The sequence below is a fragment of the Triturus cristatus genome, chromosome 5_2 (assembly GCF_964204655.1).
Source record: "Triturus cristatus chromosome 5_2, aTriCri1.1, whole genome shotgun sequence".
Taxonomy (NCBI): Eukaryota; Metazoa; Chordata; class Amphibia; order Caudata; family Salamandridae; genus Triturus; species Triturus cristatus.
The window spans coordinates 266,465,010-266,609,188 of NC_140588.1; the positions used below are offsets into that span (position 1 = coordinate 266,465,010).

The 144,179-nt window shown below is 45.2% G+C and overlaps 1 protein-coding gene across 1 annotated transcript; it reads left to right on the top strand.

Annotated features, from left to right (window-relative positions):
• Positions 1 to 10,213: 10,213 nt before the first annotated feature.
• Positions 10,214 to 65,025, top strand: LOC146822855 (uncharacterized). The gene is made up of 4 exons (XM_085606319.1): positions 10,214 to 10,460; positions 14,109 to 14,253; positions 23,585 to 23,733; positions 64,893 to 65,025. The coding sequence occupies exons 1-4, from the start codon at positions 10,273 to 10,275 to the stop codon at positions 65,023 to 65,025; spliced, it is 615 nt and encodes a 204-aa protein (XP_085462445.1). The 5' UTR covers positions 10,214 to 10,272.
• The last annotated feature ends 79,154 nt before the right edge of the window (positions 65,026 to 144,179 follow it).

Consider the following 144,179-nt stretch of genomic DNA (forward strand, 5'->3'; position numbering starts at 1 on the left):
AAACCCAATTTCTAACATATATCTATTAAGATATGACACTGCTGCTCTCTTTCCAAGCACTGGTGCCCAATTTGGCTACCTTGTGGCACACACATCTCTTAGCACCTTAGTGCAAGTGTGTGTTTGTCAATCTTGTGTAAGCTTTATATTGGAACGATATCCTTCAAGTACTAAATACTGTGCTTAGGCGAACATTAAAATGTCCCTTACTTTGCACCTGTCTCGAGGAGGTGGATTTTGTTGCACAAAGGTCCAGATGTATCAATGGGTTTTGCCCATTCTATGTCTATGGGACATTGTATACATACATAAGGCCCAAAGCCTGTTTACAAATGTTAGTAGATAGGGCTATCAGTCGCAAACCAATGGACAGTACAAAGGGAATCACCATGTACCGCCCATAGGACACTCCCTTGAAGTAAAGCAGTGCAAAGCAGCACATAATGCTACTTTGAGTTAATTGTAGGCAACTTTCCAGCATGCAGGAAAGTAAATCCCAAATTTACAGTATATGGTAGTTTGTGTCAGATATAGTGACTGCACCGAAGAAAAGTGTTGATAATATGGCTCAGAGTCTCTAATCCCCTCCCCCACCTTCTGTAAATCTTGACTGCTCAACCTCACTAACCAGTGAGAGTAAAGTGCCTAAAAGGAGTAAACTTACTGTTCAATTGGATTGCAACTATACTGTGTCCCTGTGACACCCACACAAAGTATGCCCTGTAACCTCCGCAAGAAAAGGCCTTACAGATAGGAATTTCCCAATGCATTCCTAGGTCTACCACTAATGGTAAATCTGGGAATGCACAAAAATTATTGGGTGTTGCGTGGGACCACCCACGCACCACCCATGGAACACCTCCCTGGGGCAGAGTAACGCAATGTAGTGATTTGCGCTGCATTGCGTTACTCTAGATTTATCAAGTTACTCAGGGCCATGTAAGGTGGGCTTGTATGGCTTGATAAATCTAACTTAATGGTTGCACCGCTCTTGCACCCCATTGCATGGCACAAGGACGATGCAACCCTTTGATAAATATGCCCCCACATATATGGACTTTGGCCCGTATGCTTTTGGAAAGAACCGCCGAAGAGAAAAGGGTTGAACATCGTGTACGTGGGGAGAGAAGTGCCAACGGCTGAGGAAAGGGATGGATTTGAGAAAGGATGGTAAAAAAATGCAGAAAAAGTGGGTGAAATCCATTTACAGAGAAGATAAATAGCCAGACGAAGGATAACACTGAAAATTTAAGATAAAAGGAAGAGAGAAACTGAAGCAGGAGAAAAAATTTAAAATGGCATTTGAAGACAAAGTGGGGTGGTTGTGCATATAAAGCCAAGAAATGGAAGCAAGCTTGAGAGGAAAAAGGACAAGATTGGGGGGAGTGGGGTGCTTGAAGGTTGTAGGTGTTATAAAGCAGATATCAGGCTGAACTTCACGAAAGCTCGAAGAATTAACAAACATATGTAAAATATGTACACACCAGTGCTTAATTTGAGACGATGGTTTCACTTAATCATCTACACGTCGCTTTTCTTGATATTCAGCTATGGACACATTCATTTACAAGGAAATTGAATGATTTGCCCAGAATCACAGGATGTTGAGCCAACGCCGAAACTTGAACCTGGTTCCCCAACTCCGAGTTCGTCAGCCATTGCGCCACACCCTCTCCCCAATTTCATGGTCAATAGTTGATTCTGTTTTAGGCGGTGCTAACAGGAGAAATGGGCTAGTGCAAGCAGCCTCCCGACGAGAGCATGGCACTTTTTTATCTTTTACAAATTAACCACTGGTACACACACACAGAAAATGAAAAGGTTGAAAAAGTAAGTTGTGGTTAATCATTCACTTGACCATAACTAATAGCCAAATCAACAGCGAAGGTACAACGGTTATGCACTAATATTTCAGCAAATCAATTTTACTTGGACTTTGGCTATTTCTCTTCAGACAGCGAAGATTTGACTTTTGACAATCTCTCAAAACACCTCATTCATCTCACACTGCACAGTACACACATTTCTCAGATGAACTGTTAATACTCGGTTGTGTTTACCCAACTGCGTACAAGGGTCATTTCTCACCACAAAAAGCAGTTTCGCATTGGTAAGCCACTTTGTGTCATAGTTCCAGTCGATCTGGAATTGGCAGTAAACTTGTAGGGCTGGTCAAGCATGAAATGCCCAACATGTCAATTCGCAGTGGTTTGTCAGTGTAATCGACAGAAAATTCTTGTGAAGATTAAAGAATATTCTGGATACTAACTGACCGGATGGACGAAATCATTTTGGAAGTGACTTTGTGGTGGTGCATTTCACAGTTGTGTATAAATTAACTTTGGTAATTTTGATCACTCTCTGGAAACAGCAGGAGTAGTGGATGTGCACGCCAAATAATTGGAAACTTTCAGATTACAGACTAACAGTGGGGGAATATTGAGGGAGGTGTGGTTGCTCTATAGGCTTGCTGTTTCATTTTTGTTGTTTATAATCGACAGAATGCACTTTAAAAACGCACAGCTGACAATGATCTCCTTTTATTGCGAGAAAATAAAATGTGACCAATTAACTTTATATTTCAACATAGGTCCTAGAGGGGTACCCGCTAGAAGCCCTTCTGTGACTGTTTAACTTGCCCATTTGCAACATTTCAATTGCACCTATATACTGAAAGAAATACACCCATTATATTTTTACTGTATTTCTTGAAAGAAAGCCACACAAGTAAGTCCACAAGACAATTTCTGTCTAGCATGTTAGTGTAAAATCATCTAAAGTAGGAATAACATTGAAATATTCTGGCCAGATTAATATACAATTAGTACAAAGAGTTAGACGTTTTGGGGCCGATTGACAAAGGCATGTTAGCGACGTAAGAGAGTGCACCTGTAGAACTACTTCTCAGATGCATAAATTATTTTGAAACTCACACCCAGGATTTGTAAACGTGCAGTGTAATTGCGTTCTCTGGCATCTGGTAGATAACAGGCCACTGCCTGCAGATAATAGTTCTTGTTGATGTCTCAGTGGTGTATCTGAGCAGCAGGTAAATACAGCAGTCACCCTCAACAACTTGGACAGGTGCAACAGAGAGGCTGCGGTCACAAGAGAGCCAGAGCTCGTGCATTTAAGAATCGTTCTAAAATTCTGGTCCAGGTAGATTATTTGAGCTCGTTTACTGCGGATGTGGCTGGATTGTTCCAAGTAACGCCGCATTAAAAGGTTACAGCTACACTTCAATACGTAAACATTTGCAAACGATTGAGACCTCATCAGAAGGGTTTCTAAGTTGATATTGCCTAATGGTGGCCAAACACACAAAAGGTGATGGGAGGATGCTTGCAATAAATCTAACCACAGGCAATCATTGGGGTAGCATTCTAACCCATCGTTCTATTGTCTACCATGTTACCTCAGATTAGACCTAGCTATATGCAAATCAGTGTTGACCCTTCTACATTAGGAATGGTCCAGCCCAAACTGTCAAGCCAGGTTCTCTCTGAACAGGAACACAAGCAACCCACAACCGGTATCGCCCAGATTGGTTTTTTTTAGTCTGGTGTACCTTGGTTCCAGTGGCAGGTTTTCTTTGCTAATAACTTTTATAACTTTCGTGGTGTTTCATAAATCTTCGGGGCTCTTTTTTGCTTCGCTCCTTCCTGAGAAGTTATGTGGTGATCCATCACCTGGTGGTCGAGAAAAAAAGGGGGGCCTAAAACACACTTTCCCCCGTGCAATTTCCATAGGGATTTTTTGGAACGCGCTACTGCCAAAACAGCTGAATGGAATGACACCAAATTTGACTGGAAGCTAGAGCTTGGTCACTCCAGTGGTTTTTCAGAAATGACTATGTAAAAAACAATTTGTATATCTGGGCGGTTGGGTTCATGGGACTCTCACAACCTATAAAATAGCCCATTCTGATTGACTGTGGTGCTTTTTTCCCCTTCGTCCACCTTGCTCCCACAAGAGTGTGGGTCCTGCTGGAGTGAGTGCTCTGATTGGCTGGCCACAGCGTGGTAACAAAAGTTGCAACCACCATTACAGGACCATTGGATTTAGTCCCCTGTCCTGAAAAAGTATAAAAATATATATATAATATATCAGGATAGTCAATCCTTGCCCTCTAGCCCCTCCTGATCCCCCTCAAAAATGGCAGGTGGCATTTTTTTAAATAAAATGACAACCGGGCTGACCTGGGCTCCAATCATATTTCTGTATTAAAAATATTAGGGAGTGCATGGAGCCCCACTTCCTGGCCCAATTACAGTTATAGTTAATTGAGATAACTATAACTGATGAATTTTTGTGGTTTTGTTTGTTTAAAACAGTATGCTTTTACCTGATACCTGATATTTTTACCGAATTGTAACAGTTCTTTAACTTTTGTTTTTTTCACTGAATATTTATGTGTGTATGTGTGTGTGTATGCATTTATATATTTAGATGTGCACACACACACATAGATACAAAAAAACATATTCAAAATGTATCTATTTTTGTTTTTCCTTGCTCTCTTCTAAGTGAGGAAGAGTAAGTAAGTCTAAGTTCATAGAATTTCAATAAAGTACATTTTGAACATGAAATACAAAACCCTTTTAATTCAGAGTGGGTTAGTACACCATTGCTTTTCAAGTATTACACACACCTCCCTTTGCTACTGTCTAGTGGGAGTTATACCTTTTTTTAGTACCTGTTAGATACTGTAATTGCATTGTCCTCAGCTTGGCAGTAAATATAAGACCCACAGGGCTTATGTCAAGCTTTGCTGGCTGGGTTGCAGTGGCACAGTTACAGTCATCATCGTCAAGCTCAATTTCTTATTCAATCTTTCACATCCAAGCACAGAACACGCCTGATGTTGAGGGCGTGCTCCCACAGTTCACTATGAGTGTTATCCTTTCACATAAAGAACTTGAGTAACAACCATTTTGGTAACCATAACATTCTTTCACATAATTGACTGAAGGACAACACCTAAACACATGAAGTGGCTTTGGCGGTTAGTTGAATGAAGGTCCAATTGGGTGGAGATCCAGTTGACTGGATGAGTAAAATTTCTGGGGAAATTGTTTGTAATAAAACTGGGGGTCACAAGCTTGATCATGTCCAAGTGAGGGGTCAGGCTTAATGAACATGCCTCGAGTCAGGTCTCAAGGTATATCAAGTCTTTTTGTCTTTGGCTGACACTCTGGAAGAACTTAGTTGTAGAGAGCGCCTGTATGTTTCTGCTGGATGGCTAATATTCCAAAATGGCATGCTCAGTGCCCGTTGGCTTGTACCTTGATGTAGTGATGACGACCTGTCACGTGCTCTGTCACTGTCATATAGTTTGGGAGAGTCTTCAGAGTCCTCATAAACTTCAGAGTAAAGACCTTGATAGCTCTTATAGGCAGACATATTCTCTTTAATGTGGATAATCCTTTTGACAAAACCATTGCATTTCTCTGGGTAGTTTCCCTGAATGATTATGATGTGAAGGGCATCCTAAGCTTTGCTCCTGGGTATTGCATGAGATTTCCTACCCGGATGTCTGAGATTCTGGTGCATCTCCACTGCTTTACCTTGTTATTACTCTACTGGTATTTGATCGCCGTTCCCTCTGTCAAGGGAGAAGGGTAGCTGGATGCCAGGATGAATGAGCAGAGATGTTGACGGCAGTGAGACTTGTCATGACAACAGCAGCCAGGAAAGTGTGTGTTGCCTCTTCTGTGGGAGTATTCAATATTTCATTTCTAGATACAGAGAGTATTTGTCGACAACTATTGGCAGCTATCTCTCATTGGTGGTGACACAAAAATCAGCACTCATTTTTTCCAGTAGCTTTTTTGAAAACTTATGTGATGATTTTTCTCCCAGTTCTGTTGCCTAACACCTAGAAGCACATTGTCACCTCGCTTTCCAGCAAAGCATCAGATCAGAGAGCAGCACCCTCTTGTAGATTGAGGACTTGATCACCGCTAGAACCTGGTGTCTAACATATGCTAGCTTAATGGTAGGAAGAGGCAATGTGTGAGGCATCACAATGCAGGGCCCTGAATAACAGATATGTATCATACATAACATACCTGGGGTATTTGTAAAGCAGACAATTCACCCGTGGCGGGGAGTTAGAGGGCTTATTGTTTTGGGCTGACAACAATTATTTATTGTTATCTGACTCAATGGTTCTCATTGTATGGTTCTCAGAAGAATGACATTCTCAATGGATTGACTTAGATTTGAAGCTATGACCTTGGGAGCAAATACATACCTTTGTAGTAGATCCATTAGTGCACTGGGTCACCACAACTAGCCTATGTTTCTTTCCAAGTGGTGATGATAACTGTTATCATCTTCCTGGCCCTTAGTGTCTTCTTCTCCATTTGCTGATCAGATGTTTCTGAGATGATGGTAAGCACCAATCTACCCTTTTGTGTGGGTTCTAACTGACCCCTCCAGCTTCAGGGCTGTAATACAGCAAATTTGGTGATTGGCTTCACTTGCTCTTCAGTACTGTCCACCTCTTATGTTCCTCTGATGAACCTATCTAGGATGCCTTTGGGAAATCGGCAGGCTTATCTGTAGGCTTATTGTTGGACCTGGCTCTTCTTACAGGTTTACCCCCCCCCCCCCCCCCACGTTTTGCCTCCTATTTTTTCTGACTTGTTTTGGTTGGCTTTAGGACTCTGGGCACATTACCACTGCGGATCAGTGCTAAAGTGCATATGTACTTCGGATTGGTTCTCTATAACTAGCATATTTGAATTATTGGTAAGTCCCTAGTAAAGTGCACTATGGTTGCCCAGGGCCTGTAATCAAAAGCTACTAGTGGGCCTGCAGCACTGGTTGTGCCACCCACATGAGTAACCCTGTACATATGTCTCAGGCCTGGCATTGCAGTGTCTGCACGTGCAGTTTTTAAACTGCTATGTAGAACTGGCAAGTTCACCCACTTGCCTTTTACTACATGTAAGGCACCCCTAAGGTAGGCCCAGGGTGCCCCCCATGGGTCAGGGTGCAGTGTATGTGAAAGGTAGGACATGTACTGGTATGTTTTACATGTGCTGATAGTGAATTACTGATAATTCTGTTTTTCATTATTGCAAGGACTATCTCTCCCATAGGTTATCATTGGAGCTGCCTTGCAACATTTTGCAAGTGTACCTATCAATTGGGAAGAGAGAGAGATTTGGAGTTTGGGCCCCCAACTCAGGATTTAAAAATACATCTTTTAGTGAAAGTGGTTTTTAAATTGTGTGTTTAAAAATGCCTCTTTTAGAAAGTGGCATTTTCTTGCTTTATCATCCTGTGCCTCTTCCTGTTGTGGAATCAACATCTGGTTCAGACTGACAGATGGGTTGTTTGTGCATTCACTCTAGGCAGTCACACAAAGGGAGTTGAGCTGTGCCCTGCATATCCTGATGACCCATCACCAGGCTCATGGGCCTTCCTAAGCTAGAGTGGTAGGAGGAGTTGTCACATGCATCTGAATAGGGCTATGCCTGGCCTCTCACAATGCTGTCTTCAGCCCCCTGGAGTGTGGCTGGAGATAAGACCAGGCAGGACAAGAATGTGTGCACTGCAAAGACAATCATTTGAAGAATGCCTACTTCAAAGGCCAAAAGGGGTATAAGTATTGGACCTAAAACCGCAGACTTTTAGAACCCTTCCGGAACGAGAGGAGACTCTGTCAAGGAGAAGAGCTGTAAGGAGGAGTACTACCCCTTTGCTGTGTGTTGCTTTGCAGTGGTAGCTTGGAGTTGCTGCTTCTGCTTTGGAGAGGAAAAGGACTGGACTTTGCTGTGTATCCTGCTTGTGAAGTTTCTCACAGGGCTTGTGCCTGCTTGCGTCCTGTTGGAAGTCTCAGGGTCATCAAAGACTTCACCTATAGCACCTTGACTCCATTGCTGGTAGTTCTGAATTTGCCAAGTGGCGTCAATTCCAGTTCTGGGCCACTGGAGGTGTTTTCTGGGCTGTAACTTCTAGAAAAGGATTCCCGAAGCCATCACAGTGACCGCTCACTGGGTGAGCTCAGCACCGATCTCAATGATACCGCAGCCCTAGTCTCAGTGACGACGACGCTTCACATTGTCAGCAACAAGGCTACTTGCACCGTGGCTGTGGACACTGACTTCTACAACCACACAACCCTACTTTTACCGACGACACCGCTTCGCACCGTCACCGACTCCACTGCCTACACTGTAGCCGTGGTCACCGCCCTCGACGGCACCATAGCCCCTGGTCTGCCGACGACAGCACCACCGACTCTGACATCGTCACCTGTCGCCACTGCCTGCACTGAAGCCCATCTCACCGCCTCGTGAGGAGCACGAGATACCAACCGTGACAACATCGCATCCCTGGGTCAACCGACGACCATGCTGAACAGACGCCACGCCGCTGCCTGCACCGAAGCCATGGACACCGTATCGTGAAGTGCACGACACACCGCCTGCGATGACACAGCAGTCATGAGCGCTCCTGACTTCAACTTCATGGAGTTTGATCTGCAAAGCGTGTGACATCAGGTGCTCACCGACTTCCGTACTGACATGCAGCACCGATGCCGCTCAACTCAAGCGACGCCTCACTTCTACACTTCACCACAAGGTCCTCGAGGCCTCTTCAAATCCAAGATACTGTTTGCGGGTCTTCCCAGACACTGTAACCAGCGCTCGACTCCATCCAGGTCGGACTGAACTGTTAGATTTGTTGGTCACAATTCCGTGATAGCCCTGTTTGGCGCTATCAACTTCAAGGAACTGTATTTTTGCTTTATTCTTTACAAAATCATATATTTCCTTGTGTATGTTGGATTTTTGTCATTTTGGTTTTGTTTAGATTAAATAAATATTTGCTATTTTTCTAAACCGGTGTGGTGTCCATTTTGTAGTGTTTTCACTGCGTTACTGTGTGTGTTATGTATAAATACTTTACACATTGCCTCTTACATAAGCCTGACTGCTCGTGCCAAGCTACCAAGGGGTGAGCTGGGGTTATCTTAGCTGTGTAATCCCCTTACCATGACTAGAAGGTAGGGTCCCTACTTGGACAGGTGTATACCACTGCCAACTAGAGACTCCGATTTTTATCACTTATCCATGGCAAGTTGGTACTCTACTCTAAGGTGGCACTCTTGCATCTCCAGAACATACTCCTCTCTTCTTGGTGAGGAATATTGGGTTAGCCCGTGGAGTAGAGTAATCAGTAGCTTTGATCAATGGCTTAATTGAAGGTGTGAACAAAGCAAACACAAGGAGATGATGGACGGCGCACTGAAACCTTTCTGACACTCACCCCCAGTCACAGATCTGGGTTGAATCCATCACCGTTCTTTAGCTCACTACGCCACCCCAGTTCAGACCCAGCTATATGCAAATCAGTCTTGACCCTGTGCCTCATGGGAACAGTCCAGCCCAAACTGCCAAGCCAGGTCTTCCCTGGAGTGGAAACAAGCATTCTGGGACCGGTTTAAGGGTAACACCCCTCATCAGCTAGGCTAGCTTGAATCCAGTGGCAAAGTGAGCAAGGGACCCACGTCAGGGCATTCCCTGCCAACTTGAAGTGAACAAAGCAAACACAAGGAGATGATGGGCGGAGCGCAAAAACTTTTCACACACTCCCAGTCACAGATCTGGGTTGAATCCATCATTGTTTTTAGCTCACTTTGCCACTCATTCATTTTTTCTCAGGTGGACAGTTAAAATTTGCTTTTTTATCATCTCAAAAAGACATTACTATCCTGAAAGTAACCAATATCTCAATACCTTCACTTGCCTCTCGTTTGCAGTTTGAACTAGGCTGGCTGGCTTTCAAGCAGCTCTTCCCAAAACCACCATCTTGTCTGGCCCGGAGACCAGTGGTGTAAAGTAATGATTGAGCCATTTGAAGATATTGGAATTCTATAAAGCTGTTCTTTTTCCATTTGTTGCAGCACCTCTTTTTGGGAGCGTTCTCCTTTTAACCTGAACATTGGCATATGTGAGAGCTGTCTTTATGGAGATGCCTATAACCTAGGGTTATAGAGGAGATTAAACACTTTGTTCTAGTTTTCTAACACATGTATTGTTGCTAATTCATTGCTTTTTGTTTTGACCTTAGAAACGAAAATGGATGGATGGATATAAAGCCAGATCTATTCCCAATCTGGTTTTACCTTGTGTGGATGCTCAACAACGCTCTCAACATTGGCTGGCTTTTCCTGTGGGATCACGAATAAGTCTAAACTGTGATATATCTAAAGGAGTATTCACCATTTAAAGTCATAACAAAAAAAGCTATAAAATGTTCTCAACCAGAGAAACTGAGATACGTCTTGCAGAAGAGGATGCAGACGTTGAGGGTGGTCAGTGGAGCTCTGGTGAGGATGAACTGCTCCTATCGATTACTGCCATCCTATACAATGTGCCAAATACTTACCGTCATCTTTGTTACTCTGCTGAACCCCTGTGCTCTATTACCTACCACCTTAGGTGTGTATAGTTTCCACTAAGCACCGCTTGACATACACTTGGGCCTCCAGGAATCATATCACTACACCAGCGACAGCCAGAAACAAGTACCCCGCTGCCAACATTGAGGAGGAAACGGCAAGCCCCACCCTCAGCAGAGTCCCTCTCTCCACGCCTACCTTGCCAGACCAGGAAAAAGAAAGCAAGAAAAAAGCTAGATAGGTTGACTAGGCTTATCTGAGTCTGATGAGTATCATCCTGTGGAGGAGCAGGTAAAAACAGCAGGGTGTTGTGGGACTTCCATGGTCCTGGATAAGAGGGAGGACTTGAGGGGAAGAACAGAGAATTGTGTAGGGAGTTTTTTGGGGTTTTTCTTTTGCTTGGTGAAATGGTGCCTTGAGGCACACAAACATTTGGAAAGGACTCGGACTGAAAAGAATTGACAACTGACACATTGTGGAGGCTTGTGGTTAGCTGGATAGGTGGAGAGGGGAGGGAGACTGGGGGAATCAACTGACACAGAAGGGAAAGATTGAATGGAAAGTTTCTAGATGGCACCTATAAGGGATACTTTTAGGTGGTAACTCCTCTGATCTTTTTGATGAACATCAATTTGAGATTGTAAGTAGAGTGACCAGAGCCATGCAGGTGAATGTATTGGCTCTGGGGTGGTGGAGGAGAAGCCCTGTATCGCCAATCACCTACCCTCAAATACAAACCTACACCACAAAATGTAAGTATGCAGTTTCTCAAAATACATGTGAAATTGTGGATATGTTTTCCCCATAACACAGCAAAGCTGAACGTAGAGCAGAAATTAAACAGGTTATGGTGTATTTGCAGTAGATAAGAGTGACAGTCACAAAATTAACTCTGACTTCAACTCTTAACCCAAGTCTCTGAGACTCGGTACGTGGACTCGAGTTCCCAGCAATGCTCGTATAAAGGGATGGGTGACTCCTCTCGAAAACACAGTTTACTTAATGAGGTTTGCATTAAGAAAGATAGGGATGGGTGGAAATGATGCTGCCTGGGGTGGCATCTGCCGATCTGTCATCATAAATTGCCTTACATGATTTTGATAGCACATTATTCGTGCAGCTGCTGAGCGATGCATGTGGTTCCCCGAGGGAGCGAAAAGGAAAAACGAATATATGTCGTTACTATGCATTCCGTTGCAACGCATGCCTTTACCACGCATGAGTTACTACGGAATGATTTTTCTACGCATATCCTTTACCTCGATTATTCCTTTACAATGCTTTTTTTTGGGGGGGAGACCCCCCCAAACCCCCTTTTTTCTTTTTTTTGCCTTTTTCTCATGTCTTCGCCGACACTAAAAAAGGACTGAATCGGATGAGGAAGAAGACGTTCCGTGAAGACTTTGCTTGCGTGGTAAAGATGGTCGTGGAAGCAATACGTTTACAAAGTAAGTGTACCGTTATAAACGTAACGCGTAGAAAAGTCTTCGTGGTAAAAGCTGTTTCCCGGAAAAACATCAATGGAGGCTTGATTGTTTACCTGCTTGTGGGTGTAGAATTGGATTTTGTGCAGTACTGAGTGCTTAGCCATACACACAGCTTCTCATAGGAAGCAGGGGATGAAGCTCCTCCTTGCACGCAGCTCAGTGGCCTGCTGGATGCTGGCTCATGGTGAGAGCAGAACCCGTGGCAGATGCTAGGAGGCCGGGATACAGAGGCAAAATAGAAAATAAGACAAAATGACCTGGACTGCCATGAGAGGAGGTGACAAGAGTGGAGCTTCACTTTGGCAAGTAATAGAGGGGAGTAGATCTTGCCCCCCTAGATGCTGTGAAAGGCAGTATAAAGGATTTGTTTCAGGGAACATACTGACTTTCTTACCAAAAGTGATGAGGTCTCTGAGAAATCTTTAAGGCTTGCTCATATACTCAAGGCTGCCCACCGGTTCCTCTCTGCATGGGTACAGAGGGAGCTTGCATGTGCTGATCTATTGATGTTATTGATAAAACAAAGAATGATCAGATAAGCTTATAGGAGGCTCCCCAGCTGAACACCTTTAGAATACTGCTAAGGTAGTGATACAGGGGGCCATGCTCAGTGTTACTAGTCATAGTGGTCAAGAAGCTCGCTGGCAAAAGGAAAACACGTGTATACAACTTTCAAATCTAGAGCTTGAGTATGGGTTTTTGATCCGCTCGCCTGTGCCTGGATGAGGAAAAGGAGATTTACAAACATTAAGTGGTCAGATGTTGCTTGAATAAAAGCAGCTCAGAGACATTATTGAAAGGGTGTATCATAAGCACTCAATGTTCGAGCATAGTCAGCGGGTGAGACATTGGCCTTTAATATTAGCGAAAAGGACATCACAAATATAGTTTCAGGGTATATAATATCGTTGGTATGATGATAAAACAAATTTGTGGGAATTTTAGATGTCTTTTGGGAATTTTATTCTGAACTTTATAATGAAGACTCAGACTGTTCTGTTGAGTATCCTAGGACATACTGGCTGTGGCTAAAATGCGTCTTTATGAAGAACTCCCTACTAAATTTGAACAGCCCTTTTACATTGGGGGAGAAAATCATGGGAATAAAAGGTCAGCTTGGAAGGAAGTCCACTGGTTCAAAATTAATTCCATCTGAATTTTTAATGGCATGTTAGCCCATTTTTCATTGATAAAATCAATGGGTTTTTTGAGCAATTAAAGGTCCCTTTATCAAAAATGTAAATAAACATAGTGATATTCCTGGAGAAAAATAAACACCCCAGGAAATGTCCTTCTTACTACCTAATATCCTTTGATTAACACTGGTGTTTTTGAAAGCCTTGAGTAATAGTTTGGCTGGGATAATACATCAATTGGTTTGCCCCATGCAGCATGGATGTATCCCTAGTAGATAGATCACTGTTCATATGAATATGGCCATCTCTATTTTTTGATGTAGCAAACAGCAATTAGAGGTAGGGAAGGGATCTTCCTAGTAAATACCCAGAAGGCATTCATTAGGGCCGCATGGGTTTTCACTAGTCAAGTTGGGGGTTTGGTTTTAGATATTTAAAGGTTTATCCAAATTCTCAATGAAAAATGTGTTTATAACTCGTCCCTTTTTTCAAATCGTGGAAAAAGAAAGCAGAATCCTACCAGCCTTTGCTTAATTGTAGTGAGAGGAAAATTACAGATCACATTGCATCCTTTTCTTCCGACTGGCTATCTCGGTGTTGGGACACTCCATCGCCACCCCCCTTCTGGTATTGGTTTAAGAAAGCTATCAAAAATGGCTGCTCACCTTGTAACTCCCTGTCATCCTCTGACACCCAAAGACATCTGTATCTGGTGGCATGTAGACATTTTATACACCTCACCGCCAAGACACAATACTGCGGCTTTTAGTGAGAAGGAGGCATCTGTATCGATCTGCATGGCTGCCACTCGTTATTTGACAATGCTAGCACTTATCAGCAGATCTGCTGAATTTTCATTGGGACAGTACCAGCTCTTCTCAGCAGAGGTGCTCTTATGACCAAGTAGCTGAACTTCTTGCCCATAGTGTAGTGCTTTTGATGGAACAGTAGCAGCACTTCCCAGCTCTTAAACACTGAACCCCTGACTAACTCTGTTAATTTGTCTATATAGTGAAAATGCCACACTATCTCCATGCACCTATTGTTCCACTTCTTCTTTTACAGGTATATCATTCCAGCCCTGGTGTTCCTGGCATTCATTGCCTTCACAAACTACTGTGTCCTCATCATCTCTTACCGCGCACTGTACATTAATGGCTTATGGCTGCAGAAGTCTAGAAAAATAGACCTTTGGCTCATCCGGATTCTCGTAAGTTCCTCTTTATTGTTAATATAAGGATTGTCTGCAGTACCACACCATTAGCTACTTCACAGATATCTGTTGAATAAAATAAAAACCAACAAACAAACAAAATAAAATGTGCAGGTGCCCAATTTTTTCTTATGGCCCATTGCTGAATGCCAGGGTTGCCATTACTAAGGAAGCTTAGTCTTGAATCCACCCCATGCTTCTTTCCTCCACCACTCTACACTTCTTGGTTCTTTATCTCACTTTTTGGGCCTTGCCTACAGGCAGCTTTTAGGGGTATGTTGTCAAAAAGGCATATTGTGTCCTGCACTAGTACATTTTTGTGCCAGCCTGTTTCTTGGCACAGACTTTCTTTCTTGGCAGTCTTATTTGCTTGCTTCCTATTCAATGGCTTTCCTCCTCCTTGTGTTTTTCCCTCCTCTGGAGCACAGTTTCTTTACCAAACTTTTAATTGGATGGCTTTTATCATTCCACTGCTTACATATAGGGAACTACGTTTTGCTGTCTTTCATCACTGTATGGGATTGCAGGCATTTTATTTTGCCCTCTCTTCCTCATTAGCTGCTTCCACCTAAATGCTCACTCCACCCCGTGTTACTCCCTCCTCAGCCTTCCTGTAGAGTTGCTATATCTTTTCTTTTTTTTTCTTTTTTTACATTTATTTTTCCCTCTCACCTCAGGCTCCTACCTTGATCGTGCAACACCCCCCCCTCCCTCTCTTGTTGCCCACGCCTCCGTGTTTCACTCATTGTGCTCATTCAAGAAATGCTTTAACAAAATATTTTGGAGGGCTCAGCTGCTTCAATTTGTTGCCAGACTACTCCATTTTTTATGTTTGTGTGATTTTGACTTTCTTTATATTTACTGCTCCACGATTGGTGTCCGTTGTCTTGGAACGGTGAGTAAAAACAAAATGGATGCTGAACCATGCCGTATGTGAATGCGTGGTGAAGCATGCAGGCATTTAACACAGCATGCCTAGTCGACTTGGCATCATGATGCATATGCCCACAAGTGTGATGACTTACGCCTATGTTGACTTTTGTTTTGTTTTTATTCTTTCCTCTTTTTGCCATATGCTGCTTTGCCAATTGGTTTGCTGAAGGCTAGACCTATTGACTTTGCCATAATTGTTTTTTAAATTCTTTTCTGCTTTCCCTGTGAATCGCTGTTTTCGTGTGTTTCTCTTCCTCCTCCTTTCTCCTGTTTCTGCCTTTCTCTCTCTTGCTATGGGTCAAAGATGATAAAAAATCCTTATTGGTCCGCAACGACTGGCACAAATTAAACGACAGTTGAATAAGGACGATGGCAGGAAGTCAGAAAGTGGTCTGATTTAGGGAGTTATTTAATGTCTATCATTTCTCAGTTGTATTCAGTGTTCAGGCGCCTCTTGAAGCTAATGTAGCATGGTTGTGCCTGGAGGTGTAGACTCACTTGAACTACTTCACATATTTGGTGTAAATTTTTATGGTAACATCAAAAACTAACTATTGTATCATGCTTATTTTCTGGCATGGATGCTGGATTGTGACGAAGAAAATGTTTAGAAATATTTAAAGATACTCCCTGGGCACCTCGCAGAGGAAACAATGATGCTTTCTGTAAGTTATCAGTTTGAGTACTATAGGTTTGGCTTGAATGTTACCCTTTAGGGCCCCTATTGTGCATCGGGGCAAATAGGTAAAACTAGGTAAAGTACATTTTTGGGTGGTGATGGAGTAAAGTCTCTAAAACGTGTGTAGATTGGTCTATTTTGTGCATGCTCAGAAAACATGCACGCCACGGGCACTCTTATAGAATTTGCAGAACACAAACAGCTACAAGAGTAGGCAAAAAGTTACTATCACTCAGCGCCTTATCTGTAGAGGGTGAATACTACTGTTGGCTGGTGTAAGCTGGTTATAGTTGCACAGGCACAGGCCTTTTCACTTGTACAGTTGGAAAGGAGAGGGCATACAAGCTTTCCCCCTAAAAAAGCTGGTTAGTCCCCATTGTCGAATAGCTGTATAGTCTCTATCGTCTGTGCATGGTTAGGTACACGTGTTGTGTGGGGGCTGGACAGACTATGAATGGTAATTGGTGTCTATATAGGAGCCAATGCGGTGAGCCTACAGAAGTTGACAACCAGTAGCGGCTGCTACTGACCAGGGGTCAAATGTGGGGCAGGAGGAGGAAAGGGAGAGGAATAATATGAAAAAGCACTTACATCTTTACCGCTGGCCACCCCCTATTCTTTCTCCATCCTCCTCTCGGCAGGAAGTGCACAGCCTCCCAGAATCCCCTGACCAATCAAAATGCTGCCTTAGCAGCGTTGTAATTGGTCAGAGCGCCATGGTTCAGCGCTTACACCGGGGCTGGCAGGCTGTGCATGTTCTCAGCCAGCATGGATAACTTGCAGAGTGCGCATGTGGCTTTGGACGGCCCAAGACTGCCGGCCAAAGCATCATGCGCACTTTAGGTGCTGCCACCTCCGTCCTGACTTCAGCTTCAAGCTGAATACAAAAAACGATATGATAATAACGAGCGTTATTATCATTTTATGTTTTGTATTCAGCTGGCAGCTGAAGCAGTGGGGTGACGTTCCTCTACCTTAGCAGAGGAGCCACCACTGTTGACAACCAGTTTCCCTGAACGAAAAATCCAGAGTTGACTGGTAGGTTGAGGGAATCTACATCAGTCCCTGCATATTCAGTTTCTTCCTCCCCTGTACTTACAGCTCCCTCATTCCCACTCAGGGCCTGCTTCTAAGGCAGAAGGTGAAACTGGTGTAGATTTTTTCTTAGATGAGATTGATACTCTGAGGTTCAGCATCCCCAGGGCCAAATTCCAGAGTGAATCTGAGATTTTACTGTGTGCAAAGTAAATGGTAAGCATTTTGATTTAAATTCTGACATTTTCTCAGATAGCTTTTATGTTGTTTTAAGTATACAACTACTCCTCTATTTGCCCTTCTTCTCAATGCAGAATCTCCTCTTGATCGAGCAAGTCTGCCACAACTGATCTTCAATGCATTTAGGTTAGGTGCAAAATCCTCACAAACTTTCAGGGGAAAATATTGGTATTGGGTATCAGTGATACACATGTACGCAGTTGTACACATTCAGCACTCTGACATGTAGAAACACTGGCTGACCATACATAAGGAGAGTGCCAATACACTGTAAGTTTTGCTCACCCACAAGATGTCTCCTGTAGAGTGTGATAAGGCATGCTACCTGAGGTCAGGTGGATAGGTCACTATTCATCATGTGCCAAAGTAAAATACACGACAACAAGAAATACTATTTGGGAGACACAGACATGCTAATAGGGAAACAAGACAACAGAGGGGTCGGGTGGTTAGGAGATAGTAACAGACAGTGGTTGTAGACCAGTGGAATTTGTCCATGTTGTGTTGTCATTGTAAATGTGGTCTAAATATCCAAAATTGACTGCCGGGGATGCATCACAAAATTCCACCATATTTCCTTGTTAACTTTATAATTCAGCAGCATGGAGGTTCAGAACAGAATATTCAAGCCAATTACCATCCCCTATGCATTTTTACTTTTAGACCCCTTCTTCTTGAGAGCTGAATACTCACTCTTCTCACAGCAATTAAGAGTAGTCTTCTTCAATAGCTTTTTTCACTCAACACACAGTAAAACACCTCGCAGAGTGCTCCCAAGGCTGCCCACCTCATAATAGTGTTACGATCTTGGCCATGAGGAGCTCGATGATGAAGAATGTCGGTTAGGGTTTTATGTACTTTTTTAAAAAGAGACATCCCACAGTGGGGCAAATGCAGTAAACATTCGAGTCTACCTTATCCCAATTTAGGCAGTAAAGTTTATCCTGTTTAGGAAAAGAGAGAACTGGATGGAAAATTGAACTCAGAATTCAAATCCCAAATGCAGCTTGCCAAACTTATTAAACATCAGCCCACATGGAGCAATACATTCAGCAAAGAATCTTACTGTGTAGCTGTTGGACGCCTTAATAAAATGCAAAACTTGAATGTGATTACTCACTGTGCTGTGCTCTCAAGCTAATCTCACTCATATGGTAGAAAAGGGCCACATAGAACAAGAACGTAAGGAATTTGTTACTGTACGTTACTTTGTTTTAAATCACAAAATCGATGTAGATCATTCGATATTCTTCTTCAGTGACCTCTCCACATTTTCCAGTTTGACACCGTTCCATGAGAAATGGCTTGTAAAAGCTCTTTAGTAGCAATAAGTCTTCATCAAGTGTCTTATGTTTGGTTTCAGGGATTGTCATCCCTCTCTGTTTGGGAAAACTCCACTACCACTTTTCAGAGTTAGATGTTCCAAAAGAATACTGGACTGAAGGATAAATTCTGTACCTTAAAGTATTTTCATGGCGCAATCTCATTTCTTCTAAAGATGAATTACACATGAGCTCCTTCCACTAAGTGCTTAAATGTGTCGCCTTGTTGCTTATTATGAGATGACTGTAATATAGCCTTATAGCCTGCCGTAGCGGGCTATACCGGCTGTTAAAGGCCCGCTACAGCGTTAAAGGCCCGAGCCGAAGGCGAGGGACTTTAAAAAAGCAGAGGGATATTAAAAACCGGTATAGCCCTGCTACGAAGGGCTATAAGGCTATTAGAACATTCTGCCACTAGAGGGCAGAATGTTCTAACAAAACAAAGCCTTCAGGTAGCGAGAGGGGATTGAAATCCCTTCAGGCTCCCTGAAGTCTTTGTTCACAGCCAGAGCTGTGAACAAAGACACATTGGAATGTTGGTGCTCTGGGCTTATACCAGCCATTATAAGCCCGGAGCACTCCATTGTTTTCAAAGGAGCTCCCAACATTCCAATGTTCTAAGACATTTATATTTACTGCTCCACGATTGGTGTCCGTTGTCTTGGAACGGTGAGTAAAAACAAAATGGATGCTGAACCATGCCGTATGTGAATGCGTGGTGAAGCATGCAGGCATTTAACACAGCATGCCTAGTCGACTTGGCATCATGATGCATATGCCCACAAGTGTGATGACTTACGCCTATGTTGACTTTTGTTTTGTTTTTATTCTTTCCTCTTTTTGCCATATGCTGCTTTGCCAATTGGTTTGCTGAAGGCTAGACCTATTGACTTTGCCATAATTGTTTTTTAAATTCTTTTCTGCTTTCCCTGTGAATCGCTGTTTTCGTGTGTTTCTCTTCCTCCTCCTTTCTCCTGTTTCTGCCTTTCTCTCTCTTGCTATGGGTCAAAGATGATAAAAAATCCTTATTGGTCCGCAACGACTGGCACAAATTAAACGACAGTTGAATAAGGACGATGGCAGGAAGTCAGAAAGTGGTCTGATTTAGGGAGTTATTTAATGTCTATCATTTCTCAGTTGTATTCAGTGTTCAGGCGCCTCTTGAAGCTAATGTAGCATGGTTGTGCCTGGAGGTGTAGACTCACTTGAACTACTTCACATATTTGGTGTAAATTTTTATGGTAACATCAAAAACTAACTATTGTATCATGCTTATTTTCTGGCATGGATGCTGGATTGTGACGAAGAAAATGTTTAGAAATATTTAAAGATACTCCCTGGGCACCTCGCAGAGGAAACAATGATGCTTTCTGTAAGTTATCAGTTTGAGTACTATAGGTTTGGCTTGAATGTTACCCTTTAGGGCCCCTATTGTGCATCGGGGCAAATAGGTAAAACTAGGTAAAGTACATTTTTGGGTGGTGATGGAGTAAAGTCTCTAAAACGTGTGTAGATTGGTCTATTTTGTGCATGCTCAGAAAACATGCACGCCACGGGCACTCTTATAGAATTTGCAGAACACAAACAGCTACAAGAGTAGGCAAAAAGTTACTATCACTCAGCGCCTTATCTGTAGAGGGTGAATACTACTGTTGGCTGGTGTAAGCTGGTTATAGTTGCACAGGCACAGGCCTTTTCACTTGTACAGTTGGAAAGGAGAGGGCATACAAGCTTTCCCCCTAAAAAAGCTGGTTAGTCCCCATTGTCGAATAGCTGTATAGTCTCTATCGTCTGTGCATGGTTAGGTACACGTGTTGTGTGGGGGCTGGACAGACTATGAATGGTAATTGGTGTCTATATAGGAGCCAATGCGGTGAGCCTACAGAAGTTGACAACCAGTAGCGGCTGCTACTGACCAGGGGTCAAATGTGGGGCAGGAGGAGGAAAGGGAGAGGAATAATATGAAAAAGCACTTACATCTTTACCGCTGGCCACCCCCTATTCTTTCTCCATCCTCCTCTCGGCAGGAAGTGCACAGCCTCCCAGAATCCCCTGACCAATCAAAATGCTGCCTTAGCAGCGTTGTAATTGGTCAGAGCGCCATGGTTCAGCGCTTACACCGGGGCTGGCAGGCTGTGCATGTTCTCAGCCAGCATGGATAACTTGCAGAGTGCGCATGTGGCTTTGGACGGCCCAAGACTGCCGGCCAAAGCATCATGCGCACTTTAGGTGCTGCCACCTCCGTCCTGACTTCAGCTTCAAGCTGAATACAAAAAACGATATGATAATAACGAGCGTTATTATCATTTTATGTTTTGTATTCAGCTGGCAGCTGAAGCAGTGGGGTGACGTTCCTCTACCTTAGCAGAGGAGCCACCACTGTTGACAACCAGTTTCCCTGAACGAAAAATCCAGAGTTGACTGGTAGGTTGAGGGAATCTACATCAGTCCCTGCATATTCAGTTTCTTCCTCCCCTGTACTTACAGCTCCCTCATTCCCACTCAGGGCCTGCTTCTAAGGCAGAAGGTGAAACTGGTGTAGATTTTTTCTTAGATGAGATTGATACTCTGAGGTTCAGCATCCCCAGGGCCAAATTCCAGAGTGAATCTGAGATTTTACTGTGTGCAAAGTAAATGGTAAGCATTTTGATTTAAATTCTGACATTTTCTCAGATAGCTTTTATGTTGTTTTAAGTATACAACTACTCCTCTATTTGCCCTTCTTCTCAATGCAGAATCTCCTCTTGATCGAGCAAGTCTGCCACAACTGATCTTCAATGCATTTAGGTTAGGTGCAAAATCCTCACAAACTTTCAGGGGAAAATATTGGTATTGGGTATCAGTGATACACATGTACGCAGTTGTACACATTCAGCACTCTGACATGTAGAAACACTGGCTGACCATACATAAGGAGAGTGCCAATACACTGTAAGTTTTGCTCACCCACAAGATGTCTCCTGTAGAGTGTGATAAGGCATGCTACCTGAGGTCAGGTGGATAGGTCACTATTCATCATGTGCCAAAGTAAAATACACGACAACAAGAAATACTATTTGGGAGACACAGACATGCTAATAGGGAAACAAGACAACAGAGGGGTCGGGTGGTTAGGAGATAGTAACAGACAGTGGTTGTAGACCAGTGGAATTTGTCCATGTTGTGTTGTCATTGTAAATGTGGTCTAAATATCCAAAATTGACTGCCGGGGATGCATCACAAAATTCCACCATATTTCCTTGTTAACTTTATAATTCAGCAGCATGGAGGTTCAGAACAGAATATTCAAGCCAATTACCATCCCCTATGCATTTTTACTTTTAGACCCCTTCTTCTTGAGAGCTGAATACTCACTCTTCTCACAGCAATTAAGAGTAGTCTTCTTCAATAGCTTTTTTCACTCAACACACAGTAAAACACCTCGCAGAGTGCTCCCAAGGCTGCCCACCTCATAATAGTGTTACGATCTTGGCCATGAGGAGCTCGATGATGAAGAATGTCGGTTAGGGTTTTATGTACTTTTTTAAAAAGAGACATCCCACAGTGGGGCAAATGCAGTAAACATTCGAGTCTACCTTATCCCAATTTAGGCAGTAAAGTTTATCCTGTTTAGGAAAAGAGAGAACTGGATGGAAAATTGAACTCAGAATTCAAATCCCAAATGCAGCTTGCCAAACTTATTAAACATCAGCCCACATGGAGCAATACATTCAGCAAAGAATCTTACTGTGTAGCTGTTGGACGCCTTAATAAAATGCAAAACTTGAATGTGATTACTCACTGTGCTGTGCTCTCAAGCTAATCTCACTCATATGGTAGAAAAGGGCCACATAGAACAAGAACGTAAGGAATTTGTTACTGTACGTTACTTTGTTTTAAATCACAAAATCGATGTAGATCATTCGATATTCTTCTTCAGTGACCTCTCCACATTTTCCAGTTTGACACCGTTCCATGAGAAATGGCTTGTAAAAGCTCTTTAGTAGCAATAAGTCTTCATCAAGTGTCTTATGTTTGGTTTCAGGGATTGTCATCCCTCTCTGTTTGGGAAAACTCCACTACCACTTTTCAGAGTTAGATGTTCCAAAAGAATACTGGACTGAAGGATAAATTCTGTACCTTAAAGTATTTTCATGGCGCAATCTCATTTCTTCTAAAGATGAATTACACATGAGCTCCTTCCACTAAGTGCTTAAATGTGTCGCCTTGTTGCTTATTATGAGATGACTGTAATATAGCCTTATAGCCTGCCGTAGCGGGCTATACCGGCTGTTAAAGGCCCGCTACAGCGTTAAAGGCCCGAGCCGAAGGCGAGGGACTTTAAAAAAGCAGAGGGATATTAAAAACCGGTATAGCCCTGCTACGAAGGGCTATAAGGCTATTAGAACATTCTGCCACTAGAGGGCAGAATGTTCTAACAAAACAAAGCCTTCAGGTAGCGAGAGGGGATTGAAATCCCTTCAGGCTCCCTGAAGTCTTTGTTCACAGCCAGAGCTGTGAACAAAGACACATTGGAATGTTGGTGCTCTGGGCTTATACCAGCCATTATAAGCCCGGAGCACTCCATTGTTTTCAATGGAGCTCCCAACATTCCAATGTTCTAAGACATTTTGTGTTTCAATAAAAACATGCATTGGCATAGCCAATAGGTCTCGAATTTTGGACCTTATAAGTGTTTAGCCATGCAACAGTTGCATAACTAAATACTTATAAGGTCCCAAAAGCGAGACCTATTGGCTATGCCAAGCAGCCGCAAAAGTGATCGCGATCGGGATCAAACTTCAAAGCGGCCGTGCGGCCGTGAAAGTGAAAGTAATCGCGGTAAAGCGCGCGCGCCCGCGCACATATACTGTATCTCTAGGCTGGCCTGGTAGCACTTTTTGGAGCCCTCTCAATAAGTCTTGCCAGACCAGCGCATGCGCTGGGTCAGGTGAGACCTAAAAAGGAGAGGACTCAGTGCATCGTTTATTAGGGGCTCCCTAGGTACTGGTGCAGTAGGTTATTTCAACTAGGCGTTGGATCTCCAGAGATTCATGCAAACAAGAATGAATACATAGGAAAAAATGACCCTTTTTTTCGTAATGTTATTCATACTTTTAAGATCTTAATTATTTTGTAGGTCCATAATGGAATCGCAGTTTATGCTACATGGACAACTTTAGCCACACTTTTGAACTTTTCCGTTGTGTTAACGTACAGTGGAGATGTGGCCAACGCGACTTCGACTACGGTGGCATTAGCAATTTTATCCTTCGAGGTTGTTTTATGGTATGTGAAGTCAATATATTTAATAAAAATATACAGCTTTCATTTGATCATTACACTCTTCAAATTAAGGAAACATTTCCTGTGGCAGAAATTGCACTTGTGTTTCCTAATGCTTTGAGGGATTTTTTAGTAACCCAGAGGCTCTGTGACAAGCTGCTTTCTCCATCAACTGTTGTTTTATTTAAATATATTAGGCCATGTAAAAAGTTGATAATCTACCACTGTATGGTTAGCCCTACAGTTGGAGTAGATTTCTGACTTTCAGGGGATTAAGAAGAATCCTAGGCTTGTTAGTATAAATGTCTGTCAGTTGATTTCCAAGCATTAATCTAATTTTTCCGAATTAATTCATGCTTATTTCCCACAAGTCTGAAAATTTGAGAGAGCAAATTATTCGGTAATGTAGCTTTAAAGAAATCTATAGCAGGGAGAGTATTTTCTTCTCTGTAAGTTTTCTGTGAAATATGTGTGTGTTACTTGTTGGAGTGGACTTCAATTCTGGCAGCTACTAAAAGGCATAAGGGTCCCTGATGAATCTGCTTCCCTGTTACCTTGGGAACATGCAGTGGTGTGTTCGCACATACCGGGGCTTATTTACAAGTCACTTTTAATATGGGAAAAAGTGATGTACTGGCGGCACAAGGGGTTTGTAAAAAGGCCCCAGAGTTTATGTGGAGCGATGCTGCTGCCTCCAAGCAGAAGAAGGAATTTCTGGGTCTTTTCCCCACGACAACTCCTTTAAAAGGAAATTAGAAAGTACTTTTTATGAGTTTTATCGTGTCAGTAGTTATCGTGTCAGTAGAAACAAAGAATCAGCCAACAGGGTGGCTTCAAACATCTGCAAAGAAATAGACAGACAATAGTTTACTCTCTCAAACTCACTCTGTATGTTGAACATATAGCGTTATATGGTTCATTACATTTAAAATGATCGTTTATTTAACAGACAATACAAATAAGTGTTTTTGGAACTTAATTGTTAATTGCTTCTTCCTAACTTAGTTGCACTCCTGTTATCAACCTTAGAAGAATGAAACATTGGTGAAAAACCTATGTTAATGTTTATCCTTGAGGCTTACAGGCTGCTGTTTGTAGCTAACACATAACCCTCCGAGCTATTTTACCAGGATTATGATTGGGTTACACATAATAGCTATCAGCAGGCACATAATTCATCCACACAATTTCATGTTGCAAATCTCTTAACATATATTACACAAAGTCTCTTTTAGGCCAACAGAGCCAGATCAATTTTCTGCACACAAGTTTTCTCGGAGGCAGACTTAGTAAAAAATAATGCACATAATTGCTGGCCATTGGTGTGCTGATGTTGACTTCAGACCTGTCAACTCACACAGTGCCACCGTGTGTCACTTTTACATGATTTCGGCTCCTTTCACTCGGTCACCTAGTGAGGACAATGCGAGTTGGAATGCTCTTATAGGGAGTGTTTCCAACTCACATTGTGTTCAAGGCTGAGCTGATGTCCATTAAGATTTTACAACCTTCCCAAGACGTCAGTGTCGGCCTTTGAAACTTCAGATTTTTATCTTAGGATGGTCACTCTAACTCACGGGCAGTGCCCAAAGCCCCGTTCCCTGCCTTGAAAGCCACACCCCCTCAGAAGCACTTTCAGATCTTCTAAGGTAGTGGATTTAAGGTCTTGCCCCGTCCTGGTGTCCTCATCGCACACGGTGGGTTGTTGCACACTGGCAGGTCTGTGGCTCTCTTCCTTCTGACTCTGCTCTCTCTTGACTCGGTGACCTATTCTTAGGACACCCCCGCGCCGCACGGCCACCAGCTGTAGCGTGTGCTCCCCGCCTGCCGCTGCCCTCAGCCTCGCTGAGCCTGCCTGCTGACCACGCCCCCCGCCGTCACTCGGTGTGGGCTCCTGCGCTAACTGTGTTTCCATTACTTATTTGTTGTCTTGTAGCCTCTTTTAGGCATTGTACCCCCTTTTTTCTTTCTGTACCTGTGTGCCCCCCTGTGCTGTGACCCCGTTGTCGCCCCTGTGCCCACCCGCCCCGCTCCCCGCCTCCCGCCTCCATGAGCACGGACACGCCCCCTTTTTCTTCTGTGCCCTCCCCGCTCCCGCCTCCCAGCTGCTCCTCCCTCCCTCGCACTTCGCCATAAATGGCGACCGTGCGCAAGCGCAGCGTTGACGCGCAGCGGGCGCGCCAAAGGCAAGCCCGTCTGCGCCCATCCGCGCCTGGCCCGCGCCCAGCGCCCGGACCCCTGGCCACCGCAGACACCAGCCCACCCGCCGGACCTACGCCGCCACCGACCTCTACGCACTCAACGTCGGTCGAATCCCCGGATGCTACCGAGCCACCCCGAGACGCACCCACGGACCCTTCAGCTGCCACTCCTGCAAGTTCTCCTGCATCCGGTCCTGCACTGCACCCGCACCCACCAAGCCGAGCACCAGCAGCAACCACCTGAAGTGCATCCTGCTCAACACCCGCTTCATCCACAGACACGCCGTAGAGCTCTGGAATCTGCTCGACACAACATCACCGGACGTCGCCTTCCTCACGGAAACATGGATGAACGCCTCCTCAGCCCCCGACATCGCCATCGCCATCCCGGACGGATACAAGATTACCCAGAGGGACCGCGGCAACCAGACCGGAGGTGGCATTGCCATCATCCACAGGAACACCATCCACATCACGACCAACACCGACAACAGCCCCACCCTTGCAACCTCCGAACACCTGCACTTCCAGATCCACACCGACCCCAAGACTACCCTCAGAGGCACCCTCATCTACAGACCCCCGGGACCTCGCTCACAATTCAGCGAAGACATCGCCGACTTCATCAGCCCGCACGCCCTCCCCTCCGCTGACTACATCCTCCTCGGGGACCTCAACTTCCACATGGAGAATAACAACGACTGCAACACCACCACCCTGCTGGACAACCTCGCCAACCTCGGTCTCAAGCAGCTGGTGACCACCCCCACCCACTGCGCCGGACACACACTCGACCCCGTCTTCTCATCCAGCAAGGACATCGCCTTCAGCCACGCCACCGGACTCCACTGGACGGACCACAGCTGCGTCCACTTCAGCTTCAAAAAGAACACGATCCACCACTACCAGCAACAGGTTGCACGCAGAAGCTGGAACAGGATCACAGCCGACCAGCTCGCCGCATCCCTGAGCCAGGACCCCCCGCCAGCTCAGCGATCCCCAGCCAAGCCGCCAACAACCTCACGAAGTGGATCAGCAACTGCGCAGACGACCTCGCCCCCCTGAGGACCGCGCCTAGCAGACCCGGCAGTAAGAAAGCACCATGGTTCACCGACGAACTCAAAAGCTCCAAGAAGAACTGCCGAGCCCTCGAGAGAGCCTGGCGCATAGACCCAACACCAGACAACATGACCACCCTCAAGCTTGCCACTCAAAAACACTACCAACTGATCCACACCACCAAGAAAACCGCATTCAAGGATCGACTGGACAACAACGCACACAACAGCAAGGAACTCTTCAACATTGTCAAAGAGCTCTCCAACCCCAGTGCCGGAAACAACGACATCACCCCATCACAAGACCTCTGCAACTCCCTTGCCTCCTACTTCCACAACAAGATCGCAGATATACACAACAGCTTCAGCACACAGCCAACGCACCCCACGACCGCACCTGCACCCCCCGCCACCACCCTCCGCGCCTGGACCCCGATCAACACCGAAGAAACCCGTCGCACGATGAACTCCATCCACTCCGGTTCTCCAACCGACCCCTGCCCGCACCACGTCTTCAACAAAGCCGACGCTGTCATCGCACCCCACCTGCGGGAAATCATCAACACCTCCTTCGACACCGCCACCTTCCCGGAGAGCTGGAAGCACGCCGAACTCAGCGCTCTTCTGAAGAAACCTTCAGCGGACCCCACCGAACTCAAAAACTACCGCCCCATCTCGCTCCTCCCGTTCCCGGCCAAAGTCATCGAGGAGACCGTCAACAAGCAGCTGGCCGCCTTCCTCGAGACGAACGGATCCCTCGACCACTCACAGTCTGGCTTCCGGGCCAACCACAGCACCGAGACCGCCCTCATCGCCGCCACTGATGACATCCGAACCCTGCTCGACAACGGGGAAACAGCGGCCCTCATCCTCCTGGACCTCTCCGCGGCTTTCGACACTGTCTGCCACCGCACCCTAGTGCAGCGCCTCTGCAACGTCGGAATCCAGGAGAAGGCACTAGAATGGATCATCTCCTTCCTCGCCAGTAGAACACAGAGAGTCCGCCTCCCCCCGTTCAGATCAGAAGCCACCGAAGTCATCTGCGGCGTTCCTCAAGGCTCCTCGCTCAGCCCCACCCTCTTCAATGTCTACATGAGCCACCTCGCGGCCATCGCACGCCAACACAACCTCAACATCATCTCTTACGCCGACGACACCCAGCTGATCCTCTCCCTCACCAATGACCCCACCACCGCCAGAGCCAACCTACAAGATGGGATGAAAGACGTAGCCAAGTGGATGATGAACAGCCGCCTGAAGCTGAACTCGGACAATACGGAGGTCCTCATCCTGGGATCATCACCCTCCGCCTGGGACGACTCCTGGTGGCCCCCTGCCCTGGGCAGCGCACCCAAACCGACAGACCATGCACGCAACCTGGGCTTCATCCTTGACTCCTCCCTCTCCATGACCAGACAAGTCAACGCCGTCTCCTCGTCGTGCTTCAACATCCTGCGCATGCTACGTAAGATCTTCCGATGGATCCCCACCGAGACCAGAAAGACGGTTACCCAGGCCCTCGTCACCAGCCGACTGGACTACGGCAGCTCCCTCTACGCCGGAACCACCGCCAAACTCCAGAAGAGACTCCAGCGGATCCAGAATGCCTCAGCAAGACTCATCCTCGACATCCCCCGACACAGCCACATCTCCGGACACCTGAGAGACCTGCACTGGCTCCCGATCAACAAGAGAATCACCTTCCGTCTCCTCACCCACGCACACAAAGCCCTACACAACCAAGGCCCAAGATACCTCAACAGCCGCCTCAACTTCTACACTCCCACACGTCAGCTTCGATCGACCAGCCATGCCCTCGCCGCCGTCCTCCGCATCCGAAGAGTCAACACAGGAGGAAGGGCCTTCTCCTACCTGGCCGCCAAGACCTGGAACTCCCTCCCGACCCACCTCCGCCTGACCCAAGACCACCTCGCCTTCAGGAAGCAACTCAAGACCTGGCTGTTCGAGCAGTAGCAGACCCCCCTCCCCAAGCGCCTTGAGACCCTCCGGGTGAGTAGTGCGCTATATAAATGCCTGATTGATTGATTGATTGATTGACTCTACCCTGCCTGGCTTCACTTGCTATTCAACCCGCCCATTTTCTACATCTGAAAATGGGTTCCCAGACTAATTCCCCGGGGTCAGGCTTGGTTTGGTTATTTCAAGTTTGCAGTCTCTGCCATGGACTGATACCTGCGATAGGGCCATTGCAGTTTTCAGTTCAGTGAGAGACTGGATGATGTTAGGTTTTCTTTTGGGCAGTGTAACAATGGATGTGCATCAATACTAGTCTGTAGTTCACACTACTACAAAATGCAAGGCATTTTTTACATCTGCCAATGCCTCACCAGTGGGGAAACCAGTCGCGGGGCACTCTTTTAATACTGAAAATCTTTCCAAATGAGGAGTAGCAGGATGGCTGAAACACTTCAAAGTGGAATATGGCTTTAGGTTTTCCAAAAGTTATACTTATCCCTATTACTCTCAAAGTACCTGAGTGTTCTTGCTACAATATATCTATATATGGCGAATGTATTTTCCAACAACATTCAATATTGGTTCATTCGTGATTCTCATATAAGCTGAATGATTTATAGAGGAAAGGAGCAGGAATGGACCTAGCTATCAAGTCATGAAAATAGATAAAGAAGGAAAGCATGCGTTTGGGATGTTTACCATGCAGTACAATTTCTCAAGCCCTAACATTCTAGTTAGAAATGTATACTTCTAGCAAGCTGAACCAAATATCCTCAAAATATTACATATTGATTTCTACTCTGAAGGATGCTCTGTACACACTTGTGAAATGTACCAAACCCCCCAGTCCCACTTCTACCCTAGGTTTCCTAATGAGCTTCCATTTCCCAGAAGATCTCTTTTAGCACATATCACTGCTCTCAGCAACCACATTTTATGGTCTTTATCAGACTATGAGCTGACTTGTCACTTCCTAATATAGATATGCATCTAACTTTACTCGCTCACAAAAGTGATTATCATTCTTACATCAGTTCTGTCCACAATGTTTAATTTTTGAAGTTTGACAAACACATGTATATTTTATAAAGCTTTATTTGGTGCATCCAATAGATCATAAGAGACCTTTCACACTTGTGAATTATGCTGCTAAAATGTATCCAGTAATTGAAGCTAATGTTATCTTCAACCCATTTTCTTAAGGATTGGATGCAGGGGGTTCTCGCCTTGGTTGCACGTTCCCTGAACCTGAGGTCAGAGTGAGTGCTCTTGGTAGTCACTTTGCCAGCCAGCCAATGCATTACACAAAGCTAGGGAGTGTTGTCCTTTTTTGTTTTTTTACATTTTTTTATTGTCAAAAAGAAGTGGGAATTCCCCTAAAAAGTTACACATCCAAATATACATAAGAAAGTCTGTAAAGAGAAAACAAACATTTCAATAAGATTATAAGCAAACAAATATCAAAGGAATCACAGAGAACCAACAACTAGAATTCCCCCTCTTATTAGCCATATGATCCTTCCAAACAACCCCATATAGACCTATATTTTAGCAGGACCTGAATACCCCTTGCTTTAGCTAGCGCCTTCTCCTTTCCCCCCGTTTCTTTAACAATTAACCACCATTCCAACACTGTGGGGGTTTGGGAGAGATCCAAACTCTACCTATCGCCAGCCGGGCAGCAACCAACATGACTGCCATTATGGAACTATAACGACCACAATCTTCCTTGTGTCCTAGCATCTTTTTGGCTGTCGTGAATAAGAATTCATGCCCAAGTCTAATTTTAATTGCCACTGATATTTGATCCCAAAAAAGACTTAAAGCAGGACACAAAACAAACATATGAGTAATACCAGCCGCATATAGCCCACATTTGGGGCAATTATCACGCAATCCACCATAAATCCTTCCCAATCCAGCCGCCCCTTGAGACCATCTGACGATCCTCTCCAGGGTGTAATAAAGTAAGCAAAGTGTCTGGAAATGCTGCAATCGTAAGTTCACTGAATGTACAGAAAGGGCAATAGTATTAAGGGCTATCTTCACCTTTTTTGTAGCAATACTTTCCCCCAAGATCTCGCTCGAGCTAGAAGCTATTTTCTCGCAGCCCTCTACTCTATGCTGATGGAGGATTCAATACGCCTTACTAATGGTAGCCTGCCGGTTCTGGGAATACAAACACTCACACATATCAGAACCAGAGACACTCCGAGCAGCTAAGTTTTTAACAAAATAATTCCTAACCTGTATATATTTAAAAAACAACTGTTGAGGAATATCAAAAATTAGTTGAAGATTCACAAATAACTTAATGCCATTACAATCGAGTAATTGCCCAAGACAATGCACACCGTACCTAGCCCATTGACTGGCCGCTGCATCCTGAAATACTCTGGGCAGCATTGGGTTCCCCCAGAGGGGAAGTTTGTCATGTATAAGAGATAAGGAGGATCTGGTTTTAATGCCCTGCCAAATATATACACAGTCTTGAATGGTCTTCAACCGTACACGTTTAAAATAATTAGGCTAATTGATTCAGTACAGAAACATCTGGCTCTCAGAACCAAGAACCAACCAATACCAAAAATCTGTTTGCTCTGGGTTCAGAAGGCTGCGCAAACGGCCAATGAAAGCAGCCCAAAAATAAAGTTTAAAGTCAGGGAGGTCTAAACCGCCCTGATTATATGGGAGCTTCATAGACCCAATGGCACGTCTTGATTTTTTATATCACCAGATGAAACTGCTCAAGGCCCCATCCAGCTTATCAAAAACAAATTGGAAATCCTAAGCGGGATCGACCTAAATAAATACAAGAACTTGGGGAGTATCTTCATCTTTATGACATTGCATCTCCCTAAGATACTTAATGGGAGCTCGTGCCACAACTTCAGTTGCTTAATAACAGCAGCTATTAGAAAATCATAATTTAAAGAGTGAATGAGTTCAATCTTAGGCGAGATTCGTACCCCCCAAGTAGGTAGCGGTCGAAGAAGTCCCTTCCACTGGAAATTCCGGCTGAAAATTAAGAAGAACTTGGGTTTTATCACTATTCAGTTTATAACCTGAAAAAAGGCCAAAACTCATTGCCTCCCTATTAATGCTCTCTATAGCCTCCTTAGGCTCCTCCGTGAAAATAGTTATATCGTCTACATACGCCATGAGTTTCAAGAGGCCCTGTCCAATATTCAAAGGACAAATCGTATTATTGGCCAACAATGCCCTAATAAATTTCTCTATATAAAGAGCGAAAAGAAGGGGAGAAAGGGGACAGCCCTGCCTTGTGCTGCAATGAATAGAAAAAGGAGTAGTTTGAATATTAAAATATCATAGTCTAGCCATAGGGTTGTAATACATAGCACCAACCAGCTTCCGGAATTTTTCCATAACCCCAAATGCTGTGAGTGTTGCCCAGAGATATTCCCAGGCCACCCGGTCAAATACTTTTTCTGCATCCAATAAGACCATGCCCAGGTTGATTTTTAACTTCCCCGCAGCATCAAAAGCCACCACTGCCGTGTTGACATGGGCATTGGTGTCTCTCCCATGAATAAACCCATGCTACTGCAGAGAAACCAGGCTGGCCATCATTGGAGCTAACCGGGTGGCCAATATCTTAGCAAACACCTTAGCATCTGCATTTATTAAAGAGATTGGGCGATACGAAGCCCGTTCCTCTGGGACTTTATCTTTTTTTAGAAAACAAATTATGTTGGCCATATTCCATGAATTTAGTACCCTACCAGTGACCCACACTTGGGCAATTAGATCTCGAAGCACCGGGCCAGGAGGCTCTTACAGCACTTATAAAACTCTGCCGGAAAAGCATTGTTACCAGCCGCCTTCCCTAGAGGGAGCCCCCCAATGGATTTCGCAATTTCCTCCACGGTAATCTCCTGCTCTAAAAAAAAGAGAATCCTCTTCTGTCAACGTCGGTAAATTGCTCGCTTGCAAATAACTCTGCATACCAATCAAATCTTGTGTTGAACCGGGAGAATATAGTTGCTGATAGAAAATGGTAAACTGATCTGCGATCTCCTGGGGGCGCCTGTATACAATTCCACCCTTGCCTTTAATAGCTTTAATCTTAGTTTTAAGACGGCTGTCCATGAGCTGATGTGCTAAGACTTTCCCTATCCTGTCCCCATACTCATATTGCAGTGTCTTTTGCTTGGTAAAACAAGCCGCTACCTTCTCTTTAAGTACCCTATTGATCGCGGCCCTGTGCTCGGGAAGAGATATATACAGAGAGTCTTGATCTACCTTTCACATTCGGACAGCCTCAGCATGTTGAAGCTCGCAAATAACAAGCCTTTGATAAGCTTCCTTAGTTAGTTTCTCCCGCTTTCTATTTTGTTGCCAAACAAACTGTTGAGTGACTCCACGAATAAATGCTTTCATAGCATCCCATACCACAAATGGTGAAGCAGACCCTATATTATCTGTAAGATATTCTGAGATTTTTTGAGAGATAAAAGCCAAATATTCAGAATCCGTAACCAAATACTGTGGAAAAGAAAAGGAACGGTTCGTTTTAGAAATAGAATTGGCCAAAAATAAAAATATTATAGGGTTGTGATCAGATGTGATCCTAGGACAGATCTCCATGTCTGACCCCGCCAGTATGGTATCTGAAACCCAGGCCATATCAATCCTAGAGTACTGCCAATGTGGCATAGAATAGTACGTGTACCCCGGTGCAGTTGGAAATAGAGAATGCCACGCATCTTGCAGCGAGTGCAAACGCCCTAATTCTAAAATGGAAGCCCTCACCTTGGCCATTCTAGGAGTAAGTGGCCGGCTAGTAGAGTCTGTGCCATAGTTAATAACAAAATTAATATCTCCCATTACAACAAGCACACCCTACCATCCCATTAATTCTAGACAAATATCATCAAATAATGTCGGATCGTCAACATTAGGGCCGTATAGAACACAGAACACATATTTCAAAGTGTTAATCTCAATTTGAGCTAGGGCCCACCTCCCTCTTTGGTCCGCTAATACCTTATGGATTTAATTGAGTGTTTTAGACACCAAAATGGCAGTCCCCCTGATTGACACATTTTGTGAAGTACATATTATATGCTGGAAGCCCAATTGATTGAGAAAGCCCCGATCTTTATACGCTAAATGGGTTTCCATTAAAAGTACTATATGGGGTTTATAAGCCCTAAGCTCTTCCCGTACTAATTGTCTTTTAGATCCTTGCCATACCCATTAATATAATTACCAATCATCAAAGCAAAAAGGTAATAATCCCAAAGTTCACACCACCAAAACAAAACCTGTAAACCTTCTTTTTGACTTTTTTTTTCTTTATACCCTTAACCCTCCCAGGAGTGCCCATCTGCAGCCCCCTCAAAAACGACCTACCCCCCCTCCCAGTTTCCTAAAGAAGGAATCACCCTCCCTAAAAAGCTGAAAATGACAGCTAACGTCTCAGCGCACCACAGAGCCAGCCCCGGCTAGCCCCCCACAGCTGCAAGAAAAGAAATGAAATATAACAAGCTAAACCCCAAGCTGCCACAGAGGCTGCAACAAAAGGCCCCAAGGCCAGCCTCTATACTTTTCCAGTCTACGCCTCTCGATCCCCTTTGCAGAAAAAAAAACCAGAACATTGTCTACTTTATCAATTCCTATTGGATCGGTCAGTCCTGCCGAAGGTTCATGTCATTTGCCATTTGCTTAATACTTGCTTAGCCTCGAGGTCCAAAACGAAAAAAATTCTCGCAGCCCTCTACTCTATGCTGATGGAGGATTTAATACGCCTTACTAATGGTAGCCTGCCGGTTCTGGGAATACAAACACTCACACATATCAGAACCAGAGACACTCCGAGCAGCTAAGTTTTTAACAAAATAATTCCTAACCTGTATATATTTAAAAAACAACCGTTGAGGAATATCAAAAATTAGTTGAAGATTCACAAATAACTTAATGCCATTACAATCGAGTAATTGCCCAAGACAATGCACACCGTACCTAGCCCATTGACTGGCCGCTGCATCCTGAAATACTCTGGGCAGCATTGGGTTCCCCCAGAGGGGAAGTTTGTCATGTATAAGAGATAAGGAGGATCTGGTTTTAATGCCCTGCCAAATATATACACAGTCTTGAATGGTCTTAAACCGTACACGTTTAAAATAATTAGGGTAATTGATTCAGTACAGAAACATCTGGCTCTCAGAACCAAGAACCAACCAATACCAAAAATCTGTTTGCTCTGGGTTCAGAAGGCTGCGCAAACGGCCAATGAAAGCAGCCCAAAAATAAAGTTTAAAGTCAGGGAGGTCTAAACCGCCCTGATTATATGGGAGCTTCATAGACCCAATGGCACGTCTTGATTTTTTATAACCCCAGATGAAACTGCTCAAGGCCCCATCCAGCTTATCAAAAACGAATTGGAAATCCTAAGCGGGATCGACCTAAATAAACACAAGAACTTGGGGAGTATCTTCATCTTTATGACATTGCATCTCCCTAAGATACTTAATGGGAGCTCGTGCCACAACTTCAGTTGCTTAATAACAGCAGCTATTAGAAAATCATAATTTAAAGAGTGAATGAGTTCAATCTTAGGCGAGATTCGTACCCCCCAAGTAGGTAGCGGTCGAAGAAGTCCCTTCCACTGGAAATTCTGGCTGAAAATTAAGAAGAACTTGGGTTTTATCACTATTCAGTTTATAACCTGAAAAAAGGCCAAAACTCATTGCCTCCCTATTAATGCTCTCTATAGCCTCCTTAGGCTCCTCCGTGAAAATAGTGATATCGTCTGCATACGCCATGAGTTTCAAGAGGCCCTGTCCAATATTCAAAGGACAAATCGTATTATTGGCCAACAATGCCCTAATAAATTTCTCTATATAAAGAGCGAAAAGAAGGGGAGAAAGGGGACAGCCCTGCCTTGTGCTGCAATGAATAGAAAAAGGAGTAGTTTGAATATTAAAATATCGTAGTCTAGCCATAGGGTTGTAATACATAGCACCAACCAGCTTCCGGAATTTGTCCCTAACCCCAAATGCTGTGAGTGTTGCCCAGAGATATTCCCAGGCCACCCGGTCAAATACTTTTTCTGCATCCAATAAGACCATGCCCAGGTTGATTTTTAACTTCCCCGCAGCATCAAAAGCCGCCACTGCCGTGTTGACATGGGCATTGCTGTCTCTCCCATGAATAAACCCATGCTACTGCAGAGAAACCAGGCTGGCCATCATTGGAGCTAACCGGGTGGCCAATATCTTAGCAAACACCTTAGCATCTGCATTTATTAAAGAGATTGGGCGATACGAAGCCCGTTCCTCTGGGACTTTATCTTTTTTTAGAAAACAAATTATGTTGGCCATATTCCATGAATTTAGTACCCGACCAGTGACCCACACTTGGGCAATTAGATCTCGAGGCACCGGGCCAGGAGGCTCTTACAGCACTTATAAAACTCTGCCGGAAAAGCATTGTTACCAGCCGCCTTCCCTAGAGGGAGCCCCCCAATTGATTTCGCAATTTCCTCCACGGTAATCTCCTGCTCTAATAAAATAGAATCCTCTTCTGTCAACGTCGGTAAATTGCTCGCTTGTAAATAACTCTGCATACCAATCAAATCTTGTGTTGAACCGGGAGAATATAGTTGCTGATAGAAAATGGTAAACTGATCTGCGATCTCCTGGGGGCGCCTGTATACAATTCCACCCTTGCCTTTAATAGCTTTAATCTTAGTTTTAAGACGGCTGTCCATGAGCTGATGTGCTAAGACTTTCCCTATCCTGTCCCCACACTCATATTGCAGTGTCTTTTGCTTGGTAAAACAAGCCGCTACCTTCTCTTTAAGTACCCTATTAATCGCGGCCCTGTGCTCGGGAAGAGATATATACAGAGAGTCTTGATCTACCTTTCACATTCGGACAGCCTCAGCATGTTGAAGCTCGCAAATAACAAGCCTTTGATAAGCTTCCTTAGTTAGTTTCTCCCGCTTTCTATTTTGTTGCCAAACAAAGGGCCTCATGTAGGTAAATAAATTTTACCGGTTCTTAAATACCGAGCCGTACCGAATCGGTAAATTAGAATCGGTAAGTTATATGTAGCAAACAATTCGGTAACAGTTACCGAATCGGTAACATTCGGTAAATACGAATCGGAAAATACCGAATCGTTAAATACCGAGGTGGTATTTACCGAATCGGTAAATACCGAGGTGGTATTTACCGATTCTGAAAATACCGAGGATACTACCACCTTCCCTTCACTAAGTAGCCAATATCAGAATCATGTTATCATAGAAGGCCTCTCAGGCTGGAATAGGGGACCCCATACCTCAAAAATCAGCTCAGTGTAATCACATCACAGGAGCATCAGGAGTCTACTCGCAGGAAGGCTCGTCTTCGGTCTGAACAATAAACATGATGTCTGTGATATGAAAAGCACCAACTATCAGGTATGTGCAGCTGCGCGTGTGTCATGGCTAAATAGTGGGTCGAACAACCTAGAGTGGAAAACATGCATTGTGTAAAAATCCAGACTGTGTGTCACAGCATGTACAGACCAAGGTCGCTGCGCAGAGCTGTGGATGGGAACAACAGAATGCACTCGTCTGAAGGAAGTCTCGAGTCAGCAGTTTATTCAAGACAGACCATGTAAACGCAGTGTCGTGTGCAAAGACAAAAAGATGGCTACATAACATTCAACGTGGTTATGCTAACTGAACAATGTATGTACGTATTCAGGGAGAACTCACTACACGCCCCCTTCAGCGAAGCAATATGTAATAGACAAGAAAAGAGAGAACGCAGAGTTCATTTTCGTCAGAGCAGAACAAGGCGTAACCAATGCAGCGCCAAAGTCTGTAAGTCCAATTAATTGCAGCATGAAATACCTAAAAACACAATGCAAGTATAGTAAAAAACCCAAGCAGACCATCAGGAAGAGTAAAACGACAAATGAAAGAAATGAATGTTGCGCCAGGGTGCTGTCCAGTAGCACAGGCGCAATGGACGACAATCCAGTTAATCCATGAATGTATAGGCAGCATATGTGGCCACGGCTTCCAACAAAAAATCGTTTTCAGGGCCACTAAAAGTCTCAGCCATCCAATTAAGTAAAGAAAAGGAACATACGTGTTCTCCAACCAACGGAGCCTCTAGCACAATCAGAGGGCACCCGGAATGTTCCTCCAAATAGCTCATGGACAAGAAGTCGTAGGCTGCCGCTGAGATGTCCCAATTACCCAGGATACCATGCGCCGCACCACACGCCATGATCCGGACACCAGAACAGGCCAACTCGTGAGACACCAAGGGCCTCATCAGTCGATCGAAATCCGGCACCGGAGACACCAGGTTGGTCAAGCACAAATCCAGAGGCCATTCAAAGGGACAATCCAGGCAGTGCAATACAGGTTGTACGCAGGTGAAGTAGGAATACCTGAAGGATAATCCATAAGCCAGGCTCAAAGTCGCCAATGGCAAAGTACCATAGAAGTCAAGCATCCTATCACGAAGAAGATGCAGACGGGACAGGTGCTCGTGTGGCACAGAAGGAGCAGCCATTCCGGAGTATGAAAAGGAAAAGCAGCACACCTGCCACTAGCGCCAGAAGCAGCGGGACACCTCCAAAGATGCACGAGAAAAGTGAATGTACAAATGCCGGACTTACACCAAAAATAGTTTGGAAAGAGGTCACGAGACCCGAGCCCACATGTTTAAAAAAATGAGCCAGGCCGGTGGTGGACGAGGCATTGATTATAGTTTGGATCACAGAGCCGAAATGCAGGGGGAGGTCAGTATTCAGAGGCGCCTGTACATCAGTGCGCGTTTTAGCAACGTGAAGGACAAATTTTTCACGGGAGGGAGTCAAAGGCACCTCTTTGTGGGACAATGGCGCTCTATTCAGCTCAACTTGTTGCACCCTGCTTTCAAGGTTGTAATCGAAGGCCAGATGGAAACATCCCGCCGCACATGCGGGGGTGGAAAAAGAACTGTATTGCAGCAGACAACTTCATGCGAGACAGTTATGTACGGGATTCACAATCACATCCCGCAGCACGCTTCGTCAATCAAAAAGAAATAAATACCGTTTGCAAGCAGAGTGGAAGAAGGTGTAATCACAGGCACTGGGATACCTCGTAGGATGCACGCCACAATCGGGGCTTGTACATTGCATGCGCCGTGTACTTGCATGTGCCTATTGTCTCATGTATGAATCCTAGAAGTGAGAGTGCTGGAGCTATTATATATAACGGCTAAGGCCTTCTCCATGTTTGCTTGGTCAGTAGCTCTCAAACTGGAAGCCGCCTCACTGTGCGACAACTTGCAGACTTCGTTGTAAATAGCATACGCCCACCTTTTGGTTCTGCCACCCACAGGACCATTCCCAAATTCATTCAATTCGGTATTCACATTGGTGGAGTGGGTGGAGTTCCTGATTGAGTCCATGATGGTTTCGGGGTGTAGCCTGTACCTGTCATGTATCTCTGCATCAGTCAGCTGGAATAGTGTGATGCGCTGTCTGTAGATGCGTTCCTCCCGTCGCCAAACACTCAGTCCTGCTGCCTGTAGATGTAGGCGCCTTGCAATGACGTACATGGCGGGCATGTTGTCCACGCAGTTGCATTTTGGGATTGCTTATCTGCACTGTTGATGGTTACCACCTGCTTTCAATCCGTGTTAATTACCGACTCTTATATACCGATTTTCTTGGATTTCTTAATTACAGAGTGCTCCTACATGTCATTTTAATTTTTACCACTTCATATTTACCACTTCATATTTACCGATTCGTTAATTATGTATTCGGTAAATATGAATCGGTATTTACCGCCTCATAATTACCGAAATTTGATTTTTGGACTCCTACATCTCACTTGTCTGAATACCGGTCGGTAACGGCATATTTACCGAAAATCGGCCGTTACCGACCGGTATTTGGCTACCTACATGAGGCCCAAACTGTTGAGTGACTCCACGAATAAATGCTTTCATAGCATCCCATACCACAAATGGTGAAGCAGACCCTATATTATCTGTAAGATATTCTGAGATTTTTTGAGAGATAAAAGCCAAATATTCAGAATCCGTAACCAAATACTGTGGAAAAGAAAAGGAACGGTTCGTTTTAGAAATCGAATTGGCCAAAAATGAAAATATTATAGGGTTGTGATCAGATGTGATCCTAGGACAGATTTCCATGTCTGACCCCGCCAGTATGGTATCTGAAACCCAGGCCATATCAATCCTAGAGTACTGCCAATGTGGCATAGATTAGTACGTGTACCCCGGTGCAGTTGGAAATAGAGAATGCCACGCATCTTGCAGCGAGTGCAAACGCCCTAATTCTAAAATGGAAGCCCTCACCTTGGCCATTCTGGGAGTAAGTGGCCGGCTAGTAGAATCTGTGCCATAGTTAATAACACAATTAATATCTCCCATTACAACAAGCACACCCTACCATCCCATTAATTCTAGACAAATATCATCAAATAATGTCGGATCGTCAACATTAGGGCCGTAAAGAACACAGAACACGTATTTCAAAGTGTTAATCTCAATTTGAGCTAGGGCCCACCTCCCTCTTTGGTCCGCTAATACCTTATGGATTTAATTGAGTGTTTTAGACACCAAAATGGCAGTCCCCCTGATTGACACATTTTGTGAAGTACATATTATATTCTGGAAGCCCAATTGATTGAGAAAGCCCCGATCTTTATACGCTAAATGCGTTTCCATTAAAAGTACTATATGGGGTTTATAAGCCCTAAGCTCTTCCCGTACTAATTGTCTTTTAGATCCTCTATTCAACCCAGACACATTCCAAGATAGACACCTAATCCTTGCCATACCCATTAATATAATTACCAATCATTAAAGCAAAAAGGTAATAATCCCAAAGTTCACACCACCAAAACAAAAAACTCTAAACCTTCTTTTTGACTTTTTCTTTCTTTATACCCTTAACCCTCCCAGGAGTGCCCATCTGCAGCCCCCTCAAAAACGTCCTACCCCCCCCTCCCAGTTTCCTAAAGAAGGAATCACCCTCCCCAAAAAGCTGAAAATGACAGCTAACGTCTCAGCGCACCACAGAGCCAGCCCCCGCTAGCCCCCCACAGCTGCAAGAAAAGAAATGAAATATAACAAGCTAAACCCCAAGCTGCCACAGAGGCTGCAACAAAAGGCCCCAAGGCCAGCCTCTATACTTTTCCAGTCTACGCCTCCCGATCCCCTTTGCAGAAAAAAAACCCAGAACATTGTCTACTTTATCAATTCCTATTGGATCGGTCAGTCCTGCCGAAGGTTCATGTCATTTGCCATTTGCTTAATACTTGCTTAGCCTCGCGGTCCGAAACGAAAAATTGTGACTGCCCATCATTGATAACTTTCAATCTGGCAGGTTCCTGCAAAAAGACCTGAGCCCCGGTCGCTTTAAATGGATCGATGAGTTGTCGCATTTTCTATCTTTTTTCCATTGTAGTGCGGCTCAAATCAGATCTTAAAAAAATCGATAAAGAGTCAACCGCTACTGGCGAATTTGGCAGGGCTTTAAAAGACAGTGCTTGGCAGGGCTTTAAAAGACAGTGCCTGTCTTGACAAATAATTCCCCCCAAAAATTAGAATAGGCCGAGGATACCGAGCATTGAGCCTCTGCGCAGTAATAGGGAGTCTATGTGCTCTTTGGCAGTCCCAAACCCAATCCCAATCAGACAGATCCGGAAAGGCTTTTTGGAAAAAGTTGGACCACAAGTGCTCGGGGGTCAGCGCCCTCCTTACCCTCCGGAACACCAAACAATCTTAAATTATTTTGCCTTTGCCGGTTTTCTAAGTCTTTAATCTTAGCTTGACAAGCCAAGAGCTGTAGGTTGTGAGTCTGCACAGTATTCGCTATAGCAGTAACTGACTCCTCTGTCTCTGCTACCCAGTTTTGTAACTCAACCATATCTCTTGTAATTCCGGCCACAGTACCCGTCACCTCATCCAATGATAACTTAATACTAAGGTAGTCCGCTCTAATCTGAGCATGATGATCCTGAGCCTCTCGTTGTTGTTCTTGTAAGGCCTGCAGTATTACCGCAAGAGACGGCTCTTTAGAAGAAGGCAGCTCATCTGTCTCTTGCACCAAATCTAGTGAGGTTGGCTTGGTCATATTACCTAGCTCTTCATTTTGACCGGGCGAGCTTTCAGAGCTGTTCCCATTAGAGTAGTCCGCTGAGTTAGTTAAGGGTATCTCTTGTTCCCCAATGGTTTCAATATTTTCACAATTCACAGAGTTCTCCGCACATTGGCCACTTGACCAGCAAGGACCAGAACCCGACAGACGAGAACTCAGAGCCTTGACCTCTCCCTTTGCTTGGACCCACTTTCTTAGTGGGCTGCTCTCCATTCCGCCGACCTACAGAGCTATTATGCCAGCTAGCCCCTTGCAGGTCCATCAATCTTTTGCGAGGTTTGGCTACCTTGAGATCCTTTTTGCTGTTATTTTTATTTTTATTCCCAGTAGTGTTAAGGGTCTTTTGTGGATCCCGTCGGTTCTTCCCTACAATCATGACCTCAGGCATAGCATTAGATACAGTTAAACTCTTATTTTTTGGTTTAGTGCCCAGATCAGAGCGCCTGGGAGTACAGTCTTGGCCACATAATAACCTTTTTGAACCATTCTGATCCACCTCGGGACTAGACAGGCTACAGCTCTGGAGAGTACTACTAGGGCTATAGCTGTTAGCATCTAATGCAATATCCTCAGTGCCCCCCAGTGCTACGTTAGGCACTTCTGCGATGGCATCCTCCTGAGTGACTGGAATCGCCTCCGATTCAGTGGCCCCCCAATGGTCCAACACTCTGGGTGGTTCACCAGCATCGTCACATTCGGTTTCCACTTCTAAGTTCCCCACTGGATCCTCAAAAGACAGTCTGTTGTTAGCGGCTGGCTCCTGTGTATCTTTCTGCGCAGTGCTACACAATATAGATGCTATAGCTATTGCATCAGCCGTTTGTATGAGAAGCTCTCCCTCTGCAATTAAATCAGCGGTTTTACCTGCTTCCAGGAGCCGAAGTGCGGGTCTGCCCACTCGAGCTGGGGTGACTTTAGATTCATTCTTGTTGTTCAGCGCCGTCCAACCTTCTTCACCGAGCGGTGGGGGTTGTAAGCCTGTAGTCCTTGTAACACGGGCTGCTTTCGCTGTGTTTTTCAGCAGCGCCATGTCGGTCTTTAACTCCAACTCGAAAAAAGAAAGGCACGACCAACCGAGCCCCGATCTGCAGGGGCCGGACAGCCAGCAGACTCGCCTCGCCGTCCGTCAAAGCTGCTGAAAATTACACCTCGGTCCAAGCATCCACGCTACGGAGTCAGCTACAACGCTGGGGAAGACAGAAAAATAAGCCTTCTAGCGTAACACTCATCTAGGTAAGTAGGCGCCTCATAGCCTTCATTCAGCGGCTAGCGGTAATGACAGGTACTGGGGTAGCCAGCCAGGAGCTTCGCTGTGCTGTGAGACGAGGCGGCACTAGTCCGCCATCTTCCTTCCCGTAACAACCTCCGCCATCTTCCTTCCTGTGACAACCTCCGCCCGCTAGGGAGTGTTTTCCAAAGAGTCAAAAAATGCAGGAGGAAATATCATATAGGAGTAAAAACCTCCCAAGAACTGAGGCAAGGCTAAATACCTGCAATAAACATCCATATGCACAGACAAAGCTTAAAAAGATAACAGCCATGAAAAGAACCAGGACGATGCTCACACTTTAGCCTTAAATATGAAAGAACCTGCCTCACCTCCATCAACCTTCAATGATCCATGACAGGTCAGATGACTTGCTAAATCTAGGCCTGCCAACATCTTAAAGGCCTCAGCCTACCCATCCGTGTTTGTGATTGAGGGCATCCTGAGTCTTCCGCGTCGACTTACCATGTAATTATGTGTCCCATCCCTACCAAGTCTGTCCCAGATCCACAGGCTGTCAAGCTACCCTGACTTAACATATGTCTAACCGAACATTTGTACTACTGCTGTTTCCAGTGCTTCCCACAGACAGATGTTCCTGACGTTGGGAACTAACTGTGAACACACTCTAGGTTGCAATACGTTATACCCCACACCTACCTGCCTTCCAAGACACTACTCTGACCTAACTGATTTCCAACTCAGTGTACCCTCAGCAGTCTAAAAGCTCTATAGTACTCTCTGTTACTACAGTGGTGGGTTCTGTGTCTTAATGTGCACCTCTAGTTCTCCAGCATAAGCAAAGTTTTTGTACAGGTAAAGACATCCCACCTTACAAGGCTGAGCAAACTACTGTCAATATGAACATCCTTGCTCTGAGTTAATTAATACAATGTTGGAGCTTACCAAAACGTCCTCAAAGCTTTGAGCATCTACCTCCAAGCACTGAAATGACATCTTAGAGGACCAAAAGCATTCATTTCCGTGCACTGTAAAATTGAAACCAGACACACCAAGAAACTGCTCCTATGAAACAGCTGTTCTCATTAATAACAATTATTTCATAACGTTATCAGGAAGGTACATTTACTATAATGAATAGGTGCATCTGGACATACATATCACAAATCAGTGGATGACTGAAACAATGAATGAATACATAACAGGGCTAGACACAGCCTCACACGGAAATTTTAGGTATTTACAACCTGTTCACGTTTCCACTACTCGCCTCTGCTAATGTTTTATTTATTTTTTACAATTATACCTTTTTATTTTTTAAAGAAAAGGTTAGTATCAAATAAATACTGTCCCATGCTATTCCTTGAAACAGAATTTTCTCTGGAGGAAGTTCCTGTAGCTATCTTTTCTAGATTTGCAAATAAAATCCCAGGTCCAGATAGGGTGCCCATGGGCCTCTATAAACTCGAGGTGGCTCTCTGGGCAAACAATGCTAATTTGGCTCCCTGAACAGGATTCAGTGGCTATAGGCAAGAGTATAACGGACTGCTTATCCTGTGTAGGGGCCTCTGGATCCATTGGTTATGCTATACCAAGGATGTTTTCACTAAGCTAGTTGGCCCTCTTTCTTCTTAAACCCGGAATTGTTATCTACAATGGATAAACACTGGCTTAAAATACATTTCATGGACGCCAGGCAAGGGGATATAGGGAAGGTTGAACTTCAGAAACCCGCAAATAAAGATTATATGTTGATTCAAACAACACAACGTTTGGAGCCGTACATCGACATGGTGACCAACACGTGGGATAAATTAATCCTGCCTAGATTTGGGTTTGGAACCATTAGATGCCAGCTTTGCTTTTGCTTGGGTCAATTTAATTCATCTGCTGTCCTTACCTGTCTTTGTGTTGAGCACTCTCCGGAAACCCTGGCAAACTTTGTATCTTTTTGTAAATATTATCGTATTTACACCAAAAGGTTTTTAATCTCGCCACTCCGGAGTGCCGCATTGACCAGATGTATTCTTGTGTTATTATATTTACAGATGCTCTGTTCCCTGAGGTTTGTGCATGCATTGCAACATTTCTCAAATTTACCTTGCGTTGTAGGCAGTCTCTACTGTTTTAAACTGTTGGATATATATTTAGGCTGTTTTTATTATGTTTATCATCTTTTAATCTGGGTTTGTATTTCTATGAGTTTCGTATACTGTTGATGTGATTTTATGATTTCTTTTATGATCAAATAAAGCTTTTTGATTGATATTTGTAAAATATAGGCTCATAGTTGTTTTTGAAGTCTCATCCAGAACAAAGGGGAAGTTCAACGTATGTAAGTGCCCCTTGCAGAGTTATTGACAGATCTAAAGTAATCACCATACGTGTCCAGCCTTGTGAATTATGTCTAGGGAATGGTTGGTGAGAGCCCCATCTCTTATCCTTGCTTTTTGGATCCTAAATCTCGTTGAACAAATCAAGGGTCAGGGCAAAAATCTTTTGGCTGATATCACACCTTGAGTCCTTCACATTTTTTGATAGTAAGGCGACACTGGGATAACTACATTTTTGTGTGAGTAATATGTTCATAGTTTGCTTTTGATTCACTTACTAATACATTTGTTATCTTACACATTTTGTGAAGTGTACTGTTCACCATTTCACTGGCATCCTGACAATGTTGGTTGCCTCGGTACACAAAGGGGGTCTGTTGGATGAAAGCTGTTCCAGTACCAAGGCTTCATAAGAGGTTTGGGTTTCGGCTTTGGAATTCTTGAACCACACTGCCTGGGAGCACGCTGTGACACTGTCGCTATGCAATTGTTCCCCTATGAGGGATATGTCAGCTCTTGTGGTTGGGCAGCAGTGTGTTTTGGATGATATGAGAGTTGACTCCCACACACACTCCTCCACTTGTGCCAGTTCCCATGGTTGGGAAAAGAGAGAGTATGAGCGGGTAGTGGCGCTGTCCTAGGTTTTCAATTCCCTTATTTTCTTTACCTCTTCACATTTTTTTTTTATACGGATTGTTACATAGCTCGAACTTGACCCGGTGTCGGGTATCAGAGCGCTTTACATAGCACCAGTTGCGTTACATGAGGACACATTCATTTTTGTTAGGCACGGGGAGATAAAGTGATTTGCCCAGAATCACAGGATGTTCAGCGTCCTTGCCGAGACTCGAACCCGGTTCCCCAGATTCAAGGTCGACCACCCTAGCCGTTAGGCCAACTCCTTCACATCCTCAGACTCGAGGAGAACGCTGACTGGACCACCATTGGCATCACAGACTTGTACCCTACTTTCTGGGAAAAGAGCAGGAGGGGCATTTCCATGTAGGGGGAGGGGCAACAAACACTCACTATGCCCTCTTAGCAGTGGGACAAGGGGTGGCAGAAAAGAGGACGGTCAGTAAAGGCGAGGTCCACTAAGAGGTAGGGTTGGGATTAGAGGAGGGGCTAAGGTACCGGTACTCAGATCTCTGTGTAGTAAGGGTCAACAACCTTGTGAACTACACTGGGGAGAAGATTGATGTCATTGGTTTTAGGCAACTTGTTTTCAGATTCAAGGTTAGACATGCATTATGTAAGTTGTATGTGGCTAAAGAGGGACCCTCAGTTTTGGTCTGGAAGGATCAGAAAAAACTTGAGATTATCCTAGATCCCAGCAGTCCAGAGAAAACAGTAAGAACTGGGGGGCATATGTATCAAACGATTTTTTAATCGCAAACGCTGCGATTCGCAAAATAACAGTGTTTGCAATTAAAAAATCGCTAATCGGGATGTATGAGCCAATATCCCATCGCAAAATTAAGGAATTGCTAATTTAGCGATTTCTTAATTTTGCGTAAGCATTTAAGAAATCGCAAATTGCGATTCCTTAAATGATATGTAACACGCACCCAAGTTGTGCAAATTATCCTTAAGAAATCGCAAATTACCACCAACTTCTAGTTGGTGGTAATTTGCGATTTCCTTTCAAAATGCATTTTTTTGATTTTTACAAAGTGCCACATGGCGCACATACATGCCCTTAGGGCATGTATGTGCGCCATATGCTCACACATGCTCATTTCAGGGGTGCATCAGGGTGTCATCATGACACCCTTGCACCTTTGAAATTATTCTCAAATTGCGATTAGCAAATTGCGAATCGCAATTTGAGAAATACTTCCCATTCATTCCTATGGGTCTCCTGGCCAATAGGAAGGAATGGGAAGGTATTCCTTAATTGCGATTTCGCAAGTTGCTAATCGCAATTAAGGAATTTTAAGAAATCGCAAAAGTTTTGCGATTGTTTAAATACATCCCGTTTTGCAATTCTCAAATAGCGATTCTTTAAAAATCACTATTTGAGAATCGGAAATGGAGATGTTGATACATATGCCCCTGGGTCTTACATGAATTTCCAGCTGTCCGCAATGGCAAAATCGAAAAATTGAAGGGTTTTGCTCATGTTATTAGGTTAAAACAGGAAGCACCACCTAAAATTCGCAAAGCACGCAGCATTCCCTTCATTGTTAGAGATGAAGTTAAGTCAGAATTAAATAAATTGCAGGATTCTAGTATCATAGATCCCATAGAAGCCTCTGAATGGGTATCTCCCTAGTTGTAGGCAGACGTGCCAATGGCAAGGTGCAGCTGTGTGTGAATTTGAGAGGTCTCAATGATAACATCATCGTGGATCAGTTTCCTCTCCCACACATTGACGAAATGTTAACTTTAACTAGAAATGACAAATGGTTCTCCACTTTAGACATGTCTGCTGCTCATCACCAGGTTGTATTGAATAAAAAAGTAAGCATCTTACAGCCTGTTGCACACCCTTTGGATGCTTCCAATCCAAACGTATGCCATTTGGTTTAGCATCTGCAGCAGCCTTCTTCCAAAGGCTTATGTTTGAACTTTTCAGTGACTTAAAAGAGGTGACATTTTTAAGATGACATCTTGATTATGGGTAAAACTAAACAGCATCACGATGAAATTTTAAGGAAAGTACTCAACATTCTTTGTATGAAAGGTTTAGCTGCTGAAATGAGTAAATGTAAGTTTGCTGAAAAAAAAGCCACTTACCTGGCATATGAAATTAGCGAGAAAGGTATCAAACCCAAGGAGAAACTTTTAGAAGCAATCAACAAAGCTCCTTCTCCCAAGAACAAAGATGAGCTATGCTCATTTCTGGGTTTGGCAGAAATTATCTCTAAATTTGTTGAACATTTTTCAGAACGAACCTATGAAATGCGTTCTTTATTAAAGAACAAGTCCAAATTTGAATGGACTAACTTAAGTCAAAATGCTTTTCTTGATATTAGGGGGCCATCAGCGAAGCTTCTAAGTTACAAGCTTTTAATCCCTCTGCCACAATCTTTATCGCTACTGATGTGAGTGGTAAGGGTTTGGGCTGTGTCCTCACTCAAATTGATGATGTGGCGCAGAAATTGTCATAGCGTTCACCTCCAGGTCACTTTCCCCCACGGAACAATAATACTCCGTTATTGAAAGAGAGACACTGGCCTGCGTATGGGCTCAGAACATTTTCGGAAGTTCTTTTGCGGAAGGAGGTTTACTGTTCAAACTGATCATAAGCCTTTAGCTAAATTGCTTAATACTGATCATCTAGGACATCTGCAAGAATTGCCAGACTTTCCATGCGCCTACAAGATTTTATTTATGATGTTAAATATGTTCCGGGGAAAAAGAACGTCACTCCTGTTTTGTTTATTAGAATGTCTCTCCCTCTGAGGGAAGTGGATGCCAGTCCTTGGAATGATGTGTGTGTTGCGAGTTTTTTTTCGAAAGACAATGAAAAAGGCTTACAAAAAGAAGAGTGGGAAAAAGCTCAAAAGGAGGATGAAACTCTTAACCTTGTCAGGACCAAAATTCAATGTGGTTGGGGTTGTGTTAAATCCAAACTGCTTGGTGAGTTATGGGAAGTTAAAAATGAACTAGGAGTTGATGGTTTGTTTGTTAAGATAGGGGACAAGATTATTCCTCCACGCAACTTAAGGAGTAAAATTAGTTATTTTTTATCATGAAGGTCACATTGGTATAACATGTTCTAAGAAAAACATCAAATCATTCTATTGGTGGCCTAAAATTGATATTGAAACAGAGAGGTTTGTGCGATCGTGCATGGAATGTGAGGATTCTGATAAATCTCAGAAAACCCTCAACCCTCCTTTAAGCTCTTTAGGTTGCACTTCTCTTCCCTGGTATGATGAAGCATTGGACATTATGGGTCCCATTGTGTGGTCTGATGAGTCTCAGAGGTATATTCTCGTGTTAGTGGATTTGTTTTCAAGGTGGATTGAACTTAAAGTTGTCAATAAAGTTGACACTAGTTGTGTCATTAAATTCCTGGACTATGTATTTCTGTGTGAAGGTTTCCCTCAAACCATTCTTACAGATAATGGTGTCCAATTTATGTGTGTTGAAATGAAGGAATTACTTGAGGTGGTAGGGATTTCACATAGATGCACTGCTCTCTATCATCCTAGGGGAAATGGTGGCATGGAAAGGATCAACTGCATTATTAAGGATGTGTTGCAATTGACTAATCAAAGCAGGAAAAATATTGATTGTGAACTTAAGAAAATGCAATGGACCTACAGGGTTACTAGTCACGATGCCAAAGGTGAGAGTCCCTTTGGTGTTGTGAGAGGCCGTATTCCTCACTCTAAGATCAACCCATGTTGGATGAATAGAAGCAAACAAGTGGAATGAGATACAAAAAAGATCAGGAGTTGTATTTTAACTTCTCAACTTAAGGACAAAAAAAACTTTGAAATGAAACATGGTGTCCATGATGTAAAGTTGACTGTTGGTCAATGGTTTTGTGTAAAATCCAATAGAAAGTTAGCTAAAGGTAAAAGCAAATTTAGTGCCCCTGTACAAATTGTCAAGGTCATGAACAACACAGTGAGATTAACTGATGGCAGTGTATGCCATATGAGTCGTTTATCTTTAGTTAAGAATGTTCCTTGTCACATGTTGAAGTATGCTCAACAACGAGCAGAACTATTGGTGGATTAATGTCCACACTGAGAGTTTGTCTTCTTCCAATCCTGTTGATTCCAATATTTGTGTTCAGAGTGGAGATGATCTGAGGAATGAAGCTTGCTCTGAGCTGTGCCTTGGCTCTGGGCAAGGTGAGTTTAGCGGAAAGAAAATTAGCACCTTCGGTAGAACCATTGTGAAACTGAAGTGACTTGAAGACTATGATTCACAATTTCCATTTTATCTTGTGCAGTCTCACCAGTTTTTTTACAGTTTTTTTCTCCAATTTTCTTCTTTTTTTTCTGTAAGAAGGGGGATGTGTAGTATTGTTTTTTTTGTATTTCTCTTTGGAAGAATTGTCCTGGTTCTGTGGAATTAAGAATCAGAACACTTAGAGTGTTCTCAGTACTTATTAATGTGTGTTAGAATGTTAGGGAGATGCATTGGAGCTGGTGACATTGCTGCTTGCCTGGGCCTCACTCGGGGTTGCCAAATAAAGAAGAAATCTACATCTTTATTAAGTCCCCTGGTCATTACTTCAGCCTCCTCTCTCTAATCGATACATTTACTTGCAGCTCTCCAGATATATCAAATCAATTGCTTGCAAAATTAACAGGAAGACTGATCGTTGGGCAACTTTTAAGTGATTACTCATGCTTTGTGGCAGACCTTTTTACTTTAATTTAGTTCATAAACCAAACTACTTCCAGTGCATGTCTAAGCTATAAGTAGCACAGATTCTAGCCAAGGTGTCCCTGCTCTGAGTTAACACATATGCATTTAAACTCCTCGGGCCTGATTCACAGAACAAACTTAAGACTAAATCCTAAACTTACTACCATTTAGGTATTCACAGAATGCACCTACTACATCTGGTATTCACAGAGTGAACTTACTACTTTTGCTATTCACAAAATGAACTTAGGACTTTTGCTATTCACAGAATCCATTTACGACCACTAAACTTACGTCCGCACTCGGGCCGGAATTTCCGGCTCCGGAGCGGAATTTCCGGCTCCGGAGCGGAAAGTCCGCTCGCGGGCCGGATAGTCCGCCTCCGGGCCGGAAAGTCCGCTCCGGAGCCGGAAACTCCGCTCTCGGGCCGGAAAATCAGAATTGGGACCAGACTACATTAACTGTGGCCATTGATCATTTGAGCCAAGGGTAAACACCTGTCCAAGTCCCTACCATCCCCCACCATGCATCAGCTGACGCACTCCAGCCAATCCCAGCCAACAGCTCCAGTTAGCCATCATGTTGCTAGGGCCTACCATCCCCCACCATGATCCAGCCAATTAACACTGATTGACCAGCAGCAAAAAACATTTAAAAGCAGCACACAGTGAAGGAACAGGTTTGGCCACACGGAGTTTGTATTTGCAAGCTGACACCGGCTAAGAAAAATGGACCTCCTGAAGAGAAAGAGGAACTACACAGCAGAGGAGACCACCATGCTTGTGGAGTTCATTGTCAGGCACCACAAACGCCTCTATGGACTCCCACCCTACTACACCAGTGGGACACAGAAGGCAGCCCTGTGGCAGCAATTATCCACAGCTGTCACAGCATTGGGGGAGGAGAGGCGCACTGTCCAGGACCTAAAAAAAAAATGGCAGGATGAGCGGCTGAGGGTAAAGGAGAAATACTCCCGGATTGAATTACAACGGATCCTCCCAGCCGCATACTCTGGACCACGCATCCGCCTCACCCCACTGGAGGAGGATATCCTGACAACCATACACCCCCACTTGGTCCATGGGCTGCCTGTCAGTGACGTCCGCTACGTGGTACCAGGTAAGTGGGATGAAAAGATAAAGTGCATGAATAGAATGTCTGTGTTGCACTGTCAGTGTGAATAAGGAAGTAGTCCAAAGTGTATAAATAAATCCGTCAGTCAGAGACTCCTGTGTCACCCTCTGTATGTAGCACTACAAGTCCCACAATCCTTAGCGATGGAAATGGCAAATCCCTCCCCAACTTCACAAAACATGGGCACTGTCCAGTTGCAGTAATACACCAGCCCGCTAAGTAGCAATTGACAAATATCAGCAGAGATGCGCCAGTAACAATGCCACACGCAATCCAACTCTTGTGCAACCGCGGATGCGTCACTTTGACAATGCGGTGCACTGTGGCGCTGGGATAGACAGATGGGTGTCGCAACTGATGGCATTAGGGGGGTGCTCTGCTGGAGTAGTGTCGCAAGTGTGACGCAACTCCAACAATGTCCATGGACCGCCTACACCTAACGTTCAGGGCCACTCATTACATGTGCCTCAAGCTGGTTTAAGTTTGCATGGCACCACCCTATGAAAAGTGACTACGTGAAATGCCGTCGATTACAATGCATCACTTGTACGAGGCATAACCAAATAAACACACACCCTGCCTACATCACAGCTGATGCATGTTTAATGTTGCGCAGGTACGCACACCGTGAGGCATCCCCATAGATGCATAACATCGTGAATAAGTCTACATGTGTCACCTGTATTACCCCACCGCTGTGTCACAGAAGTGACGCAACAGCGGTGTAAATGTATTACAAGGGGCGTGGAAACATGCCACTAAATATCAAAGAAGTTAATCACCCTGTGCCAGCTTAAAGCACAAAGCAGAAGGTGAGAGAATCATCACATCCAAAAGTCAGACACCTATTCTGTTGTACACTTCCCACCCTGCCACGCCATTACGTCCCCAATGCACCACTGCTCCTACCTGCCCAGTCAGCGGCAGTACTGCATAACACTGTTAGCATGCAGAAGAAATGGGGAAATCACAGAAATGTTCCACAAGCACATATTCCAGATGTTTAGTTTTCTCTCTTCTCACCCATTGACACATTCAGCCAGAGCACAGCCGCAGCAGAGGTCCCTGCATCGACTGGGAGGAATTGCCACCGTACAGTGATAGGCATACCACCCTCACCGACTGGTAAATCAAAGTGGCCAATCCAATCCTGTTATCGAGTGCCACAACTACTCAAAGGGGTGTCCCCACTATGTTGTAATGGTGTCTGTAGACGTAATCAATCAAACTAATTGACTGAAATATGGCAATGATGAACAAGTGAGATCCCAGGGTCATTAGTATTGACAATGCATACACTGTCCAACTTTGAATGTTTCCAATATAGATCAAATTCCCAGTCCACACAGCTGGTCATGTACCACTTACATTGTCTGGCTTTTGTGTTGCCCATCAACAAAACACGATAGTGGACCTCACATCAGGATCCGTAGACATGTCATTGTGATATTAGTTGCATCCAGGTAGTGGGCCCATTCAAAGTCATGTGGGAGCAATCATGAATTTTCGTATAACACACTTCAGCGACGCTGGTGCCCACAACTGCTTGTGCTCATCCTTTGTGCCAGAAATCTAGTGCATCACATGTGGCTGCGGAAATGTAAAGTAGCAAAACACAGTTATTATTGTAGGTACAACGAGGTCCTCCCAGAATCAAAGACACACACTGACTTCTGCTACAAGGTTGGCTGTGACATCTGTTCAGGGCCCACACACTGTTCCGGTGCTGGGCCAAGGGAGGGGAACCCAAGAATATATCAGGCTGACTGCTCATGAAATGTGCCTTTCACGTCCGCCGTATGTTGTATGTGTATTACAACACTGTTGTCCTGCATCACAATATGCTCACATATGGCATTTGAACCCATGCAAGATCAGACCCTGGTGGCTAATGAAAGGATGACACAAAATGTATGCCAAGTGAGTGCAGAATGGACATTCAATAGTACCATGAGTCATATGAAGTGACCAAAACACAACCCGCTTGCAATTCAATGATAGGAAACACCATGATGAAAATAGCATGGCTGAGGCCAACACTGATGCCAGTAGTGTACCTTTGAGATGAATCTAGGGCCTGCTAAGGTGAATCTTCATGCAGTTACACCTGCTAAATGACTAGGCTGAAGAGCAACACGCTAATCCAGTGCAGGCAGAAGGCATCAAAGCCTCTCAGCCTATCCGCAATGTGTGAGTATAAACCAAATGTTACATTCTGCTTGCCTCCTCTCCTACTGTATTCACATGTATAGATGAGTGTTTGACATATGAGGTTTGGATGTCTGCTGTACAAGACACCAATCGTCGTCAGCTAAGTAGTACCATGATCTGGGAAATAGAGTACGCAAAGAGAGGACACTCAAAGGATGGACATAAGACATCTGTGTTCTCTCATACAAATATGTGTGACTTCATGCGTGGGGAAGCACAAATGAGCAACATAATGTCCCTGAGTATTGCTAATCTCACACATGAAACCCTTACTGACTTGATAACAAACAACATGAGACTCTGGAAATATGTAAGTCTGAATGGCTAAGGTGAAAGCAGTCTAATGGGGAGGAATCCGGGTCATTTATCCCTTCCTATCAGTAATCTTCTCATACATGTGTATCTGTTGATGTGTCATCTTAGTGATGTCACTGCTGTGTGGAGGAAACAGCTGGCAACTGCTGCATGTGAGCAGGTGCCCAAATGTAAAGTTCAGAAGCTAAACATGCTGCACATTGTACGTGATTACCCACAAATGGTCATTGAGAATGACATGTTGGCTCAGAGCTACCATCTGTGGTTGCAAAATATAGACCTGTATGTCTTATCACAGCTGCTGACCGGATGACACCACAGCAGCGGACACCATCCAGGGGACTGCATGACATCCTGGCTGCAGCAGTTCAACCCTCGCGCACCCGTCCTTCAGGTAATTCCAGCATGAGGTGTGTCTGTTGATGTGTCATCTTATTGATGTCACTGCTGTGTGGAGGAAACGGCTGGCAACTGCTGCATGTGAGCAGGTGCCCAAATGTAAAGTTCAGGAGCTAAACATGCTGCACATTGTTCTGGATTACCCACAAATGGTCATTGAGAATGACATGTTGGCTCAGAGCTACCATCTGTGGTTGCAAAATATAGACCTGTATGTCTTATCACAGCTGCTGACCGGATGACACCACAGCAGCGGACACCGTCCTGGGGACTGAATGACATCCTGGCGGCAGCAGTTCAACCCTCGCGCACCCGTCCTTCAGGTAAATCTAGCATGAGATGTGTCTGTTGATGTGCCATCTTATTGATGTCACTGCTGTGTGGAGGAAACGGCTGGCAACTGCTGCATGTGAGCAGGTGCCCAAATGTAAAGTTCAGGAGCTAAACATGCTGCACATTGTTCTGGATTACCCACAAATGGACATTGAGAATGACATGTTGGCTCAGAGCTTCCATCTGTGGTTGAAAAATATAGACCTGTATGTCTTATCACAGCTGCTGACCGGATGAGACCACAGCAGCGGACACCGTCCCGGGGACTGAATGACATCCTGGATGCAGCAGTTCAACCCTCGCGCACCCGTCCTTCAGGTAATTCTAGCATGAGGTGTGTCTGTTGATGTGCCATCTTATTGATGTCACTGCTGTGTGGAGGAAACGGCTGGCAACTGCTGCATGTGAGCAGGTGCCCAAATGTAAAGTTCAGGAGCTAAACATGCTGCACATTGTTCTGGATTACCCACAAATGGACATTGAGAATGACATGTTGGCTCAGAACTTCCATCTGTGGTTGCAAAATATAGACCTGTATGTCTTATCACAGCTGCTGACAGGATGAGACCACAGCAGCGTGCACCATCCCGGGGACTGCATGACAGCCTGGCTGCAGCGTTGAAACCATCGCGCACCTGTCCTTCAGGTAATTCTGGCATGAGGTGTGTCACTGGCTTCGACTCCAAAGCCATGACAGAGATCCTGATTCCCCTCTGCATGTAATCAGCAGTTGTGTACAAAGTGAAATACAAATCAGTAGTGTCATGTGCCTGTCTGACAATTGGTGATGCAGATAATTGAGAATCTTCCCTCTACAGCTGCTGGTTCAGGGACAGCTAGGCCTACAAAAGCCATGAGGAGACAGGTCCAGCAGGTGACACTAGGGGGGAACACCAAGGGACAGAGAGTTGTGGCTGGAGCTGGTGAGTTTTCCTGTATCTGTGTAACACCTCAGTGCTATGGTGTGAGCTGTCATTTGTGGTGGTACCCTACACAGGTCACATGATCCTCATCTGTTGATGCAAAGTACAGTTAATACAAACCCTTGTGTTGCACCACATGTCATTCCAGGTCAATCCCTAATACGGTTGAAACCTCTGTTCCAGGGGATGCTGATGACGAGGATGACAGGCCTATGACCAGTGCGGGCCGACGGGGAATCAGAAGGGAGAATCCCCTGATCCTCCAAGCTGTGATGTCGGCTGCAAGCACTGCTCAGGAGGAGGAGGATGAATTTCCTGAGGACGTCTACTTGGTGGATGATGAGGACTACATGTCTGATGACGATGAAGATGCCAATGCGCGCTATCGTGCAAGATTGGCTAAATCGGTCAGGGCATCAACTCCTCTGCCAAGCAACGTCCGTCAGCCTCCTCCCAAGCATACCATGGCCTGTCCCCAGACTCGAGCAAACCAGCCACAGCACCCACGCATCACAACACAGACATCACTCCCTCACAGTCCTCACGTCCAGGACCAACATGGTGGTTCCCCTACCCACTCTTCCCTAGACAGTGTATCCCTGCCATCCTCTCCACCATCTGGGGGCAGCACCAGCCCTGTTGTGCTGCCGGAATCCCCTGGGCACCATTCACCTGCCCACAGGCTCCCACCTGCCACCCCCCCCCCCCCCCCCCTGCTGTAGGACCTGCTGGTCCTATCCATGGCAGACAGCTGCAGAGAGGGGCTGCACCTGGCTGTGATGACCAGTGGGAGCAGGACTTCTTCCAACAGCAGAGCGATGTGAGGCAGGACATTAGTGCCATAGAGGCTACCCTATCCGACATGTCGGACTCCCTGCAGGCGGTGGAGAGGATGAACCAAGTGTTGGAAAGGATGGATAGGACTTGGCAGGACATGTCCAGAAATATGCGAGACATGCTATCCATCCAAAGGGAAGAGAGTGCAAGACACCATGCCTTGGCCATGAAGATGATGGAGGGCATATTGAGAGTGAGCCAACCTTTCCCTTCACGGTCAACGCAGGGAGGGGAGCCATAATATCTGCCCACAGGACAGCACATCCCCACACCTGTACCAATTGCACAGCAACAGAGCAAAGGGAGACATCCACACCAGCGGCCTGAACTGGCACTCCCAACACCAACCCCTGTACAGGAACTCCCGCCACCTGCACAACCACCACCAACCCCTGTACAGGCACTCCCGCCACCTGCACAACCCCCATCACCACCTGTACAGGCACTGCCCCCACCTGCACAACCACCAACAACCCCTGTAAAGGCACTCCCGCCACCTGCACAACCACCACCTGTACAGTCACTCCCGCCACCTGCACAACCACCACCACCACCTGTACAGGCACTCCCACCACGTGCACAACCACCAGCAACCCCTGTACAGGCACTCCCGCCACCTGCCCAACCAGCACCACCACCACCTGTACAGGCACTCCCACCACGTGCACAACCTGCCCTTGTCCAGGCACAACCATCAAGTGTGCATACACCATCTGCCCCAGCACATGTAGATGACCCTGGACAGTCCCTTGGACAGTACCCACCTCCTCGTAGGCGGCGAGCCAGACCTAAGCACTCCGAGCGGTCACCTCCCCCCAAATTGCAGCGTCGCACTCACCAGTGACAGGAACCCAGGACAATGTAACCACGTGATTGTGTGTGCACCAAATAAACACCTACCAAAAATAAAATTCTGTTGTGTATCATGTCCTGTGTAACGATGTAGGTGGCCTCGATATGTGAGAAGGTATGTGTGTGTGTGACACAGTTACAAGTGTAACCCATCATTGCAACAAGCCATTAGGTGCATAGCAGATGACTCACCAATATGTGTCCATATTCAGAACCAGACATTCAGAATGAAGTCAAACAAGTGGAAGTTATTAGTATTCCTAATTGTGTTTTAAGAAGGTACAAAAGAACAACCGTCCGTTTGGAAGGGAGAAAGGAAAACAAATGATGATCTTAATGCAGAGGGAGATGGGAACCTGGATTGGGGTGGGGCGACAAAAATATAACACGTCAGGGAGTGTCAGGGAAAACAGTCTATTTACAAGGGGAAAATGAAATAATTGTTCACGTCAAAAGTCAAGTGTCCTTCTGGTCATCCTCTAGGACCACAATGTCCAGATCCTCAGAGTCCGATGCAGGCACACGTCTGGCGGGTGCAGGAACAGGTACCACTTGGGTTCGTGCCACACGAGGAGTACGGGGGGAAACAGTGTGGGGCAACGGACAGGGGGAGACATTGACGGTGGTATGGGAAGGGATTGGGGAGACAACAGACGACATGGCTGCGGTCAGTGAATTGCTGGTGGTGGTGAGGGTGGCCATTGTTCGGAGCATGTCCTCTCGCATCATGTGTACCTCAATACACACTTGTTGCATGATGCGAGCGGACATGTCTGGCTGACCCTCACACATCCACATCAAGTCCACTGGCACAGCCACAGGAGGAACAACACCGGGAGGGGCCTGGGGGGGACAGGAGGGATGTGGTGCCTGAGGTCCGGAGCCAATGATGTTGTGGAGCTGGCGGCTACGATGAGGGGGACTGGTTGCAGGGGATGCAGCTGGGGCCCCCGATGGAATGGGGGACTCTAGAGGTAGGGAGGGGCTGATGGCAGGCCCAGATTGTTTGTTGGCCTGCCCCGAGGACACCTCTTCAGGGACCACAGGTGAAGAGTCCTGAGGAGAGTAGCTCTCCAACACCTCATGGTCCGAGGTGTCGTGTTCACCCCACCCCCCCCGATTCAATGTCTGCAGCCTCCACCCGGGATGTGGCACCAGCATCAGGGTGTCCCTTGTCAATCCGGGTGGGCGCAATACCCTTGCCTCGTGATATTGAGGGTCCCTCCTCATCCTCCTCTTCCTCGCTGGTGGAAAGAGGGTGTAGCCGCCGCCGCACTGGTGGCCTCGCGCTCCGACCTGGTCCTGCTGCCCTTCTGTTTCGCCAGCTGTGCCTGCTGAAATGGAAGCAAAATCCGAATGTTATGTTTGTGTCATGCAGGACGAGACACATTCATAGAGGAGCCAAGGTCAGACTTATTTTCCTCTGATCACACTCAATAGTTGTCAGTGTCTATGAGCTGACATTACGTGTATGTTCACCGTCATTTACTGGATTGAGTCTGACATGGCCATCTCACGTGGATGTGTGTGGCTTACACAACTGTATTGGCTAACCCTCAACCTGGCATTCTGGTGATCTGTGTGTCCTGCCACAGCTACATGTGCAGGTTCCAAAAGCAGTCCACCAATGGAGAACATGAAGTCCAGAATCTCAGATTATGGCCATTCATAGGGAGTCACAGCTATTTAAGGTCTGGACAAGTGTCATCTGCTTTGTAGCATTGTATGGGACACGACAAGTGGCGAATGTGGGTCACACATGCACTGAGGCTCTGGGCTGTTTCTGTAGCTAAATTGTGAGTCTAGCATTTGGCTGTCCCCACACATGTTCTGACAATCCAGTGGCACAAATTGGCTTTGGTGACTGATATGGTAATGCAGTACACCGCTGAACACTGGGGGAATTTAGTGACAGCTACCTGTACATGTGAAATGTGAAACAGGCCACTGAGGCTGAGACGTCTGTCAGTGGACACCCCTTGCAAATTTAGAAGCGCTTAAGAGTGATGCAAGGATGTCAAAGTCTGTCTTGACTCCATGGCACATGATGTTTTGTCACAATTGGAACCCAAACTCTAAAAATGCAATGCAAGTCATAGCATCCAATACCCTTTGGCCTGCCATGCGCACACTGGACAGTGTCTGTACCATTGCTCATCCAATGCACACATGATTTCCTAGTGCCAATTGTAGTGGTGCGGCAAGAGCAGATTTCAGTGTAAATGCACAATTATGGCTCATTTAGCCAGTTGTCATGAAGAAACTCCAACTCCCAAAATGCACTCTGCCCTGTACAGTCCATATGCCACAGTGTGCCTTTTTAAGCTTGGTGTCTGCTGCATGGACACGGAATCTGTGAATGGAGGCATCGGACACACAATGGTACAGCACTGTTTCACTCACATCATACTCCCAGACACATTTAGCATATGATGCACTTACCATGTCCCTGCTGCTCATGCTCCTCCAGCTGAGCATGGAGGGTCGGCCAAGCTGCTCGCAGGACCCTCCTGTACAGTGGGGATAGGCGAGGACGATGCACATGGTGCTGGGAAGCCTGGCCCACCAGCTCTCTCAGCCTTTTGCCGGGCCCACCGTTTTAGGTCCTCCCAGCGCTTGCGGCATGCCCTCGCACTCCTGGTGTGGACTCCCACTGCACTGCAGCGCTCAGCGATGTTGGCCCACAGCCTGGCCCGGGCTGCATTGCTCAGCTGGTGTTCAGGGTCCCCATATAGCTGAGGAAATTTTCCCAGCACCCCCTCAGCCAAGATGTTCAACTCACTTTCAGTGAAAGGGGGTGCCTTCTCTTCGTAACCCTCAGCCATTATGGGGATAATAAGAAGGATGAGAGCAGCAGGATGTCAGAGGATCTGTCTGTGATAGAGGATGACTCAGAATGAACACAAAATGGCTGCCAACTATTTCCTGCCTCCCACTTCCTGTAAAACATTTCCTGAATGAAATTATGTGTTCCGGGTCATTTTTTCGGAGTTTACGGCCCGTAAGCGCAGTTTCCGGTTCCGGAGCGAGGGGTCCGCACAAGGGCCGTACGCTCCGTAATCGGAGCTTCCGGTTTTTGGCCGTAAACTCCGAAAATGACCCGGAACATATAATTCCATACAGGAAATGTTTGACAGGGAGTGGGAGGCAGGAAATACATCACAGGAAATAGTTGGCAGCCATTTTGTATTCATCCAGATCCATCCACAATCAGGAATCAAATCTACTGCCATCCTGCTGTTCTGTTGTGGATAAAAAAGAAAAGACAGTGCATGTGAGAATTATTAAAATGTGACACGAGGGGGAAGAGACCATTTCAAGACATTTCTGCAGTTTCTGTTTCAGTTTCTCCTGCTGTGCATTATGATACATGTAGTCCATATTAGGTGCTCATTTGCAGAGTTGTGTGATGTGTTACGGAACATTGGGTTGGAGAAGTGTGGATATATCACAGACACATGGGGGCAGATTTACGACTTCTGGCGCATCTCTGCTAATCAGCAGAGATGCGTCAGAAGAGTTGCGATGCATCTGCCCACCCGTGCGCCAACACAGATGCGCCGCATTGACAATGCGGTGCACCGTGGTGCTTGGATGTGCAGATGCGTGACGCATCCCCCGTTGGAAAGGCGGCGCATTGCTGAAGTTGCGTCGCAAGCGCAACGCAGCTCCAGCAATGCTCGGGGGTGCCCTATCCCTATGATGCTGCGTCAATCCTTACGCCTGCTTCAAGCAGGCGCAGGGTTTTGACGCAGCATGGCCTTAAAAGTGACTGAGTGAAATATTGTAGATTTCACCCAGCCACTTTTAGGAGGCGTTCCTGCGCCTGAAGCCCCCCCCCCCTGCGCCAGAACGCCTACATGTGGCGCAGGCCTTTACAACGTGACGCATCACCCAGATGCGTCATATAGTACATACCCCGCAGCATGGCGCTGGCTTTGCACCGCCGCTGCGTCACAAAAGTGACGCAACGGCGGCGTGAAAGGGGCGCAAGTCCCACATTGATCTGCCCCATGGTGTCTGATTGACCCATTGCATCACTCACGTCGTGGGCGCATCATTTGTGGGGGAGTCACATCTGTTGATGGCACAGGTCTGACAATGCTATGGTTATGGCCTTTTCTGATTAAGTGACCCATCCTCATGAGGTCCGGCAAGGTCTCTCAGTACATGTATCATCTTCCATCTGCGGCAATAGATTCTTTAGGGACATCCACTACACTGATCGCTGACATGGGCACATGTGCTGAAGCAGGCTCAACCTTTTGACTACTGTCAAGAGCTGTGATTAACATGCAGTTAGTGTGGCTTGCAAAGTTGCCTCAGGAAGGAATTTATTGACACAGTCGTGTATATCCAAGTTTCACCATTGGCAACAGACAGCAATCCACATTTAGTCCATTCCACTACAGGTTGCTCATGTGAAAAACGTGGCAAAGAGCTGCTCACGGACTTGCATGCCCTGACCTCGGTTATGTGCCATGGCCCGGTTTCCCAGATTCATAGCTAGCCGAGGTTCCAGCGGTATCTGTAAGCCATGCGTTAAGGCAATGTTGTGCAAGACACAACAGCCTAAAATGATCTTGCACACTACTTCTGGGGAGTACTGCAGCACCCCCCCTGTACGGTCGAGACATCTGAATCGCGACTTCAACAGACCAAAAGTGCTCTCTATGATGGCTCGACTCCGTATGTGTGCCCTATTGTACCTACGCTGTGGTACAGTGTCTGCACGCCTGTAAGGGGTGAGGAGATGTGGGGTGAGTGCATACCCAGCATCACCTGAGGAGAGGGGAAAGGGCAGTTGGTTACATTTCCCTCTTTGAATTGCACAGGACATGATCTATACTGTATTACATGCATTGTCAGTTGGGCCCTGTATCTAGCTTTATGATTCTTATAGTACAATGGTTACTGTTGGGGGTATTTCAAAAACACATATTCCTCCTTTCTAACGCTTGGTACTTACCCAGTAGCCACATGTTGCCAAATTCTCCCGCAGCCATCCGCCGGGCAAGAGGTGACATGCGGAATATGAAGCTGTCATGGGTACTGCCAGGGAACACCGCATGCACATCAATGAACCTCCCTCTGGCATCACAGACAGCTTGTACGTTGATGGAATGCCATCGGTGTCTGTTGCAGAAGATGTGTGCAATGTGGCGGGGTGGCTGAAGGGCCACATGGGTACAGTTAATTGCACCCATCACACGTGGAAATTGTGCAATGAGAAAGAAATCTCGTGCTGCCCTTTGTCTCAGGGCCAGTGTCGGTGGCATATGTATGTGGTGGTGGGATCTTGCAGTGATACATCGCAGTACCTGATGCAGGCACCGCGACTGGCTCGCCTGGGATATGCCCACATGGTCACTGGAGACCCTTTGGAATGAGCCAGTGGCAAAGAAATGAAGCGCAGATAGGATCTTTAGGTATGCTGGTATTGCATGTGAGCAGCAGGTCACGGAGTCAAGTTCCTGCTCCCACTCACATACCATATCCAAGATGATTTCTGGAGGGAAACGGTACCTGGCCCTTACATCTTGACTGGACATTCCAAATAAGTTGATCCTCTGTCTGAAGATCCTCTCTGCTCTGGCTCTCCTCCTCCTCCTCCTCAAGTCGTTTTGCCGCATGGCAAGGTGCAGTGCAACAAACACATTCAGTGACATGTTGAAAGGGTTTGTGTGTGTCTGCTCTGCAGTTATACATGCTGCCGAGCTAGGATTGGCTGGAGTGTGTCAGCTGATGCATGGTGGGGGATGGTAGAGACTTGGACAGGTGTTCACCCTTGGCTCAAATGATCAATGGCCACCAAATCGGACATTTCGGCCCGCAATCGGAACTTCCGGCCCGTAGCCGGACTTTCCGGCCCGTAGGCGGAACTTCCAGCCCGTGAGCGGACTTTCCAGCCCGTAAGCGGACTTTCCGCTCCGGGTGCGGAAATTCCGGCCCGGGTGCGGAAATTCCGGCCCGGGTGCGGACGTAAGTTTAGTAGTCGTAAATCCATTCTGTGAATAGCAAAAGTCCTAAGTTCATTCTGTGAATAGCAAAAGTTGTAAGTTCATTGTGTGAATACCAGAAGTACTAGGTGCATTCTGTGAATACCACAATGGTACTAAGTTTAGGATTTAGTCTTAAGTTTGTTCTGTGAATCGGGCCCCTCATTTCTTGCATTCTACTTTTCAAAGAGGGAGCAGCTCTTACCCTTCCCCTGTTCTCATGGACCTGTCTTGTTTATGAAGGTAAGAGAACACGCCTGTGATTCTACTCCTAAGGTTGTTCGCCATTTATGTGTGGGTGAAGTACCATTTTGTAGCACCTGAACTATAGCGCTTCATGCACAGTGAACAATGGATGTTGGTGACGGAAGCTCGTGATCTGTATAAATGGCAGAAACAACTACAGTACTTCCCTGTTGTTTAAGGATTGTGACCCATAGTACAGAATGTGATGCGAAACGTGGAAAGACACTATGGTGGAAGAAAATTAAGAACCAATTGAACAATATTGGTTAAAAGAATTCAGGTAATCGAAAAACATGTTGATAGTGCTCGTCAGTTTCGTTGAAACGTCTAGGAAAAAGCTGCTGCTTGTTTTTGCTTTCGTTGTTGCTTCTCCAACAGCTGTCTATGATTTAGCATTTTTGGTAAAAAGATGGCATCATGTTGAAAACAAGTGATAGATCAATTTTGGGTTATGCATTTCGTTTAACAATAGCCATGCTCCATCTTGATGTGTCTGTCTTTGTTTGAAAAGAAAACATACACCAGTGATGTTACTTCCTATTTGAGCCAATGTAAGTTTTTTTGCATCTTGTCACTGGTTGCCGTATTTTAATTTGTTGTTTCCTGTTAAATGTTTTCCCATCGAAGGTTTATTCTTGAAAACTTTGTCTTCGACGAGTATGTGCGTTACACCCTCACTATATATCCAGTGGTAATTGTCTCATTATCTAGAAGCCTTAACAAGCACTTTGTATCATCAGATCCAGGACGCAACAAATAATTTTTTAGTAAAATTAATGGTCACGTTGGTCGTTTTAGTTTTTGGGTGGAAGCAGTAAAAGTTCCAAATAAATGTAAATGTCATTCTTGTGATGATGTTGGATCAGGAAAACTTCTGCAGTGGTCGGTTCATTAGAGAAACTATGCTTGATGTAGCTTATTTCTGAAATTGAGAGGAAATGGGCTTTGATTATTAGTCTACAATATATGTTGTTTCATTTTATCACACTACTTCAGTGAGTCGATTTCTTCAATTCTTTATGGAAACCATTATTGAGCCTCACTGGCCAACAAATTAGGTGCAACTTACCCTTGATCTATGATCATTGTTAAGATGTATGTGTGCTCTTTATTTATTCCCGAGAGTCTTGTAGAAACGGAAATTGCACTTACTGTAAAGTTCCTCTTCAGTGATAAGTTCCAAACAAATCGTGAAGGCGTATTGAGATCTCCACCCAGCATGTGGAAGTAAGTTGTGCGGGGTCTGGAGGAGGAGTAGGCTGAGTCTGACACCAATAGGAACCTCCCATTCAATGTACACAAATAAAGAGAGAGCAAAACAAAATGTTTACTCGGAGGAGCAAATGTTCCTTTGAGCCCCATAAATATGAGGGCTATATGTTTGTTTTCCCCAGAGTCACCTAAAACCTTCCACTTTCTTAAAATGTATGGTATTACTTAATTTGCTTGTTTGCTTAGTCTACCTGCAATTTTGCCATTATCACCTTGGTGTCCGATTGCTTGGCAGGTATCAAGGGGTGCTGCTCCCTTCGGGTTAAAAGTTTGGCTGATGCAACACGCAGCAACCAAGGATGGATTGGATAAACCCATCGGAGAGTAAAATTATTTATTGCTTAAATAATATGCTATGACACTCTATGGTTGCATCAAAATGCTGAGGTGGGCAGTGTAGAAGAAATGAAGAAGATGGAGAAAATAAGGTAGCCGTAAAGAAGAGGGAAGGAGCCTTGTGAACAGAGTTGGCCATCTCTAAATTCTTATATCTTGCCGGAAGGGGTAAATGAGCTTTGTGGACTGCCAACGTAAAGTGTCTAGTTAGAATAAGTGACCAATCACCCTTAAGGCTGTATCATTGGTTTGAAAAACTGGCTAGTGCTTTGGCACAGCAGTGTTTTGGTCCAGCGAGTAATGGCAGAACAGGGTGGCATCAAGACACAGGATGAGGGAAATATTTTGTTTACAATCTATAAGTCAGTGGGTACCATCTTGGACTACAGCTCCGCATCGAGCATTTCCCTATACAGGTGGCTGACTGGTCACTTGAGCAGCAAGAGAGCCTACTCTGAGCCCTTCTACTCTGCTACTGACTCTTGTGGTTAGAGGGTACGTTGCAAGCTTCCAAACGCGGTCAGTTGGCAGATGGAGCCAGAAACATGCAGGATCCACGAGGAGTTGTCTTTGTTTATGACCTTGCATCTCTACTGGTCAATGTAAATACTAAGTCCCTCAGGTAATCCAGTCTGTGAAGTGGTAATATATAGGGGCTTGAATATCTAGGATAAATGCAAGCTGGTTTGCAAGATGAAAGGGGTGACCTTCCAGCTTTGCAGTTGTGGATGTAGTGTATTTTACATATTTTCTTTTCCCATGGATTTCAAAAACTGTCACAGTATTTTCGACAAAGATTCTGTAAAAGAATTGATCCCAAATTAATCCATTACTGCAAAAGAATTGATAGATTGTTATGGCCTTTAGGCAGCAGTTTTGTTTGGCACTGTCCTGTATACAGGGCTATTCAAAACAAGCATTAACAAAGCCAGTAGGTCTTGCCTTTGTCAATCACTTGTGGCAGTGCTGCCCAGCGTTGGGACACTGTGCAGCATCGTCAAAAATGTTTAATAGCACAATGCAGCGTGCACCATTTCCTTTAGTTTTGTATTTACCAATCCAAGATGACAAATGCCACTTGGATCAGTAAAAAAAAAGGTATGATATTTTTTGCGTGAAAGCCCCAATTAGAAAAAAAAAAGGACGGCAGGTGTTAGAGTGGCTGGGGGGTAAAGAAGGAGTGGGTGGGAGGGGAAAAGCGCCACACAGAGGCCACGGGGTAGAAGCACAAGAGCGAAATATCACCAGAGAATCACACAGATGACTAAGGCTCATGAGCTGTTTAGTTTCAGAAAGAAAGATGTCACTCAGCATACTGTTAGTTACAGATTTATTGATATCTCACAACAAAATTACTCAAGATTTCTTTTCAAATAAAACATGCAAGTTCCCTCTTTTTGTCTTCTTGCACTACCCAACGTTTACTTCACAGGTAACCAATGACTGTTCACACTAAAGGCCCTGCCTTGATAAAGTCAATTCTGAACGAAACAGTTGTTGATTGCCCTTGGAGAAATGTAATATGTTATTGTGAGATATTTGCAGTTGGCTATTTTTTAAAATAAAATATTATGATACTTTACAAATTATGACCAGGAATCATAATTATGAATTTTTGTTTGAAAATAAAGGTTAACAAATAGTGGTTATATCAATAAATCTGCATTGAATTCAAGGAGTCTCCCATTCTTTCGAAGAAACACCAACATGCCCAAGCAGTCACTACAGCAGCAGGATACTGAGGGTTTAGAACCCGCCACACATACTCTTTGATAGATACAAATTGGGACTTAGTTGGTGTGGGTGCGTACCCAGTTTTTACAGATGCTGTTTGTCTTTTGTAATACGGCGATTTACTGTTAGTGTTTATTTCTCAGTTTCCTAATGTCTTGTAAGGCCGCTTTCTCAAACACTCCAGTATCCAGACACGCTATTCCAAAGGAGGATATAAGTTACTTGGAAAGTGAAGATATTTTCAATTTTCTTGGCTATCGTATCCAAATTTACCAAAAATCACTTTAAGCACATTTTACAAATATAGGACCATATGTATGAAGGCAATTTTGCGATCGCAAATGCCGAAATCGGAGAATTTCAGCGTTTGCGATCGCAAAACAGCAGTGTCATATGTATGACACAAACCACCCATAGCAAAATAAGGAATCGCAAATTTTGCGATACCCTATTTTGCCATTGCATTTAAGGAATCGCAAATTTTGATTCCTTAAATGCAATGTAAAAAGCACAGAAAAAGTGCAATTTGGACTTAATGAATTGCAAATTACCACCAACTTCAAGTTGGTGGAAATTTGCGATTTCTTTGAAAAATTCACTTTTATGTATTTTTCAAAGTGCCATGTGACTCACATACATGCCCTTAGGGCATGTATGTGTGCCACATCTGCATCCATGCTCATTTCAGGGGTGCAACAGGGTGTCCTTTTGACACCCTGGCACCCCTGAAATTGCATTCGCAATTTGCGATTCTCTAATTGGGAATCGCAAATTGAGAATGCCTTCCCATTCATCCCTATGGGCCTCTAAGCCCATAGGAATGAATGGGGAGGTATACCTTAATTGCAAATCGCAATTTGCTATTCGCAATTACCGAATATGTAGGATTCACAACATTTATTGCAAATCCTACATACATAGGGTTTTGCGATTCTCAAATAGTGATTCGCAAAAAATCATCATTTGAGAATCGCAAATGGGCATTTTCATACATATGGCCCTATGTGACTAGCTCCGCCAACCAGGCACAAATAAAATATTTTTGTTCGAACAAATCACATTTGAGGCTTCATTTATTAAAACCGTTGCATCGCTGTGACAAAACAGCGATGCAACAGTTTTCACTGCGCCCTCCTTGTGACGCGATGGATGTGCCTTATTGAATGTACGTCGCTCCATTTCGCAAGGGAAGACAGATATGTCAGGAATCCTGGCGTATTTGTCGGCACAAAAGTCATGCATAGCTGGAGTTGTGTTGCAAGCATGAAGCAACTCCACCAATGAGTCAGCGAGGCTTATCCTTAATGCACTGCATCTCCCTACGCCTGCCATGAGGAAGGCGTAAGGATTTGATGCTATGGCATCCTAGAAGTGGCGCACTGAAATCTTATAGATTTCAATGCACCACTTCTACGAGGCTTTTATACGGGGGAATGCCTACCCTGCATATATTATACCTGGCGCAGGTATAATGTGCACAGGGGTTTACAAAGTGACGCATCTGCCTAGATGCGTCACTTTGTAAATAGGGCACAACTAGGCGCATTTTTTACGCCACCAGTAGGGCACAAAAAGTGACGGCGGCGTAACAGTGTTGCAAAAGCTCATAAATGAGCCCCTTGGTGACAGTGTTTTGTATCGTACTAGGAAAGTTCATGATTGGAGCCTTAATGTTACCATTGTCAATATTGCTGCCTGGCAGCTTATACGTACTATTGTCTCTGTGGCTGAAAGTGAGCGTTTTCTTGTGTTTTCCTTGGACTTTGTTAGTGTTCCTGTCTGAAAAGGAGAATCATTAAATGTAGTTAGGTTAAGGTTAGTGTTTCTTCTAGGCTGATTATTATGTGATTAGGACCAACTACTTGTAGATAACTTGGCCTCTTCAGATACCTTGAAAGATCTCAGTTTTAGTCAGAGCTTGATCAATAGAAGCTATGCGTCCACTAGGGAAGCCGATGTGATTTCCTTATTGTGTTGATGAATATGTTTTTTAAGTTTTTCTTTGTTTGCCCTGCATGCATTTCCTAAAACTTCCTATTTCAGAATTGATTACAGCATTTCTAAAAGAATAGTTTTAGAACAGGTTCCTTCCAGTTATACTGTTATTGCACATATTGTTTTAGTGACTGATAGGATTCAGCCCCAGGAGAAACTGCTGGCAATAAACGTTCATTTGTTATGGAAACAAAATGTAGATGCACATGCTTTGTTTTTAGGTCTTGGCTGCAGATAGATTTAACCGTATGTAGGCCGACCTGTTGTTTCCAACACATAGGGGCCGATTCCGATCCTGGAAAAACCGGGTACGAATCGTCGGACGGAGCGTTTTCTCCGTCCGACTCGTACCCGGGAAAAATACCTTACAAACATGCAAGTACGATTCATACGGAAACACCATTTTCGTACGAATCGCAAAAACCACCGACCGACAAAACACATACCCACAATTCCGATCCGGGACACCGCGGACGTGACGTCCGGACGGAGTCAGGCAGCGTTTCACGAACCAGCAAGTACGATCCGTGCCCACGTCACTCCGCACAGATTATATTTTACGGCAGCCAAAAACTGCTGGGAAATCAGGACTACGCGCAGAAGGAGCACCTGTACGCGCTGTACCCCCAGCCCCCCTATGTACGCGCCGGACCCCCAGCCCCCCGTATGTACACGCCGTACCCCCAGCCCCCCGTATGTACGCGCCGTACCTCCAGCCCCCGTATGTATGTGCCGTACCCCCAGCCCCCCGTATGGACGCGCCGTACCCCCAGCCCCCCGTATGGACGCGCCGTACCCCCAGCCCCCCGTATGTACGTGCTGTACCCCCAGCCCCCCATATGGACGTGACGTACCACCACCCCCCCTATGGACGGTGCGTACCCCCACCCCCGTAGGTACGGTGCGGACCCCCAGCGCATAGGTACGGAGCTTACCCCCACCCCCGTAGGTACAGAGCGTACCCCCACCCCCGTAGGTACGGTGCGGACCCCCAGCGCATAGGTACGGAGCGAACCCCCACCCCCGTAGATACGGAGCGTACCCCTACCCCTGTAGGTACGGTGCGGACCCCCAGCGCATAGGTACGGAGCGTACCCCCACCCCCATAGGTACAGAGCATACCCCCACCCCCGTAGGTATGGTGCGGACCCCCAGCGCTATGCGCTGGGGGTCCGCCCCGTACCTACGGGGGTGGGGGTATGCTCCGAACCTACGGGGTGGGGGTACGCACCGTCCATAGGGGGGTGGGGGTATGCTCTGTACCTACCGGGTGGGGGTACGCACCGTCCATAGGGGGGTGGGGGTACGCTCCGTACCTACGGGGTGGGGGTACGCTCCATACCTACGCGGGTGGGGGTACACTCCGTACCTACGGGGTGGGGGTACGCACCGTCCATCGGGGGGGTGGGGGTATGCTCCATACCTACGGTGGTGGGATGGGGGAACAGCGCGTACATGGGGGGGCTGGGGGTACGGCGCGTACTTGGGGGGGTGGGCAGGGGGGGTGTTCGGCGCGCATGCGGGCACATGTTTGGACGTCTCCATGGTTGCTATGGGAGTTCGCTCCGTACCGTGTTTTTTCCATACGGTTGTACATTCGGACGGACGGGACGGATCGTACTTGCGCGCTCGGACTTCAGTTTACCGATTCGTACATAAAACTGTCCGGGGACGTGTCAGACACTTTTTCCGACCCGAGGACGTGATGGGGAATTTCCCAATGCGATTTGTATGGATTTTTTAACATACGAATCGTACTTGCCAGTTTGTACGGGACTTGTACGATTCGTACGTAAAAAAATCCGGATACGATTCGTACGGGGAATAGTTTTACCGGATCGGAATCGGCACCATAATCTATACTTAGAATGGGCTTCGTGCAGTCTCTTGCTCATGATTGGGCGACTCAGTTGACTATCTTAGTAGACTGCCCAAGATTTGATAGTTGTACTCCCTATGCTTATGTCTGTCTTGCTGATTAGCATTTTGTTCTTGATGTTCTGAGTGAAAGAGGTGTGTCCGTCCAATGCATGATGGAGACGACTTTTTTTTTTTAGTATTGAATGTTCCATTGGAGTTAATGTGTTCATTTGCTCTTTACCTACCTAAAGTCTCCCTCTTCCTCTCCCCCCAGGTGTGCTGTCATTTCACTCTCCTAGATTTATCTCAGCCTGCTTCCTGCCTCTCTCCCCGTGTACCATTTTTGAAATTGTTATTATATTATATTTATACAATGACCTGGCAGTTAGAAAGTGCTGCCAAGATTCTTTTCTTTTTTGCATGCACTTTCGTTGTTTTAAAAAATGTCATTTCCCATTTGAGCTAGAAACAGTCTAAAATACCCACAGCAGCAATCATTCAATCCTGATATTAAAAGTCATAGTTTCAATTCTGTCAATATTTTGTCTCAAGATGTACAGTATGGCATATATATGGTGAGTCACTGCCTGCAACTCCGTCCTCAGTTCTTTGGCGAGACTGGTTTGTTCTCTCAGTTGCTGACCAAGAACGTGAAGAAAAGCATTTGTGTTTTTTCTAGAATGTTGGTTGATTGATTGATTCATGGACTGTATTATTTCATCAATTGACATTTATCTATTTTTTCTCCCTTTTCAGCTGTGCTGCTGGCCGTGGCTTGCGCTGCATTTCTTGTTCGGCTCCTACTTGTCATATGGAGACACTTTAAAAGGCCGCTGTACTAGTCTCAAGTATTGAAAGGGCCAGAAAACTCCTACTAAAGCTCAATGATTGAACCAGTGGTGCATGTGAAGGACAGGGCGATAATGTGAATAATGTGCCTAACAATTTAATTAGGCGTTTAGTATAAAATTATTGGATCGGTAGATTTGTTCGTAATTTCTAAGTTATAGTTTTGATATATCTGCATAAAACGCATGATAAAAAGTAAAAAATAAGTATCAGATGTTTGCTTTTTGTTCTGCGCTTTCTTTTATAACGCATTAAGAATGGATGTATGAGCATAAAAGAGCTGGCATCGCTGGTGTTCCTGGCGCCCATTCTGTCCTTTCCTATTGAGTCTTTGCTGTAACCATAAACATATGTTTTGGCAAAGGAGGCCATATTTGATGTTGCTTTAAGGGGTGACACAAATCACTCCATCCCACAGGAAGTGACACGCCTCACACCCCATTTCTACAGGAAAGAATACAAATAAGTGGGAGACAGAACCAACTGTCTAATGGTCCCTAGTTTTTAAAGAGCACTTTCTTACATTCACCATCGAATCCATCCGTCATCATACTTAGCAGCATGATCCATGCAACTGGAAATTACCCTGGCGCAGTTCACGTCTTACAATGTTTTCCTGGATGTCGTGGTCGCTGTGCTTTGGCACCTGTTTTTTTTATAGTGGAAGAACACAGTGTGATGAGTAACATGTCCTCTGAAGTTGGGGCTAGTTCTTAAGATGGTTGCTGCAAGGAGGAACTGAGACCATTTCGGAATGTTGTAAAGACATAAATATATTGTTAGAGTGGGATGTGCTCACTGGATTATCAAAAGACCAAAGAGAGAAGAAGCTCTTACTGGTCACTACAGCACTAACTCATTTTAAAGATTTTGAGAAGAAAAAGGAGACTTGTGGGAGGTCATGGAACATGCAGGAGATGGATCAAGGAGTTTGCTGGTGTGTTAGAACACCGTTACCATTTCTATTCAATAGACCTTTGTGGTTGACTGAGAGGCAAAGGAGTTAGCAGTCAATAAAACAATTTAAAGTTTGTGTAGCTTATTTGACAACACAATAAGGACCAGGATTCGATGAGTTTATTATACATTAATAATCAATGCAAATTAAGCATCAGATTAGAAACAGAATTTGAATTGGAAGCATTAGTCAAAGATGTAAATTCAGTTTGGAAGCATCAGACTTGTGATGAATACGAGCCCCAGCTAGGCCCGCAAGAGACAAGGGTTCGCTCTTCTGTAACGATATCTATAAGGAAGTTGGCACGGAAACTGCAAAGTACAAAAACAACGTTTATTAACCCTTAAGGGTGGTCCTACAATCCACACAACACTCTTCAGTATTGCAAGGAGTAGCACACAGAACTTGCGTACATTGTCCCCTTTTATACACAACAGAGGGGCTCATGAGTGGGTGGATACCACATGAAGTCGAAGAACATTACCATTTAGGGTCATTCTCGATACCAAATCAATACATGGGCGGAGCTAACACACTCCTTGAGCCCGTGGAAACACATGGTCAAGCAAAGCTAATTATAACAGATGTGGTCAAGTCTGGGCATGCGCCAGATGGACAAGAGAGCTATTTATAACTGTTGCTAGGCAGATTACAAGAGCAACTAACACAGAGGTCGGACTCTCCTCGTGGTGAGCACATGGCAGCATGTCAATACAAAATGGAGTCCGGACTTCGGCCAACATAATGGGGAAAACACGATAAAAGGGAAACACTAATGTTTTCAGTGAATGCTTAATCACATTCTGCCTTAATTTACAACAGACGACCCTTTCAGCATTTACTGAAGACATCCGGTTTCCAAGAATAATCATCGTATATGTCAATTATCATCATTCCTTTAACCTCTTTAGCTAGACCCTTCTGGCGGGCAACATCGGCAATAGCTTTCTTATCTGGAATGCAAAATGAAATGCATACGGAACAGCACAATGGTCCACATTGAATACACATACAGAGAAGGAACAGAATTGCTACAATAATGCAGAGACCAGTTAAGACCTTCCATCCCCAGGCAGTAACCAACGCCCAAAACCATCCAGAAAAGGACCAAGTGCCGTTTTCCGTGTGGATTTCAGCTGCTATTTTATGCAACTTATTAATGGCGTTATAAACGGATGGCGTATGATCAGGGATGAACACACAGCAGCTACTTCCAATAATTTTACAGGCTCCTCCTCGATCAGCTAGCATCACATCCAATACCATACGATTCTGTAATGCAACAATCCTGGTAATCTGTAATTCTTCCGTAATATTCCCAAGAGCAGCAGCAGTCTGATTAGTCACAGCTTCTACCACTCTTGTTAATCTTCGGATCTTCCTACTATTCAAAGCAGCTCCAACAAAGAAAAACAGTCCTAAGTTGAAATCAATATACTGTTGCAAGCTAGTATCAGTCTGATCCACATCATCAGCCGATAAAGTACGTTTATATCTATTTACAGTCACATTATTCAACAACTTCAGATCCTTATGATAGGACGCGGGTGCTAGAAATACAGGAGGTAATAGGAATGATACATAGCATACCCCAGACCACCCAGCCGGCAAACGATAATAACCTTTATTTCCACATACAAAATAGGTATTATGGGATGCTAGGAAGGTGCTATTATTTAACCCATCAATGTTTAACACAGTTATACAATCACTGACACCGACAGGGATAAAACCCACACTCTGGACACACAGGTCCGCTTGGGCTTGGGCCACTTGGATCACAAATTTTTCCTTCCCCACAGTGTCTCTGGTATTCGTGAAGATATAGGGAATGGATTCATTGTCCGGTCGGTACTCTTCCCATTCCCAAATTGTCCCATTCGCTTGTGGATATCCATTCTTGTCCTGATGGCATTCTTTATTAAGTCTGAAAAGCAATCGTCCCACTGTCGGTTTTCGAGTAGCAAACAACAGAGTGTACCATGCTCTACAAGAGCCATTGTGAGAGAAAGGAAGGGGTATGAATGGCGTACCTCCTTTCTTCTGATGGGCTGGCATCATCCCACATATCCAACAGTTCGTAGCATTTGTAGCAACGTGGGTGTGATGCAGCATCTGAATGAAAGTGTTATTCAAATAGGATTGTCGATGCTTCAACTCTTGGTATGGCAATGTGTAAAAGTAGTGCTCCGCAGGCACTGGAGTCGTCAACACAAGTGTCTCTCGGGCAGGAGTTGCCTCCTCCACAAACCATGTGGTTATACCAATGATAGCTACTGTTAGCATGAACCCCAGTGCACAAAGAATTTTCTTCTTCTCCATGTCAAAGGAAACAATACCCTGGTATCTTCCTGAAACTAAAAAGGTCTGTCAGAACTCTTCCCCTTGGGCAGCGGTTGATTTCTTCACCAGTGGGCCAAGACGGGTGTCACTACACTAATGCAGGGCTGATCCCCCCCCCTTGCCTCATCGGCTCTCCGTTTCACTAACCCAAGGGCCGTTCTGACAGTATGTCCCGGTACTGGAAACCTCACTTCCTTGGTCGCAGATGATATCGCCTTCCTCCAGAAGTCGTGTGGTCCGAAAAGAGCTCCTCAGTGTCATTTGGCTCTGCAGCACGGCCTGTCTCTGCTGCTAAGATGTCTCGTTGATCGGTCAGCACGGCAGACTCCACCAATCCGGGCGGTACCTTTCGACAGTGCAAGGAATGGATCCAATTCTTCTTGTTCGAGACTCGCACAGCCGTCCTCGTTGCAAGAAGGACTTGCTCAGGTCCGACCCATCTCGGCTCCAGACTGTTCGATCTGTCGAAAACCTTCAGCATGACATGATCCCCAGGCCGGAGACCATGTCCTTCACCGGTAGACCGATCAGGGAGCGCCTCTCGGACCTGTTGATGAATAGAAACCAAGTTATCCGTTAACTGTGCCAGATAATCACTCATCATCACACAAGGTACATCATACACAGCCTTAGGTCTTGGTGGACCCCAAATATTCATTGGGCGTCCAAATACAATCTCATAGGGTGTAAGGCCGGTTCGGGAGTGTGGCACCGACCTAATTGACAATAACGCCAGTGGCAAAGCGTCTGGCCAAGTCAAAGACGTTGAAGCTTGAATTTTGGCAATCTTAAGCTTCAGTGTACCATTATATTTCTCGACTAGTCCTGCAGACTGAGGGTGGAACACGGCGTGAAACTTCTGGGTGATGCCTAGGCCCTTCAAGACATACTTTATAACATCCGCTACAAAGTGAGGGCCATTATCACTCCACAGAAGTCTACAGACGCCGTATCGGGGGAAAAACTCTTTCAGCAATAGCTTCGCTGTAGTCATTGCAGTATTGTCTTTCGCAGGGTACGCCTCGACCCATTTACTAAAGGCGCAAACCACTACTAGAACATACTTCAAATTGTTACAGCGCTCAAGCTGGATGTAATCCATCTGCAGAACCTCAAAGGGTGCAGTGGGTGTCGCAAATCCTCCTGCTGGAGTTCGCGTGCCTTTCCCTGGGTTATACTTCAGACAGATCATACAGGTCTGCACCACCCTCTTTGCCGTGCTAGCAATCTCTGGATGCTCCCAGACTTGGGTAAGCAATTTCACAATTGCGGAAGCTCCAACATGTGCTAGCCCATGTGCCATCTGGACCATAGGTTGTACAAAAGCCGTGGGTAATTTCCATCTATCCATCTGCTTATTTCTCCAGCAACCCTCGTCATCCAGTTCTCCTTCGCTAGCCCATCGTTCCCGCTCTTTGTCAGAAGCGGTCTTTTGTATTTCTCGCACTTCCTCCTTCGCATCATGCCATCTCTCCACCTGTGACTTCACTACATACATGGCAGTAGTATCGGGCTGCATCGCAGTCTCCCGTGCTACTCGATCCGCTAACGCATTCCCTTCTCCAACCTTATCAACTACTTTCCTATGGGCACTACACTTAACAATGGCAATTTTCTTTGGGTACGTCAATGCAGTTAAAAGATTGTGGACTAACTCCCCATGCATTATCTGCACCCCATGTGACGTTAGAAACCCTCTCTCCTTCCAGAGTAGGCCGAAATCGTGCGCTACTCCGAAGGCATAGCGGCTGTCTGTGTAAACATTCACACACAATCCTGTACTAAGCTCACACGCTCGTGTTAACGCTATCAGTTCCGCTGCTTGGGCTGATTTCTGTGGTATGCGTGCTGTCTCCACTATCGTCTGTAACGTGGTAATTGCATATGCTGCTGAAGTCGTACCATCTGGTAGCTTCAGGCATGATCCATCTACCCACAACTCTCCATCTACCTCTGAAAAGGGCGTATCCTGGAGATCAATACGACCCTTTGTTTGTTCCTCAGTCACAAGAATACAATCATGCGCTTTCTGTGCCTCAGGCTGTGTCTCGGGGTATGGCAACAATGTGGCCGGGTTTAATGTCACGCACCTTTTCAACGTAATGTGAGGAGCTAAAAGCGTCAACTCATATCCCGTTAAATGGGCACTGGTCAAATGCTGCGTCTTTGTTTGATTAAGCAGGGCATCAACAGCGTGGGGAACTAACACCAACAGTTTATGGGACAATACAATTCCTTCACTCTGCCGTATTGACACAGCTGTCGCCGCAACCGAGCGAAAACACCCCGGCAATGCTCGGGCGACAGGATCAAGTACAGCCGAAAAGTATGCACAAGGGCGCTGCTTATCACCATGCATCTGTACTAAAACTGATAATGCACATCCATCTTTCTCATGCACATACAACGAAAAGGGTTTTGCATAATCAGGGGTCCCTAACACTGGTGCTGAACAAAGGGCCTGTCGCAGTTGCTGAAAAGCAGCATCACACTCATCTGACCAAGGGATCGGGATAGGTGTGTCCTTTGTCAAAAGAGCTAGTAATGGCTTAGCTATGTGTGAAAACCCCAATATCCACTGTCTACAAAAAGAAACAAGACCCAAAAATGCACGCACATCCTTCTGCGTGGATGGTCTCGGTGTGTCCAAAATTACTTGGATACGATCTGGTGTGAGTGCACGCCCCTCCTTAGACAAAAGGTGACCTAAATAAGTCACCTTTGGTCTACAGAATTGCAATTTCTTCCTAGAGACCTTGTGATTGTGGGATGCTAAAAAGGAAAGTAAGGCTATCGTACTTTTCTCACACAACTCCAGGGTGTCAGCCGCCAACAGGATGTCATCGACATATTGAATGAGGGCGACCCCCTCGAGTAAGACAAAGGAATCCAACTGTCGTTTCAAAGCCTGACTGTAAATACTAGGGCTTTCTGTATAGCCTTGGGGAATTCTACAAAAACGATAAGATCTATTGTTTAATGTGAACCCAAAAAGAAATCGGCTATCGGGGTGAATGGGAATAGAAAAGAAGGCATTTTTCAAATCAATCACTGAGAACACGGTCGCCGTAGGCGGGACCAAGGTAAGCAACGTCGTGATATCGGAAACCACCGGGTACTGAGGTATCACGATCTTGTTTACCTCCCTCAAATCAATTATGAACCGATAAACCTTTGCATCCGTGTCCTTTTTCAGAATAGGGAGAATCGGACTGTTACAAATATTATAGGGAACTTCTTCCACTACTCCTACTGCGATCAAATCCTGCACAATCTGTATGAGAGCTTCCTCGCCCTCCTGGGAAATACGATACTGTGGGAGGCGTGGTAGCACCGCCCCCTCCTGGACACTAATGTGGACCGGAGGAATCACCATTTGTCCGACATCTGTGTCTGAAGTCGCCCATAAAGCTTGGGGGAGGGTAGCCAACAACGCATCCTCAGAGATCGTACACATCCGCCCAGATCGGGGGTAATTGTCATTTAGAATCACCCTCACACCCTCAGGGGAACAACGAATTGTAGCCCTAAAATACTTTAACATATCAAGGCCCATAATGTTATCCGGTGTGTACGGAGCAAGCAGAAACGGACAAGGCGCAGAAAAACAATCAACTTTAAATGCAAGGGGCTGTGAAAGAGGGCTTCGGGAAAGTGTACCGTCAAACCCTACCGATGTAACTATTGAGCCGGATGGGGGAGCCCCCGGAACCAAGTACCTAGACAATGCACTACGTGTCGCTCCTGTATCCACTAGGAACTGATCAGTAGAACCTAAAACCTCAGCCGATACATAAGGACCCGTCTGATCGACCGGCACCTCAACTGATTCGGACCCCCATCCTACGCATTCCTATGCATGTTGAGAATCATGATATCCTGAGCGATCGATGTCCGATACATGATACTGATGCTGGCGATCGAAAACATTTGAGCTATCTCGGTGCTGCCCAGCAGTGTCGAAACGGACATTATCGTTAGAATTCCCTCTAAAGTTCGAGAAGCCCCCTCTACCTCTCTGGCCACCCGCAGTGTGCCCCTGCCGCGAAGCACGCAATGCTGGGCACTCCCTGGCCCAATGGCCCAACTGCTTACAGTACGCACATTGGTTCTTATTCAAATCAGATCGGCCCAAAGGGGGACCATAAGATCCGCCCCTTCCCCTATTATTATTACCCCGGCGGGGCGGGCCATATACTTGTGCTAACATCACTTTGGTTTTGAGATCTTTCGATTTCTTCTCCTCCTGGCCCTTCGCCTCGTGCTCTTGACGCTCATAATACTGAGCGATGGTCAGAAGGGCCGTCGGTGTCGCGGAGGACCAAGAACTCTCACTCGCTTTTAACCGGGCCGCAACTGCCGGCAGCAGATTGGCCACATATTTGTCCGCGAAAAGGTGGCGGCCCGTGTCGTCAGTAAGCGACTGGCCACTAAAATCATGAAACGTCTCCTCAAAGCGCGTAAAGAAGTCCGCAACTGACTCGTCAACTTTCTGTTTACATGCAGCTAACATATTCCAGTCAATCTTTTTAGGGGGGATAATCGTCTTCAACTTAGCCACAATAGCAGCAGGGAGATCTAGAATATTCTGGGGTGGTTTCTGTGCGGGCTTCCGTTCCCTATCCTCATCCTCAAGCTCAGACCACCGGGCCTTGAAGGCAACCGCATCATCTACCTTTCGGACAGAGCGCCACGTATCCGGTGGTAGAATAAGGCCAAAGAACAGATCTATATCCGCTAAGGTCATAATGCAAGAATTCAAGGCCCCCTCGACTTCTTCATAGAAGGCCGCTGGATTCTTGCGGGGGTCAGGCAATGCATTTTTTAATGCCATAACATCGGCCCTATGCCAAGGAGTATAAACCCAATTATACACAAAATATCCCCTAGCATCGGCGGAGTTAATGTCCGAGCTAGTCCCTGCTCCTTTCGGAGGGACATACAAAGGTGCCGCCTCTCGCATCGGTTTAGCATGCACTACATCATCCTTATCTGACTGGGAGGTGGATGGGTGGCCCCCTGCCGCAACTGAATCCGACCGCTTCTCCTCCTCCGCTCGTTGGCGTGCTTTCTCTCGAAGGGCCAGCACCTCGTCCCGCAAGGCGAACAGCCGCCGAGCCGCCTCAGGAGCCTTAGAGGGAGAAAAAGCACCGTTACGTATTGCTCTGGCATCCGAAGACACTTCGTCAGGCTCAAAAACATGAGAATATTTTCGGAAAGCATTAATCACTTCATCCGCGAAATGACCCAGAAAATACACTTTATCTCTCTCCTGCCATGGCCCCCAAATTTGAAATAATTCCTCCATGGATACCTTGCCTTTAAGCGCACGGAAGGAAATTTGCCGAAGCTCAGCCATTTGCTCGGCCGGCAGCATGGACCGTGTGTCTACCTTACCCGAAGCCGGGTCAGAATCTTGCGGCCGCGGAGCGGATGCGCCAACATAAGGGGGCGGAGAGCGATCTAGCAAATAAAAATCATCATCAGGATTATTAAGGACAGGATAAAGCGGCTGGCGAACAACATATTGACCCGAAACTTGCAGCCTACGCTCTTTCTCTTGTCTGTCCGTTTGCTCTTTGTCCTCCCGATGCTTCGCTTCCTGCGCTCGCATATGATCATTCTTTCGTTGCTCCTTATCAAACAGCGCTTTCTCACGTTTCTCTCGCTCACGCACTTCCTTCACCCATAATCGCACACACTCAAACATATCCTGACGAGCACGTCGCTTACACATACACTGTTCCACATACTCAATCTTACGTATATCAAACGATCCATACAAAGGCCATCGCAACTCAGGATCCTTCCTAGTATATTTCCTCCATAACGTGCTGTACATTATGGAAGAAAGACCATGCTTCACGTACATATCCCTATTAGGAGTCCCCTCTGGGGGAGCTGGAGCAGATTCCTCGAGGTTCAACCGGTTACCCAAACAGCAGCACCACTTACGGAGTGCGCTAAAAGCAGGCATGCTGGGAATAATGCAAAATATGCAGTATTATCAAGAAAAATGGCACTTAATCGTTGCGCCGTTCCAAGTTTACACAGCTCCGGAGAAATTTCTCCACATTACCTGCCTATATGTGTTGCAACGCATATATTTTCACAAAGACAAATTCAAAATATGACTAGTCACCATCAATCAAACTCAAATAGCCAGACCAGGCTTCAAAACTCGGAGCAAGTACCGTACAACGGTTCTTACCAATCAAGAGTCCAGGTTCCAACTGCCAAGCTCCACAATCGCCCAAACGGCTCTCACGGCAGGACCGACAGAAGAGGTCTCAGTCGATGACCGGCGCCACCCAGACGGTCAGCTCGGAAGGGAAGGAAGAAAAACCTCGGGATGCCAGGGCTAAGACGCCGCTGGCAGTGATCACGTCCCCGGCCAAACTCCTCACCTTCGTCGCGACCAGTCCTTCGAGCATCCGAGTCGCCGATGAGCCCCACGTGACGGGCGCCAATTGATGAATACGAGCCCCAGCTAGGCCCGCAAGAGACAAGGGTTCGCTCTTCTGTAACGATATCTATAAGGAAGTTGGCACGGAAACTGCAAAGTACAAAAACAACGTTTATTAACCCTTAAGGGTGGTCCTACAATCCACACAACACTCTTCAGTATTGCAAGGAGTAGCACACAGAACTTGCGTACATTGTCCCCTTTTATACACAACAGAGGGGCTCATGAGTGGGTGGATACCACATGAAGTCGAAGAACATTACCATTTAGGGTCATTCTCGATACCAAATCAATACATGGGCGGAGCTAACACACTCCTTGAGCCCGTGGAAACACATGGTCAAGCAAAGCTAATTATAACAGATGTGGTCAAGTCTGGGCATGCGCCAGATGGACAAGAGAGCTATTTATAACTGTTGCTAGGCAGATTACAAGAGCAACTAACACAGAGGTCGGACTCTCCTCGTGGTGAGCACATGGCAGCATGTCAATACAAAATGGAGTCCGGACTTCGGCCAACATAATGGGGAAAACACGATAAAAGGGAAACACTAATGTTTTCAGTGAATGCTTAATCACATTCTGCCTTAATTTACAACACTTGGGACAACATAGCCACACAAGTACAAATGGCAAAAACCAGAAGTTTATGTTCCTTAAAGAAACCCAAACTCTCCTTCTCAGCATGCATAAAGCTTAAAGCCTTCTAACGAGGACTCCAAGTTTAGATTGAGGATGGTTCAGAATTGAAAATCTCAGGGAAATTTAGGAAGCAAGAAGGTAACATTAACAAAGTAGTAAGGTGTTAGTATGGGGAAGATTTCAGTAAAGATCTTCTCGAAGGGAGCGAGTGCTTAGCATATAGCTTCACACTCGTGAGAATAGGGTAAGCAGAGAAAGTAAACATTGTTTACCACGAATCCTTTTCCCCGCAGGCTATTACAACGCAGTCGTTACAACGACTGCGTTGTAACAACGCATACCATTACCCCGCGAGTCATAACAAGGACTTGCGGAGGGGTCAGAAGTTGTTGGGTTTAAAATCCAACACCTTCCCTACTGTTGCACAGACTGGAGTTGGAATAGTAAATTATACTATTCCAACATCCAGCACCCCCTCTAGTGCAAGTCGTTGTTATGACTTGCGGTGTAATGGTATGCGTTAGTAACAACCGCTTTGTAATAGCCTGCCGGGAAAAGGAATGCGTTGTGAGGAGGCATATTCAAGCAGAGAGATTTGTACCTCTCAGAGTTCAAAGGGGTCTGCTGTAAACTCTTAACAGTGTATACATTAATTAAAGCATACAGATACATTCTCGTCATTCGATCTTCACACCTCCCCTCTGGGGACCAATGGAGTTGCACTTCACATTGCTCTGTGGCAAAATCTTCAGATTTTCTGAACATTTACAATACCTTGGGTAGTACACCGTTACTGATACTCGATAAATAGGAAGCTTCTTCAGATTATTAGCTTTTCACGTCTCTGCCAAGATTTTCTTCTCACGCCTCACTATCTCTAATACACATTCATCCTTTTTCTAGCTACTGAAGCCTTGAATCCACATATGCAGAGGAGAGTACATGCAAGGCAAAAAAATGCATTTCAAATTAAGGCCTAGTTAAATTCTCTATGGTGAAGTTTCACAATCTGCACTTCCGCTACATAATGGTTTTAAAAAATATATTTTTGTTTAACACTTTTGAAACTACATAGTGTACAGAGCTACTGTAAAACATCATATATTTGCCAACACACAGTGGCAATTTATAAACCATACAATGCCAGGTTAATATTCACATGACTCATTTCTAATGATGCTTTGTTGTGTATATATCAACATTGCAACCCCCTGTATGTACGGGCTTTCCTGTTTCCTTATTCAGTTTACTAATGACGGATGGAAGTTGCCTGACTCGTCACACATTTTCAGTCCATAGTTTCGTAGCCAGGCGCCCCAGATATTGGAAAATTTATTTGGGCACCATCTTGCTTTATGTCACTTTTTCCTCCCCCATATAGAGGTTCATCCCCGACCTCCATTCTGCCATCGTTGGAATGTTTGGGGGCCTCAGTATTTCGCTATATCCCTTTTGGCTACTACTAGTCCTAAGTCACAGAAAATAAGGGTATGTCTGGGTACATCTATGTCTGAGGGTATACCTAATAGAGCGTATGTGGCATCTCTGGGCAGCTGTAGTTCCTCAAATATCTTGGCCCAGTATTTTTGTATCTGGGGGCATTCCCACAGGGTGTGTATGTAACTCCCTACTTTCCTGCTGCACCGCAGACATTCTGGGGATGCCGCCCACCCAATTCTATAGAGGCGGTGTCTGTCAAAGTATGTCCTGTGTAAGCTTTTAAATTGTATCAACCGTAGTTGAATTTAATAACTATCTCCATTGGGTACATAAAAGCCGCCTTACAGTCTACGTCTTCTAGTTCTCCCAGGGTGTCTTCCCTTTGCGCCCTAAGACCCTTTAGATTATCTGGGATATTATTCATTAGGGTTTTATATATATCCATGAGACAGCTTTTTCAGGTATTTCTCCAATAAGGAGTCATTCCTCAAGTGGTGCATAGTCAGGTATGTTGGACATGTCAACCCTCTTAGCCCTCCAGGGATGCTATCATTGCAGGTATTGATATCCCTGGTTATCAATTAACTGGATTTCCATTGTAGGGAGCTGAAGAAGGTCAGTGACCCTAAAGGAGGTCTCCCAGCATGGATGTTCCGATTGCATCCCAGGGCCAAAACCCCCTCAGTTTCCCTAGTTCTGGTAGGCGTGTGCCCTCTCAAATTGGGGTCTCCTTTGTAATTTTCTTATCCAATTTTTATTTGTCTCTCAGCTCCTTTCCAGGCCTCTATTGACCTCTGGGGCGCAGGTAGGAGTTGCTGTAGTCCCTTGCCCCATGTATGTAGTAAAGGTAAGTGCGGGATTCAAATTGGCTCCTCTCAAGTGCGTATGTTGGGTGATCCCCTGGTTAGTGTCCCCACTCATTGATGGCTATCAAATGTGCAGCGCAGCAGTATGATCTTATGTCTGGGAGGTCAATCCCACCATTGTATTGGTTGCGTTGGAGTGTTAGGAGTGCAACCCTCGGCTGGCCCCCATCCTATAGTAACATTTGCAGCTCGTCGTTTATTGTTCTAAAAACATCTTCAGGTATCTTGTTATAGGTATTTTGGAGAACCTACAGTATTTTCGGAAGTGTGATCATTTTAAATTGGCTGCTCTACCTTGTAAAGTCAGAGGTAGCCATCGTTCTACCTCCTCATGGAAGTCTGTTAAGATCCTATGGATATTTCGGGTGAGGCTCAACGTATTATTGGTAGTTATGTAGATACCTAAGTATTGAAATCCCTCATGTTTTACTTGCAGTTGGCAAGGGAATTCACGGGTGTGGATAGGTCCATAGTTGGATAAAGATTGGTTTTATTCCAGTTAATTCTGTATCCCACATGCCTTCCATATTCCGCAAATATGTGTAGTATGAGTGGCAGTGTCACAGTGGGGTGGGTGACATATAGGAGGATGTCATTGGTATATAGAGAGATCCTTTCGTCATGACTTGAATCGGTGTCCTAGGTAAATCCGCTTATTTCTGGGTGGGTCCTGACTAGTCATGCTAGTGGTTCTAGTATTAAAGCAAATATCAAGAGTGATAGGGGGAAGCCCTGTCTAGTGCCCCGTTCCAGTGGAACGGTTTTGAGATAGCACCATTGACCCGTACCTTTGCCTGCGGTGAGGTATATAATAATTTGATCCAAGCCAGAAATACCAGACCGAAGCCATACTTCCTTAGTGTGTGTCGCATGAATGGCCAGTGTATTGCATCAAAAGCCTTTTCTGCATCTAAGGCTAGGAAAATGTGGGGGTCTGTTCTATATTTAACCCTATATAACCAGTTCAATAGACTATGCAGATTAAATCTTGTCGATGTTCCTGGCATGATCCTGACTGATCTGCATGCATTAGAGAAGTAATAACTGACAGCAGTCTTGTCGCTAGGATGGTGGCAAGTATTTTGGTTTCTATATTTAGGAGTGATATTGGCCGGTAGGATCTATATTCCGGGGTTTCCTGGCTTTAAGAATAACTACTATTGTGGCCATTCGGAGGTTAGGGGGAAGTATATCCTCAGTTTGTATTTCCAGGTCCATTTGCAATAGGTATGGACTTAGTAGGCTAGAATTTGCCTTGAAAAATGTGGCGGTATTCCATTTGGTCCTAGGGTCTTCCCAGTTTTTGGTTTGCCTATTGCCATCACTACGTCTTCTAGGGTAAGTTCTTTTTCAAGAGCCTCTCGGTCTTTTGAGGACAGGGAGGGGAGGTCAACCGACTGGAGGTACTTTTAAATTTGGGTACCTTCTGCCAAGGTCCTGTCTTTATATAAATCTGTGTAGTACCCTGCAAAGGCGTCTGCTATGTCTTGTGCTGCTGTTAGTATACTACCTCTCCTGTGTATGGCGGACACCCATCTAGTTTCTCTCTCTTTCCTTCCCAACCATGCTAAAAGCTTCCCCGTCCTGTCCCCAGTCTCATAAAGGCGGTATTGTGCGGCCAGGCAGAGTGATTTTACCTCTCGGCGGGCCAGGGCAAGATATTTCTTGTGTGTAACTGATATCTGATGTAGAAGGAGTTGGTCAGTGCCTAGGCCTATATCCCTTTCCAACTCCAGGAGCTGAGTTTCCAAGGCTTCAACCTCCTGCTGTTTCTTCTTCTTTTTTTGTGCTATTGTATTTTGTGCCCTGTCTCGTAGTTCGGGGTTGAAGGCCTCACAGAGGACCACCGCGGAGGACACTGAGCCCTTATTTTCGCAGAAATATAGTTCAAGTTTTTCTTACTATCTTGGGCGATATCTGCGTCTCGGAGATTCCATGGGTTGAGTCTCTATTGATTATATGTTTTTTGGAGGCGCCCTTCTATTTTGAGCCATAACGGGGTGTGCTCGGACAAGCCCCACGCCAAATATTCTACCGTGATCACCGGCCCTATATCTCCAGCTGGGGCTAGAAGGTAGTCCAGTCTGGAGAGGGCTTTATAGGCACCCTAGAATTATGAGTACACATGCTCTGTGGGGTGGTGTAGGCATCAGAGGTTGGTTAGGTCCAACGTTTGCATGCATCTGGCCGAGGGTGTGTCTCCTTGTTGCTCATGGTTTCTGTGTGTTCGATTCATAGACGGATCCGCCACGTCATTGAAATCTCCTCCCACTATAAATGTAGAGGATTCAGAGCCCGTTAGGATCCCTGTTACCTTTTGCCAGGGTCTGTTACTGTAGTCTTGGGGGTGCTCAGACACTAATCGGAGTGAGTTCTTGTCTCCCCCAATCTCCTAGTACTGCAGTGTATATACCATTTGGATCCACCCATTTTCTATGTATCTGAAAGGGTGGTGTCTTTTTAATGAGGATCGCCACCCCCCTGGAGCCTGTAGAGAATCCTACATGTGCCAGTGTTGTGTATGCCCCCCTTCCGAGAAAGGCGCAGTGGGTTTCTCTGAGGTGTGTCTCCTGGAGGAGGACTATATCTGGTTTCAGTCTCTTGAGATAGTCACCAGCCCTCTATTAATCTTGTGTGCTAGGCCATTGACAATCCATGTCATATCGGAGTACCCCTCCTCATCACGAGTCTGAACTGATGGGTCTGTCATGGTTCCTGTCTGTGCGCTGCCTGAAGTGTGGATATGTCTTCATGTGTGCGGTCTTGACGTCTAGCAGCTCTATAATACATCTTAAGCTGCCCTTTCCCCTGTTTCTTGGAAGCGGTGCTGGCCTTCCCTCCCACCCCACTCTCTCCCACTGCCCATGCACTTTCCCCGAACTCTCAACATGACAACTTTGTCGTAGGTTAAGCCTGAGAGGTCTGTATCCCCCCCAGCCCCCTAATAAAAGAACAACACCAACTTAACTAGGGATGTGTCTAAAAACTTGACCTTTAGACCCTTCTTTGATGTATTAGGAGAGTCCCAAAAGGGGCACCCAGTGCCGTCTTACGGTTCTTCGGCCTCTGACTGGCCCAGGGTGTTTCATCCTTCCTCGCTCTCTTGATGACGTAGTTGCAGGGGGGTTTCTTGTGCTGCTCTGCCTGGTTCCTGTTCCTCCATGCGGGTGATCTTTTGCAAAACAGGGTGCTCACTTTCAGAACCGGTCGAGAGTTCCAGTTCCGTAGGGTCAGGGGTTACCTGTGTTCTCGGTCGGGTCTTAGAGAGGTTCTTCCCAGTTTTAACTTGTGGCTGACCTTCATCTGTATCCAAGGCATGGATTTCTTCTTCTGTGATCCACCCCGATGTGAGAAGGGTGCCTCTATGTAGCCTACCTGTTTGTCCTGGGCCACGCTTCAGTTTCAGCCTTTGTGACCGGGTTTTGATGTCTGGCATGTGAAGCACTGCCGGATATTCTGCCGGATCTCTTCGTTGCCGCATGGAGGGAGGTTCTTCTATCCAGCTCCATGTCTCCTCTGGTGTCTGAAAAAAGAATGTTTTGCTTTTGAAAATTACATTTAAATTCACCGGAAAAAGTAGCATGTATTGAATATGAAGGTTTTATAGTTTTTCTTTGACCGAATCAAAAGTTCTCCTTTGTTTCTGGACCTCTCAAGAGTAGTCCGGAAACACTATTATTTTTGATGTTGGCAAGTCGGATCTCCCCTATCTGCTGCATCTCGTGGAGTACAAGGTCCCGGTCTTTGTAGTTCAGGAAACGGGCAATTATTGGTTGTGGGGAGGACTCGCCGGTGGTCTCAGGCCCGGCATCCTATGAGTCAGTTCAATCACAAAACAGGACGAGAACTGTGCCTTCGGAAGAGAGTCTTTGAGCTATTTATGTAGAAAGGTTTGCTCGGCAGATCCCTCAATGGCCTCCAGAAAACCTATGAATCGTAGGTTGTTTCTATGCGTACGATTTTCTGCATCATCTACTTTCCTGGGGATTTCCTTCATGGAGACTGAAAGACAAGTAACCTCCTTGCGCAGGGTGTGAGTTGTATCTTCGACCTCCGATATGCGTTGTTTTGCTAATGTGACTTTTTCTGATATGTTGCCTAGGTCTTGTCTCAGTAGGGTGCCGTCAGAGCGGATTTCGTCCATTTCTTTTGCTTCCAATACTCCTCTGGAGGATTGTATCGCCTGCAAAAGGATTGCATTACCAGGCACATCCACCGTCCCCCCCACTGTCTCTGGGGGAACGGCCAGCACTTTTGCATATTTGTCCATGTTCCCTTGTATTTGTGGCTTCGGTTCCTTGTCTCTTGCCATTAGGGAAGAGTGTGATCGGTTGTGTATTGGGGTATTGATCTGGACTACGGCTGACCGAAAGATTCCGTCTGGATTGTTCCTTCCAGTCTCTGCACCAATGGCTCTTACTTCGTGAGCGTTGGCATTTATAGGCAGGCCTTTCTTTTATCTTGGCTTTTTAACCCTGGGGTTCACCAAATATCGCACAGCCCTGGCGATCTTCCCAGGCGTATTTCTTCTGTTTTGAGGAGGGCCTATCAGCCCAGGCACAGTATAACACCTATTCTGGATTGCACACTGGTGTCTTATCGCCAAGGCAGCAGTTACAGCAGCCTCCACTAGTAGTTGGCTGTGTCTTTCGTAGATCTGGCGGGGTTCAGCCCAGAGTTATCTCTCTAAGTTGTGCCTTCAAAGGGGGTTGTCAATCCTGATGGGGCTATCACCAAGGATGGGGCCAGGGAGGCTCTTTAAAATTGAGTTTAAAAACTTATTTGGGAGCATTGAGTCAGGGTGGGCCTGGTTTTCATCTCCTTCAGAACAAAGGGGAGGTTCAAAGTATGTAAGTGTACCTTGCAGAGTCATTGACATAACTAAGGTAATCACCATACTGGTCCAACCTTGTGACTTATGTCCAGGATATAGTTGGTGAGAGCCCCATCTCTTTTCCCCGCTCTTTGAATCCTCAATCTCGCTGAACTAATCAAGGATCAGGGCAAAAATCTTTTGGCTGCCATCACACCTTGAGTCCTTTACTTTTTTTGACAGCCAGGCGACACTGGGTTAGCTACATTTTTGTGTGAGTAGTATGTTAGTTTGCTTTTGATTTACTGACTAATAACATTTGTTATCTTACACATTTTTGTGAATTGCACTGTTCATCATTTCACTGGCCTTCTGACAGTGTTGGTTGCTTTGGTACACAAAGGGGAGTCTGCTGAAAGAGAGTTATTCCAGTGATAGGGCTTCATAAGAGAATCGGGTTTCTGGCTTTGGTATCCTTGCACCACACCACCCAGGAGCACAATGGATAGTTGCCCCCTCAGTGTGGTAATTCTTGGTATTTTGCAGGCATTCTTCACATGAGATGATGCATGTGCATAAAGAGCAGAATCTATTTGTGTGTGGCAAACTGATGTTTGGGCACCAAACGTGTTTGCAAAAAAAGAAAAGTTAGCATTCTTATTAAACTTTTCAACATTTGCATTAAGGAATCAAGTTTGTTTGTGCTGACTGAAAAGCTGATATTTGATAACAAAATGTGTGTGTTTTATTGAATTGGAAGCTGCTGTTTGCGGATTTAATTTCTATAAATATTTATTTATATAAATATATATATATATATATATATATATATTACCTACTGGCGGTCGCCAGTAGGTAGTTATAGTTAGGACCACGTTTCCATAGGAAATCCGCAACATTCTATTTTGAATAACTTTGGCGCCGGTCGACGAATCCTCGCAAATTTTTCAAAATAGGTGGGGCGCTACGCTCCACTCCTACCCTGAAAGTCTCGGGGGGATTTGTCAAGCGGGGGCTGAGATAAAAGGGGGGTCCCAAAACGCGTTTTTCCCATGCATTTTTCCATAGGACCTTTAGACAGGGCTACAGCCCGAACGGCTGAACAGAATTTAATGAAATTTGGCAGAGAGGTAGTCCCCAGGTCAAGGAAGTGCCTTTTGTAGGTTTGGTGTAAATCTGTTCAGTAGATTCTGAGAAAATAGCCTTTAAATCAATATATATATCTGTGGCAGCTTACGGTGCGCTTACCGTGCGCTTACCGTAAGCTTACCTTATGCGTACGGTGGCGTGCGCGAGCGCGATTCTGATTGGCTCTTAGTTCTTAGTAAACATTCGAATCGGTCGAAACCAGGAAGCAGCGGCCGCCATTTCTCTCTCGCTTCCTGAGTAGGGCAGCAAAAACCAACCCCAAAAATGTGTAAAGAGGCAGTTTAATGAGATCCTAACCACCCAGCATTGATACAGGGGTCCCCAAACCACCCCCAAGCCCAAAAAATCGGAAAATCGACGATTACGCTTACCGTACGCGCACGGTAAAAAATAGTAAAAAAAAAAAAAATTATCCACATTCTCCCCACCCCGTGTGCAAATGGTGCCCGAAGGGCACCATTTGCGCATGGCTTATCATAGGTAGGAAGTTAACAAAGAATACATTTCACAAAGATGCGCAAAATATGTCCCCCATGTGCGCACGGTGCGCGAAGCGCATCGTGCGTACATGGCCCATCCGGCTTAACGTGGGCACGCGGTGCGCGCAGCGCACCGCGTGACCACTGTGCGTGCACGGCACTAACTGCGTAAAGTGGGCGCGCGGTGCGCGAAGCGCACCGTGCGCGCACGGAACGAACTGCGTTAACTGGGCGCGCACGCCACGAATGGCGTAAAGTAACTTAGCATTTAAAAAACCTTGCAAATTCACTGAAAAAACCATAGGTTTCACACATGTTATAGTTAGCTGGACATTTTACTGATAAAAAACCAATGAAATTCCCCCGTTATAGTTACTGCAGGCAACTATAACTCACGCGACCGCAATCTTCTGCTGATGACATATGTGTCTTTATGAAAAAAAAATATTTGTAATATATGTAAAGCTAAAATTTAATGGAAGAAGACATGGGCAAATAAGTGTCTAAATACAGTATTAGCATCAGCAGAGGATTGCGGTCGCGTGAGTTATAGTTGCCTGCAGTAACTATAACGGGGGAATTTCATTGGTTTTTTATCAGTAAAATGTCCAGCTAACTATAACATGTGTGAAACCTATGGTTTTTTCAGTGAATTATATATATACATATATATTCCACCAATCCCGCTTCTATGGAAAACGGGCTGACACATGCTCAGGTACGATTCTGGAAAGCTTTATTTTCACCATCAGGGCACATCATGCTTGGTTAAAAGTTCGCCATTGCTGTAACACCTGGCAGACGCGTTTCGGCTTGGTTGCCTTCCTTAATGCCAGCTTAGAGTGACAGAGAAGCGCGCACAGGGATTTAAAAGCTCAAAAGTTCACACATCAAATCCCATTGGAGGATACTCGTGGTTATAGAAAGAGGACTGCGGGTTTAAGATAGTACTCACTCCGCCTGTTGTGCTTTGTCCCCTTTACAGCACGATAGATTAAAATCCCTGTATGCAGCAGGATGTTGGCCAAATCTTGCTGCTGGTGAAGAAAATATAGTCCGAATCCGGGGACACAGTTCAGTGACCGCGTACCCTGCATATGATAATGCTCTGACTCCGTCAGCTGTCAGGCTACATTCTCCCACTGCAGCATGAAGACGGTGATTTGGCTTTCTTCCAATCGTCCTTTCAGCAGACCATCTGCTGCTCTTTCCCCAGTGTACCAACACTAGTGCCGCTGCTGGGGGGGCGCCGCGATGCGTACCTCATACGCTCACACCAAAGATTTGTCGGCAGTCGCGGAGCACCAGACCAAGAGGCGTGCCAGTTTCAAGCGCCGACCGCTTGACAACATACTCCACCAATCCCGCTTCTATGAAAAACGGGCTGACACATGCTCAGGTACGATTCTGGAAAGCTTTATTTTCACCATCAGGGCACATCATGCTTGGTTAAAAGTTCGCCATTGCTGTAACACCTGGCAGACGCGTTTCGGCTTGGTTGCCTTCCTCAATGCCAGCTTAGTGTGACAGAGAAGCGCGCACATGGATTTAAAAGCTCAAAAGTTCACACATCAAATCCCATTGGAGGATACTCGTGGTTATAGAAAGAGGACTGCGGGTTTTAGATAGTACTCACTCCGCCTGTTGTGCTTTGTCCCCTTTACAGCACGATAGATTAAAATCCCTGTATGCAGCAGGATGTTGGCCAAATCTTGCTGCTGGTGAAGAAAATATAGTCCGAATCCGGGGACACAGTTCAGTGACCGCGTACCCTGCATATGATAATGCTCTGACTCCGTCAGCTGTCAGGCTACATTCTCCCACTGCAGCATGAAGACGGTGATTTGGCTTTCTTCCAATCGTCCTTTCAGCAGACCATCTGCTGCTCTTTCCCCAGTGTACCAACACTAGTGCCACTGCTGGGGGGGCGCCGCGATGCGTACCTCATACGCTCACACCAAAGATTTGTCGGCAGTCACGGAGCACCAGACCAAGAGGCGTGCCAGTTTCAAGCACCGACTGCTTGACAACATACTCCACCAATCCCGCTTCTATGAAAAACGGGCTGACACATGCTCAGGTACGATTCTGGAAAGCTTTATTTTCATCATCAGGGCACATCATGCTTGGTTAAAAGTTCGCCATTGCTGTAACACCTGGCAGACGCGTTTCGGCTTGGTTGAACACCTCAATGCCAGCTTAGTGTGATAGAGAAGCGCGCACAGGGATTTAAAAGCTCAAAAGTTCACACATCAAATCCCATTGGAGGATACTCGTGGTTATAGAAAGAGGACTGCGGGTTTAAGATGGTACTCACTCCGCCTGTTATGCTTTGTCCCCTTTACAGCACGATAGGTTAAAATCCATGTATGCAGCAGGATGTTGGCCAAATCTTGCTGCTGGTGAAGAAAATATAGTCCGAATCCGGGGACAAAGTTCAGTGACCGCGTACCCTGCATATGATAATGCTCTGACTCCGTCAGCTGTCAGGCTACATTCTCCCACTGCAGCATGAAGACGGTGATTTGGCTTTCTTCCAATCGTCCTTTCTGCAGACCATCTGCTGCTCTTTCCCCAGTGTACCAACACTAGTGCCGCTGCTGGGGGGGGTGCCGCGATGCGTACCTCATACGCTCACACCAAAGATTTGTCAGCAGTCGCGGAGCACCAGACCAAGAGGCGTGCCAGTTTCAAGCGCCGACCGCTTGACAACATACTCCACCAATCCCGCTTCTATGAAAAACGGGCTGACACATGCTCAGGTACGATTCTGGAAAGCTTTATTTTCACCATCAGGGCACATCATGCTTGGTTAAAAGATCGCCATTGCTGTAACACCTGGCAGACGCGTTTCGGCTTGGTTGCCTTCCTCAATGCCAGCTTAGTGTGACAGAGAAGCGCGCACAGGGATTTAAAAGCTCAAAAGTTCACACATCAAATCCCATTGGAGGATACTCGTGGTTATAGAAAGAGGACTGCGGGTTTAAGATAGTACTCACTCCGCCTGTTGTGCTTTGTCCCCTTTACAGCACGATAGATTAAAATCCCTGTATGCAGCAGGATGTTGGCCAAATCTTGCTGCTGGTGAAGAAAATATAGTCCGAATCCGGGTACACAGTTCAGTGACCGCGTACCCTGCATATGATAATGCTCTGACTCCGTCAGCTGTCAGGCTACGTTCTCCCACTGCAGCATGAAGACGGTGATTTGGCTTTCTTCCAATCGTCCTTTCTGCAGACCATCTGCTGCTCTTTCCCCAGTGTACCAACACTAGTGCCGCTGCTGGGGGGGGTGCCGCGATGCGTACCTCATACGCTCACACCAAAGATTTGTCAGCAGTCGCGGAGCACCAGACCAAGAGGCGTGCCAGTTTCAAGCGCCGACCGCTTGACAACATACTCCACCAATCCCGCTTCTATGAAAAACGGGCTGACACATGCTCAGGTACGATTCTGGAAAGCTTTATTTTCACCATCAGGGCACATCATGCTTGGTTAAAAGTTCGCCATTGCTGTAACACCTGGCAGACGCGTTTCGGCTTCGTTGCCTTCCTCAATGCCAGCTTAGTGTGACAGAGAAGCGCGCACAGGGATTTAAAAGCTCAAAAGTTCACACATCGAATCCCATTGGAGGATACTCGTGGTTATAGAAAGAGGACTGCGGGTTTAAGATAGTACTCACTCCGCCTGTTCTGCTTTGTCCCCTTTACAGCACAATAGATTAAAATCGCTGTATGCAGCAGGATGTTGGCCAAATCTTGCTGCTGGTGAAGAAAATATAGTCCGAATCCGGGGACACAGTTCAGTGACCGCGTACCCTGCATATGATAATGCTCTGACTCCGTCAGCTGTCAGGCTACATTCTCCCACTGCAGCATGAAGACGGTGATTTGGCTTTCTTCCAATCGTCCTTTCAGCAGACCATCTGCTGCTTTTTCCCATATGTACCAACACTAGTGCCGCTGCTGGGGGGGCGCCGCGATGCGTACCTCATACGCTCACACCAAAGATTTGTCGGCAGTCCCGGAGCACCAGACCAAGAGGCATGCCAGTTTCAAGCACCGACTGCTTGACAACATACTCCACCAATCCCGCTTCTATGAAAAACGGGCTGACACATGCTCAGGTACGATTCTGGAAAGCTTTATTTTCACCATCAGGGCACATCATGCTTGGTTAAAAGTTCGCCATTGCTGTAACACCTGGCAGACGCGTTTCGGCTTGGTTGCCTTCCTCAATGCCAGCTTAGTGTGACAGAGAAGCGCGCACAGGGATTTAAAAGCTCAAAAGTTCACACATCAAATCCCAAGCTGACTTTTGAGTTATAGCAAGTATTGCTGTCTTAGACCGTAGCTTCCATAAGTGGCTTAACATGTCCGCTGTCTGAACCTGTAATTCCCTGTAACGGCTAAGTTACTTACCTTCGGTAACGATGTATCTGGTAGAGGCACAGTCTAGCCGCAGAGTCCTTAACTTAGAATTTCCCCAGGCGTCAGACTGGATCCGGAAAACTTTCTGCAGCAGCACCTCTGCGCGCCAGGGGCAGCGTCGCACGGCTCCACCCTGACGTCGTCGACAGATGTAACGTCAGCGGAGCCATATAAGCCCCTTCCGGCGCACTGACATCAGTTTTCGTCGGAGAAACCTTTCCGCGGAGCCACCACCAAAAACTGTGAGAGTATGGGAACAGTGTGCGAAAAGGATGAAAAAAGAAAAGAAATTGAATGGTGAAAAACAGCACCATAAAGGACATGACCCCGCATATTACATCACTCCTGACATGGTCAGTGATATCACTGATGATATCTCAAATGATGATATCCAAAATGACATTACTGATGATATCATCCGGTGAGTGTGAGTGTTTTATAAAAGTTTCTGAGTGTTCAACATATATACTAAGATACTACAAAAGTTTAATTACTATACTTTTTGTACTAGTAACACAAACAAAACTATTTTTAAAATATACTATGTGAGTGGCTGTGTGACTGTGTATCTGTGTGAGTAGGTGTCTGAGTGGCTCTATAGGTGTGTAAGTGGGTGTATGGGTGAGTGAGTGGCTGTGGGAATGCAGGAGCAATCCTTTTGTCTGTTTCCTACCGCCTCGGGCAGAGAAACAGACGAAACCTCTGCTTCCAGCAAGCAAGAGCATTTTGTCAGCTCTCGCCTGCTGGAAGCGGAATATTTTCTCTGTCTTGGCAGGTGCTGTCAAAGCAAACAGATATATCCCAGGGGTGGGCACCCCAGGACATATCAGGAACCGGCCTTGGGGGGTGGCGGTCTCCAGGGCTCCAAGTGGGGGGGGCTGCGCCCCCCCCTCCTGTGAGCACGGGCCGGCCCTGGGGGGGGTGGTGGTCCCCACTATTGACTCCAAGTGGGGGGGTCTACACGGCCCCCTCCTTCTGTGAGCACGGGCCGCCCTGGGGAGGTGGTGGTCCACAGGGCCTTATATGGCCTAGGATTGGGGCCGCACAGCCTTCTCCCAGTTTTATTTACATTTTAGGCCTCGGGAAGGTAGTGGGCCTCGGGGCCTGGGGGATCCGCGTGCTCCCTTATTGGTTTTAATTTAGACCCAGGGAGGTGGTGGTACCCAGGCTTTGAACCCACCCCAGGAGGAGGGTCTGTATGGTCCCCTCCAAGCTGAAAACAGCCCCGGATAAGTGGTTGTCCTCGGGGCTCAAAAGAGCCAAGGAGAGGGTCCGTGCTGCCCCCTCCATTATATTAAAACAGCCCTAGGGAGATGGTAGTCCACCGAGGTTTAAAATAGCATCAGGATGGGGCCCCCATGCGCTCCCTCCTTTTATTATTCCTGCGTGCCCCCGGGACCTGGCCTACCCGGGGGCTAAATAGTAGAAAAGTGAAGGAGCTAGTGCTTCTTTATTTCAAAATAGTCAGCGGGAGCCACGTATCCAGCACAAATCCAGCCAAAAAAATATAGAAAACATGCTTTCTTGCCCCCGGCGGTGTCCTTGCGGGACCACCCCTCCCCCTCCCCTACTCCAAGAGGCATAGGGGTGAGGGTATTCCTACCCTGTCCCCTTCTTTTTTTTGTAAACTTTTTTTGTGGGACTTGGCTGAAGCAGAGTCCCAAGATGGCTGTCAACACTTCCTGGTTGAAGTGTTGGCAGTAAATCATATTTCAGCACAGGAAAGAAATTCTCAAAAACTACTGAACGGATTTACATCAGATAACAAAAATGGTTCTTTCTGGACCAATAGCTACCTATCTGCCTTTTCCTGCTTGACTGATCTCCCCGAAACTTTCCATGCGTAATAAGAATCACAGGACACTTTTTGGGGAAAATTTTGTGAAGATTCGTCAACCGGCGCCAAAGGTATAGGCAAGTCAAAAAACGCTTTTCCTATGGAAACATGGTCATAACCATGACTACCTACTGGCGACCACCAGTAGGTAATACATATATCTTCAAGGTACATAGATGTGGAGTTCGGAATTTAGGAATAGTAAGTCTTTCTAACTCTATATGCACTTACCTTTTGATATTTTGGTTGTCAATATTTTGTCGATGATATTCTTTTGCCACAATATTCCTATCCTCGATATTAAGTAGTACAATCGCAACATATCTTGTCCTATGCTGTTACTCCAAGATTAAGACCCATAACAACTTCAGTACTTTCACTTCGCTTACAAATTGTCTTTGACTAAAGCCCCCGTGGCTTTATTGTGCACTATGTTTCATTCATTGTAGTGAACATTTCAAGGATTATGGGAATGCCGCAGACTGTCCAAACTGATATTTAGTTTCTTAAAACTTCCATGTGCCAACGACTCACTCATAAACTGTATACACTTAGCCATCCCTCCATTAATTAAGGCAGAAATAATCTCCTCCTTAGGTCTCTAAGACGAGCACCTGCTTGTTATGGAGACAATATGAGGAGTGGGGGCTTTTATAATTGACAAATGAGGTATATATCTTAGTTTCAGTCATTGACCAGTCAGTGTCTATAGTGCTTGTTGCACGTTTCCTAGGGCCACTTTGTCTGAGCAGACAGCAGTGCAATAAATCCTGAATGGAGTCTCATACCCCATTCATGTCCAGTTCTGGTATTCACAGTTCCCAGTGTCTTGCCATTGCCATATTTGCTTAAGGAGGCATTTTTCTGAAATATCTATATTTTTAGCAGCAGGGCAAGGTATTTAGTGTTACATTTTAAGCACCCAAGTCTCTCCTGATTCAATATCTGCTCTTCAAGAGACTGGTTGCTCTGACTTTCTCTTTTTGTGCTGCATAATTTAAGGGTGCTTCTAATGTTTGTCTCTTTGGCAACCCCAAAAGCATGTCACATGCATTGACTCCACTATGGTAAACTCCTCAGTTCAATTTATCAGTCAAGGATTTATATAATGCTGCTTATCACTTAATAGGGCATACAGGCGCTTGCAAGTCCTGATGGACTTATTAGTGCAGCCAGGTTTTGAGGGCCTTTCAGAGTTCTGGTAGTAAGGTGATGGTCCAGAGCTGCGGGGAAGGCTGTCCAGGTCTTTGATGTGATGTAGGAGAAGGAGCTTCCTCCGCATTTGCTTAGATGGATGTGGGGTGTGCGGGGAACTGATAGGGAAGCAGAGTGTAGTCTTCTGGATGGTTGAGGCGGTGGTTTATGTAGACGGGTCCATGGTTGTGTAGGGCTTTGTGTGCGTGTGTCAGCAGCTTGAATTGCCATCTCTTCTGTATTGGGAGGCAGTGGGGTTGCCTAAGGTAAGGTGTGATGTGGGTTTGTCACGAGGGAGGTCAATGAGGAGTCTGGCTGCTGTGTTCTGTAAAGTTTGAAGTCTTTGTAGGAGGTGTGCTGTGATCCCTGCGTAGAGAGTTTTGCCATAGTCCAGTCAGCTGGTGATGAGTGCCTGTGTCATAGTGTGCCTCATGTGCAGGGGAAGCCATTTGAAGATTCTCTGTGGCATGCATAGTAGTGTGTGGATGCAGGCGGAGGAGATGGCATTGATCTTCGATTTCATGGTCAGCCTACTATCGAGGATGATTCTGAGGTTTCTGGCATGGTCAGTGGAGGTGGGTGCGGGTCCTAGTTCCGAGGGACATCAGGAGTTGTTTCAGGGTTTGGTGTTGTTGCTGAAGATCTGTACCACAGTCTTGTCCTGTGTTGAGCTTCAGGCAATTGTCTTTTCATCTAGGTTGCGATGCTTGTCATGTATCTGTGAAAGTTGGTTCTGGTGGTGGTCAGTGTAGTGTCCTCCCCAGCCCTGGTACATGTAAAGGACCATGCAGCCATTAACTAAAAATTCTGCAGCAGGAATTCTATCACCCACATCCAAGCACTCATGTCACTGTTCTACGGAATACCATCAGGGGCCAATAGTGTCCCATCATCTCTAACTCACAAGACACTACATAGCTCCCTTTGTTAAATAAAAAGTACACATAACTACATATGTGTATCACAACCCTTCTATAAGTTGTTTTGGTGCTCGAATCAAACGCACAGATCTTGTCATGTGAGGCTGCGGAAATACAGAAGATGTGTCCATTACCTGCACTGTAGATAAAGACACAGGTACAGTTGTTGGGCTCTCTGGATTCTGAGGTGGATAAGTCTTACTTCTGACATCTGAAGTTGGCAAAGGTTAAGGCAAGTGCTTGACATGCGAAGAATCTCATGTAATCGACTTTCCAGGACGGTTAGCAGTTACCATGTGTCCTTTACTGGTCACAACGCTCAGTGGTTCAACATCACAGGAACATCAGCCTTGCATTCTGTTTCTGCCTGACAATGACTTGGTCTCCTGTTCTGAACAAATGCTCTAAGCACAGTAGCTTCTAGCTGCATAGGGCTTCATTTTGTATTTTGTGAGACAAATCAGTATTATGAAGTTATCTATTCAATAGGTCTTTGGGCGATCCATTGCGGCAATTTTTTTCCCATGGCTCAAGCAAACATGAAGGTGGCAGGGCTTTCACACATGGTTGAATAGGGAATTAACCCGTATGCATGCAGTGTACACTGAAGAACTGATTTGAGTTCCCGCTTTTTCAGCGCAGCACGCTGAACGGTCTTCTTGCGGGTGCTCATAATTCTCTCGGCAACCCCATTCACCTACGGCCAAAGAGGTGTTCTTTTCAGATGCTTCACATTTAAATGAGTCAGAAAGTCTTACAATTTTTTGCTATTAAGAGTCAGCTCATTGTCAGACTTCACAGACTTCAAAATTACAGGAATACTCCATGTTGCATAAATGCCTTCTAATCATTCAGTGACTCTGTCATGAGTAGTTGACGGCAGATCTTCCACAAGAGGAAAATGGGAGTATTCGTCAACAATTACTTGTAGATGATGTCTATTGTCTAGGGAACCAAATAAATCAATTGCAATCTTTTCCCATGCATGCTTTGGAAGATCAGACATGTTTAATGGGTGTGGGGTGTCTTGGATGACAAGCAGTTGCCCAAATGACAGGCCCTTAATTATTTTTCTACGCTTTCATCCAGACGAGGGAACCACACTAGGTCCCGTAGAGCTCATTTAGTAGCAACAACTTCACGACGTCCCTCATGTGCCAGTTCATCGACTTCTCTTAGATTCACAGGAATTACAATTCTCGACCCTCATAAAATGATGCCTTCGGGAGTAACTGAAAGTTCTTCCTGTGCATTTTTGTATCTGTGGTATTCTAGGTCATCATAAAGAACGGCATGGTGAGCAAAAAAACGATGGATTTAGGCCCAGATCTCTGTACTGGGGTGAATGTATGACATTGTTCTGCATTCTGTCCATCAATTGTTGTTTTTGCATCATAAAGAGAGCAAGCATGCTTTCTGTACGATTGAGGGATAATAATGTCTTTGAGGATTTGCAAATCTCTGTCAGTGTTAGTGGCAGCACTGATTTGCTCTACAATATGGCAGCTGGCGTACTGGATTTCACAATGAAAATAATATAAGCATATGCAGCTTCAGAAGCATTGCCATGATATCGTATTGGGACATGTGAGAAGTAATCAGCAGGATTCTGACCTTTTCCTGGATGGTGCACAATCGTATAATCTACTCCTGCAGTTGTAACCCCCACCTCGTAAAGCGAGGAGCAGCTTGGCTTTAAGATTGCTGAAAATGGTGACCAATGCCTGGTGATCGTTGACAACCTTGAAAGGCTTTCCATACAGGAGCACATGAAAATGCTCACAAGCCCACACCACAGCAAGACTTTCTTTTTCAGGTTGTCAATAGGCACATTCTGTCAATGACAATCTCCGAATAAAATGCCACAATGTTTTTGATAGCATTAGGATGTCCAGCAGGGGTTTTGGAATTTAATAAAATATCTACTTGTCCATGTGACAGGCTGCTTCATAAATCCACTTGTCCTGTAACAAAATCCACTTGTCACTTTGGTGCCATGTAGTGCAGTGGCAAATTATAGCAGCCATCTCCTTATATTAGACTTCTGATAAGAAGATCTCTGACTGTGCCAGAGCTCATACCATAGTAGGATTTGAATACTAGCAATTCACTTAATTTGCCATCTTTCCACAGACTGTAGCTGGAGGCAGCGGTAAGCAATAGTTCCCAATGGTTGGAATGTCATTTTGAGTCTGTGCAAACCTACTAGCATGTTTTATGGGTTTTCATCAGCTCGTCTCTAATATTTTACTCTACAGAGTAAGGCTGGAAATGTACCCCTGACATGGGCAGAGGTCAACCATCCAGAGTTTGGGAAAAAAGTGGTTGGTGGGAAAGTGAACCTGTTACTGCTCAACAGATTTCCGCATAAGCAAATCTACACATGCATATTTGCTCATGCTAAAATGCAGCTCACAAATATTTTCTAGGCGTCAGATTGCCTAACCTACTCATGTAAATTCTTGTGAATACATGAAAGCCTTAAATCTGCACTAATGCAAGGAAATAAACCATAGCTGCACTTTTGTGACTTTCTTTAAGAATTGGGCCCTTATTTAGGTCTGGCATTAATCAAGACATGTTTTTTTTATATTAAAATGTTGTCTGTCTGGGGCAAGATGTCGGGGTGGACGTGATTCACCTAGGCTCCAGAGCCATGTAGCTGTCCGAGTGCGCTATCCGATGTGAAGGGTAAGCCAAAAACTCACTCAACTGGCGTCTGAAGCATCGTGATACCGGTGGTGCTGTGCAGGAGTGCTATCGCAAGCTGGGAGCAGAGAGAAAAGCGGCCGAAGAAGAGGCAAGAAAGAGCGGCTGAAGCTCCCAAAATGGCGGCATCAGTCGGGGAAGCAGCGACTCCACGACTTCGCTGAGGAGGAGCCCTGAGAGCCGCCACAAGGGCCAGTGTCAGACTGTAGTGAGGCTACAGTGTGCAGGCCGATGAGAGGAGGGCTACGCGACCGGACGGTGCATCTAGCCAGAAGAGACTGCTGCAGCGATGAGGCCCGCGCCCGCCATCTTTGCCCCGACGAATGACAGTGAGAGGGGAGGTGGGTGGTGACGCCGGTGTCCCCACTGAGAACCGGGGGTCTCGGTTTGCAGCCCCCACAAGCATTTGGGCACTTGTGAGTGGATCTAGACAGGCACGGGGTGCTGGCCTCGGGCTGCCTGGCCTCAAAATGGCAGCCGTCACGACTTTCACCAGGAGCTTAAAGCGGCACTGAGCGGAGGGCCTCCATAGGGCACACATACACCGGTGACCATAAAACAGCACCAAAAGCTGAGTCCCTGCCCAGGGGACTATCGCCCTAAAGTTGACTGTTGTGCAGCGCCAGATTTAGAGATGGTCCAGTGGAGTCCAAGGGGGTAACCCAGTATCCCTCTGAAGGGGTGTCAGATTCTTAGGCGCAACCTTCACGTGGGGGGGTTTGCCCCTGAGTCACCACTAGCTGCCAGAGGAGGAAGACACAACTGCTGTGGGGCCCGCTGTCACCTGGTGGAGGTTGCTCACTCACGGAGACGGGGGCGGCTGGTCTGCATCTATGCCACCGAAGAAAGTGTTAGGCTGAGTCTCAAGCTTCATCACCCCCACTGAGAAAAGACAGGCACTGGAACAAGGGGGAGATACCGCCACCATCACGCTCACTAAAGACGACCTAATGACCTCTCTTAGGGAATTAGGGAATTCAAGGCTGAAATCCGCTCCAAAATCAAATTGGATATCAAGTCTTACATGGATCAACTCAAAACAGATCTAACTGAGCGCATGTCTGCCCTGTGTTGGAGATGGGACCCAGGCGCAGAAACTGGACAAACGAGCAATGGCCACTCATGACAAGGTGCAAGACCTTCACACGGAATTACAGTTGCCCCACGATCAAAACTTTCTGGGAGGAAATCTTGGTTCACATGAAGGATATGGTTGGCTACCCCATTCCAACCTCCATAGAAGGAGCTCTCCTGGGTATAAGAGACTCAGAGCTGGAACATTAAACGAAAGCGGATTGGGCTATAATCTGGGCATGCCTAGGAGCGGCCAAAATCGCAATTACGGCGGCATGGAAGAAGAAGACGGCACCGGTGCTGTCACAATGGCACTCACGCCTCTGGAAATTACTCATCATGGAAAGAATGGCAGATATTTTCAGGGACGATTACAATTTTTTTGAAATACAAATGGAGCCCTCTAGTCGCATATCTCATGCAGGACTGCCCCTTGATGGTATGCCCACCCTCATTACGGGCTATGCACTTGTTCCAGTTTTAGGCTAAACAGAACCCAGCACTGATAATCCCAGGTGCGCTCGGGGGTCCCCCTCCATAAACGTTTGAACAGACCCCGGAGTCCGACAATGCGCTTTCAGAATCACACATCATGCTGCGTGGCCAGTGTTCACACCATTTAGTTACCACCGCGATTGTTTTTTCGTTGTTTGTGTTGAGGGTGGGGGGTGGATAGCTGGGTAGGGGTTATAAAGATCTACGACATAAGATGCTCAACGCACAAGTATAGTAGGGACGGCTTGTAACTAGTACCCAGCTAACGATAACGGCTTCCTCATGTTAAGAATTTGTACCTTCATTAGCTTGTTTAACAACTGTGGGGAGTGTTCTTTCCTCTTTACTGTAATGCCACCTTCATACTGCTTATGTTTAATAAAAAGAATTTGACAAAAAATATTTGTCTGTCTGCCTGTCTGCCTCCCCCTTCCCCTCTCTCTCTATTTACTGGCTGGTTTCACTGTGAATGACAGCATTCTTCTCTTTCACAAGGAGCATATTGGCGCGCAAAGTAGGTTTGTTCAGTGCTAGGAACTACTGGGGCGATGTGTGGTTTTTGAGACTAAAAATATTTTTGCTTTTGCCAATGTTTATTATAATGATGAGGGCCCAGCCGCTCCCACAACAATAAAGTTGTATATAAACCATGCCAAAACAGGACACGCATTGACAAAACCAAAAGGCTGATCGTCCATGTTCTACCTTTTGGCTTTGCCAGTGCTTGTTTGTTGTCATGTTTCCTATAATTTTGTTTAAACTAGTTACATTGATTTAAGAATATAGACATTTTTGAGGAAATACTAGTATGCATCAACACATTTTACTAAATGATGCTCCAAAGAAATGGTACCTACATTTCTGTGTAGTTTAGGAAAACATTTTGTTTCTAGTTGCATTTTTTAATGACCATTTTATTTTGAAATTAAAGAATCATCAATCTTGCTTTCAAGCTTTTGCATATATTTGCATCTAATCAGAGAGCATCCTGGAAGCATTATACGCAGCCTCATATTATTAAACTTTGCAAACATACTTACACATTTTTATACTGGAATCAGTGTCAGTAGTGTAGTCTGAACTTACAGCATGTCCTTAGAGCACTCACCCTAACAATAAAGGCTTTCTATTAATGAACCAAAAATACAAGTTGGAATGGCATTAACATATGACACAACTATTACCTTAACTGCAGAAAAATGCCCTTCCTTGATCCATGATGTGGTAACTAATCTGGCAGCCAAAGGGTTTGTGCTGCAGGGGGTTGGGCCTACTTGTCCCAAGAACAAACTAAACTGAAAACGTGTTGTCCTTGACACCAAACAATTTTTCCTGGGCTTTGGGCTAAAGGAATTCCACACCCCTGGTCCAGTGTGCTGGGCAAGGATGGCAGCCAACCCCACTGGGCTTGCATCAACAACAACCTCGGTCTGCGGTTTCAGATCCAAATATGCCATTTCAGTGACATTGTCAATTCCATGCTCGAAGCTCTGTTTACATTAACATGACCATTGAAATGGAACATTTTGTTTCGTTAAATCGTTCAAATGGGCAGTGTTGGACTTGGCCCTTTTTGGCAGGTTCACCCCTGAACTTTTTGCCTTAAGCTCTGACATGGTGGTAGTGATTTTAGGCCTCTGCGCACTTTAGCACTGTGTCCCTGTGTAAAGTGAGTGCGCTCTCTGTGCTACATTTGGAAGGTTGGCCTGCCCTGCCATAGGAATGCATAGGGATGCCCTGATCAGTGTGTGTCAGCGGTAATTCCTGTTATGAGAGGAGCTGTGTGGTCAACTCTGGTATGTCTGAAATCGTGTGAAAAAATGCAGTGCGCAATAGTGTGCGCAGACTTATTGTGGTTATGTTAGAAATGCCACTTTTAGAAGTTGGCATTTCTGTGCCCTATGTGTCTGCCTGCATGATGTGAATTGCATATCTGGCTTGTGATTGACAGGAGCTGAGAGGGCTGGGGAATTCCAGAAGCCAGGATGAGTCTGCCCAGTGGTGAATAGAGAGATCTACATGTAGATGAGAGGGAGGAGTTGCACCTGGGACCTGAATAGGGCTGTGCCTCCCCACCACAATGCTGGCTCAACCTCCTGTGGTGCGTCTGATGTCCCTGGCTTGTACTGTGAAAAGAAGGAAGGAGTCATGTACACAAAGTGCCCCTGAACCAGTTGTATCTGGTTCTCCCATGCCCTGCACTTAGACAAAGGGATTTGGTAGTATAAATATAGGGGCTGTGACCCCATGTAAATGTTCAGTCTTCTGGAGTGCTGTTCCTGCCAGAGCGTGCTGCTGCTTGTGCCCTGGGGGGGCTACCATGAGGGCTTGCCTCCCTGGGCCCTGCATTGCCCTTTTCATCTTTTAGGACCTTTTTGCTAGGACCCCTTTGACTTTGCTTCCTCTTCCTTATCCTTCAGGACTCTGTGCTGCTAGTGCCTCGTGAGCGCTAAATTTTAATGATTCCCCAGGAAAGGGGAGAATGGGGGCTGCGCAGTGCTGCGCTGCAGCCCTTGCTGGGGGGCATCCACTGCGTAGGGATTCCCCTGTTATGCCAATGCGGCGGGTGCACACCCCGCTTTCATGCCGCATTTCTTGTTACTTTACGGGTGCCCACCCCGCTTATTTTTATATTCAAATAGCGGGTGCCCACCCCGCATTGCGGCTGTTGTTTATTCCTTAGCGGGCGCTGTATATGCCGCAAATGTACTTTACTTCAATGCGGGAGCCCACCCCGCGTTTCACCGCCGCCGGCCTGATCGAAAACCAGAAGTCCCGACCGCCGGAGAACTCGAGAAGGAGAAGTGCGGCCGGTAGCTGTGCTGCGTGCTGGGGGAGGACGGGAGCCTACCCCGCCTCCCCGAGTACTGATGACGAGTCCTGGGTCCCAGGAGGGGGCCCGGGTGAAGAGAGCAATGCCGCTACCCCGGGATACTCCAGTCCCGCGGGCTGCCGCAGAGCAACTGGGAGAGGAGCAGAGTCCCCACCCAAAGTGCACAGTTGACGAGCGGCCCCAGCTGGCAGCGTGCCGCTCCACCATTGAAGGAGCAGTTCAGTTCCTTTGTGGGGCATGTTTTGTTTTAGGAGCCAGCACGCTCCAACGCTTGGGGGCAAATTATTTTTAGGGCATACCTGTTTAAGAGAGCCTGTGTGCTCCAACATGGGGGCCAATTTTATTGAAAACACCCAGTGGGGCCCCGAGGGCAAGTAGTGGGCAGCTGCACCGTTTAGGCGCACAGTTCTTTGGGGGCATGTTTTGAGTTAGGAGTGAGTTGCACTCCTTTGCCCCATACTTTCCCAGCTGCCGAGCAAGTAGTGGGCAGCTGCAACGTTTAGGTCTGCGCAGATTGCGCACCCTTGACTTTCGCTGCTTTGGCAGTGTGCCCTCACGCCTGGACGTAGGGCATTTGAGCCCCTTAGAGATGGCCTGTTGGCCAGGGGGACTATTAGGTTTGTAGGGCGCCAGGCACTAATGTGATTTGTATAGGTGCTAGGAAATGTAATTTATATAGCATGTTTTATGCACCCTGATTTATGCTTCTAGATGTGATTTTATGATTATGAGATTTTACCTACTGTGGTATGTTTTATTTTATTCTCCACTGTGTTTCAGGTATGAGTAATTCCCTACTGCGGTTAATGTTAGTAAGTTTATTTCCTAATGCGAGTTATGTTTAGGAGGTTATGGTCTACTATGTTTAGGCTTATGAGGTTGGCGCAGAATATATTTCTCGCCTGATGTGATACTGTGCATGATATGATTTATGTTACAGGATGATGCTGAGTATAGTGTTTGCCAGTAATTACTGGTTGTGGTCTATGTTTATGATATGTTCTTACTTTTACTATTTTTACCAAGTGATGATTCTGACAGTGGCCCACGTGGCCCTGTCATGTGTAAATAATCCCCTGTAAATATTGGCCAGTGCCAGTTGGCACAGTGTATATTGTATGATTACCATCTAATGTGTTTTATGATAATACAAAGGCAATTTTTATATATAACCTTTTGTGCAGTTCCTTTTGTGGTGTGCCTAGTATGTTGTTGCTGTGTGTGTTGCGCAAATGCTTTACACATCGCCACCGGGATAAGCCTGACTGCTCGTGCCAAGCTACCAAGGGGGTGAGCAGGGGTTAGCTTTGACGTGTAACTCCCTTGCCCTGACTAGAGTGGTGGTTTCTGCCTGGCTTTGGCGCAAGCCTTAGCCAACCAGAAATCCTATTTCTAACAGGTAGGCACAGTGGCATAGTCACATATACACCTTGAACAATACTAACTGGCCATACCAAGGAAGGATCACAGCATAATTACATCTTGTGGGGGGGAGGGGAGTGGATGACAAGGCTTGTACTTTATTTGGATCTGGAGTCATTCCCCCATCTGAAAAGATATGACAGAAGACCTTGAGTTTTGTTTTCTGCAGTTTAAAGTGAGACCTGCATCAGCAAGTATCTGACACACTTATGTAAGAGCTTTAGCATGTTCTTTTTGTGTGGCCCCAAAAACTAATATGTCATCACTGTCATTAAAAACATTTGTGACTGGCTATATCATGCAACGAATTACATCCTGAAAGAGTTCTGCAGCGGAGGACACTCTAAAACGTAGGTGTTTCTATTCAAACAGTCCAACATGAGTCGAAAAGGTAGTAATATACCTGCAGTTTTCTTCCAGTTCGAGTTGGTGATACCCTTTGTTCAAATCAAGGCTGGAAAAGCCTTTGGTTCCATTTAGCTGCATAATCATTACAGTAATATGTGGATCTGGATGTCGTTCTCTTTCAATCGCCTTGTTCTCTTCGTGCACATCAACACAGATGCGCTCTCGGCTCCTCCACCATTCTTCTTCGACACTTCCACTATGGGGGACACCCATAGCGTCGGAGCAGTGGATCACTCATTGCTATCATGTTTCAATAATGTCTCAGTTTGTTTCTCAACAGCCTCTTTCAAGTCAAATGTAATTCGACAATGTTTTTGAGCAACAGGATGGATGTCCTCATTTATGTGAAGTTGTCCTTTCATTGTCTTAAGTCTTCCTAGTCCATGAAACAGAGATGTAAATAAATGTAATACCTTGTGATAGGCATTGACGTAGTTTACAGAAATCAGCTCCATGTCAGCAGCAGTGTTAAAATTTAGTAAACATGCACTCGATGAAGTGTCTTAGAGGACATGAATTGCTGCGTGTACTTTTGTATTTTTATGATTCACCATTGCCATAAATGAGCCTTGACTTTGCAGGGGCGTTGAAGCATCCCATGCATACAATTTGGTTTTCATTGGGGTTAAACGGTGCTCTAGAGACAGTTCATGGTACTTTTCCGCTGGCATAATGTTTATCAACGTGCCACTGTCTATGATAAACGGTATGGAGCACCTGTTAATGTTCAGGGTGATTTTGGAAGAGTGTCCAAATTAATTTCACACTTTCACTTGTCGATCTTGTTTCGACTGGCACTCTTCCTTATAAGAAGCTAATCCTACATCTGCACATTGTTCAGTGGTTGACATTGACATCACACACCCCTCTTCGTCGCTGTGATTTGATAATGACTGTGTCAACATTTAGACGAGGACTTTGACGTCAGTCGACATCGTTCAGTTTCTACTTGCCTCAACTGATGTTGTCACTTGGCCTTGTGGGCGTTGTTTTAATTTGTTTTACTTTCTGGCATCCATTGTGTTTTCTCATTGTGATGCACTTGATGTTTCCGCCATTTTATTTTCTTGACGTGATGCGGCTTATCTTCCCCACGCTTTGCAAACCGTTACAAAATTGTTCTCTTTCCCGAAGCCCTATGCATATCTGTCCACTGGCAGAGCGTTTACCTTCATGTGGAAAGGAAAATCTACATCAAAAACACAACTTCTTTTTCTTTGGAGACATTGCTTTATGGCTTTCTACCTTGTGTTTCAGCTTACTTTTCACACTCAGGGCAGATTCATTTTGGGCAGTTCTGGCCTCGTTGTTAGCTGCTTGTCTGTCAACTCTTTCTTCCACTCTAGCATCCATTAGTACGCATGACCTCTTCATTGTTGAACTTGCAAAGCTTGATGAGGGAATCGAGTCTATAAACAAACTCATCCATCATTTCGCCAGTTTTCTGCCTTTCCTGTCTGAATGTATACCTTTTGTAGTCTATATTCATCATTGGATTAGACTCGGTGTTTAATGCCTCTTTGATTTCACAGTGCCTCACTTCACCACCGTGTGTTTTTTTCTTAATCATTTCTTTTTCTCATTCACCCGCTGTATTCTTCAGATATTTAATTATATTTTTTGTCATTTACTTCTTCCAGTACATCAATGAAATTATCAAATGCTTCGATCCAGGCAGTCCATCTGTCGCCTACATTTTGCTTTTTGGCGGTATCGTAGGGAGGCAGTGGGTTCAAGAATGCAACAGCATCATAACCTGTGAAACTTCTGCTGCCCAGAGCGGAGCCCACTCCTATAGTGTTGGTTGCCCAATCAGACCTGTATCTTCTTTAAGCACTAGCCATGTGCCAATATTTGGGTCATCGTGCCCACTCTCTGCTTGTGAGGTACTGTCTTTTTCTTTTGCGGTGAGTAGCGTTTTGATTACTTGCACAGTATCTTCACCATTCTCGCCTTTTTGTATTGTGCCTTGTTTCTACTGCATTTCGCGTTTCTTTGCGTTGGAAATATTTCCGCTTATAGCGCTTCTTTGCACTCAGATATAAATGCCTTTAGCGCTTTGCTGTACCTCGTTGTCTATGTCTTTAGCGTTGTTGTACCCCATGAATGACTGCTCTGTGTGTTAGGCTGTGTTAAACTTTCGATAAGGCTTTCACTTTTCTCACTCGCCTTGCACTGGCTGGAGTGGCGATTTGACTCCACATACGCCATCTGCAGATTTTCTTTTCGACTGGGGCATACTTGGCACTCAAAAGCAGTTTGCTGGACAACAACAAACTCTCTGGGAGGGCATGCTCTGTTCTTTGGTTCACAGCATTTATGCAATACCCTCGCATCGTCGTCAGTTGTAACATTCTCTCCTGCCTGGGTACATGTAAAGGATGACACCACACATGGAGCTTGGTATTACACGTCTTGATTCCTCAGTGTGCAACTGTTAACTGAAGATTCTACAGAAGGAATTCTATCACCCACACCCAAGCACCTATGTCACTGTTCTGCATAGTCCATATGGGACTAAATGGTCCTTTAATCTCTAACTCACAAGACAATACAGTTGGGCCATCAAAGAGAATGAGTTGGGTGTCATCTGCGTAGGACATAATGTTGAGCCCATGTGCTCTGACGATGTTGGCCAGTGGGGTCAAGTAGGTGTTGACGAGTGTAGGGCTGAGCACTGGGGAATGCTGCAGATGAGGAGGCCTCGGAGGTGAAGGTTGGTAGGCAGACCCTCTGTGTCCTTCCTGTGACAAAGGAGGTAATCCATCTGAGTGTGTCCCCTTGGATGCTGATGTTGTGAAGTCTTTCAATCAGTTTATGGTGTGATACAGTGTCTAAAGCTGCTTAGAGGTCAAGGAAGATCAGAGCCGCCATTTCTCCCTGGTTGAAGAGGGCTCAGATGTTGTCGGTGGCTGCAATCAGGGTGGTCTCCGTGCTGTGATCGCTGCGCGATACAGTCTGGGAGGCGTCAAGTAGCTAGTTCTGCACAAGGTGTTTCATGAGTTGTCTGTTGATAGTTTTTTCCTGAACTCTGGCCCGGAATGGGAGCAATGAGATGGGCTGGTAGTTTATGAGTTCGCTGAGTTGGCGGAGGGCTTTTTAAGTAGGGGTTTGGCGTGTTTCCTGACTTCTGGAAAAGTGGCAGTAGTGATTAAGTTGTTGAGCAGGGCGTTGAGTTCCTGGCTGATCCTGTGGCTTTTGAGGTTGAAGATGTGATGCGGGCATGGGCTGTCGGAGCTCCTGAGGGGATGGAGTTCAAGATGGAGGTGATATCCAGGGTGGAGAGCTGGTTCCAAGTGGTCAGTCGGGGTCTGTGTTGGTTGCACTGAGGGTATTTTGGTTTAGGAAGTCCCTGTGGGTTGGTGTTTGAAGTTTCTGTATAAAGTTGTGATATTGTCATGGAAGGAGTCAGTGAGGTTGTCGCAGAGCTCTTGTGAGGGGGTGATGTTGTTTTCAGTGGCTTTGACACTGTTGAAGAGTTCTGCTGTGGTTAGAGCTGGTTTCGATGCATGCGGCTAGGGAATTCTTCTTTTTTACCCTCAGCAGGCAGTGGTAGTGGTTGAGGGAGGTCTTGAAGGCCGCCCTGTCAGAGGTTACCTTGCCGGTGTGCCATCTATCTCCTCTCCAGTTTGCAATCGTGTTTTGCCCTTCTCAGTTCTTGGGTGTACCAGCTGGCCTGTTTGGAGGATCTTCTGCGTCTGTTGCTCTTGATGGGGGCAATGCTGTTGGCGCAGTTGGTGATCCAGGTGTTAAAGGTTTTGACTCCCTGGTGCACGTTGGTGGTGGCAGCTGGGTTACAGGTGTGGAGGGTGTCTGTTCAATGGATCTCTGACACTTTGCTCCAGCTGCAGTGGGTGGCACTTGCCATCTTGGGGGTGGCGGTGTAGGGCCTGGAGATTATGAAGTGGACGATGGAGTGGTTGGTCTATGTGACTTCTGTGAGGTGGCTGTACTTGACGCAGTTGCTGGAAGGGAAGATGGTGTCCAACGTGTGTCCTGTGGATTGAATGGGGTTGCAGACTAGTTGAGTGAGTCTGAGGTTGTTCATGCTGTCGAGGAGATTGGCGGTGTTGTCGTTGGGATCATCGAGGTGGAAGTTGAGGTAGTTGAGGAAGATGTAGTTGTAATCCAGGTCGAGGGGTGCGTCAAAGTCAGCAATGGTGTTGTAGAAGCTGGGGCGCGGTTGGTATGCAAGTGCCCCTCTGATGGTTGACTTGCTGTCCTTGTGGAACTTGAAGTTGAGGTGTTCCATGGGGGTGGTGGTATTCTCAGTGGTGGTGCACTAGATGGTAACTTAGTAGATGATGGCTATTTCTCCTCCGGTGCTGTTGACGTGATAGTGGTGGGTGATTTTGTATCCGTCGGGTGTAGCTGTGGCGATATCGGGGCAGATAACAGATTAAGCCAGGTCTAAGGTGAGGAAGACTATGACGGGTGCGAGGGTTACGATGAGATGTCCAACTGAGTGGAGTGCTTGTACATCGAGCACATGTTGAAGAGTAAATAATAGAGCTGGTGGTACATTGCTGGTCTGGCATGGTGAGAGGTTGGCGTGGAGCTCTGCAGCGTGATGGTACAACTGGTTCAGGAAAATGGTTTTTCCATAGAGTGTGGTGCGTCAATAGTGGTTGTTGAGGCGTCCGGTGTTCAGGGCGTGGAGGTCGGTGGCGGATTAGCTGTGGGGTGATGAGAGCCAGGGTTCCTGGCCCTGATGTGGTCCGGGCACGAACGGGCACACAAAGGCTTGTCTTTGGCACGCTTGCAGCACTCGCTGTGGGCTCCATTAAGTAGGTCCTAGAAGGTGGGAGGGGCTTGGTAAAAGGTGGGAAACAGGCAGAGCGGTGGCAAAATGATCAGGAGGAGAGTGCAAAAAACAGTCACAAAAGGCCAAAAAGGGTGAAAAAGAAAAGGCACAACAGACAAGTAAAGATCAATGGCACAGGAAGCAAAGGAAAGAAGAGGCACACATGGGTAGCTGGAGGAGAAGGCGCAAAAAAAGTCAGAGGGGGAAGGAAGCACAAGTGGTCACAGCAACAGCAGCACAATCAGGAGATCTCATAGGAGAGAGGCACAAAAGGAGGGGACATACTCAGTGAGGGAAAAGGCACAGTAATGAGTGCAGGAAGAGCGAGGCGGAGGTAGGACTGGTAGCATGAGGGAACAATGGATCTGGGACCTGCTCCCAGACCACAGGTATTGTCCACTTACTTAATGTTTGACTTTCTGGCTCTGCATCCAGTCTATACCAGGAGAATCAGTATACTGTGTATTTCCCAAGGGTTTTGTGTACCTCAGTTCTGAAATGTTGTACTTCACAGCTTCATCAAATCCAATCTGTTCCAGCAAGAGACAACTTTATAAATCTGGCAATAGCTTGTTCTGCTCTACAGATATGGTGAGAGCATCAGCCACGTGGATCAACATGCATGCTTCTGTCTTCCAGCAATAAGCACTGTCATACCCTGGCAACAGTGAAAACATGATTTGCCTAAGAGTGCATTCCTACCTTTCTGCAAAGTCTCTGTGTCTCATCTGGCTCTGCTTTCTTTTCCGTGCTGAGTTGGTTGCAAGCCCACAAAGCCCTTTTGAAGCAACGGGCTTTGGCATTTCTCATCCATATCCTTATATTGCTGATGAGGTCATCACGAAGAGGCTAGCATAATCCAGTTCAATCAATTCCCCCACTATATGATGCAATTATTATTATTTTTTTATATATGTCAAAGGGGAGAAATTTGCCACTCCTTAGAAAGACTACCACAGGCACATCAGTTGAGAACTAAACCAGAAATTCCTTTCTGCAGCCTAGCTGGCTAGGACCCCCTCATTAACTTTAAAATGTACTTGCTTGGCCAAAATGTCTCTTCACATTGGCACTATCAAAGGAAATAATCAAAAACGGCAGTGATAAGACAAGCTAGTTGTCTGCGCACAAGCTGGCCTGTAAAGACCAAAATTCTCTGTCCCCATCACATCTAAGAATATCTGTACCTTCCACTCAGGCGCTCAACCACAACATTTACAAAAACTGTTCTAATCAGTTTACTCTCATTTATCAGACTCGCCTGGTTAAGACTAATGGAATATTCTTGTATTACAAATGTGGTACTCGTGCATCACATTGTGGAAAAAAACTAGCCTTTTATCACCAGCATTTCTGTTGATTACTCTGTACAAATACTTGCATTAAAGCTTGCATGAATGATCTTTTTGCAAGGCATTTCTCATGTATCTGTGCAAAGTGCTAGTATTCATGGTAATAGTTTATGGGTATAGTAACATAGTTATTGCTTCTGCGGTATTGCCGCAGACCTAGAAATCCACATAGATAAAGATCTCCATCTTGTCCCCTAATAACTACACGCCCACATGGCTGCTGAAATTACTCATGAAGGTCCTTTACTCCCTCATCATTCTTCACTAACTCTTTCCAGTATTCACTGCAAGGTAGGAGAACAGTTTACCGCATTGGCAGTACGGTCTTTCTACATAGTGTCCTCCTCATCTGATCACTTTGTTCCTTCCAGATATATTTTCATAATTGCTAGCACTCTTCGGGGAGTCTGTCAGATTACTGAGTACAAAAATATTGACATGCCAAAATATTATGATCAAAATACTAGCAGCTAGAATATCATGAAGGTAAGTATATATTGATAAGTATAGATTTACTGTCAGTAATTCCACATCTGCATACCTGGAAGATACATATTATTCAAAATCATATAATATGGACTTAAGCGTAGCAAACCGATACCCAAATATGCTTAGTGTCATGATATTCTGGTTGTTGATATTTTGGCATGTTGATATTTCTTCTTGATATTCTGGTAGTATGGGGCTTCAGTCTGTCTTTTCAGATGCTAATATAATTCCAAACCTCCAAGTCACCTCTTATAATGCTAACAGCCTTCCACCTCATACCTGCGGGAGCATAAATGTGATATTGAGCTCCTCCATGTTGTCTCTTTACCGTGATTTCATGAGCCATGTATTTGTACAAACCCTGTATGCTTCAGTATGTAGGCATAAGGAGGGTTGGGTAAAATCTGAGAACTGTTTATGCTGGTTAGCTTACCCATAGTTTTCAAGAACTGAAGGAACAAGAACATAAGAATTAGATAAGAAAGAACGATAAACAACAGATGTTGAAACCGCGCCTGTCCTCTCACCATTAAAATGTATTCATGCTTTGCTATTCAATATTTATTTGCATTAGAGGGGAGAGTTTTTCCTGCTGTATCATGACACTTGAACTGTGAACATTATTTGGTGGGGGGGATGCACCATTTGGTACATACCTGACAGCAAACAGGAAGCATATTTACACTTGACTAATATTGTAATAATTATACCTATTATTACCATTAATATAGTCCAACCCCGGACTCCAAATAGTGAAGAAATATCATTCCACATGTTAGTTCAGCAAAATGATGCACTTGTAACACTATGTCATGTAAATTCTCCATGACGTTATAAACATTCGGGGCTTTACATGTATAAACGTGCAGCATTCAGTGTACATCATTTTACAAACGCCCCCTTTCTCTTCGAGGAGCATGTCAAGTGCCATACGATTGTGGAGAGTTGCCTGTTTCATGGCTGCCATTTCTACCGTAATATTACTAGGACACATGTTGTTTCATTTATTGTTGCTTCTAGCAATCGGCCTAATTACCTGATACTTCTAGAATTCATTGCTACCCCTAGCATAGATAGTATTTCTAGCTGAAAATCACCAAACTCCTCAGCAGAGGTATCCGCCTGCTCCACTGGTAATGAGGGCCAAGAGGCGTGGTCCAGATTGAATACATGGGTGCAGTTACTCCGTCTCATCGCTCGTGATCCATTTGATGACTGACAAAATTGTCTGTGTCCTCTTGTTACCCATAAGGCCGGAGGCTTATTAAGGTAGAGGTGCTGTAAATTGAACTATTCTTCCCTAGGACAATTTGTTTATATCTTTTACTCATGACACTATCTTTGAAGGCGTCCCTGTAGGGGGAACCTTCCCCTCCGACAAAACAACCCAAACGTACCACTATTTCATCTCTGTATTTGCATCTGACATCAATACCCCTCGGGCCAGAAAACCAGGTGATCACTGCTTTAAATAGAATATAACAAGAATCATTAAGTGTCAAACTTGAAGGCAACACATTCATCTTGTGTTGTGTTACAGAAGCAGGTTTTAGACAAATCCAACAATCAGAGACATTTAATTCCTTATGATAGGCATTCATCATTGTATGGCAACCCTTTCCCTGTACTTTTGGAATGGTGATCGTGCGGATCTTCAGTAAGTGTGGTATTATTTGAACCTAGCTATTTCAGGAAGTATAAATCATGCAAGCAGATGACAACGGCTGTTACCCAATTTCTTTGTCAGAATGGTTCCTTTCCATTCTCCTTGTCCCTCCTGAGCAGTAAGGGTCTTTATTCTTTACCATTGCCAGGCCCTGAGAGGTCACCAGTACTTCGCAGCTCTGGACCCGATAGTAAACTATAGTTGGTTGGGTCAAGAAGATGGACTTACTGTAAGGCCTGGGCACGGCTTGTATTGCGGGCCAGCATCCTTGATGGGCTGAGGGGGGTGAGGTGGCACATTTGTTGGTGTAATACTGTGTGCTGCAGCCGGTGGCAAGGTCTGAGCAAGGGAGCTCTTTCCACATTTAAGGCATGAATCCAATTCTTACATCCTGGACACTTCACGCCTGTTTGTGTTGCTAGCGGAACTCGTACAGACCCTTCCAGCATGGTTGTAGGCAATTAGATCTCTGAAAGTTCTTGACCATCATCCGTTTGCCGGGTTAAATATTGTATCAAGGCCCCTGCTGAGGCAAGGGCAAGGGGCCGTTCACCTGTTTATGAATGGCAGAAACACGTTTTGTCAGTTTAACACAATACTCTTGGAGCAGGTTATCAGTTATTTGTGTTGTTAGCAATGTCTTTTCGGACCCCCAAACAGGTGAGGGGCCTTCTAGTCACTGTTTCATGTGTGCTGAGATGTGTTACAGTATCTGAAGTAGTTCGCATATTCATAAGGACAAGTGGCAAGGCATCCACTTAAGTCATTGTGGACTCTGAACATATTTTAACTATCTTGGCCTTCAGGATACTATTTCTCCATTTGATGGCACCGGCTGCCTTGGGGTGATATACACAATGAACTTCTTTTGTACTCCCATTGCCTTGCAGAACAACTCCATTACCTTATTGTGGAAGTGCACCCCATTGTCACTTGGAATCATCTAGGGCAAACCAAAAAGTAGAAATAATTAATGTTAATGAAATTCTGTGTTTGTCTGATTGTTTCATCAGCAAAGGCATTTCCATTTACCACATCAGCTGTTATGTGTACATTACATTTGACAATGGGTACTCTTTTTGGCAGTGATAAAGCATTCAGTATTTATTCAGAGGACCATATTGTATCTTTGTTCCTTGAGACGTGAGGAAACCGTTTTCTGGCCAAAGCCTGTCAAATTTATGTGCAACTTCAAATGCAAATTGGCTATCAGTATATACATTCACAGTTTAAAAAAATTTGATTTAAGTTTTTATTGAGGCTTTAACATAAGCACAATGATACATGCTGTTCAGCAATGGCATCAATCTGTTACAGAGGATTTAAGGCACATTCTTTGGTACATTAGTAACTTGGCGGAATTGTGATTGTCTCTGAGATACGCATCAGAAAGAAACAGATCCCATATGAAAGCGGAAGGGGTTTCAGAGAGGCAAATAGAGACATAACAGTAATCATATATGTGGAGTTCCACGTGTCCCCTATCTAGGCATCTGTCGCCCGTGCAGGTGTGCACTCCAAGCTACTCACTGGGTCCTGGTGATCCGAGGTGTTGTCCACCAGACTATGTAAATAAGTGATCAGAGGTCCCCATATATTGTGCTGCCTGCTAGCGCTCGGCATAAGATTCCAAAATTCTGTTAGTTGTGTCTGACAATATGCCGCATCAGCAAGCTAGAGTTTGAGCGTAGGTACCGGTCTTCGCCCCTAGTGCATTGCCACTCTGTGTTTGGCCAGGACCAGCAACATTGCCACAAGGCACCTGTGGGCATCGGGCACCTCCTTGACATAGCCAAGTAGGTACAGAAGGGGGTTTGGTGCAAGGGTGGTTGATGCGATAGCACCAATGGATGCACACGTTTCCAGTCAGTAGGCTGCCACTTTGTGGGGACTAAGCTAAATGTATAAAAGAGGCACCAGGCGACGCACAGCGCAAGCAGCGTGCGTCCGTAATAAGGCCCATCCTGCGCAGCGCAATTGGAGCCTGAGGAGGAACTTGAAATGTAACTGTCTGAGTCTGTAGTTAGGGGAAAGTTTTTCTGTTTGGCTGCAACAGTATTGCTCAGGTGTAGGGCGGGTGAGCAGGTCTGCCCACCAGGCACTGTGTGCCAGCTCGGCGCTAGCAGATGTAGCCGCCATGGATAGTGGGTACAGTCTGGTGACAAGCTTACGGTGTGTAGTGGCTGTGTGGGTTTATTCCAATGCCGCGTTAGTGGGAGGTGGCGCTGGGAGTAAATTATTAGAGCTTTTGTGTGTCACATGCATCTAGTGATACAGCAGGCTATCCAATAGTGTAGATGTCAGTGTGGCGGTGCGTTTAGGGGGAGGAAGGAACTGGCCGTCTGGGTATAGGTCAGCATTTATGCTAATACCAAGCGATTTCGTGCGGCGCACCGTGCCAGTATTTTGTAGCGGGGGGAAGGCGGGATTTGCAGTAAGTTGCATGGATGGAGCGTATAAGGTGTCAGTACCGCTGTATTTACGGAGTCCCTCCACGGCCCAACGCAAGAATTCAATAGTCTTTATCTCTTTCCGGGGGTTTTTATAGGGCAGGAACAGTGCAGTGCTAAGCGGCCGGGGGAGGCCAAGTCCGCCTCTACAGCTGTGTGTGGTTGGAATGGCGTTGGGTGGAGTCAAAAATGCAAGAAGCTAGCCTGGGCGCTGTAAGCATATAGTTGCAGGTCAGGGGCCCCAAGGCCCCCGCGTGCAAAAGGGAGCGTCAGAATAGCATAGGCGATATGCGGTTGGCACCCTGCCCATGCCAGGGAGATTAGATGGGATCGGAGTCTGTTAAAAAATTGCATGGTGAGCGGGAGTGGTATGTTTAGGAACAAATATAGGAATTTTGGCAAGAAAATCATTTTAGCAATTGCGATACGGCCAGATAAGGAAAGTGGAAGTTTGTTCCAGATTGGGATTTTGGCTTCCAGCCGTTCAATGGCTCTACCATAGTTAGCGGACCAGATTTCGTCTGTGTTTCTGCTGAGCCAGATGCCCAGGTAACTAATTGGCTCAGTTGCCCATTTGAGCAGAAACTCGGTCGAACAAGTTTGTCTGGCATCCGTCAGGGGGAATAAAATGGATTTGCTCCAGTTCATTTGTATGCCCGAAAGTCCCCCAAAGCATATGACCTCTCTGGTCATAGGATCTAGATTCTTGTGTGGCTTTTGGATAAATAATGCAATCTCGTCCACTTACATGGAGGTGACCAAAGCGCGGGCAGAGAACCGAATGCCCCGGTGTGTGTGATGTTGGCAGAGCCATGCAGCAAGAGGTTCCATGGCAACAGCAAAGAGTAATGGCGAGAGTGGGCATCCCTGCCGTGTGCCCCTAGTGATTTTGATGGGGTTGGTGATCTGGCCGCTAAGTTTGATGCGAGCCGTGTGGAGAGGATATAACAGTTTAATGTTTTAAATAAAGCCCGCAGTGAGGCCCAGGCGGGCCAGAAGAGGAAACAAGAAAGGCCGTTTGAGAGAGTCAAACACTTTAGTAGTGTCGAGAAGTGCAGCCACCGCGGGGAGAGAGGGATTAATTTGATGTAAAATTGAGAAAATGGTTCGGAGGTTATGCGAGGTGTCACGGCCAGGAATAAAGCCAGATTGGTCTGGACGTTCTATTAGCGGCATGAGGGCAAGCAGCCGGTTTGCCAACACTTTGGCCAGTATTTTATTGTCAGTATTGATTAGCGAAAGTGGACGGTAGGAGTCGCACGATGTTGGTGATTTGTCAGGTTTCAATATAAGTGTGATGAGCGCCTCACGGAGCGAGGGATGAAGACAACCGACCTCGATGGATTCATTATACATTTCCACCAGATGGGGTATCAAGAGTGGGGCATACTCTTTATAAAACGTGGGCGTGAGGCCGTCCGTCCCGGGGGCATGATCGACAGGGAGTCCCAAAATAACCTGGGTGATTTCCTCGTTGGTAAATGGGGCATCAAGGTATTCATGGTGTGCCGGGCTGAGCCACAAGAGCTTGATTGAATCAAAATATTGCTGAAGGGAGTCAGGGTCCTCTACGGAGCCCACGGTATAGAGTTGAGTATAAAAACTAGTGGTTGTGTTTATAATATCATCTGGTGTTGTGAGTCTGTCTCCCGAGTCGGAGCGTATCCCTTGCCATATCTGCAGGGCCATCGCCTCGTGGCCCAGGCAGCTGACATTGGATGATATTCAGAGGTTTTAACCCGAATGCTAGCAAGAATGTCTGGGTTTGGGTTGCAGCAGTGAGCCTTGTCTAGGGCTGAGAGTTCCGATCTGAGTGCTTAGGAGTATATATATTCACAGTTTATCCACTGCTCAGCTCACATGCTCTTGTTAATACTATTAATTTGGCTGCATGTGCCAATAATTTGAATAGCATACACATTTCAATGGCATTGTGTAAGGTGGTAACAACATAGGTTGCTGTGGTTTGCCCATCCTTGAGCCTAAAGCAAGAGCCATCAACCCATAAGTCACCATCGCTTTCTTCCATTGGTGTGTCCTATGAATCTATTCTCCCTTTGGTCAGTTCTTCTGTGATCAGTACACAATCATGGGGCGTGTCCGTATCATTCTGAGGAAAAGGCAAGGGGGTTGTTGGATTAAGTGTGGTAAATCAATGTATTGTGAAATGAGGACTAAATAAACATTACTCATAATGTGTTCGTTTGGCATTTAGCAAATGTTGAGTCTGCTTTTTTTTTTAAAGTATATCTACAGAGTGAGCCACACACAGATGCACTTTGTGTCTGAGAATCAGTATTTCTGCTTGTTTTAGAGAAACAGCTGCTGCTGCAGTTGCACAGAGACATGCTGGTAAGCCTTGAGCAACCATTTCTAAGGTGGCGCAAGGCATTTTCTGGTTGCCCTATTGTACAAAAACAGCAAGTGTGCACCCATCTACCCATGTACAAAAAGATGAAATACTTTAGTATGGTCAGGCATTCCAAGAGCAGGAGCGTCACAAAGTGCCTGTTTGATTTGCAGAAAGCTATTCTGGTGTTCAGTTAACCACAGTAAATGTTGTGGGTAGTCTTTAGTTGTGAGTTTTTACAAGGGTTTTAAAAGAAAGAAAAAAATAGGGATCAATTGTCTGCAAGAGCCTGCCATACCCAGGAATGCTTGTACTTGTTGTTGTGTTGTAGGCTTTTGAATGTTCAGTATAGCTTTCACTCTTTGAGGGTCAAGTCTCGTTTCCCCCTTCAACAGGAGGTGGCTTAAGTAGCAATTTAGTGGGAGAGACCTTGTGGCCATATGTACCAAGGAAATTTAATAGGGCAATGATGTCATAAGCGCAATCTGTTTCGCTGGTGCTGGCCAATAATATATCATCTGTGTATTTTATGAGAGTGGTGATTGGTGTCAACTGAAAGGTGTCTAGTTGTGCTTTTAGTGCCTGCGAAAAAGAAGAGGGGCTTTCCCTGAAGCCCTGTGTAATACATGTGAAACAGGAGCGATTTTCAAATGAAAAACTGAATAGGTATTGTAAGTCTACATGCAGGGGAATGGAAAAGAAAGAATTTTTCTAATCCATGGCAGAAAAGTAGCATGCAATAGGACGAATGTCAGCTAACACGGTGGCAATGTTATGTACCACGGGAAAATGTGGTTTCAATATTTTGTGAATCTCGTGGAGGTCAACCACAAACCTCCAGACATCTTCCTTAGTGGGGTCATCACTCTTTTTTAATACAGGGAGGATTTGGCTATTGCATGGGAAACCCTGTATCTCTCTTATCACCCCTTTCCAAACCAGGTCTTGTATAACTATCTCTATTCCGTGTTCCCCTTCCAGTGAAATTTTGTACTGTGTTATTTGTGAAAGGGGAACATTTGGTTTAAATGTTATATGTGCAGGTGCTTTTGTCATATGCCCCATGTCATTTTTACCAGAGACCCAGGCCTTTTTGTCAACTCTGTCAAACACCCAATATGGAATTGTTGTTTGGGATTGGACAGTGTAAGTGCGGGTGAGTAAGGGGTGAGTGTTCTGTACTGTTGAGGTAAATACTATTGGCAGTACATTTTGGTACAGTTTTTAAGCAAATCTATGTCCAACAACTTATGGGCATATTTATCTGTTAACACAAAAGATTATTTTCAGTTATTGGGCCAGTGATATATGTCAGTGGGGCGGAGACAGGGCTATATGTGGGGATGTTAGAAAAACCCACAGAGGTGTTGTACTTACCTGAGTGGAGTGCATGTGGGATTATTTTTTGAGAAATTGAGTAATTAGTAGACTCAGTCTCCAGGAGGATTTTATTATTTTGTACTTCTACCATCGCGTCAATATATGGCCCTCTTGGATCTACTGGGATCTCCACCTGCTCCACACTCCTTCCCGGGCTTCCCTATTATACAAAATCGTAATCGGGCTAGGGGACAGTTATCATCTGGGATCTGTTCACTATCTAACAAGGTAGTTTTGTTAGTATCCCCGAGAACTAGTGTCATTAGCATAATATGTGGCATAGGGGCTATTATTGGACATATCATTATTTTGTTGTGACCCTCTTTTAGAAGAATTTCTGTATCCCCCTGAGGCATGTCCACTTGGCATGGAGCATCGCCTGTTTGTTTTCTGTGGTAATGGACACTCTCTAATCCAATGATTAGGGTATTTGCAATAGTGGCACTTATTATATATGTTGGCATTCTGGGGTCTGTAATTTGGTACAGAGTATCCCCTTGTTGCTCTCGAAATGTGGACCTGACTGTGCCTTGCTGTAGTTGCTGGAACAACACTTTACTGTGTAACTCCTTATGTTTCTTATCCTTATTCTAATCTTCCCCTGCCCTTCTCTCAGTGTAATATTGGGGAATGACCAGTACTTCTGTTAGTGGATTTACTCCCCATGTTGGTTCATAAGTGAATGAAATGAAAAGGGGTTTTATTAAGCGCGACTGCTGCCCTAAGGCGTCCAAGCGCTAATAGAAAGGATAGTGCCTTGAGAAAAACAACAAGGGGTTAGTTAGTTGCTAAAAAGGAACGTTTTAAGCTCCTTAAGTGTGAATGGTTAATCTTATACATTCTAGATGGTCATTTACCAATCAACTGGAGATTGCTTGTTGGACCCCCCTCGTCAGCAGCATCATCCCACTATGGGCAGAGAACAGCTTTTGTGTTCGGTGACGAAGGCTGCTACATTTGAGCCCTTTTCTTGTTTACAGTTGTTAAATGTTGTCCAATCTTGTCTCTTAAGGGGCACTAATCTATGCAATCTAACCATTAATTTGCCTGGCAGTGCAGCTATTTCATCAGTGACTTGACTCTCAGCTTTCCAGGCATCCAGTATTATTAATTGTGGTCCAGTAAACATCTTCAAAGTTTTGTTTGCTGCACTTCTTCCATATATCAGGTGGGAGAATGCAGGAAAACATTTGACCTTAGGTAATTCAATGTTAAATGGCCTCTGCGCAATATCTTTTCCGTCCTGGCATCCCATTCATCATGGTTTTCCCTTATATCTGGGTACTGTTTGGAAAAGGCAGTGAGCTCCTTTTTAGGCCAGGGGACATGTACATGATAATGAGGGTGATTGGCGTCAAAACCTTGTACTTCACGCATATGGGCTATCATAGTAGCACATATGGATTGTTACTTATCAATCCATTTAAGATATAGGGAAAATGCAGTGTTACATTCAACATCCGTCAAGCCAATGTCTCAGATCCACTGTCATAATAAGTGAAATTATTGGGCAGCGACTGGTCCTGCAGCTGACCTTGTTTAAACCTTACTGAATTATAACATATACATAAAGGATGTAACATTTCACATTTCTAGTATTATAGTGGTTTTCACTGCATTTTTACAAGTGTTTCAATTCCTATCCTCCTTATCGGCATCCTGCTTAGTGCCATGTTTAGTGCAGTTCTGACGGAATATTTAAATTTGATCTCGCATTTCTTGTGTTATGATGCTTCTTAATAATTTAGTGACTTATATCAGGTCCCACTAAATGCAGAACATTTGGGGGAAGAGGAGGGAAAGGAGGGTCATCCTCTGTTGGGTCTCCCTGTTCTTCTAATTCAGGCATATCGTAACCGGGGGTTTTGATTTGGCCTGTATTTGCCTTAATTGATCTGCAGCCTCTTGATAGGGTGGCGGGTGTGGTCTTTTAGTGAAAATGTGTTGAATTATAGTGTCCTCTGAAATAGAATCAATCGAGGCCATCTGTTCTGGTTTTTATGCCCTAAATGTCGTTCTGTCCTTCATATGACGTTCCTTCATCTCTTCAGCAAACTCATCAGCCCTTTTCTTTCTGTCATATTCCCTTGCTTTCTTCCTTTCCGTCTTCATTATTTCCTTCATATGTTTTTGCGTGGCATATTTTTCCCACCTGTTCAGGACATCAAACTGCAACAGTCTCACTTTCCTTTCTCAAACATGCATTCCTTTAGATAATGCAATGCATCAAAATCAAAAGTGCCATTCAATGGAAGTTGTAATGAGGGATCCTTTTCAGTATATTCATGCTATAAATGCAAAAACTGCCCAGTCGCCATCCCTTGTTCAGTCATCTTCCATGCTGGAGTTCCTTCTACTGGACATGGCTGTACTTCATCTACATAATGTTTATTTACAGCACACAATTTACTACAACAACTAACCATGTTCACTACTTCTATAAGATAATTATTTTAGTGCAGTAATGCTGAATCTTCTTTATCACAATGCAAATGCTTCCCGTCCTACCACTATCCACTAAAGACAACATGCTGGACCATCATGTAACAAAGTACAATGCACTGTACTGTCCCTAAGGTCATATTTATCCTTAGACGTCTCTCATATAATTTCACATCATTACACACATCCATGGCACTTCTTACTAGGTCTCAACTACTGTGTTGCCTCTGAGGTCTTTTAGAGCCATCTGAGTCAACCTTGTGTCTCGTGGCTCTGGTGATCCCCTCAGACTGCTACCGCGGGAAACACAATCTCTTCAGCGGGTACATACTTCAAAGTCAGTCTGTTCTTCAACTGGCCCCTTGACCGTGGCTCCTTATGGTCAGTCTGGATTGACCTAGATCCTGGACGGGCCCCCAGTTTGTGAACGCACAATCAGGTATACCTGTCTGTTAATGAGAATGAGACACAGCGATCAAACACAGTTTTGGAGATATGTTAGCTTAAGCTTGAGAGATACAAAGTGGTCAACTTACGAGCATGCTCTGCCAGACGCAGCTGGTGCAGTCTTTATATACTGACATGTATGGAAATAGCTGAGTCACACCTGTGTGCAGTCAGTTGGTTTAGTAAGTTAAGCTTTATACAAAATGGAATCTCAGCAAAGCATGACTACATTCTCAGGGTGTGAGGACAGGTGCGGTTTCAACATGTGCTGCTATCGTTCTTTCTTATCTACTTCTTATCTACCTGTTCTTTCCGTTGTTGAAAAAAGGGGAAGCTAACAAGCATAAACAGTTCTCTGACTTTATCCACTCCTCCTCCTGCCTACATCCAGAAGCCAGGGTTTGTACAGCTGCAAGGCTCATGAAATTCTGGTGAAGACTGTCTATCAGAACCCCTTTCAGAGGTCCACGGGGCATGCACAGGCTACTGGGCTCAACTGTGGTTGTTGGGGCCTTTTACTTCTGATGTCCTGGGATCAGCCTGCTATGCATCCTGACGAACTCAGTTGGCTGTTCAAAACTTCATCTATCACCTACAAATAACACCTTAAAATGTTGGTCACTGTTGTGTCTTTGCATTCACGTTTTGACTTTAACAGACGAAGGAAAGGGAAGACTTCATGCACCTTGAATAGTCAGCTTAAAGACCCAATGAGGTTTTGTCGAGTTTTTGGGGGCTATATTTTGGACTACTGCGTTGTCAAAGGCATATCACAGAAAATCAAACTTACAACTGAGCAGCCTACTGTATACATTGACCTGCTGGAAAAAGCAGTAATCCTTCCATCTGGGCTATGACCCAAACTCTTGGCCACAGTGGTACTGGCAGCCCCTAATGGCATACGAGGTTACCGCATTACTCAGTCTGGTCACAGACTCTTCTGATATTATCGCCCTCATTACATCTGGCCCTTCCTGGCATAGGGGGTCGCTAATATCAGCAGACACAAGTCTCACACTCCTGGCCCAAATAAGTTCATCATCATCATAATAAATCTTTATTCGGCATTATCGCAGTGACAGCACATCCAAAAATACAATAAAAGCATAAAAAACAGACAATAAGATAAATAATTAAAGTACATAAAATCAATAATTAGTGCACAACGGGCATGGTTCAATTGCATGTGTAAAGCGGCAAAAATAAGTAAGATTTACATAAACTTAATTGAAATGACAGCATAAATGACCTGATCCAATCATATATCTAAAACAGTGGGGGGCCCTTGCAATATATGCCAGTCACAACACATTTCTTCCCGCTCTAAAACAAAAGCTATCTTAAGACAGCATCCTTCCAGGGGCTAGATTTTTTTCCTGATCATCCACATGTTCAGCAAGAAACAGAAGACAGCAAATACAATAGGTTGGTTGGTATCGCGTCTCAGGATCCTATTCACCGATCTGTAATCCCTAAACCCCATATTGTGGCAAATCGGCTAGATCCAATTCTTCCTGTACCCGTGATAGAGTGGACAGAAAATGAAAACATGATCGATAGATTCTGTCATCTGGGGACGGAAGGGGTAGAACACATCTGACTCTGAAGAGGTACGCTACCACTTGGCCGTAACTGGACAGAGTGTCAGGACCCCAAACCGGAATTTCTTGTACAGTGCTTTAACAAGAGGGGGTGCGATCTCATCTAGGTAAACTTCTGTGATGTAATCAGCTTTGCACTCGAGGAAAGCCGCAGTCACGGACCCCACTCTCCAATTCCTAGAAGTCATAGGATCATTAAAGTGCTGATGAAGCTGATGAAGCCTCTTGAATGTTGATTTCGAAGTCCCACAGGCAGCCTCTGGAGTAGACCAGAGATTCCCACATCCTATCTCAGTCAACCGGCATTTTATAAACCTGAACCACAAGGTTTTAGAAACCCTAGGTAACTTCAGTAACTCCTCCAAGCCCAAGTAGTATGGCGCAAGTTCTGGGGATGCCCAGACCCTCCTCAAATACAATAGTGGTCTAAGACCCACTTAACTGTTAAGAGATCTGTGGCCCAAATCTAACTGGAGGGGAACAAGAGGAGTGCTGTTGGAGAGATTAGTGAGGAGGCGCAGGAAGTTATTTTCTGCCAGCTCCTAATTCCTAAAGTTCTCATGGCCCCAGAGCTCCCCTTCATATAGTGACACCCGAAGGGCTTGCAAATTGTAAATTTGGAGAGCTGGGGATACTGAACGAAATGTAGAACCACGTAGAGACCCCATCACGCCTCTAAATATTGCTCTAACTTGAGTCTATGCTTCTGAATATGGGGGGACCAGTTAAACTGCTCTTTAAGCGTAACCCCTAAATAATCAAATATGCGGACTCTCTCCAAGCGGATGCTGTTTAGAATCGGATGTGATTGTGCCGACGGACAGGGATTAAAGACTGTATACTTAGTTTTAGTAAGATTAATCTCCAGGCCTCTCTGCTTGTAGAACATTCCAAAAGCTTTTGACCCCCTATGGGGATTTCGAGTTCAAAAGAGTGTCATGTGCAAACAGTGGCGTAACAGAGGAAAGGAGGCCAAGTTCCAGGGCCCCCCCTCAGCAGAGTACCCTGGCCTGTAAGCTCCTAAATGAGCCCAGAGCGGGGCCCTACATGTACTTTGCAGAGGGACCGCCTCAAGTTTCGTTACGCCACTGTCTGCAAACAGGAGAGCCAGAACCCTCCCATTAGCAAAACTCGGGCATCATTATACAACTGCACCAGCTGGGCCACTAAGTCATTGATATATAAAAGAAATAGGGTCAGGGCTAGCACACACCCTTGCCTTACACCCCGAGTGACAAGAATAGGGACTGTCAGTTCACCCAGAGAACCACCTCTAACCTGGGTAAAATTATTGGAGTGGAGCCTGATAATAACGAGATATTTTATGGAGTGCCCAAATTCATCATAAACTTCCACAGAAACTCCCTTGGTACAAGATCAAAAGCAGTCTGAAGGTCCACAAAGACTATATATAAACGGCCTCACCCCAGGGTGACATATTTCCAAAATATTAATTGAAGGTGAAACACCAGATCAATTGTGCTAATACTGTTCCTGAAGCCTGCTTTCAAGGGAATCAATAGGCCCGCATCTTCCATCCAACCATGCAGTCTACTCAACACAATCCGACTAAAGATTGTTCTGGGAACTGTCGAACAGGCCGATAGTTCTAGAGTTGGAGGGAAGCGACCTTGATCCCTTTTTAAAAGTTGGGATTATCTCAGCCCCAGCCCATGAAGGAGGCAAAGGGGATCCACACAATAAAACACTAAAATAGAAAGCAAAGAAAGGGGCCCAAATGTCCTTATCTGCCTTAAAGAGGTCCCCGGGATCTTGTTTAGGCCGGGAGTTATATTTAGGATAATCCAATCAATTTCTCTGTTAATTGCACTAATGGAAATAGGCCTTGGGCATCCAACCCGGGCACAGGATCTCAGGCATCCAGCCCTGGGCAGAGGATCTCCTGAGGAGATACCTGCTATAGGACTGCCCCCTCTAGGATCCCACCTTCAACATACGGCGAGATATTAGTTGTGCAGTTAGCCCTCCCAGAAACAAGTATTCCAACTGATTCACACCCAGAGTGATACACATTTGCATCAGCCGAATACAGCTTTGTTCTAACCAGTCAGCTGCCGAACTGTTTTTATCCATCTAACAATTAAATAAGTTCAACGGTGGGCCCCTCTGGCTTGCGGGGTCATCATAGCGAGGCAGTGCAGGCCTGGCGCTTCCCACACAGCACTCCTTGCACGGCTCAGATCACAATGGCCCTCCTGGCATACGGGGTCACCAGACTGTTTCTGCACACAGGCAATGACCCCATTTGTGCTCAGCCATTTTCCTCACACCTTACTCAGTGTGTCCTCTTGGTCGGGCTCTATACTGTACCTCGCTTCCTCTTCCCAAAAGCACGTACCTGAGCTCCAGGCTCCAGGCTCCAGGGCAGGTGATCATGGTTTTCCTGGATGATGTCCCCTCACCCAGCAGGGAGACTAGCAGGCCTTTGTCCCCAGTCACAGGCAGAAGTCTTACAGAGCTTCCCCTCCTCACAGAATCTGTCTAGCTGCTTGGCAGATGCCAAATTGTGAGGTCTCAACCTCCCTTTCTTATAGTCCATTTCCAGACACCAAAATGTGATTTAGGGTCTGAGTCTAGAAATGTTATGTTGGGGTTCGGCTTCTTTTGATGTGTCCGCATCTCTTATTGCTCTTTTCCCATGAAAGGATGTCTGTCACAGCAGGCAAGACTCGGAATGCTGATTGACCCACAACAGATTTAATGGAAATGACCATGGATGTCAGCCACAGTGATATGTGCATCAAAACTTTAACTCTGGGCTCTTAGCCCTCCTCTTTCTGATTCTCTTGTCAGCTCCATCCCCTTCCTGAGATGTGTCCAGGCTCCTTCCTTGTGATATATCAACTGATCAAAGAGCAACCTTTTGAAGTCCCTTCTCCCCTTTTTCCAGTCTACATCCCACCATGCTCACAAGAATGCAGCAATACACAAATCTGCCTTGAAGGGGGGGGGGGATATCTCTACTTCTCTTCCAAAAATGGGACCCAGGGTCCTATTTGTAATGTATTTTGCAAGCACTCTTGCACTCCGTGTACTTTCAAAGCACACTTATTTTCTAGTACTGTTACTTGCATGCATAGTACCATTAGAGGCACACATACATTAAGCACACACATTCAGTCTGTGTGCACAGTTCAGTACAGTTGCTTTTCTGTATTGCACTAGGATGTGCTATTAGCAAACACACACGCTCACCGTGTGCGAGCAGCACAACACTTCACCCTTCAAGTATCGTACTGTCTGCAAGCACACATACACCCAGCACATGCTTTTATTACGCACACACAGCACAGCACTACATCTCTCATGTATTGTATTCCTCGCAGGCATACATACACCCAGTACATGTACAAAAGACACATATACTGCACAGTAGTGCTCTATCCTGGTACTGTACCCTTCCTAGGTGCACATACATCCAGTGCAGTCACTACTCCTGTGCTGCACAGCACTCCACATCTAGCTGATGTCAGCCAGGGCTAAGCTAATCGCACAGTAGAGGAACATCTAACAAGGTGAGTGAACCTGTAGGCCTCCCGCTAGTGGCACAGGATAAAAAGGACCTGCTCACTAATGCTGATCAATGCCTGATATGCTGCCACCACAACACTTGTGCTGCTTAACTCTTGATGAAGGCAGTAGCCTTTCACTACTATGAGGGTAGCACTTTAGGTGCCCCTCTTGGTTCAACAACACTGTAGTTTGTGAGACAGGCATATGTCATGGTGCACACACATGATCTGTGTTCGCCTATGACAAAAAATCGGCATTATGTATACAGACAACAGAACAATCGGACACTCAGGTCAGGGTTATACATCTGTAACCATGCAGAGGAACTTTCCGTCTCAACAGATGTCCCTCCCAGATCAGAACACCCCAAACCACCTACTAACCTAGATAAGTTGGGTGGTCAGACAGTTAAAACTGTCGGGAAAGTCTGTCAGCATTCCTGTGTCTCAGTCTGGCTCTGTGCTCCACTACAAAGTCTAACCCTTGCAAAGAAAAATACCATCTCATAACTTGGGATTCTCTCCCTTCATAGCCATCAACCATGTAAGTGGATTATGATCTATTTGCACCACAAAGTTAGTAACAAACAAATATGGGTAGAACTTACGCAAGGCTCACAATATGGCAAAGCACTCCTTCTCAATAGCCGCCCAGTTCCTCTCTCTGGGTAGTAGCCTCCTACTGATAAAGGCTACCGTACACTCTCTACCTTTGTCAGGCAGTTGAGCTAACACCGCTCCAACTCCTCTGTCAGAGGCATCTGTCACTACAATGAAATGATGACTGTAGTCTGGTGCAGTGCATAGCACCTTCTTCATTTCCTCAAATGCCTTTTGACACCCTGCAGTCTATATTATTTTTGTGGGCTGCTTCCTAAAGGTCAAAACAGTCAGTAGGGCAACTATACTCCCATAGTTTCCCACTATGGTCCTATACTTCCCGGTGAGTCCTAAAAAGGCCCTCACTTCAGTCTGGGTAGTAGGTGCCTCCCACTTCATCACAGCTGAATCTTGGCATTCAGTGGGTGAATCTTCCTATTTCCCACTTCATGCACAAGGTAGACTACAAAATATTGTCCCACCTGACACTTAGTTGCCTTGATGGTCAGTTTCTTCTCTTGTATTCTTTACAACAGTTGTTCAAGGTGCCTCAAGTGGTCTTTCCCTGATTTTGCAAACACCACAATATCGTCTGATTAGGCTACACAGCACCCTTCCCACCCTGCAAGAACATGGTTCATCAGGTGCTGAAATGTGTCAGGAGCATTCTTGAACCTAAAGGGCATCATCTTAAAGTGAAATAGCCCCACTGACGTACATAATACAGTCTTCTCCTTAGCATTTGTTTGGCAAAGCGATCTGCCATTATCCACTGGTCAGATCCAAGATACTCATATACTTTGCAGTGCCCAACCAATCCACAAGCTCATCCGCTCTGGAGAATGGATAGGCATCGGTTTTAGTTACCTCATTGAGGGCTTGGTAGTTTTTGCAGAACAGCAAGTCCGTTGACCCTTGCTTTCGTACTAGAACCACAGGACTAGACCAAGGGCTAAGAAATCTCTCAATGACTCCCAGATCCAGCATTTTGGTAACTTTTACCTTAATGCATCCCTGAACCCGGTCATACATTCTATACACTCTGTCCTTCACTGGCAGACTATCACCTTTGTCTTTGGTATGCACACAAACAGTTGTCAACCATGGAGTCAGCGAGAAGAGGTTGGAAAACCTTTTCGACACATCTCTACACTCTCTCTGCTGTTCAGTGTTACCTCAGGGGCTAACTGAACAGTACCATCCTTCATGTCACTATGCAGCAAGTCAGGTAGAGTCTCACTGTCTTCCTCAACTTCCTCTGCCATATCCATGACATTTACTATGTAGTCTCTCTGGACGTAAGGCTTCAGCCTGTTCACATGGAACATCCTCTTTTGTTCCCTTGTGGCACCTGTGTCCACCAGGTAGTGTCGTACGGTTTCCACTTTCTCAGTAGGAACTATTTGTTTGTTGGACAACATAAACGTTGGTATGGTGCCAGACTGATTATATGCACTCCCTCAGGATATGTGGGCCTATAGTCCTGCTAGTTTACAGTGCCAGCATATGTGCCCCCTAAAGCTATTAAGGTAACAAATGGTTTGGGCAACCTCAGAACATGACAACCCTGACTTCCCAAGGAATCATGGTAAAAGATTTAGAACCTTTTCACTCAGTCACTTGTGCATACTCAGTATGATACACAAGAAATACACAAAGGGGTTTTTCAATATTTATTAAACCATTGTAAATCTTTTATAAAATATATGCACCTCAATGATTAATAGACAGAAGCAGATAAAAGATATTAGCAGTATGAGAAAAGTGAAACGGATAAATTATTCCACCATTGTGCTAAAACAGTGTATTTATACTGGTATACAAGTTCTGTGTATAGTGTAGTTCTACTATGTGCTCCCTAACCTAGCTGACTTGGGCGGGTGTTTTGCCAAAAATCCCCTACTGGATGATCTAACTCCCCATTACCTGAAGATAAGTGTATGCAGGTCCCTGTCTTGGTCACAATTTGGACAATCCTCCTCGCAGAGTGTTAACAGGAATCAGCTAGGCTGAGACTCTGACAACAGCGACTTTGCAGTGACAGTAGAGTGCTCCTCTGATTTGAACACGAAATGCATGTGTATTTATAATAACAGTATCCATGCTTCCGTGTCGAGGCTTCAGCCAGGTTGAAATTGTTTATCTCTTGTGATAGACATGTCGCCTCATGGACGAATAATGAACAACAACATTTTCACAATATATGTTCAGGCCTTGTACTAAATGCAATCAAGCTTCCGACCTAACCATTGTACAGACACAGCCCTCATCGCAGCAACACATGACATCCAGATGATCCTCAACAGAGGGAAAAAACGCAGCCCTCATCCTTCAGGACCTCTCTGCAGCCTTCGACACAGTCTCCCACACCATCTTGATTAGACTTTTTCTCGAAGCTGGCATCCATGAACCTGCCCTCAAATTGGTCGGCTCCTTCCTCACCGGTAGATGTGGACAAACAATCCACATGACACCATATTTCTCAGAAGCTGGAAACTAATTTGTGAAGTACAGAAAGGTTCCTCGCTGAGCCCGATGCTCTTCAGCATCACCATGATGCAGCTGGCAGACACCATCTGGGTACACAGGGGAACAACCTTTACAACGCAACTTTTACAACGCACTACACTTACAACGCATTTTTTACAACGCAAAATCCATCACAACGCATTCCATTACATAGCATGACACTACAACGCATTTTTAAAAACTACCTTTACAACGCATTCCATTACAACGCATACTACCTTTACAACGCATACCATTACAACGCATAATATTACACTACACTATCCAACACTTACCCTACTGTTGCACCCCCTGGAGTTAGAATAGTAATTTTTACCCCTATACTATCCAACACTTACCCTACTGTTGCACCCCCCCGGAGTTAGAATAGTAATTTTTACCCCTATACTATCCAACACTTACCCTACTGTTGCACCCCCTGGAGTTAGAATAGTAATTTTTACCCCTATACTATCCAACACTTACCCTACTGTTGCACCCCCTGGAGTTAGAATAGTAATTTTTACCCCTATACTATCCAACACTTTCCCTACTGTTGCACCCCCTGGAGTTAGAATAGTAATTTTTACCCCTATACTATCCAACACTTACCCTACTGTTGCACCCCCTGGAGTTAGAAAAGTAATTTTTACCCCTATACTATCTAATACTTACCTTAAATGCAATTTAATATTATGCGTTGTAATGGTATGCGTTGTAAAGGTAGTATGCGTTGTAATGGAATGCGTTGTAAAGGTAGTTTTTAGAAATGCGTTGTAGTGTCATGCTATGTAATGGAATGCGTTGTAATGATTTTGCGTTGTAAAAAATGCGTTGTAAGTGCATGCGTTGTAAAAGTGTGCGTTGTAACGACATACATCCGGGTACACAACATCATCATACTTACCTACTCTGAAGACACACACCTGATATTGTTCCTCATGGACAAAACACCCAGCACCAGTAGCAATTTAAACTCATGCATCACTGAAGTGGGCTCTTAGATGAAGTCCAACTGCCTCAAATTAAACACAGACAAGACCAAATTGGTGATCTTTGGAAATAGATGCCTCGCTGTGGTACTTCGCCTGGTGGCCTATAGACCTCGGACCCACTCCTACCCCCAGCACACGAACAAGAAACCTTTAAATCATTATAACAGCAGGCTGGACATGTCTGCCCCAGTTGACACTGTTGCCACCGCCTCGTTCCACACCCTGAGGATGCTAAAAACATATTTAAGTGGCTACCTAATAACACCAAGAAACCATCACCCAAGCCTTCAACACCAGCAGACATAACTACGCAAACACCCTCTACGTGGGAATCACCAATTAACTCACGAAAAGACTTCAGATCATCCAGAACACAGCTGCCTGCCTGGTCCTCAACTGCCCATGCCCGTCTAACATCACTTTATGAAATGGATCTGCGCCTTCCTTACCTGAAGAGCTCAAACAGTCGGCATGACAACATAGTCCTCAGAAGCTCGGAAACGCAGGTCGTCCACCTAAGGGAATTACATTGGCTACTGATACAAAGCATGCAGAATTCTAGCTTCTCAGCTACATATACAAAGACCTACACAGCATAGGCCCAGCAGCATGCATTTCCAGCAACTATCCAGATGCCTCTGCTGAGCCAGACTCTCTTGTACACATCCCATGCATTCATAAAAGCAGATCAGTGGGTTATGCCTTTACTCCTACATGGTGATGCTGTTTCTGGATAATTGTCAGCCATTTTGTTAGTGTCCAGCTGCTAAAAAGAAGAAAAACGGAGAAAAGCAATTTACAAGATATAGGCCTCTAAAGTTTGGTAGCCCAGAGAGCATAGTTTGGGAGCCACTTCCAATCCTAGCTTCAGTAGCTTCCCTGTTAGAACATTAACATTTGGAATGACTCTGAAGTGTGTCGGTTCCCCATTAATTTCCTGTTGCCCTAGTCATCGACCTCTCCATCACAGGTGACCTGATAACCAGACTCTGAAGCTTTAACATTAGTATTTGTTCCTTTTATGCATAATGGCTATTTTTGCTGGGTTTTCAGTAACCTGGGTTCAAATCTTTAAGCTGGTGCTCACTTTAACCCAAGGCCTCTGAGAAGTGAGTAAAAATTGCGGAAATATCCTAGAATCCTTTATATACACATTAACATTTTATCTGGCTGCTGGGTTCATTTAACTAGACTGGAACGCTTATGGAGTTTGCAAAGGATTTGCAATCTCCAGCCCACAGGATGACATGGTCTGTAGACACCAATGTTATTTTGTGTGTGGTGCAGTGAAGTGCTGTACCTTTGTCACAAAAGGTGCTACGACCTTCTGTGTTTTTGTACGTAGCTTAATTCTGACTGTCGTACTTTACTCACCTCAAAATAAAGATATTTCTACAATTAATAGGTCTGAAGCTCTTAGTGGATACTTGGTTTAGATTATTATTTTACACAGCAAATTAGTTCCACGTGGAATAAGCCTTGCCTGCTCTGTACGCTTGGAGTGAAGTGATAAAGGGACTAATGTGGTTCTGTTATCAGACTACATTTTAGTTAAGATCCACAGAAGTTGCCTTAGCATTCAGTGGAGTTTTGTTCCTAAGCAAGGACATATACAAGAGTAATATAACAACCCAAGTACAGACAGATAACTTTATGTATGTTTTGCTTTAGGTTGAGATATGTCTTATCTGGGGTGCATTTGGAGAGTCAGTGTCAGAATACCTCACCTATGGGCTGTATGGCCTTTCCCGATAAGGATTATTGGTCCAGTGCCTTAAGAGGAGTGCTTTGTCAACTCTAGTGGTTGAGTGTACAGTACGTAAAAGTTTGAGATGGATGTTGTAATGATGCCTGAGCTCATGTTAAAAGTGTGTCTTCATTATTCAGATAAACTTTGTAATGATAAAAGATCAAGATGGTATGGGACGAGTCTGCTGTCGTGTTGTATGATATGCTCTTTATTTATGTGGAATGGCTCTTCAGATATTTTAATTGTTGCTGTAGGTATTTCTATCAGGTTTCTTAATTTTTTTATTTCATTAAAGTTTATCTGAACATTGATAAGATTGTCACAAAATGAAAAAAAAAGTAATCCCATCGAGGTTATTTTTCCTGAATTAAAAAAAAAAGATGTAAAGGTGATTCTAATGGGGTTATTTTTTCTTAATTCAGGAAAAGTAACCAGTCGTGGCTCCTCCACTAAGGCGGAGGAGCGTCGCCCCACTGCTTTGAGAGCAGTGCAGAGGAGAAATAAAATTATAAACTGAACGTTATTGTCATTTTATTTTTCTGTTCCTAGGTGCGGGGAGGGCCATAGAAGGGGCCAGGGAGAGGAGTGTTTTTCACTCCCTAAGTGCACATGAACTGTTTCGCCGGCCCTCTTGGGCCAACCCAAAGTTCATGCACACATTGCATCTTCTCCACCCGGCTGTAATGCACAACCTGGTGAGGAACATGCACAGGCTCCGTGTCCCCATCTGAGCTTCAAACTACGTCGCTCAGACCTATCGCAATGTTAAATTGCTGCGTTGTGATTGGCGTAGGGGAACCAATCACAATGCTGCATTGCAGCATTGTGATTGCCTTAGGGGAGCCCGGGTGCTTCCTGCAATGGAGGAGAGGCGGGGGCTGTGATGCGAACGCAGGTAAATTTTCTTTCTTTTAAAAAAATGTTCGAACCCCCCGCTTCCTCCCACCCCCGTTCCCTATCAGCCGCCACTGAAAGTAACCTCATTGGAATCACTCTTTCCAGACATTGAAACGTATTTCCGGATATCGCTGAGTGCCTAGCAAATCTTCTTCAACAATAAATAGCTTTTCCCAATCCCCACTGTTGACCCTTTATCAAGAAATCAATATGTTCTTGAATCGTCCACACCAGGTTACACTGACGAGGACACAAGAGCCTGGAATGGACCCACAGTTGAATAGGCCATGGTGATAGCATGCCAGTTCACACATAGCTGGCAAGGCAGGCAGAACCAGGCCCAGCTCTACCCAACCTTCTCTTGGCTTCTGTCTACGATCTCATTCAATAAGTGGATGATAGCAGGTTCCAACCAACTGAAAGGGATGATTGAAATCTGTTGCCAGATTTAAGTATTTAAGGCAAAGTTAGATAAGCACTCCTAGGCAGTCATCACTCAGCTTTGAACATAAATCTCTAAATATAGCGCTGCCCTGCTTTGTACCTCTTTTTTAGACCCAAACATGGGATACATTCCATTGTGATGGGACAATCATCCTACTCCACACCCCCATAACATACATGTGTATGTAACTCTTCGAGGCTAGTACAGAATTGCTGCACTGTACTTTTATCGTACCTGGATTTAATATTTTGACACCTTCAGTGCCTGTCTCGGTCCTGACCTGTTGTCTGGCTACCCTCAAACAGTAGCTAAGGTTAACGAACTATTATATACAGAGCATAATATGTCTGAGACCTCACTAGTCATCCTCAGGCAATAGAAAAACGTTCACAATTAGTTTACAAAAAGGAATTTAAATACTACTATGATTCCTGAACTTTTGACAACAGGCTTTCCACAGCACCTCTTAAAGTGCATTAAAATGTGAACTGAAGTCCCCTGTTACCTTTAGATGAGGTTTACTAATTCAAATTCAACGAGGATATGCTTACATAATGAAATGTGAGATATTTCTTGAAAACTAGGTAAAGGTAAGTTCAGTTAGGACCTCTTCCACCTTCCACTCGCTAACCCTCCTTCCCCCAGATATGTCTATTAAAGCCGGGCTCTTGGTCCTGGTGTTAAAAGATCTTTAGTTCCTGCTAAAAATGCACCTGTAGTTATGGGGTATATTATAAAATATATTCTATATCCAGTGATATAATGGCAAACAGAAATGCAATCTTTCTCCCAGAGAGGCCACAGGGTTAAAAAAAGATTTGATGCCATAAAAAAGGAATATGCAGCGCTAATTAGTAGAAAGAAACGTGTTTACCAGAAGGCAATTTGGGACTTGATGATCCGCACCTTCCAGGCCAAAGATTTGCATATGTTTTGAAAGTTAGTCCAGAGTGGCTGAAGTAAGGCAAACAAACCTGTAAGGTGTGTGGACTCGGAGAACATTTGGGTCAGATTCGTAAGTAATATTTATAGGGCTAGAGGGGTTCCTGAGAGAGGAAGGTGGCTCACCCCGAGGGAGGGTCTACTGGTGTTTTTCTCAGAACATTCCCTTGTGAAACTGGTAATGGTGTGCCAAGCGACTGTTCAAAAAAAAAAGTTCTTAAAAAAAAAAACTAACCAGGGCAGCAGGTCCAGACAATTTATCCGCCATTGTTATAAAAGCAAATCCTGTGTGGTGGGCCTGGTTTTTTAGGTCTCGCTGACCCAGCACATGCGCTGCTCTGCGAGACATTTTGTATCGGGGTTTTCAAAGTGCTGCCACAGGCTTTTGGTGGCCTAGCGCTTGCGTCCACGCGAGCGTGCACATGTGCAGCCGCCATGTGGGTTTCTGTCAAGGCTCATGAAGCCTTCCAGCCTTCCAGCGCGTGACTCCCCTCACCTACCCCCTCCCTTCTCCCACTCGTCAGTTTCATTTTCCCCTTCTTCCCGCCCCCCTTTGTTCATGGTCGCGATCAATTTCACGTCACTTTTGCTTGTTTTTTAAATGTAATTCCTTTATTTTTAACCATAGGCAAACTTGTGCATTTTCGTCTGAGCCAATTCAATACCGCTCATTTTATTGACCCCAGCAGTGGCGTAAAAATAGCACCCGCTGAGCGGGAGGAGGGGCAATCTCCAGGGGGCCCCCTCTGGCACAGTTCACAGGCGGCGGGACTCTGAGCTCAGAACTCCTGACTATGTCAGGAGCGTGGGGCCCCCTTATACTTTGCAATCCCCCCCGCTCTATTTCGATACGCCACTGGACCCCAGAAGGATGAGATGTTGTGTGATCCTGATGGTACTGGAGCCTGTGACTTGAAAGGAACACACTGACCTCAGCAGCAGGCACTTTAACACACTGAGCCTTCCTGTGCCCATGCATCAGTTTTCTGCAAGAAAATCAAACAATGTTCTAACTTTAGCTTCAAATCGTATGTTATGTTATCAATTCACACAGCATCAGCTGAAGAGCCTTATAAATGTGTTGTGCATCTAAGGCGGTTTCGGAATTTAAAAGTTTGTTCCTTAGACTAAAGTATAAGGATATTTATGTGCTTCTCTAAAACCGCACCACGTATCTTGTACACCTAAACGATTTCTGTATCTTATACTAAGATCTTTATGACCGGGCTTTGTATGGTGGTACTAAGAACGCCTAACTTGGCAAATCCAAATAGCGGACTTTTAATTGAAATGTTCAGTTATTTTGTTTTTCTCTTTTTGTTTTCTTATTCATAAAACTAGTAAAGCAGAAATGATCCATAAATGTTCCTTTTCACAGGAAGCTGTGATCCGAATGTGTGAGTGTTTAGTGTAGAAGTTTCACATGTAAACTTATATGCTCCAACTCGGAGGTGGAATGTGTAGTGAATCAGAGAAATGTAATAAGAGCATGGGTGGCTCTCAGATGTTTATACAGATGCACTCTCAAGGTACCTCACACACCACAGGCTGAATCTGTCCCGCGGAGCGTAGTGCTCATGGACGCCTGTGCCTTGGCGAAAGAGTACAGAAGCACTTTTGCAAGTTACCATTCTAGACTCATCAGCTTTTCCTCTGAACACGTCTTAGCACGAACACTAAGCTGAGAGTAGCAGCTACTGTCCAGGCGACATACTAGTGACCCTAATTAGGTCATACATTCGGGTTAAAACAAGCACTGGCAAAGTCAATCGGTCTGACATTGGCAAGCTTGCATTTTTATGTATTTTTACAACCGTGCAGTGAGCATTACATTTGTGAAGGTAATAACAAGTAAAATTGCCACTAGGCAAAGGTAGCATGCGTTTGCTTGCAAAAATATACCCATCTGAAAAAATAAATAATTAAAACATGAAATTAAAGTAGAGATTGGCCTAACAGCCCTGGCCCTGAAGCTGGTTTCTTTTTAGGCAGATGTGTACACGTGCATTACCAAAATGCTTTCACTCACAGTAAAGCAGTGGCATAACAAAACAAGCATTGGCATAGCCAATAGGTCTCGCCTTTGGGACCTTATAAGTGTTTAGTTACCCAGCACAATATCCTTGGCGCAACAACATCAAGTGTTATAAGGTCCCAAAGGCCAGACCTATTGGCTATGCCAATGCTTGTCTCCAAAGTTTTTGTGTTTGCAACTCAGACAGGTAAATTCCCTCTGAGCTGGAAGGGTGCAAAAATTAAGCCAATCCACAAAAAAAGAGTTTGATGACCCCAAAAATTACCGTTTGATAAATGTGCTTGATGTCGGAGCTAAGTTGTATTCGAAGGTGATTTACAGACACTAAAAGATTGGATTGAGACCATTAATATAGTCCCTATGGAGCAAGGAGGCTTCACACAAGGCCATTCTATGTTAGACCATTGCTTAAGTCTGTGGGCTCTTGGGCAGAAGGCAATGGAAACGACAGAGAATCTTTTTTGCTGTTTTATCGATTTTAGTTCAGCTTTCACCTAGTGGATCGCACTATATTGTGGGAGAAACTTCGGCACCTGAACATTCCCTGTAGCTTACTTGCAATCATTCAGGAACTTCATCACCATAATTGGGGTCAAGTAGAATTAGATTTAAATAGGTCTCTCTCTTCTAGAATCCCTATGGGCTAAGACATCCTTTACTCGGATGACTCGGCCATTTTAGATTTGACACAAGTGGGCCTACAGAGGAAGTTAGGGAGGTTTAATGTATATTGTGGCTAATAAACTAAAGGGGAATATGGAGAAAACAAAAATAATGACCTTTGGGGAAAAAGATAAAACTATGTAAGTAGGTATTAGGCAACGATAAGGTGGCGGTGGTAACTACTTATAAATATGTAGGTATGATGTTTCATAACAAATAACATTCGCCAACGGCACAAAGAAACGGTGGAGGCTCGTGCTCTTTCCACTAATGGTGGCCTAGTCAAATTTAAAACCACATACAGAGGACCTTCTCTGACCCCGGTACTTACAGCCTATAACGCTATGGTTCCAAGTCAATGCTTATATGGGGCTGAATTGCTGACCCTAGGTACAGAGGCAAGCTGGGAGATGTGTGAGGGCAAATACCTGATAAATTGCTAGGCCTACTCAAAGGCACAATGTGCCCAGCGATACGAGTGGGAGGGAATCTGGTGTGCTATAGAACTAATACGGAGTGATCTAAAGTGGGCTGTGCAAGTCAGAGAAAGACTATTGAATAACGGGGCACTACTGAAGATGAAAACATTTAGAGTAATGGAGGTGTCCCATCTTTGGAAGGGGGAGTTGAGAGTGGCTGTAGAAGAGAATCCAGGGCACCAGATTTGTGTTACGTTTCAAGGAAACCCTCAGCGGACAGATAACATTCCTTAGCACACGTCTTATCAGTTATTGAAGTGACTTTAGTACATGGGGTAAACCGTGAGTACAAACATAAATAATGGACACTTAGTGGTTCTTCTATCAAGTTTCGTTTAATAAGTGCAAGTCTTCATGTTGGATTCCTGGGATATTTGTAGGCTCTATCCTTATATAGCTGCTTTGCCAAGCCCTCAGTTGTGCCTGATGCTATAAAAATTTCAGGTGGCGTTGAATTTTCGTTTTTTAAAAGTGGATGCAACTGTGGTTTGTGTTTTAAATTTTAATGCGCATTTCTTGTTAGATTGTTTACATTGTTATAGTTTACGATGTCAGATTTTAAAACCATTGTTTTTAAAATATAATATACGTCATCGCACTGGCACTTCCCACGAACATGGAGTTTTTTGATATAGCTTGTACACTAGCAAAAGATCTGAAAGGTAGCTTGGGCTAGAAGTATTGTTAGAGAACGTTATTCCTTAAAGCTGAAAGGATCTGTGTCGATTATGAGGAGGAATACTGAAACAGCAAATTTGTTAATATATAATTCAGGATTCCTGTTTTGCATTTTTACAGATTTTTACAGATGAGTACAGACAGAAAACCATTTATTTTCCTGTCTGTATTTATTTTTAAATGTGGATAAAAATGTAAATATGGTTTGTTTTTGAGTGATTTTAAATGCTGTCAATCATGACTGCCAGACACTAGCTGTGTGGATTGCCAAACAAGGGAATTAACAAAATATAGGGATTTTAGTAAAGAACCTTAAACTGCAGTAGATGTGCACAACCTTGATACTAAAATGTATATATTTTGTTACAAGTTCAGATTTTACAATCTGAGTGTGTATATATCATTGAAACATGTCAAGCGTTGAGGCACAAGTGCACATTAATTGGTTGAATAAATGCAGAAATATACACGTTTCAGCTTAATTTTTTCACAAAACCTAAAATAAATGTGGATAAATACTGGTAAAATTTGCAAAAAATAAATATGGATAAATACAGACGGAAATGACAAAAATATAAATACCATAATACCAGGAGCCCTATATATATTCATATGACGTGTCTTTTACTGTGGCTTGCCATGGGGAGACATGCGTAGGTGGTGGGTAATGGGGGTAGGGTGTGGGAGTTTTACTGTCACTGTGTGTATATTGTTTTATAGACATGTCTAAACAATAATAAATAACCTATCTAACTAAAGATTTTTTTAATGTAATGTTATCCTGACCTACGTTTTGGGATGATACTTTGTTCGTCACAGTATGCTTTTTTGTAGGTCAATGTCGCGTAACTATAATTCACAGACTTTCAAATATTTTAATCATAC

Excerpts from the sequence above, each read along its gene's own strand:
- LOC146822855 (XM_085606319.1), top strand. The coding sequence starts at position 10,273 with ATGTTCTCAACCAGAGAAACTGAGATACGTCTTGCAGAAGAGGATGCA. Across the intron at positions 14,254-23,584 it reads TTTGGCTCATCCGGATTCTC|GTCCATAATGGAATCGCAGT; the intron begins GTAAGTTCCTCT and ends ATTATTTTGTAG. Across the intron at positions 23,734-64,892 it reads TCCTTCGAGGTTGTTTTATG|GTTTATTCTTGAAAACTTTG; the intron begins GTATGTGAAGTC and ends TTCCCATCGAAG.